Source organism: Telopea speciosissima, chromosome 9 (genome assembly GCF_018873765.1).
Source record: "Telopea speciosissima isolate NSW1024214 ecotype Mountain lineage chromosome 9, Tspe_v1, whole genome shotgun sequence".
Taxonomy (NCBI): domain Eukaryota; kingdom Viridiplantae; phylum Streptophyta; class Magnoliopsida; order Proteales; family Proteaceae; genus Telopea; species Telopea speciosissima.
Window position 1 is genome coordinate 7,752,374 of NC_057924.1, and position 141,745 is coordinate 7,894,118.

The 141,745-nt window shown below is 38.3% G+C and overlaps 11 protein-coding genes across 21 annotated transcripts; 8 read left to right on the forward strand and 3 right to left on the reverse strand.

Annotated features, from left to right (window-relative positions):
- The first annotated feature begins 2,610 nt into the window (after positions 1-2,610).
- Positions 2,611-7,320, forward strand: LOC122640702 (agamous-like MADS-box protein AGL104). The gene is made up of 12 exons (XM_043833940.1): positions 2,611-3,053; positions 3,412-3,465; positions 4,286-4,304; positions 4,592-4,653; positions 4,786-4,813; positions 4,897-4,958; positions 5,062-5,161; positions 5,279-5,329; positions 6,180-6,304; positions 6,426-6,612; positions 6,944-7,061; positions 7,100-7,320. Exons 1-11 carry the CDS (start codon positions 2,869-2,871, stop codon positions 7,052-7,054), a joined length of 984 nt encoding a protein of 327 aa, XP_043689875.1. The 5' UTR covers positions 2,611-2,868; the 3' UTR covers positions 7,055-7,061; positions 7,100-7,320.
- A 4,181-nt stretch (positions 7,321-11,501) lies between these two features.
- Positions 11,502-22,284, forward strand: LOC122641114 (polycomb group protein FIE1). Its single transcript, XM_043834436.1, has 13 exons — positions 11,502-11,711; positions 12,325-12,390; positions 12,485-12,607; positions 14,958-15,038; positions 15,125-15,217; positions 15,365-15,440; positions 17,999-18,078; positions 18,154-18,225; positions 20,647-20,706; positions 20,852-20,948; positions 21,753-21,816; positions 22,009-22,068; positions 22,190-22,284. The coding sequence occupies exons 1-13, from the start codon at positions 11,535-11,537 to the stop codon at positions 22,251-22,253; spliced, it is 1,113 nt and encodes a 370-aa protein (XP_043690371.1). The 5' UTR covers positions 11,502-11,534; the 3' UTR covers positions 22,254-22,284.
- A 994-nt stretch (positions 22,285-23,278) lies between these two features.
- LOC122639834 lies at positions 23,279-35,479 on the reverse strand. The gene is made up of 20 exons (XM_043832832.1): positions 35,267-35,479; positions 35,046-35,134; positions 34,819-34,928; positions 34,622-34,676; positions 33,623-33,711; positions 32,726-32,792; positions 32,560-32,622; positions 32,202-32,369; positions 31,987-32,080; positions 31,808-31,887; positions 31,624-31,699; positions 31,163-31,206; positions 29,203-29,270; positions 28,741-28,826; positions 28,457-28,614; positions 27,023-28,361; positions 26,553-26,836; positions 24,639-24,845; positions 24,368-24,524; positions 23,279-23,843 (listed from the first exon to the last, which is right to left on the reverse strand). Exons 1-20 carry the CDS (start codon positions 35,376-35,378, stop codon positions 23,539-23,541), a joined length of 3,651 nt encoding a protein of 1,216 aa, XP_043688767.1. The 5' UTR covers positions 35,379-35,479; the 3' UTR covers positions 23,279-23,538.
- A 1,926-nt stretch (positions 35,480-37,405) lies between these two features.
- Positions 37,406-37,960, forward strand: LOC122640534 (acyl carrier protein 1, mitochondrial-like). Its single transcript, XM_043833756.1, has one exon. It carries the CDS (start codon positions 37,456-37,458, stop codon positions 37,834-37,836), a length of 381 nt encoding a protein of 126 aa, XP_043689691.1. The 5' UTR covers positions 37,406-37,455; the 3' UTR covers positions 37,837-37,960.
- A 14,661-nt stretch (positions 37,961-52,621) lies between these two features.
- LOC122639752 (autophagy-related protein 18f-like) lies at positions 52,622-64,128 on the forward strand. Of its 4 annotated transcripts, none has more exons than XM_043832694.1 (8): positions 52,622-53,152; positions 59,779-60,228; positions 60,329-60,757; positions 61,119-61,355; positions 61,442-62,266; positions 62,381-62,547; positions 63,147-63,527; positions 63,847-64,128. In XM_043832694.1, exons 1-7 carry the CDS (start codon positions 52,946-52,948, stop codon positions 63,502-63,504), a joined length of 2,673 nt encoding a protein of 890 aa, XP_043688629.1. In that variant the 5' UTR covers positions 52,622-52,945; the 3' UTR covers positions 63,505-63,527; positions 63,847-64,128. The 4 variants fall into 4 exon arrangements, with proteins under 4 accessions (XP_043688629.1, XP_043688628.1, XP_043688627.1 ...); XM_043832693.1 differs by having other exon boundaries at positions 63,147-63,506; XM_043832692.1 differs by having other exon boundaries at positions 63,147-63,506; positions 63,850-64,128.
- A 2,252-nt stretch (positions 64,129-66,380) lies between these two features.
- LOC122639406 (peroxisome biogenesis protein 22-like) lies at positions 66,381-102,590 on the forward strand. Of its 3 annotated transcripts, none has more exons than XM_043832256.1 (9): positions 78,738-79,050; positions 79,822-80,061; positions 80,148-80,195; positions 81,504-81,560; positions 81,675-81,776; positions 83,688-83,753; positions 84,752-84,853; positions 84,974-85,112; positions 85,339-85,620. In XM_043832256.1, the coding sequence occupies exons 1-8, from the start codon at positions 78,946-78,948 to the stop codon at positions 85,085-85,087; spliced, it is 834 nt and encodes a 277-aa protein (XP_043688191.1). In that variant the 5' UTR covers positions 78,738-78,945; the 3' UTR covers positions 85,088-85,112; positions 85,339-85,620. The 3 variants fall into 3 exon arrangements, with proteins under 3 accessions (XP_043688193.1, XP_043688191.1, XP_043688192.1); XM_043832257.1 differs by lacking the exon at positions 85,339-85,620 and adding an exon at positions 102,579-102,590 and having other exon boundaries at positions 78,740-79,050; XM_043832258.1 differs by lacking the exons at positions 83,688-83,753; positions 84,752-84,853; positions 84,974-85,112; positions 85,339-85,620 and adding exons at positions 66,381-66,395; positions 71,304-71,313; positions 83,206-83,363 and having other exon boundaries at positions 78,740-79,050; positions 81,675-81,866.
- LOC122639407 (cyclin-U1-1) lies at positions 71,215-74,675 on the forward strand. The gene is made up of 2 exons (XM_043832259.1): positions 71,215-71,756; positions 74,279-74,675. Exons 1-2 carry the CDS (start codon positions 71,332-71,334, stop codon positions 74,553-74,555), a joined length of 702 nt encoding a protein of 233 aa, XP_043688194.1. The 5' UTR covers positions 71,215-71,331; the 3' UTR covers positions 74,556-74,675.
- LOC122639404 (histone-lysine N-methyltransferase ATXR2) lies at positions 87,095-101,446 on the reverse strand. 2 transcript variants are annotated; one of them, XM_043832254.1, is made up of 15 exons: positions 101,276-101,446; positions 100,902-100,977; positions 100,556-100,641; positions 100,087-100,451; positions 94,099-94,211; positions 93,978-94,009; positions 93,280-93,431; positions 92,185-92,272; positions 91,743-91,791; positions 91,590-91,644; positions 91,333-91,402; positions 91,182-91,251; positions 89,495-89,571; positions 87,463-87,519; positions 87,095-87,287 (listed from the first exon to the last, which is right to left on the reverse strand). In XM_043832254.1, the coding sequence occupies exons 1-15, from the start codon at positions 101,357-101,359 to the stop codon at positions 87,177-87,179; spliced, it is 1,485 nt and encodes a 494-aa protein (XP_043688189.1). In that variant the 5' UTR covers positions 101,360-101,446; the 3' UTR covers positions 87,095-87,176. The 2 variants fall into 2 exon arrangements, with proteins under 2 accessions (XP_043688189.1, XP_043688190.1); XM_043832255.1 differs by having other exon boundaries at positions 93,280-93,427; positions 93,974-94,009.
- Positions 102,591-106,978: 4,388 nt separating the features above from the next.
- Positions 106,979-110,814, forward strand: LOC122640400 (probable galacturonosyltransferase 12). Of its 2 annotated transcripts, none has more exons than XM_043833570.1 (6): positions 106,979-107,404; positions 107,538-107,581; positions 107,681-107,836; positions 109,079-109,669; positions 109,781-110,083; positions 110,520-110,814. In XM_043833570.1, the coding sequence occupies exons 1-6, from the start codon at positions 107,194-107,196 to the stop codon at positions 110,802-110,804; spliced, it is 1,590 nt and encodes a 529-aa protein (XP_043689505.1). In that variant the 5' UTR covers positions 106,979-107,193; the 3' UTR covers positions 110,805-110,814. The 2 variants fall into 2 exon arrangements, with proteins under 2 accessions (XP_043689505.1, XP_043689504.1); XM_043833569.1 differs by having other exon boundaries at positions 106,980-107,404; positions 107,678-107,836.
- Positions 110,815-114,122: 3,308 nt separating this feature from the next.
- Positions 114,123-120,912, forward strand: LOC122640401 (zinc finger protein CONSTANS-LIKE 12-like). 4 transcript variants are annotated; one of them, XR_006329656.1, is made up of 6 exons: positions 114,123-114,693; positions 115,000-115,224; positions 116,748-117,073; positions 118,246-118,419; positions 120,286-120,724; positions 120,859-120,912. XR_006329656.1 is itself a non-coding variant. In XM_043833572.1 (5 exons), exons 1-4 carry the CDS (start codon positions 114,154-114,156, stop codon positions 118,370-118,372), a joined length of 1,218 nt encoding a protein of 405 aa, XP_043689507.1. In that variant the 5' UTR covers positions 114,123-114,153; the 3' UTR covers positions 118,373-118,419; positions 120,286-120,777. The 4 variants fall into 4 exon arrangements, 3 of the variants coding, with proteins under 3 accessions (XP_043689507.1, XP_043689508.1, XP_043689509.1); XM_043833572.1 differs by lacking the exon at positions 120,859-120,912 and having other exon boundaries at positions 120,286-120,777; XM_043833573.1 differs by lacking the exon at positions 120,859-120,912 and having other exon boundaries at positions 118,246-118,413; positions 120,286-120,777.
- A 1,586-nt stretch (positions 120,913-122,498) lies between these two features.
- Positions 122,499-122,840, reverse strand: LOC122640345 (uncharacterized mitochondrial protein AtMg00810-like). Its single transcript, XM_043833505.1, has 2 exons — positions 122,655-122,840; positions 122,499-122,573 (listed from the first exon to the last, which is right to left on the reverse strand). Exons 1-2 carry the CDS (start codon positions 122,838-122,840, stop codon positions 122,499-122,501), a joined length of 261 nt encoding a protein of 86 aa, XP_043689440.1.
- Between the last annotated feature and the right edge of the window lie 18,905 nt (positions 122,841-141,745).

Genomic DNA, 141,745 nt, shown 5'->3' on the forward strand with positions numbered 1-141,745 from the left:
TGGATCTCTATGGGCTTGGATTCGAGACCATGAGGCAAGGAGCAAACAAGCCCATTTGTAAGGGTACAATCCTAATGCTCAGATTGAGATCTTTTAAACCAATCTGTTGGAACCAAAAGTTATTCCCACACCATGGGGTACCTTCAAGGGACAGTGACATCCTAAAACTTGGATTGGAATATGTTAATCCGATTTATCTGAATCAATAAACACACTCATTCCATGGGGTGCCTTGAAGATATACATTCACCCCTATAAATAGAGGAAGAGAGGGCTAAAACGTATTGAACATTTGTTGTTCTGATATCTCTCTCTCTCTCTCTCATGATATACTATTTTGGGTTATTACCTATTGTTTGGCATCCGAAATGGATAGACCCCGCATGTGTTTTGTCCAGCACCTTTCGCATGTAAAGGCAATGTGTGAGGCTTCGTCAGGCTCTTCGGATTCCATTAGGACTATGTTGGATGGTTCTTTGGAGTCTGGTGGATCGAGGAATCGATCCGCTACTTCGACAGACAATGCCCACAATGCGGTGGCACATATAGCAGTTGAACCCGAACCTGAGATTTCACAAGTTCGAATTAGACTCGATTTAGAGGTGGGTAATAGTAATCGATGCAAATCAACAATCCATATATCAATGCTTCTCATGATCATCATTAGATTGGGTGGCAACTTTGTTGCAATACAATAGTTCTTTGACATCCTCAAGAAATAACATGTAATAGCAAAAACAGATAAGAAAAAAGATTTGGATGCACACAAAACATCAATAACCTCAACTAAAGAAGAACCATGCAAAAATTCATATTGTAACCCTAATATTCCAGTTGCCCAAATCCTTTTTGAGAAAGGACAAGAGAAAAAATAGATGCCAGGCAGATTCTCATTCCAAATGACCAAACACACACCTCTCATCTATGTTTAAGAACTGACAAAGCTTAAGTTTTGTTGTAAAACCTTTATTCAACAATTTCTAAAAGAAAATCTGAAATTTAAGATGCAATTTTTATTTCCACAACCAAGACCATACTTGCATAGGGTGTGATTGTTCATATGAAATTTGGAGAATAACTTTGGTAGCAATGTAGCTCAGGGATGGATCAATGGCTCTGCGCCATGATGCGCTTGGGAGGAGGCTGAAACCTAAGTAAAAAGCATATATAGTTGGACATATTTTGATAATAGAAACCCACAATCGCTCATTTACTGTAATATCCTTAAGGGGAAGGTATTCGTGCACGAGAGATTCTCCCATCAACTCTGTCAAATAGGGGTTGGGGGCGGGGGTAGGAGTATTTATGTCATTTTGGATGGGCATTTATGCCCATTCTGACTACACTTAATGCCGGCCGTGCATAAAAACTTTTGCCTATAACCTTAAAGACTTGAAACAATTTACACCTCAGCCTATGCATCAGCATCACTGTCCATATTATCTTTTTTTTTATATTATATAGTATATCACTGTTGCATTGATTGAACAATTGGTTTTCAGTTGCAATAGATTTCAACCAAACACCTATCTCAATGGTCAAATTTTAACTCAAAAAACAAGGAAAGAAAATGGCCAACAAAGCGGTCATCATCTCTTAAAATCTTCAGCCCACGCAAGTGGGTCCAATTTAAGTCTAGTTCTAGTACATTTACGCTCAACATTCTCTTACATATTCCACCCATTGCCATTTAGATTGCACAAATAGGTATATCTAGAAGCAAAAAGAACTTATGTCAAGCGCTAAGCATATGTGTAGCAAGCGGATAAATTTTTACTGCAAACTAGGTAGTATGAATTTCCAACTGTCCATACATGGTCCAATCCTAGCATACTACGTGTAATGTGCAATTTATACAGCTCACATAGAGTTGTACACATTAGTGGGCATTCATGCATTGCAATAAATTACCCAATACACGTGGAGATTTGAGAGAGTAAAGTAACGGCCGAGCAGTAGAACAGGTTTCACTATTTTCTCTAGAAATGTTACAAAAACTCATGATTCTATCTCAAAGAGATAATTAGAACAATATATAGAAAAACCCTAACCCCAGAAGGTACACAAATGCCCCTAGTCCAAAAAATGCTAAAAAACTTGAGCTGGACCAAAACATAACACATGGCTCAAAAGTACTCATTTTGAAGATCTCGACGAGCCCAACACAACGGCATGGAGCCCCGCCATTTTTCAGCATTCCGAGATCATTTCGAGGCCGAAACGGCCCTCCAAAGATCTCAACCGCACTTTCTGGACCAAATCAGACATCACCAACAACAATACACCTGGTGGGCATTCAAGCGCTGCAATAAATTGCCTAGTACACATGTGGTGAATTGAAAAAGTAGAGTGACGGTTGCAAAGAAGAGGCGGGGCTCCATTGTTGAGTTTTGACGATTCTCAAGGTTGAAGGATGAGAGGAGTGGATGAGTAGCAATGGAAACAAAACCAACATAACCAATTGATAGACATGATTCAAACTGTTAAGCATCAGTGTTTTGTGTTTCTTTTTGCCATTATCGATCCCAACCTATTCCACTCTTCAAGGAAGATAAGAAACCCTGAAGCTACATTTGCCATTGAAACTTCGAAACCCACTCAAATCCCTACTTCGACCCGTTCTTTCTTTATTTACATCCTTTGATATCTCCTATTTCTTTGCATCTCTCTCTCTTACATCCACAACTTCCTTTATTTTAGTTCTTTGGTTTCCTTATTAGCCTTATTTGGTTCGTTCCTTATATTTCTTCTTTCTCTTCTTCAAAATTTTCCTAAAAATTATCAATTCTCTCTCTTCTGTCTTTTGTGTTTTTTGTCTGTCAATTCTGTTCTTCCAACAAAATTATCTTTTCTTAGATTTAAATCTGAATGGGTCGAGTTAAACTCCAGATTAAGAGAATAGAAAACAACACAAATCGACAGGTTACCTTCTCCAAGCGAAGAAATGGACTCATTAAGAAAGCTTATGAGCTTTCTATCCTTTGTGATATCGATATTGCTCTTATCATGTTCTCTCCTTCTGGTCGCCTTAGTCATTTCTCCGGCAAAAAGAGGTGCACACTCCACTTCCCAATCTATGGCGGATCCAGATCTTCTACCGCGCGGGCTGCCCATCCTGCCGGGCTGCACAGACACAAGGCGGAGTGCATTGACCGCCTTACCTCTGCCCAAGCAGGGGTAACGCGATCATTGCGCGTGGCCCTATGTCTGTGCAGCACAAGCAAGACAGGGCAGCGCGCCATAGAAGATCTGTGTTGATCTATAGTTTATAATGGTTTTTATGTAATGGATCTAGTTATTGATTTCCTTTTCTTCATCTTCTCCTTGGTTCTCTATTTTCTTCATGGAATTTTTTTTTGGATTGATTGATTTAATTTTTTTTTCTTTTTTTCTTTTTTGGGTTTCAATTAGGATTGAAGATGTGCTTACCAGATACATAAATCTCCCTGACCATGACACTGGAGGGTATGATCTTGATTCCAATTTCATTTTTGTTTAGGCTATGTTTGGATGTCAAAAAAGGATAAATTCAAAAAAAATATGGATTTGAGAAGAGAGAGACACAAATTAATCATTGCATCGTCATGATTTTTGCCTCATTATGTTGTTTTCTCTTTTCTTTTCTTGACATTTAAACTCTGTTGGGGGTGTGGACGCTGCAATTAGACACATCAAAAATGAAAATTTTCTACTACGGGGGTTGCAGAAACATTCTTGGGCTCACAGCCAAAGAAATTGAATCTAAAAAGGTATTTTGGAAAATACCAAAACTAAGAGGGTATTTGTGAACCCAAAGGGGAATTGAATTATTCCATCTCTTTGGTTGCAATCCTGAGTAGTATGAATGTTCCTACAACCCGGGTGGCAGAAAATGTTTTTCAGACACAAAGGGGGTGAAATGACTACACCACCCTTATGAAAGGCGAAAATGCCACTCCTATTGATATTGCCGCACAAAATTTTACTGCTACCCAGGTTGCAGGAATGTTCCTGCTGCCTGTGTTCACAGCCTAAGAAATGGAATAATTCACTTTCCATTAGGGTTCATAAATACCCACATAGGTTATAGTATTCCAAAATGCTCATTTTTATTCCATTTCTTTGGCTATGAACCGAGTAGTAGGAACATTCCTACAACCTGAGTATCAGCAAAATTTTGTCCCTCCCATTGGCCCCAGAGAACACGTCCACCGCTTGTTTATTTCAGAATCAATCTCTCTTTCTCTTGAAATCTTTATCCTTCTAATTATGTTCATGTTCTTTTTGGTTTTTGATTGATTTGCAGGACTGTTAAAAATCGGGAGGTAATTAAAATGAAAACATAATGGATTTACTTGGTGGAAAAAAATCATCTGCAGTGCAGGCTTGACAACTCGACATGTGGAAGTTGCGACATCCAATGGTACCAAGCTCAAAAAGAAAAAAAAATAATAATCTTGCTTCGAGCTCGCACCGTTGGATGAAGTTTCTTCCATGTGTCGAGTTCTCAGGCCCGCACTGCAATGCACTAATGAGGATTTTAGTCCTTAATTGATTCTCAGTCCTTGCTTATGTATCTATGTGAGTTCACATACGTATCATGTGCATGCAGTATATGATAAGGACCTTAAAGAAACTCAAGAGCGAAAACGATGTTGCTCTCCAGCTAGCCAAGTTTGTTCTTCCTTTCTCTTCCTCAAATAGTTTTTAATTTTCTTCTTCTGTTTTTTTTTTTTTTCATATTTGGATTTATATTCTAATGAAATTACATTCTCTTTTTGATCCGTTAACTATGGTTTGAATCAGTCCTGGAGCTGTTAACTCTAATGTGGAGGTAAATTACACATCTTAATTCTTATCATCTAATTAATCTTATTTCAACTCTTTTAAGTTTAATAATTAAAATTTTCATTCTAGGAACTCCAACAAGAGATTAGTAGATTCCAACAACAACTTCAGATGGCCGAGGAACAATTAAGGTGATATACTTGAAAGGATAAAACCTCATTTACCTGTTTAATTATATGCACGTACCATTTAGTAACTTATTATCTTCTTTAATTTAATTTAACTGAAATTAAGGATTTTTGAGCCGGACCCACTAAAGCTCACATCAATGGGTGAACTAGAATCATGTGAGAGGCAGCTTATGGATGCATTGACACGTGTTACACAAAGAAAGGTAAAGGCTGACGCTGATATCTCTCTCTTATTAATATTGTACCAACAGCTCAATCTTAAGCCATTGGTCTTAATTTTTTTTTTCCTTTTGTTTTGTTTTTTTTTTTTTTTTTGGCAGAAATATCTGTTAGGTAACCAAATATCGTCTTATGATCAATCCAATATTCAGGTGAGTCAAAAAAAAAAAAAAAAAAAATGTATTAAGGTAAGGGCAAGGTTCTAAATTTCGGTTTCGATGTCGATTTCGATTCTAGTTGAAATTTAGATTTTTCAGGTTTTGACCGAAACTTGGTATTTTCTGGGCAAAGCTTGATATATCATATTGATCAAAACTGATCGAAACTTAGTATGAGTCAGTATCAACTAAAGATTTCATCTCGGTTTCTAGTGAAACCAATATATCCCAGTTGAAACTGTAGAATAAGAACTATGGGTATGGGTCCAGTTGGTATGATTGCTTGTGACGATCTGTTCGTCTAATAGGAGTGTGTGCTTTGGTATTTTAAAAGGGGCTTTTGTCTTCATTTAAGGGTTCATGTATAATCGTGCACCATGCATGGCCGTACATGAAACTTTTCTTCTTAAGATAATAAAGGAAAAAAGAAAAAATAGCTTGATCCCTACTACATTAAAAAAGAAAGGGAAACGAATCATCATGACCCAGAGTATAATTTTCCTCTTACATGGAGTTCTTTATTAGTTTCTCTCACTTGCTCTGATCATGTGGGTCCCATATGGATAATACCGTTTTCGCGTTGTTGTTGCCGTGGCATGCAAATTCTATCATTGTCAAAAACCGTTTTCATTGAATAAAATTATCTGATTTCCTTTTTTGCCAAAAGTTTTTCTTTTTATTTTTCATCGGTGATGTGACCCTATAATTGGACTTCGGCTCGTCATTAACTCACACATTCAATTGTTCATACCTATAAATGCCCTTAATCAAATGGTTTCAATATATAAGGAGATGGAATTCTTTCTTCATCATGAGTGATTTTTTTTTTTTTAAATAAATGCAGATGTATTTGGATTCTCAAGAGGGGATGCCCACATCATTTGAGAATGAGGTTGTGGGTTGGTTGCCAGAGAATGCACACCAGTCTAACCAAATTTTCCTTGGACCTGACTCTTTGGTTCCTCTAAGGTAAGTTTTTTTGTTAATTTCTCTAAGAGATCTTCAGCTTCAGCCCAGCCCAGCCCAGCCCAACCTAGCCCAGTAAATAATTATGATTTGGTGATTGGAACTTTGGGCTTTAAATTTGCAGGGATCAGTCATCCTCAATATATGACACATTGTCTCATGGAGCAAGCTTAAATGTGGACCCACGAGGCATGGGAGAGTGCAATGTCAGCAGTACAAGCGATGGGAATCTTCCACCTTGGCCCCAGGGTTACACATCCAGTGATCTTCTCTCTGCTCTCATGCCACCTTCTTCATTCCCTCTAATCCAGGTTCTCTCTCTCTCTCTCTCATGATGGACCATAGGGCCCAAGACAGGCCCGACCGAATAAAACCGAAACTAATCCAGTTTTGGTTTTGGAAAGGTTGGTTAATCCATCGGTTTAGCCAATTTTATGTATATTTTGGCTAATCGGTTTGGTTGTTGGGTTAATGTGTTTCAATTAAAATTGAAAATGCTCTAGAGAACCGGACCGATTAAGACCCGACCAAAACCGACTGGTTGACAACCCTACATATGAGACACAGTACTATGCTAGTATAGATAGGATATGTAATGGCTAATAAAGGCTAACTAGTAGACGTTGATCTTGATGCCAGCAGGGAATGACCGGCCCAGATATGCAATCAATAATGCCACGTGAGCAAGAGGAGACCCCACCGAGCTGTTCTCACATGCCTGCCAATCAAGAGGGTGCCAATTATGACTTATGAGATCAACGTCTCCCATAGCTTAATATTCATGAATTTAAGCTTTTGTTTGCCGTTGCCATAGAAGAAGAACTTAGGTAGCAATGTAGCTCAGGGATGGATCGGTGGCTCTGCGCTACAATGCGCCTGGGTGAGGCTGAAACCCAAATGAAAAGCATATATATAGTTGGATACAGAATATTAATTTACTTCCTTTGTTTTGGGACAGATTTTGATAATAGAATCCCAAAACCGCTCATTTACTGTAATATCCTTAATTAAAGACTTGAAAAATTTTACACCTCAATCTATGCATCAGTATCACTGTCCATGTTATTTTTTTTTAATGAGAGAGAGAGAGAACGCTATTTGATCGCATGGCCCTTGTGTCAGCACGGGCGAGGGGGACCAATGGGAACGCACACCCAAGCATCCAATATGGGGCCAGGGTGGTCATTTTGCCACCCATGTGTCTGGGTGTAGGGGGTGCGAGCAAGCAGCCTTCTTCTTCCCTTTATGTATACATATAAAATCCTTGCATGAATCGAACGATTCGATTTCAATTGCTATAGGTTTCAACCAAACAGCCATCTCAATAGTCAAATTTCAACTCAGTACACAATGAAAGAAAATAGCCAAAAAAATGATAATTGTATGTACACTCAATGCTTGGCACATATTATTCCAGCCATTGCGATTTAGAGTGCACAAATGGGTATATCTAGAAGCAAAAGAACATGTATCGAGCACGAAGCATATGGGTTGCGAGTTGGGCTCATCCAAATCTAGAATGAGATCTGAATGATAATAATTTATTACTAGATGAAACTCTCCGCTTTCAATTTTTGCTGCATGTTTCACATAGAAGGCAGAACAACTCCAGTGATATTTACTTGTTTCCATAAAATCCTTTTAAAGGAAATCTTGAATTTCTCATTTGCAAATCTCTTAAAGTTGAGAGGGCCTTTGGATAGTCCGTGCTTTAGTAAACAATGTCCGGATTTATATTGCAAAGCTACAGGTCAGGCTATAAATTTCCAAACCTTTAGTCCTAATATTCATGTGATGTTCAAACGGTGGTTCTCCAAGGTACTTGGAGTTCCCTATGGTGATGGGCCATTAAAATACCTTGGGTTACCGATGGGATTTGGTGTGTCAAAGAAAAATTTGTTTGATGATGTAAATGAACAGTCCCTTACAAATTGGAAGGTTGGAAACAATGGTTTTTTTAATCTCATACATGTAGGGAAGTCCTTCTTAAGGCGACAATCTCGAACTTCTATATCAAATTTCGCGGGTTCTTATTTCAAAATTCTTGTGTCACACTATGATGCTATCAGAAAGGCAATTGCCATTTTTTATTGGGGCATGTCAGACGAAGGACCAAAAATACAATGGATTTCACGGTCAAGATTGTGTCTATCAAAATCATAAAGGGGGCTCGGTTTCAAGGATTGCAAATTACAGAATTTAGCATTATTATCCAAGGCTGTCTGGCGTTTATGGTCTTCACCATCAGAGTCACATTGAGCCCGCTTCATCAAATCCATATATTTTCCCTCTACTGATTTTCTTCATATTAGGTTTAGAAATAGGCCTTCGTGGGAATGGAGAAATCTCTTGGAAGGTAGAACCGTTCACCAATCAGATTTGTTATGGAAAATAGATACTAGTGAGTCGATCAACATATGGAACGACAATTGGGTTCCAACTCTACCAGTTACAAGATTCAAAGTGAAATGCCAATAGGATATCAATTTCATGCAGTTTCGGCCTTAATTGACCCCCTAACCCGATCTTGGCATATGGACTTACCCTAGCTGCTATTTCGGCTAGAGGAGAAGAAGGTGATTCAAGCAATTAGTCTTAGTCTGTTCCCAAATGATGATAGAATGGTGTGGGGTGCCGCAAAAAATTGGGTATTTAGCGTGAAATCAACATATCATATGTTGTCAAATGTGGCCTAGATCTCTGATGCTATTTGTGCTTCCAATTCGTGACCCCATAAATGGTAGGTTGTTTACAGATAAGGTTTGGAATCACATTTGGAAAATTGATGCTTTACCTAAGGCTTTTATGTGGAGAGGCTGTGCGGATAGACTCCAAATGGGAGAAGGATTCCATTCTCGAAGAATCCCAGTTGACCCGGTCCACCGAAGATGTGGTGGCGATGATGAGATGTTCTTAGATGCCCTTTCGCATGGCCGTCTGGTTTGGTTGCTCTATGACTTATATTCTACCAGCAGTTCTAGAACCATCTATTTCTCTATGGTTGCAGAGCTGGGAGAGCTTGTTTAGGAGGGATGAGAAATTAGCCAATGAATCACTATCTCGGACGACTTTTATATGTTGGTACATTTGGCATGCTCGTAACGACTATGTCTTTGGTACAAAGGAATGGAGCCCTGAAGAAGTAATCACAGTTGCTTAGAGTGCCTAAATGGAGTATCACAAAGCTACAGGAAAGGTGCCTCAATGATCATCATCTCCAGCCTCACCTGAGGCTCATGGAATTCCTTCTCCAGTAGGTTTCACTAAGGAATATTGCGATGCGGCTTTGAAATGGGGCAGCACGGATGGATGCAATGGTTTGTTTTTCCAATCAGAGGAGGGGAGGACTTTACATGTGATATCGGCTCCTCTACACATCTCTATGGCTCTCTAAGGTGAAGCACTGACCATCAAGATGGTTGTTTCTAAAGCAGTCTCTATGGGTATTTCTCATCTTCAGGCAGACTGACTGTACAGAGACGGTACAATATCTTTAAGGAATTAGCATACACCCACCTCTAGAAAATAGTTGTTATATTAGATGATGTTAAACACCTATGTGATTCCTTTATTGCTGTTTCTTTTTCTTTTATTCTAAAAAGTCTGAATGTTATTGTAGATGTCCTGGCAGAAGGGCCTTGTCTATCATGTGTTTAACAGGTTGGTCTATTTCCATTCTTTGGCTCCAAGACTTGTTTTGGGATTCAAGGCCCCACACAAGAATCTCAGTAAAGCTACTGCTTACCATTAAAGAAAAAAAAAGAGGTAGCACCATGAGGAACGGTTGAAAAGAAACCCCCCCCCCCCTCCCCTCATCAGGGATTGAATTAGAACATAAAATTTGTAATGGTTGTTAACTGACTGGTCATCGGTTCAAATCCTACTTGGGGAGAATTTCTAGTTATCACTTTTCCCATCCAATACAATAAGTAATCAAGGAGTTGGAAGAGTGTCAATTCACCCATTCCCTCCATCACTGCCTAAAAGTAGAGGGAATGGTTCATGTTAGTTCGAGTTACCATCGGGTGAGAGGCAAGATCTCTTTCCTTCTCTTTTTTCTACTCACTCGTAGGGGTTTGGACCCCCACAAAGGGAAAGGGAATCTACTGAACATGTCAATCATTGGAGGGAATTTCACCCACATCTAATCCCCAATTCTAGTTCACCCTGAATGATCATGTTGGGTGAATTGTTGAAAAGGAGGTGATCTAGCCGTACCTTCTAGTATGGATACCTTGTTACAACTTTACTCCAATAAGTAGCACTGCCTTCAGCAACCCCCCTCCTTGCAGTTAAGGTAACAACTTTGGGCATGCATGGGCAACTCCCAGAGAATTCGAACAACCCCATTTGCTTGATCAAGTCACTTCCTTCTACAACAGATGCTACTTTCAACCACAGAAAGTCTAATCTGATTCAACCTCCCAAAATCTCAAAGTCACGCCAGATATGATAGCAAAAGTTAACACCCCTATTTTTGCTTAAGGGCGACGTCTCCGAAGTTTTTCACCTCGGTTCTACCACACACTTGACTCTTCATTGGGTAAAAGTGAGCCTTTTGGTTGCCTTGTTCACGTAACTTTGGTTTGTTTTTTAAGACAATCAAAAAGATTCAACGAAAACGGGGCAAGTTTAAATCGAATTTTTATCTTCTCAATTACATTGTCCGCACTTATATCAAGTACATCTAATAAAGGGAGGTGGAACCCACCTTGGGTAATGTATAGTTATTTTTAGATGTACTTGACGTCAAATACAAACAGTGTAATTGAGAGGATAAAGATCCGTTTAAACCCCACTTAAATAATTAGGTGTCGATTGGAGATTTTCTCTTTATACTGTCTCCTTAGAGAACTCTATGTGATCGAAGACAGTGTTTCAAAACAAGAAATCGGGGATCGTATCGGTTCCTCCGCTTCGATCTGAATTGGACCGGTATTGGTCCCAAAAACCCAAGAATCAACCCTCAGATCTGAATAACTTTCCTCAATTCTACGGTTCCTACGAATGAATTACTCATATCGGGATCGGTGACGCCTTATTCCAATTAGTATCGGCCAATTCACCAATCCGATCCTCGACTCCCGACTCGAGGGTGAAGTCGTGACTCGTGAGTAAACTGAGTTGTCCGACGAGAAACTTGAATTCCGAAGCCTTTTATGTAGTTGGTGAATGCCAGAAAGTGATTCTTCTAAACTCTGCTGACGTTTGTAATTAGTTATCGTTGCGAAGAATGGCGAAGAGACTGCTAGGGTCCGAACCAGTGGAAGGGTCGCTGACACCGTCGAAGAAGGTAGAGTACAGGGTGACGAACAGACTCCAGGAGGGCAAGCGTCCTCTTTACGCCGTCGTTTTCAACTTCATCGACGCCAACTACTTCAATGTTTTTGCTACTGTCGGAGGCAATCGTGTATTATTTCTCATTCTTCTTCTTCTTCTCCCCCCTCCCCCATTCCATTTGTGCTTGTTTCTAGCGTCTGATTTCAATTTCGTGTTCTTACTTTGATTATTACAACTATTAATGTCTCGTGTATTGCTCGACGAATTCCCAATTAATTATGTGTCGGTGAATGTGTAATACTGGGTTAGGGTTTCCCAATAATTGTTGTTAATGTCCAGTATGAATTGTATTTGGAACTTCTCTGGAATGAGTACCCCCCCCCCCTTGTTTTTTTTAGTTACAAAACTCAAGCTTTTACTACACAATTCGTGGTTTTTTGATAAGTGGTAAAGCTCGGAGATCTCTTTGAATATGGGATTGAAGCTAAATGGGGGCAACTTCAGGTTTCGTGACTTTTATTTTTAAATATAAATTTGGCGGCAATATTTTATTCGCCCATCCAAGAGCTTCTTTGTGGATTGCTATATCTCAATATGTTAAGAACATGACTAGAATTTCGTTTGGGTGGTTTGGATAACAAGTTCTGTTGGCTGCGAGAAGGGGCTGCATTTCTACTTATTTCGATGCTTGTCTGGCAATTTTATCCGCATTTAATATTGTGGAAATGATAATGCTTTCTCAGGTGACTGTTTACCAGTGCCTTGAAGGAGGTGTCATTGATGCCTTGCAGTCTTATGTTGATGAAGATGTAAGATTGGAGAGCTTCTTCATTTAGTGATTGCCTTTGTTATTGGTATATGTTCTAAAGACTGCTTGGTGTTTTGACATGGTTTATGGTTCAGAAGGAAGAATCGTTCTACACTTTGAGTTGGGCATGCAATATCGATGGGGCACCGCTCTTAGTTGCAGGTGGGATCAATGGTATCATTAGGGTCATTGACACTGGCAGTGAAAAGTTATATAAGGTATTGTATTTTTTATTTTGATTGTAATTGAACATTTCTAGAGCAGTGTTATCTCTTTTTCATTTTCCTACCCATCAGAAATGATTGAATACTTAATTTTGACCAGAACAACTGTGTTTTTTTTTTTTTTTTTTTTTAATTTATTACTTTCCTTCACTCTATATTGTGGATATCAGATCCATATGGAATCTGAAGGTTTTTTTTGTTTTTTTTTTTTTTTTTTTTTTTTTGGGGGGGGGGGGGTTCACGAATGACCTAACCCCAGGTAGGATCTGAGGTATAATCAATTCAGATTTTAATATTGCATCAGTTGCACTAATCGATGGAAGATTTCAATAGCAGAAAATACAGAATTGAATGTACTCAGACTTGTAACAGATTGATTGGAAAATAAAATAACATAGAAGGTAGAAGAAGATGGATAAATAGGATTGAGTCTCTCACTCACTCCCTTGGGCCTCTCACCCTCTCATAGCATATGTATCCCACTCTCCATTGAATCTCTGAGCCATTAGCAAGGTTTTAAAAACCAAACTCAATTTACTCCTACACGATCAGGACATTATCTCCTCCTTAACCAACAACAAAATCTAGGAAATATCTAATGTAAGACTAGAACCTGAATAGGTCTAATCCCAGGTAGGATCAAAAGAAAATCTCCAAAGAACAAGAAAGAGAGCAATGGAAACAAAAATCATATGAGGGAACAATGGGAAGTAGAAATAAGGGAAACAAGGGAATAATGGGAACTAAGAATAAGGGAAACAAGAGAACAATGGAAACTAAAAATAAGGGAAAACAAGAGAACAATGGAAACTCAAATGAGGGAACAATTTCCTTGGTTGGAGTAACAAATAAAAAAAAAAACCACAAATTTGTAACCTGTTGAAGCAGTAATGATCTTGATGTGATAATCTTCAAGAAATCAATGTGACAATTAGTTGAAAGAAATCCCAGCAATTTGTAGTACTCTTAAACTCAATTAGGATTTGGAATCAAGAACCGATGGAAGGGGATAGGGGAAGGGAATGGCTATCTCAGCCAGAGCATCTCACCCAACCTATCTCAGGATTTTTGGAAAGGCTATAACCAATATTTCATTAATCAAATTCGTGTTCAATGCTGGCCTCCCTTACAAACTTATATAGAAGACTCAAAAATAGACTTAGACACTGAAAAGGAAAGGCCTAACCCTACCTTAACTACTAAGGTAACCTAAATTGGCTTAGAAAGTGAAATAATAAAGAAAACAAACTCAAAATAGGACTCTAACTAAACTAATGAACTAAATCCCGTTTTCCTACTTTCTACCCATTTTTTAGGCTCATTAAATTAGCCAATTACAAAGTAAACCCATGGGATCATAGTCCCTAAACATATATGATCCAACCCAAAGCTTATTTCCACTAAAATAAGTTCTAAGTGGCTTATCTACATCAATTTTCCCCTGGTTGAAAAAAATTCATCCTTGAATTTTACAAAATGGAGGAATCAACTTTGTGTGATGAACATCTATCTTCAACCCACAATAGTAATCAGGCAGCTCGTGGATGTTAGGAATGTATTCTTCAAGGCATGAAACTTTCTCTTCAAAGAACTCTGGTGGCATGACGAACTCTATGTGCTCAACTTCGAAATCAGCAGTCATGTCCATGGGGTTTTCTACAGCTGTGTCTACAACGTTCTCTACTATGATACCAAATATGGAAATTATAATCCCCACGCAATCTGCATGATACCTTATGAGATATTCCTCAAAATTAGAAATCTGGCCCTTGGAATTTGCTCCATCGAACCAACCAAGAACCAGGCCGCATCAGACCAGGCTGTCTCCCACAACCGACGAATCCCACAGTAATTCTAGACTGGTTTTTGGGCTTTGTTTCTGCGGCTACACCTATGCTGAAACCTATGATCTACATCAATTCTCTCGATCTTGAAAAAAAAAAATCGTCAACGAGTTCAGTACAGATGTTGAATCAGGCGTTCAGGCTCCTTGGTTGCCTTGGCCGCCTTGCCGCCTAGACGGTGTCACCTTAATTTTAGACCCTCTCCAACGCCATGGTCACCTTCCCACCTTGATAACTATGATCAGACCTTGGCTGTCTTCCACATCAGCTGAATCCCACAGCGATTCTGGACTGGTTTTTGGGCCTTGTTCTTGCAGCTACACCTGTGCTCTGGAACCTGTGATCTACATGAACCCTATTTCTGTATTTTTATATTTTCTCCATTTATAAAAGGAGGCCCAAATATTTATAACCCCCCAAAAAGAGAAGAGGCCCAAATGCATCATGCATTGTGTAAATGAGGAAGTAGGATTTCTTCTGAGATGCTTGTATACGTGCAGAGTTTTGTTGGCCATGGGGACTCGATAAATGAAATCAGGACTCAAGCATTGAAACCATCACTTGTGGTCTCTGCAAGCAAAGTAAGAACTCCTATCTGCTATAATTGAGACACTCTTATTCTTCTTGGCTTGTAGTTTTTGAGTGTGACATTTTGATATTGGAACAGGATGAGTCTGTCAGGCTATGGAATGTGCATACTGGGATATGCGTCTTGATATTTGCTGGAGGTGGGGGTCATCGCAATGAAGTCTTGAGCGTGGTAAGTGTTGGTAATGTACCTATGTTCCGTCATTCTTTCTTCCTTCTATATTTGTTTTAGGTAGTTTCATCAAGTTTCTTTTGTGGTTATAAATAAGGGAGGAACTTTTAATTGCTGACTATTTGAAGGGAGTCTCCAATGTTACAGGACTTCCATCCTTCAGACATATACCGCATTGCAAGTTGTGGTATGGATAATACAATTAAGATTTGGTCCATGAAAGGTAAACTATCTTCTCTTGCTTTGTTTTAGAGTTCCCGCAATGGCGAATAGTTTCTTATATGTGATTGAAGGTGTAAACAATAATTTTGTAGGTTGAGCTCTACTCAGCCCTGTGCCGACTAGTTGATGTAGATAACTCACAAAAATGGGTTTATTTTATTAGAAATAAGATTTGGGTTGGGATATGTATGTGTTGGGCCTTTGATCCCATGTGTTTTCATTGTAATGGGCCACTTTAATAGGTCTAAAATATGGGTAGAAGGTAGGCATACAGAATTAGTCTTCATTACTTTTGTTAGTATTTATTTTAAGTTGTTTGATAGGCTTTGAATTCCTTCACCTTGTGTGAGAAGGTTTCCTTTTAATATTATGCTTCTTATTTATGTTGCTTAGCAATAAGATTTTACTTTCCTAGTCAGATTAGGGTTTTGTTTTAGTTTTCTATATAAAGCTTGTAAGTATAGTTTTCAAGGCGTCCAGGCGCCTTGGTCGCCTTGATTTTTTACCCTCTCCAACGCCTTGGATTGCCTAGACGCCATGACAACTATGCTTGTAAGAGCCATGGGCTCCACAGGAATATGATTAATGAGATTTTGGTTTGAATCTTTTCTTTCGTTGCTAAGAAAGTGTGCATGTTGTGAGACTCAATTAAGGGTGGGAAATCCTTGGGGTCATAGTTCGAAAACTCATCTTGACTCGGTGTCTCGACTAGGTCGAGACGATCAAGATCTTGGTGAGTTTGTGCATTTTTTTTCGTTTCGGTATGATGTTTTAGTGAACAAATGGCCATAGTTGGCTTCGAAACTTTAAGGAAAGCTTGTTTTAGACTTAATAAACATATTTAAATCTTCAAATTGTAAAAAAAGCACCCAATTTTGTGTTTTGGATTTGCACCCTTGATTGACTGTAAATGTTGAACCCTTAATGTAATATTGTCTATTCTACACATTGTTTGAGTGACATGAGACATAATTGGCAAGTAAAACAAGTAAATTATGCAACAATGGATGAAGACACATAATATTGAATAAGTATATAAGAAATAGTTAAAGACTTAAAGTTTCTACTACAAAGAATAATGAAGTGTGAACAATGCATATTACATAGACACCCAACCCAGGTACAGTGAACAATACATAAGTCATATAGACCCTACTACCCTAGCCTTCCGTGTCCCAACTCCCAACAATACAATACTATGAGTATGTGACTGCTTACTGAACTATGACGTGCTGGATCGAGTCCACTCAATCGATCTCTTCGTAGTAATGTGGCAACCCTCAGTAGTGTGTCCCAGTAGTATTGAGTGATGATGTGGCCAAAAAATCAAGAACCAAAGTTTTTCCCCCTTCTTTGTTGAGTTTACTTTGAAATTTTGAAGTCTGGGTCAAGATTGTGTCCTTTTATAAGACACTTTGTACCATTTTGGCTAGACAGTACAAAAGCACCGAAATTTCGGTCGAGTTTTTCGAATTAATGACAGTTTGAGATATTGCCCTATAACTCGTCTCGACCAGCTCGAGTTTCTTGAGTTTTTCGAGATCTCGGTAAGATTTAGAACTATGTTTGGGATCAGTGTGATTTTGATCCAGGACTGCTAGTGTGAAGCCAAAGGTCACATTCTTCCTTTCTATTCTCTGTTTTACATGTAAGTTGCTGTTTACTTTTCTGTTGATTAAACACTGCTGTACTGTGAAGCCAGATTCTAGTGGGTTATTTCTTAGTTCGTCATATTCAAACACTGGCTATTATTGGTTGCATGTTTGCCTAATACTTTCCTGTTGTAAAACATCCTGTCAGATGCCTGTTTTTTGGGTTATTTTCTATAACGTGAAATCAACAATTAATCTTAATCTAACTGTGAGATCTGGGTGATCTTTTGGGGTCTTTAAGTTTTCTCCTGATTCTGCCCAGTTTTGAGTTCAGACTTGAAGATTCTCTAATTACTCTAGATCTGACCATTGAATCTGATTTATATTTTGAGGATTGAAAGTACCAACCTAGATTTACAGTTGATCAGACTTAGAAACTGATCTGAGTCTCTGATTTTGTGCAATTGAATTTCTCCTATTTCTTGAATTTTGTATTCAGATTTAATTATTTCTTAATTGTGATTAAACCCGCATTAGGATTGTTTTCCCTGTAAGAGGGGTGTGTAACCTGAACCTAGGGTTCATCCTACCTACCCCCACCCACCCACCACTAGTTTGGTATGAAACACATTGTAGATCTTCTTTTTGTAATATATCTATTAGAATTTGACTCAATGAATACAGAACTTATGTTATTAAAAAGAATATTTAAAAGAAAGACAGGCTTCCTCAATCATATCATTTATCTTTTTATTATGACTTTGAACCATCTACATTTTTCACTTTTCCATTTCAAAGCAATGCCGAGAATCTTAGATCATCGATTTATATTCCTTTAGGTTTATTTCAAATCTGAGAGACTGAATGCTGATTCAGCAGTCAGCACCGATGCCATGTATATGGAATGTTGTTTACAATATTTTTCTCTTTTAATATCCTTATTGTTAACTTGTTAAGCTTGTTGCAGAGTTCTGGACATATGTTGAGCAGTCTTTTACATGGACTGACCTTCCTTCCAAATTCCCCACGAAATATGTGCAATTTCCTGTGAGTAATGATGAGTTGTAATCTTACATACTTTTGTTTTTACTTTTGTAACTGATGTGACCTTTATTTCTACAGGTGGTCGTAGCTTCAATTCACTCGAACTATGTTGATTGCAACAGATGGCTTGGGGATTTCATCTTATCAAAGGTGAACTGTTGCTTGAAAGACATCCTCATTTTTGCCAAGTTTATCTCATCCAAGTCATGTTGAAGAAAAGACGATCCATGTCATTGTCATTGATTTGTTTGTAGTGTACATCAGGCATTGTCTATAATTATGATGTAGGACGATCACAGAAATGAGCTTATTTTGTGGAAACAAATCTTGGGTTGGGTTCCATAGGTATTTAGAAAACTAGTTTGTTTTGGCTTTCCAAGTAGTAGTTTAAGTTCCAAATCAGTTTAGGAATATTAGAGTGGTGCAGATTTGATGATCTATCGCAGAATATCCAAAAGAGGCAAGCCTAGTGTGACCCAGTGTGTTTAGTCTTTTATTTTCTGTCTTGAGTTAGCTTCTTTAATGTTTTAAGTTAGTTCTCTTTTGTTCAAGTGTTTAAGCTTGCCTAAATGGGCTTTGTTTAGTGGAAAATGGAAATAAGCCTTGGGTTGGGTTATGAATGTGTTGGGCCTCTGATCCATGGGTTTTCATTGTAATTGATCACTTAAATGGGCTTATAATGTGAGTAGAGGCTAGGCATACGGGATTTCTTAATTAAGTGTCTTTATTTCTTTATTCTAATTGTTATTAAGTGTTTTAGTTAGGTTAGATTAGGATTTTATAAGTTTAGTCCTGTTTTGAGTCAGTTTCCTAGTCAATTTAGGTTACCTTATTAATTAAGAATTGGGTTAGGCATTTCCTTTTTAGTGTCAGGAATCTGTTTTTGAGTTTTCTAGTTAAGTTTGTAAGGGGGTCTAGCATTGTACACGAATTTTGATTAATGAAAAGCTTTTGCTGCTCTTCTTCTCCAATGGTGAAGAAACAGTGTGTCTGATCAAGGAAATCTTGTGTTCGATCCTCCCAACCACCCTGCGGTGTGAAGCCCGGGTGTTTCTCTTATTGCTCTGTTCTTCTTCCTCTATCTTACTCTCCATTGACAAATATACCCTTGTCCTAGTGCTAGTAGGATCGACTCATATTCTTAGATCCAACCATTGGATTGAGTTGGGATTTTCAGCAAATATTCTATCTCTGATTTACTGAACTCAAGTTGAGGTTCAGTCTCATCTGACCTACTGATTTTAAGTTGTAGCAGTTCTCTTATATCTGGTTATACATTCTCAGTGTTTCAATTCTGTTCTTTGTACTGTTTTGTCCTTTCAAATACAGTTCTACATGATAGATTTTAAGAGTATGAACTCTATATGTATATGTACTGGCCTATGTCGTTTAGCTACATTTTTTTTATTAATAAAAGTTCAGTTTTCTGTAACTGTGGATTCAAAACTTTGCTCAGGTTGGTTCTCAATAGACTCTTGGTGGATTCCAGGGTCACAACAGGTGGATTCCTGCAATCCTTATTTCTGTTATCCCTTCTATTCTATTTTCTTTTCTAATCCCATCCATTCCAGGTCAGATTTCTCTAATCTCTCAAGTCTGCTGCACTTGTTTATAGTTCAGTTTTCAGTTTGTTCTTACAGTCATAACTTCATTAATACTGGTCTGAGTTTCTTTATATTTGATATTTAAGATTCTGTCTGTTCGTTGTACTGAATTTTATCGTAAATCTCTGAATTTGATTAGTCAGATGCACAGAAGGTGAGCAGCAGTTAGTAAAAAAAGCCACTAATGATAATCTATACAAAACAATAAAGGACTTCTCCCCAAATTTGAAAAACACAGGTAATATATATATAAAAGTTCCCGAACAATGTGAATAGTCTTTCTGTGTAGCTGAATCAAAATAGTACTGAAAAGAGGAGACCATATTCGAAGCACTTCAACATGCTGTCGACCATGGGATGGTGAGATCAGGGGCAAATGGGGAGGTACAGCTCAAAGTGAGTGCCTCACTCTTCTAGTTGTGGTTGGGACTGCAATAGTGGAATTGCACTAAATTGAAGTTGTATTTCAACCATACTTTGTATTGGTCAGTTGACTCTCGAGTTTAATGACCTTAATTCTTGATTCACAATATTCCCAAGTTGTAACAGTAGTGTGCTGGGTTAAGATTTTAAGGCTTTTTTAACATAGTGGAAAATGTTTTCCTTTTTCTTTTTCTTCCCCCCCCCCCCTTTTTTTTTTAGGGGGGGGGGGGGGTGTTGGGGTTGTTTGGATTTCCTCTCTCCCTATAGATTATACTCATAACATATATTATAATTATGCTTCTTCTGGTCCAGAAACCTACAATCAAAAGCAATATATAAGTAAAATAGAGGACAGCTGATTGGCGGATAGGGCAGTAGAGCCTTGTCCCCAGGTGGTCTCGGTTTCGAGACCCCTGCTACTCACCTAGTATCCCCCCTATCTCCCTTTGTCCCTCCCCCCATCCCCTTTGTAACATCAAATATTTATATATATATATATATAGAAGTAAAATCGTACCTTACTGGGTTTTATCTTGCAACGCAGAGTGTTGACAATGAAATTGTCTTGTGGGAACCAAAAAACAAGGAGCATATTCCTGGTGAGGTTAGATTTTCCTCTTCACATCCCTTCTCTTCTGAAGTGTCTAGAGTGTTTTTTTTGTCTTTGATGGTTTATTTACACCATCTGTTGATCCACTTCTTTTTTGTGACCTACAAGATTAATGGTTTCAATACTGACTTTGGTTTAGGGTGCTGTGGACATTCTTCAGAAGTACCCTGTTCCAGAGTGCGATATTTGGTTCATCAAGTTCTCATGTGATTTTCATTACAATGCAACAGCTATTGGTAAGTAATGCTTGTTCTCTGAGTGGGGGTACTCATCTACCCAGGGAAAAGAAAAAGTGGGAGTATTCATCAGGCCAGGAAAGCCAGGAGTTAGGTTCAGATATATGGCTCTGCATAAATTGAGCTGACCTAATTGATGTGTTGAGTGAGGACATCAATCCATCAGAAATGGGAAAATAAGTGAGTACATCTATTTTCCATCAGTTTGTCTGATTGGAGATCTATTTTCCATCAACCTAGTGGTCTCAGGTTTGAGTCGGGAAACAGCCTCTCCATGAAATGGTAGTAAGGCTGCATACATTATGACTCTCCCCAGACCGCGCACAAGCCTCGTGCACTGGGTAGTCCCTTTTTTTGTGGTGTTGTCAGGTAGATAAGGTTTTGTTGATCGAGTTGAGTTCAATTGGTTTCTCCTCATCAAGTACATTTTAAGAATTATTAACCATTCTCATATGCACATTCCCATGGTCAGCACTGGACTTTCCATACAAAGTGCTCCACCATAGGAATTTCCTGCACTAAAGTGGAGCTTAATGTTGTATGTGGCCATCAGATTTATGAGTTCATTTTGGTAGATGTAGCCTATTGGTCCAATGAGATGCTTGTGTGCCATCAGTTAGTCCTTGGGCCATCCTCACCACGACCTTTAATTTTCCACTGTGATTATTACTTTGGAGGAGCAACCCCTGACTTGTGAATTTGACCGACTTTGTGTTCCACACAAAGTGCTTTGTTACTTTTGTTTTACATGTTTTGTACATGCCGCTTACAAGAAATTCAGCTATTGTAGTTCTCTTCTGCCAGGAAACAGGGAAGGCAAGATTTATATATGGGAACTGCAGTCCAGCCCCCCTGTCCTTATTGCTAAGTATGCTTAATTTCTGTGAAATGAACTGTAATTTTTTAGTACCCTTCCCTCCCACCCCCTACCCCCCCCCCCCTCCCACAACCCAACAAAAAAAAAAAAAAAAATCATTAATACTGTTAAAAGACCTGCAGTTCTGTACAATTGATTGGGTATTCAGGTCTTCCTGTTTTGGCTGAACTGTTCATGTTTCAGGCTCTCTCATATGCAGTGTAAATCTCCAATCAGACAGACTGCCATGTCTTTTGATGGAAGGTAAATCTAATAATTAGTTTGGTGTCCCAGTAAACGTGCATACCGCCTCTTCATTTAGCAAAACACTTCAAATAGCAAGGGGAGACTACTGACTTCCTCAACCTGTGTTTACCTATTGCAGCACCATCCTTGGCTGTTGTGAAGATGGGACAATCTGGCGTTGGGATGCAACTGCTACTCCATAAGCTTGCCAGATGATAAACTCAGCCTTATCCCAACTAAATGGGGTCTCTCCTCACTTCTCTTATTCTTGTAAAATGTTACTGAATTTGGGATCCTGCATCATCATTATTGAGAAATATTAATGCTGTTTCCGAGGTTGTGGCCAAAGGAGTCCCCTCTGTAACATGATCTATAAATGGTCACACAGGCTTTCCTCTTGATCGCAGTCAACCTAGCCCCTCGCTTCCAAATAGAGTAGTTTGTCGTCATCAAGCAAACCGGGACTGAGCTCTAATTGTCGTTCCTTTACAGTGGAGCCTCTCAAATCCATCAACAGCAAACTAATAAAGAAAGCGACAGGTCCAGAATGTGCTCTGCGGAAGTTGGAATTTTCCTGCCCACATCCTTACCCCACATTCATGACCGAGTAATGGAGGGTTTCACCAAGCCGAAGTGGATGATCCTTTAGATCTGAAGCCGAGCACTTGAACTGTTGGTTTAGTAGTTTTTGTAGAAATGAAAGCAGAGCTTTTGTTGTGATTTATGTCCAACTAATATTGTGTAACTGGTGATGGTTTTGACTTTATTGGTTCTCCCTATAGATGGCTCACCATTCACCTCTTTGGGTCACCAATAGCTTGCAAATCACGATGAAGTATAATATAGCGTGCAACCTTGATGCATTTCTTCATTTTGGACTAGCCATTTAAAGCACTGTATTTATGGTGAGGGGCTTCTCATTGACCATTTGGGCCTCCAAGACCCAATTTATAGAAACCACTCCCATTAAACCTAAGCACAATTTACAGAGATCACTAGAATTTCAATGTTAATTTCGTCTGGTCTGATGCAGTGTGACATTCCTTCACCCATTTCTCATTCTCATCTCAGGTGCAACCATTTCTGCTTTCTATGTTGCATGCAATGGGAATGCCCTTTTCAAGGTTTCCAATAACGACTTCCGGATGAATAAAATATCATCCGTAAGTTCTTGCTCGTAGCCAAATTGTCATCCTGAGCATGAACACATGACGGTTCAGACAGTAATAACACAAAGCACAGAATATATTCATTCTTATTAAGTCTAAATCATACATGAGGCCCCTAATCTTTCAGGATACAGAATTTTCGGAGAGCAACAGAAGTCAATTTCATTTCTGCCTTTTGTTATGGAAATATTTTACCCCTTACATACTCAACCTGTGTTTTTTTCTTTATCTATGTTGTGTATATACAATAAAGAATACCAAAATCTGCGGTTGGCAAATTAGTCCAACCAAGTTACATCTGCGGGCAACAAAAATCCACTTAAAGTTGAGTCCGCAACTGCATCAATAAAGCTTGCATGCTTTCAAGTTTCTCGTTAATTTGTTTAATATCTAAAAGATGTCTCTGTTGTATGGAAAATTCTGGACTATGAAATTCAGCAATGAGGGTTGAGCATTTGGCCTGTGAATCTGAGATTGCTGTCTCAAGGGAAGCAACTGTTGATTCCAAGCTCTGACGTGGGCTGCCACCTATCATCTTTGGAGACTGGCTGAGTGCAAGAACGCCAGTACTATTTTGCCTGCTGAGCTTTTCTGGAGTGAAAATATTCTCCAAGCCCTCACTTCCTGCAAGTTGCTAATCCCATGAGGAGGAAAGGAAACCAAAGGAAAATACAAGGAATATGTACAGTTCTAGACCAATTCCCCATCCTAAACTACTCCGAACACAAGATAAAAGTTGTTTGCACAGGACTACAGGCGACCAAACTAAGACACAAGCATGAGAGAGGGGGGGGGGTGAACTACAGCTATAGATAAAGAAATGGATGGATAGCAAAATGTTCTAAGGTTAATAATGCTCAAGAGGAAAACTCATGTTGGGCTTGATTATTTTACTTGATTCCCCTCTCCGAAGGTTGAACTACTATTTATCTTTCTCTTTATATTATATGAATGAAGTGTTAATTAAACCCCCCCCCCCCAAAAAAAAAAATGAATAAAATAAAATAAAAGGAAAAAAAAACTTCCGGACAGTTGAACTTATTTTGGTTTTTGTTGGTGCTGAACCATGTCAACCATCTATGTTTTTCTTATAGTTAATGCATAAGTTAGTACCGAAATGAAACTTATGAAAAGACGTATAAAATTACCAAGGTTGCTAAGCTGATCTAGGGCCGCCTGGCCAACAGATCCTTCAAGTTTAAGTACCCGCAGAATTCCAGCAGCTATTCGACCCATAGAATCAACTTCAGACTTGCACAGCAAGGCTAGGTGTTGCAGCTCCTCCTTGGTTGCAACTGCCTCAATCTTCAAAGCAGTAACTCACCAGAATCAATAGAATATATTAATAAGCACCAAATGAAACACTCATTCTTTTCAATACCTACCAACAAAAATAAAGAGAGAGATGTGTATTGTTACCGGCTGTTTAACAGAAAACTTCATGTTTTCAACCATCCACTGGACCATTTCAATGTTATCATTATCCTCAGAGACAACCAAGCGGACTTCCAGATCCACTCCTCCAGTGTTCCCAACAGTCTTCTTGGTCCCACCAGATAAGACTCCAGTTTGAAAGGTTTCTTTCCGGGCTTGGGGCTTCAAGGCCTGCAAGCCCTCCACACCGACCTGCATGCCTCACACAAGCAACAATCAGATAATAATAATAATAATAATGATAATAATCTTCTCTTCCCCCCCCCCCCCCAAAAAAAACCAATAGATAATAAATATAAAAAATGCAATTCACAAGAAAGGCCAACTATTAGGGAAATTGAAGCTTTGACTGCAGTTGAAATCGGTGTTAAAGCATGCTCAGCACTATACGGATGTAGATAACTATTGATGGGTACTCCAAAATATTTTTTTATCAGGTTCAATTCCTAACTGATGCATTTAGATTAAATAACAAAGGTTAGTTAATTTTGAGAGCAAAGGAAGGGATCGGAAACACTGAAATGGCCACGCCTATGCTTTCAATTTAATTTTCCTGCGGGTGCTTACTCTTAACAAAAATATCATGAGGATGCATAGTTGTCAAGGCATTGCCTAGGCGTCTTGGGCACCTTGTTGGTGTCGCCTTGATTTTGGACCCTCTCCAACACCTTGGGTTGCCTAGACGCCGTGAAAACTATGTGAGGATGAGTATTTGCAATTTAAAGAATGTCAAAATAAACATAGCCAAGTGTAATGGTGCTTCGTAACATCTCTGGGCTGGAGAAATGCACACTAATTACCACAAGGTGAAACATTTATTTTTCATGATAATTCCGATAGGAATGCTCAATATATAGAAGGAAAAAGTATCTTCTCCGATAAAAATGGTGGAGTTGCTCTATGTGGTAGGTTGTAGAAAAAAGAAAGAAAAAATTGGGGGGGGGGGGTTTCTAAGATGTGGTCATGTCTTTTTTCTTTTTTTTTTGGAGAAAGGTAAGGAACGCATTTTTTCTCTTTTAATAGATTAATAGATAGTTGCATAAGCATACCAGTTGAGCATAAATGAAAAATCACATTGACACCTGCTGGCAAATAGTGGTTCGGTGCAGATTAAAGGCTTCTACTAGTGCAAGGGACCTGAGAAGGGATTGGATTGAATGAGGAAAAGTTACAGAAAGAAATGGCCCAAGAAAGATTGGGATGGCAAAATATCTTATGTTGCCAACCCCAGATGGATGAGGAAGATGAGGTGATGGGGGTATGTAGGATGAACCGTAGGTTCAGATTACACACCCTCGTAACAAGATCCCAAATGAAACCCAAAACAGAAATAAGTCAACAATAAGGTCAAAAGTCAACCTTATCAGACGGAGTTCCAATTCTGGTCAGAGGTAAGTTAATGTTAGGTTAACAAATCCCCAAAAGACTGCAATGATTAAATGGTCAGATTGAGGTCAATGGTCAAAGAAGTAAACCTGGAGAACAGAGGAGCAGGTTTGAGAGAAATTTTAAAAGTCCAGATCAGCAGACCTGACCTGTACCAGGTCTTGGTTGGTCTCTATTAGGAAGACCTTGAGTGTTCCAAAAGGACTCATTAATCCAATGGCTAGATACAGAATAGGGATGAACCTTCAGACAGATAAAGTAAGATTTACAGAATTTGCGGGAGTGAGGTACTCCCTGCCTGCATCATGATGCCACCAAGGTTGCATAAATTTCTTTTCTTTTCTTTTCTACAATGACCTCAATTGACAAACAAAAGAAACACATCTCAACCAGGTTTACTTTAATTTGTCTCTATGATTCTCAATAGCTCTTCTCCTTCAGAAATATGGAAAGAACATTTTGGCTCATGCACAATTTAGCCAGGAAAAAACATGAACTGAAGCAAATGCTCACCGTGACCAACTCAACAGGATATTTATGTATCCCATTTGATTCTCCTCTGCTATTTGTACCCTGTTTTGGACTACTTTTTGCTTTCACTTGCAAACTATGGAAAGTTGTGTGCCAACACCTCTCTTCTCTGCCAACATCCTCATTGTTGCAAAACCACCACCTTTCTGACATCTCCTGGGCACCTTCAAGAGCAAATAACCAATCTTTCAATTCTATGGATATGTCTACATCTGGCTTTCCCAAATCCAATAAACTCCCATGCACTTCATCCTTAGAATTTTCATCTGACATAACAAATCAATCAAAATAAGAGACTTGCATACTACAACATAAGGAAAGTCAAACAAGGAGTAGGAAAAGAAGATGAATGACAAAAAAACGGAGAATCAAATTCGCAGGTTCAAAGTGAAAACAGTTTTTGCTTGGAGACTTATTAATTAATCAAGAATTTCAGAAGTTGTTTTCCATACTCTGTTCCTGATCATCCTCAATAAGATGTGATGCTCTGAAAAGCTTTGACAATGGTCCGGCAGATAAATTCTTCAACCATTTAGAAAGCCCCTCACTAGGACCACCATCAGGCCCAAGTATACCAAAACGATGCAGCAAAGCTTCAGAGTAGTTCATTCCACCACCAAGGCGAACACCAGCAACCTTTGCAGACAAGTGCAAACTATGGCACTCCATGTCTCGAGCATCATATGGGATCACATGCACCATGTTTATGTCCACAAATGGAATTGTCTGCACAAGGCCATTTGGCTGATGCTTGCTTCTGGTATCAATCCAAAACACGGTTCTCAGTTGTGGGTTCCCATTCCCAGTAACCAATTGACCATGTTCAATTGAAGTCATTGCCATGTCATTCTCATGGGTCAGGTTTCTCTCCGCATCTACACAATCAACCTGAACACCCTGCCAAATAATGCTGGATGAAACTGCCATGGCACCACCTAGGGTTCGATGAGCAACTTTTATAAACAGATTGTCCCCAAGGAACTGAACCAAAGGCATCCCTTGCATATCCAGGGAGGAAGATTCTAGAAATCTAAGCTGGAGGTCCTTCACTGTTAAACTCACAGCTGTATCACTTGGGACCTTTTCCATCAGCCTTCCACCCAAGGATTCCTTTTTAGTTCCCTTGTCTCTGTTATTCTTTCCAACTATTGCTATCTTTTCACTAACTCTACCAAAGTAGGCATACAGATTTAGAACAAAGAACAGCTGCTCAACTGAGGTGTTGGATAAGTATTGTTGGCAAGCAACTCCAATCCTGACAACACCTCCTGGTGGGGGAACAGATATCAATGGACTTCCATCAGCAGTTGCCATAGCCACTTCGACACAAGCATCATGCAGTTCAACACATCTCCACAGATCTGCAGACCAATCAAAGGAACTTTGACGAGTTGTTAAGCCACTGCAGGTATGAAGAGACAGGTTAACATGTGAAGCTCGACTTGTCCATTTCTTCTGGCTGGCATCTATTGGTTGATCATCCCAGAGACAGAAGCAAGCAGGATCTTTCTCCAGGTTCAGAAGCCTGGGCTTTACCTTAGGAGACTCTGTGAAGAATAAGTTCTCAATGTGAAGCCTTGCTCCATCAAAAGTTCTCTGCAATTCATTGCTGCTGTCAACCGCACAATTCTCAGAATTCCCAGCATCCAAAGGAACAGTGAGATCTAATTCTTTGAGAGTGAATGCAAGAGAATTAACAGAGAAATCTGGTAAAACAGTGCCAGGATTGACCACGATACCATCAGCTAAGAATGAGGCAATCCTCAAACAGGATACCTCCTGAAGATTAACCTGAGGAAAAATCCAAAAAAAATCAACCCAGGGGAAAAAATAATGAATGGTAGGAAATAGGAATAAACTTTTAATGAAATTATCTGCTGATATACCAGAAGGGGCTGACACTCCATCATTGTTTGTGAAGCAAAAGATGGAGGAGCTGGTGAGGGTTTGATCTGAAGAGTATGTAGGCATAGTAGAGGAACAATTTCAAACGAATGCCACTGCTGGTCTCCGAAAGGATAGATTGGAGGGCAAAAATCAACACCTGCTCAAACAAAAAGACAAGGAAAGACATCAAATTTAGACGGACTGATAAACTCATTTCTCAGCATTTATAAACATAAGATAATGAATTATTTATCAAGAAGTAAATGATGAAGTTAAAATATACCAAATTCAGGAACATGCGGAGGATCTTCCGGAACAGCCTGCATGGATGGCTGCACTAAGGTGCATGGAGGATGAGAAAAGGTGTCCCTGCATTCCAATCACTTAAAAATTGAATGCCACTGCATGATATAAAAACTAAGAAAAGTGCTAGCTACTTTTTTTTTTTCTTTTTATTCCAGAAGCTGTTAACAACGGACAGTTAAATTTGCTTTGCAAACACTCCACAAATTATGTAAGCATTTATGCGGACTTCTAGGTCTGGATGCTGCAGGAACATTTATAAATGCTTGAGGACATAGCTAGTTTTTACTGCAGCAATGAAAAAGAAATTTCAACAGAAGACTCAATTGCCCACAATTATAAGCACCTTAATTTGATTTATAGTCAAAACTAAAACTGGATCTTGAACATATGGAATATTCTAATTAAAGAAGCCATGAACATATGGAAAGAAAAGGCGTACCTCAAAAATGCTCCACCAATCATAATTCGGGACAAATTTTTTGTATTTTCTCCATCTGATAAACTCACCTGCCAGGATAACACAGTCAAGCACGAAGAGTTGGAGCACATGGTTAAACTAAGTTAAGACAAAAATAATACCATGCACAAAGACCAGAGAAAATACATGGACATTGACTGGAAGGGGAGGAAAAATGGCTTTGCAGAGCCCATGTAAACAGTATCTATCATACATTCTTTCGATTAGCACAATGGCTTGGGAGATGCCACAAACATATTTTTCCTCCACAGAGACATTGCATAGAAAATATGCAATGCATCTAAAACAAACATGACCTTCACCTAACGTTTTATTTATTATTATTATTTTGATAAATAGAGGACGGGCTTTGGCGCAATGGTAAAGTGGCTCCATTGTGACCTGGAGGTAGTGGGTTCGAATCTAGAAACAGCCTCTCTTCAAAAAAGTGGGGGTAAGGCTGTGTACATATGCCCCTTCCCAGATCCCACCGCCTTGCTGGGAGCCTCGTGCACTGGATACGCCATATTATTATTTTTTTATTTATCACTTCAAGACGAGGTTCCATGGTGTATGCTCTTAGCCGATGATATCATTTTGGTGGACGAGACAAAAAAAGGGGATTAACTCTAAATTAGAGCTTTGAAGGTCAACCTTGGAAACAAGAGGCTTTAAGATTAGTAGAACGAAGACGGAGTATATGATGTGTAATTTTAGTCACACTATGATGAATACTGATATGGCGCGAATTGAGGAAAGAGAGATACTGCAAAGTGACTATTTTATATATCTGGGATCAATCATAAATAAAGAAGGTGACATAGAGGATGATGTTTCATAGAGAATTAAAGTGGGATGGATGAAGTTGAGAGGTGCGTCCGGAGTGTTATGTGACCAACGTATTCCTTTAAAACTTAACCAGTGCAAAGCGGAAAAGGATTGACTTGGTTCACTGATAGTCTCGCTCGCATATCACCCGTTGGCGGATCAGCCGCTCTTCCCTTTCCCTCTCTTCCTTCTCTGATTGCTATTTGTTTTCCATTTGTTGGAAGGTTGATTTGGTTTGGTAATCAGATCTCTCTGCTCTCCTTTTCCAATTTGAGTATGCCACTTTATTTGAGAGTGATGGGTTGAGACCAATTTAGCTAGCGCATATAGAGGATCTAACCTGTGACAAAGACGAAGGAAGTTCTATAGGACTGTTGTTTGACCGGCCATGATGTATGGGGCAGAATGTTGGGCAGTTAAGAAGTGTCATATTGATATGCTTTGTGTAGCAAAGATGAGGGTGTTAAGATAGATGTGTGGAAAAAAACAAGGATAAAGTACGGAATGAATATATAAGAGCGAACTTGGGATTTGCCCCAATAAATGACCAACTCCGAGAGAGTCGTTTAAGGTGGTATGGTCATATTCAACGGAGGCCTAGGGACGCCCCAGTAATGAGGAGTGATATGATTCCGATTAAAGGAGCTAAAAGAGCTAGGGGCACACCTAAAATGACCATAGGAGAAGTGGTGAGGAAGGACATGCATAGTCTAGGTCTTGTACCAAGTATGACATCGGACAGAGCCTATTGGAGGGCAAAGATACATGTCACAAACCCCATTTAGCTGAGAATCTCCTAACACGCTGGGTTGTGCCTCTTTCCTCTTAATATCTTTCATCTTTCATTTTTTTTTTAATTTCCCATCTTTCATTTGTCTTTCTTCCTTTTGCATTTTTCATATCTTTCCCCATCCCTCTTCTCCCATCTTTTCTTTCCCTTTTTGGTTACAACTCTTTTCCCTATTTTCTTTTGTTTGGATCCATGTAGCCAACCCCATTAAGTTGGGATAAGGCTGAGTTTGTTGTTGTTGTTATCACTTCGTTATATTTTTTATTCTTTTTTTTTTCTACATCTTTAGAAATAGGGACACCTCATGGATGCATAGTTGCATACCCGAGAAAAAAGAAGTGATTGCATCAGAAGCTCGAGCTGGAACTCTGCAGAGAAATAAAATTTGTCAGAATTCCTCTCCTGGTAATAATATTTACAAATAGATGAATGATAAAAGGCATTGAATTTTTGCTTCCTATCACGATTCAGGACAGGAACAATTATACTCTCAAAGATCAACAACATTGTGATTGACGATGAAAGAAGTTGGAATTTAGTGTACAATAAATTTTTACAAAAATATATGTACTTTCTTTTACTTATAGAAGTTTCTTGCAGGGGTTCAGCCCCAACTTTTCTATCAAACATCTAATAATTTCATAATGATCAAGTCAATAAGATAAAACAAGCAAAAATAAGAAACTTTAGTAGGTGTGTATACAAACAAATAGAACTACTCAAGGATCAACGTCAACAAACTTTTTAGGAAAGCTCGAGTGACATGTTTGTCACAAGTAACTAACCTGCATCTTTTATGCAAAGAAATATATGATCTATAACTATGGAAACGATGGAACGTCCTGCTGCTTCTGTACACCTCTGCAAGCACCAATAAAGAAATGTTAAATGCTTTACACAAAGTCAGCATAACCTTTCATAAAATTGTTTTCTCATAAAATTTCCCAAGTAACAATAAAGGCAACACACCTGTTGTGCCTCTGGGTCCACATCTCCTCTATTTAGACACACATATAATCCCGTCAGGAATCGCAATAGAGCACGAAGTCCTACTCATACCATGGCATCAAAATAGCATCACGTGTTCATGACACTCAAAAGTACACAACTCTAATAAGACACAGAAAGTATTTGTCATATTTATTCACCTGGTTCACTTAAAGCAGGACAAACGGCCTCTGGAATATGCAATTGAACCTCCAGCCCTAATGGAGTGTTTAGTTCCGTCCTTTGAACTGTGATCTGATAATGATTGCAAGTAAAAGATTCAGAATGCTATATCCCACATAAACTAATGCAATACTCTCTAACATATCCACAACAAAGTCTTCCAATAATCAACTTGAAAAACAAAGTTCATTACATTAGCCTCTCCAGATATTCCTTCGAGAAACCTTTCACCACCAAAAAACACTCGCTTTGCACCATCATCATCTTGTCTGCTTCTTCCATCACTAGAATATGAATGAACATCCGTGAACATATCAGGGTGAGGTAGAAGATCGACAGATAATGACTCCCATTCCAGTTTCTGGTGACAGAGAACAGACCAGCATAATCATAAGTTAAGAGGGGATGATTGCAGTAAGATCTTTTCATCCAAAAACATTCTTACAGATTAAAACATAAAGGAATACATAAATTAAAGTCTAATGGGCAGCTTATAGTAGTTTAAATATAAAAGTAGGAGACCCACGAGAAGTACAGGCTAACACAATTACTTTGAACACATATATGAACTTTTTGTTATTGGAAAAATCCCTCGCATCTTTAAGATTAACAACCTGTACCAAGAAGGCAAGAAATAGTACAAGTTATATATGATCGTTATAAAAATAGGTGATAAATCATCAAATAAATGATCATGCAAGCAATCAAAGCAAATACCTTCCAATTCTCATTTGTTGTATACAGAAAAAGGTTGCGTATTGTGATAGATGCTAGAGGTGATGCCCTGATCAGAGAGTAAGTGAGAAATATCAAATAACAGTTCATGATGGCAAACAGGCACTACAGCTTCCATAATAAAGTATATAACTTAATCTCCACAGAGTGAGCTTCACATAACAATTTAACATAACCTTCAACGTAGTGAAAGTTTCATCAAATGCATTGATTGCATTCACAAAGTCAATTGATTAAATTTCAAAAGTGATTTACAAAAATAAAAAAAACAATTACAGAACATTTGGAAGGAGCCAAAATTCTGATATTTTGTTGTGTAGGGGGAAAATGATAATCACAGTTGTCAAGGCTCCATTTGTTTTAATGTAAAATACTGAAATTATTTTCTAGAATGTGGCGCTATATTTAGATATACAGTGTCAGTTTTAGCCAATAGCTTTTATTCTACCATTTATACGGCTGGACATAGGTTTATAAGTTGTAAATTCCTTAACTCCACACTTTTAGATAAACGACAAGAGTTATCTAGCCGTCTCTAACTAAATAATTTATCAAAAAATATTTTCAATGTTTTATATTGAAACAAGTAGAGCCTAACATATTATACGCAAGAAAAAGGATTAAAAGCACTAAAAGAGGAAAGAAATGCAACAATACACCAACCCAAAATGTACGAAAATGCAATTCATGTTCCAAAAAGATATATGGTTGCCTACTAACTTAGACATAGCTTCACGAAGCTTTTATCCAAGAATTTAATAAATGATAATGGATGAAAACAAATAATGATCTGTGTTCCAAAATGAAAATGTTCATAATCATAAATAGAGTCTATACTAGTCAATATTAACTAATAATTTGTCAGTAAGAAGAAATTACCAAGTTGCACCCCCTTGGCTATGACCACCCCCTCGAGTTTCAAGCAAAAGATTGACGGTGCCCACTTCTAAAGTCATTCCATCCGCAATCTGATATAAAAAATAAAAAGGTTAATGTCCATCACTCAGCAATAATGCCAGAAAATAAATGAGGAAAGATTATGACCTAACTTTCTACAGAAACAGAGATGAGGCTACTGATGAGTCTTTTGTTAATACCCATACACTTGAAGAACAATTAAAAAATAGCTATATTCGAAAGCCAAATTCTCACCCTACCAACATTTGGATATATTGTGTCTCACTACTATCATCAATTAAGATTTAAATTCATGCTGAACATGCATAGCATGCCATCCTATGATGTCATTTATCATCTAAGGTACAATTCTGTGTCTACTGGGAAGTATTTATGGGTAACTCTGTATTTGCAGGCGCCCAACCATCTTTCTTTTTCCCATTTTTATTTGTTTCAATGGAGGAGGGGAAGGAGATAGCAACCATAGACTAATCAAACAAGAAACTATTTTTGCAAGCTGGTGGGAGGTGACAATACCTCAGTGCAAACGCCCACAAACTAGATGACCTACCCACCCACCATTTGTTCACGTTCTTGATCTTTATCATCATGAAAGACAAACAAATACGAAGTATATGGAATTCACTTATGGCATCCTAACAGGCTTCGAATTTGTTAATACCACTGACCATCGATAACCAGTTGCTAAGCTACCACTCTCTGGTTTGATATAGAGCAGAATAAAAGCATTCATCTGTACTTTCATGTAGTCGCTTGGTTTATGTGTTAAGCTTGTAAAAGATGGACAGGGCACTGATGTGAGACAATAACAAATTACTTGATGAGAAGCATCCATCCATTGAACCAGCTCAGATCAAGAATTAAATGGGTAGAACGTTCTCAGTTCCATTAGTCCATGAGATGAACTGGACATAGTGAATGCCGTTGCATACATCTCCAACAGCTGATTAGATATTTTACCTTATCAGCAAATCCATAGCCGCCGCCCTTTCCTGAGCTAGAGGATGATTGAGTACTGCACATAACAAAAGAAAAGATAACGGAAGAAAATAGCAGGAAAGCCATTAAATGGCAATAGAGAGAGAGAGAGAGATTGCAGTCTGCACTGCCGGTTGAAATCTTAGTTGATGCCCTAAACAACTTTGCAATTGCATTACCTGCTTGAGCTCTTTCCAGCATTAGAATCCGAGCTTTCCTCCAGAACCAAATCGAGTTTATCAATTTGAACAATGATCGGTTCCGTCTGTACATTACTGACCGACGGAATCTGAAAAACACACCAGCCAACTCAATTACAAACAAAAAAGGACATATAACAACAAGTTCTTATCCCAAATTCAATCCAATTAAACCAAATGAAATTAAAACAACACCACAAACTAACCTTTATCTCAAGCTTCCCAACCTTCGCTATTGTCACATTCAAAGCCGGTGGCAATCCAACACTAGCATGCAAAGCATCTCCATTTATATCTAAAAATTCCAAACACAACCACACAAGTTCTCATTAGTTCATCCCCCTTTTTTTACTTCTTATTAAATAAAATTAGGTTCTCTACAACAACAAAAAAAAAAAAAAACCAACCATTCTTTCCCTAAATTTACCTAAATTCGAAAGCTGAACGGTTCCACCCTGAAACTTGAACTGATCTCTGGAGAAAGATTTCAACCAGTACTTGAGCGTATACTCCAAAGCCCAAGAAAGTATCGACTCCATCTCTAGCTCATCACACCCAATCGAAGCTTCTCCACAAACTCATTGAACCCTAACAGTTCCGATTAAACTCTAAAAACATTTATCTCCCTTCAGATCCACAAGAACAGTAGCTCTAAATCAACAATGAAGAAATGAAACTAGAAAAAACCAGAAATCAAAAATCGGCATTTCGCTTCGTTTGCATGATTTCCGGTAATTTCAGGAGGGAATGCGTTAGGATCGCACCAAGGTAAAGTGGTGAACCATGTGCGAAGGACGGCGAAAGGGGGGGTTTCGTTCGTACATTAGCACGTGCGAGAGAATGGTGCATTGGATCTCTCGGTGAGTGTCAGAACTCAGAAGATGTAGACGATATGAAGAGAGAGGGATTTGTCGGTTCGTTTGGTCTTTGGTGATTCTTGGGAAGTGAAAAAGGTTTAGATGTTACTTTACGACATGAACTATCTTTTATCTTCCAAAATATTTAAATGATTTTTAATAACTGGCATATAGTGGGATACCATTAACTATGTCAGCTATTATTGATAGGTCTTCTTTCCCTTGGAAAGCGACTTAGGATTGGAATTTTGGTGGGAGATCCTTCCACAAGTTCCGCTATGATTGAAATGAAAATATATTCGGAAGCATATTGGTGTCAAACCGTCGGTTCGGCACGGTTTCGATCGAGCTGAATCGAAAACCAAATCATTAAGAAACTTTGGTTTTGGTTTTAGTTCGCGATTTCGATTTATTTTGCATTTTATATATCGGATTAATACCAATTTAGATTGATTTGTTTTTTATTTGAATTACAATGAAGTTTTGCATTCATAACTTATAATGATGAAAGATTCGATAAATTCACTTTTAATTCATTTTTTTCAAGTCAAACAAGTAAATTACCAAGAATAGGAATATGACACTTGACCATGCATTACTTTACAAATTGATGGGTTCCTTCAATTAACGATTGATTGAGATCATGAACAGCAAAAACAATCCTTCGGTCCTCCCACTCAATGGTTCAAAACCCTAATTATCACAAGGTAGACAATGTGGAAGAGGAGAGAGAAAGATATGTGTGAGGGATCACATACCAAGTAGTAGGATCATAGAGTGTGTGTGTGTGTGAGGATTGAAATCCTCTCCCACGCGGGACGATGTCTAGCACACATCGTCCGGTTGGGGAGGCCTCGATCCACATGCCACTGCACCGGGATGTGTGCGGTGGTGTGGATCAAAGCCCCCCAGCCGCACGATATGCATTGGACACCGTCCGACGCACAAGTGCGCTGGAGAGGATCTCGGTCCGTGTGTGTGAGCTAATAGCCTCCATGCCTCCACCCGTGGTTGTATATTTATACATTGAGAACCCTAATATGTAAATGGATCACATGCCAAAGGGTAGGATCATATTGGGTGATCCAATTAAGATTTACTTAGTTGTGTCAAAATCAACATGTATAAATAAAAGTAATTATTTAAAAATCTCACTTTAAGGAGTTACAATATTATTATTTTTTTTTGTGAGAAAATAAAATATATTAATGAAAAGATAGGAGAGTCTATACAATATTGTGATGAAGAACAACTTGTTCTTTATGAACTGTTACATATTTAGTTATTAAATGGAAAATTTACACATACCACCATTGAGGTTTGACAAAAGGATATTTTCACCCTTCAGTTTTGAAAAATTCTACGTACCCCCCTGAGGTTTGCAAATAATAACAAATAAGCCCATTCCGTCAGTTCATGACTAACACTGTTAAAAATTAGACTTGAACTAACGGAATTGCCCTTACAAGAAAGAAAAAAAAAAAAAAAAAAAAACACCTGCAACTCATCTTCCCCAATCGATTTTGGGGAAGATGGGTTGCAGATTTCAAAACCCCTTCAACCCTTTCAACGTCTGATGTCATTCTGCCTTTCCCTCTCTTGGATTCCAGTCAAGAATCGGTCGGGTTGGGTATCAAAACTTTGATGCGCAAAAGGGTTTTGATTTGGGATTTTTTCCCAATTTGAAACCCTAAATTCCTTAAGGGGGTCAAGATCAAGGGCGTGAACGAGAGCGAGAGCCAGAGAGAGCGAGAGAGAGATGGCTCTGAGAGTTGCGATTCTCCGCCACATTCGAGTCCCAGTTCAAACTGCGGCACTAGATCGATTGGGATCTCAGGCATGGAATCTCTGCAACTCCATTCGGTCGATGTCATCCCATGGAGACAATCATCTCGAGAGGGAAGAAGTGATCAAGAGAGTTCTCGATGTTGTCAAGTGCTTCCCCAAGGTCGATCCTTCTAAGGTTACCCCTGATGTCCATTTCGAGAAAGATCTAGGCTTGGATAGCTTGGATACTGTTGAAATTGTAATGGCTTTAGAGGAGGAGTTCAAGCTAGAGATTCCAGATAAGGAGGCTAATAAAATTAATTCCTGCCCCCTCGCTATTGAGTATATTGCAAACCATTCAATGGCTTGCTAGTTCTAGGTTATTGTGTCCAGAATGTAATGATTGGATCATCCGTTTTTGCTCAACTTTGTTGAGTAGTTGTAGGAATCTGATATTCGTGGTGGATAGAAAAATAATTTTGATCCATTTGATATTGTAAGTCATTGTTGATAAACTATATATTTTCTTGGATTTCTCATGTTTCAAGCTAAAACACTTTTGATAAATTCCTTAAGAGTTGAAAGGGTTTTGAAACCTGCAACTCATTTTCCCCAAAATCGATTGGGGAAGATGAGTTGCAGGTGTTTATTTTATTTTATTTTTTTGTAAGGGCAATTCCATCAGTTCACCTCTTATTTTTAACACTGTTAATCATGAACTGACGGAATGGGCTTATTTGTTACCATTTACAAACCTCAGGGGGGTACGTAGAATTTTCCAAAACTGGGGGGTGAAAATATCCTTTCGTCAAACCTCAGGGGTGGTATGTGTAAATTTCCCTTATAAAATTTGTAAAACTATAAACATATATGTTCTGTGGACAATTGATTGGAATGCCTCTGGTTCCATCAGCTGCTTGAGTTACAATTATTTACCAATAAGCACATGCACTCATAAATGGGAATAACTAAAACCCCTCTAAAGTGATAGAAATAATTATGTTAAAGTCCTTCCACTCAACAATATCACATAATGGACTTTTGGGTATGGAACATGAACATCGTCAAAAACCCTACTTTGTCGTATCAGCTTTATCAGAGAATCTTGGGCACAGGTTGGACATAAATCTTTTGACAAATAATTTTCAAACATGATTAATAAATAAATAATAATATGTTTAAAAAAAAAACATTTGTAAATTCTTTACAAAATTGACATAGAGCTCAAATTTCGTCTAATCACAATTGAACAACCTTCTCAAGACATTTGTAAATTCTCTACAAAACTGCCATTGAACTCGAATTTCGAGTAATCATAGTTGAACAACCCTCTCAGGATATTCACCCATAGTCGGGAGTGTATTCCAAGTCGTGCATCTCATCCATTCACAAATGAACAATACATATCCAATCCATTGACATTTAGCCAGTATAGGCATCAACCTTTAGTACACCAAAACATACAAATGCCTTGCCACAACGATAAAGACTTCTTAGGTATGGGGACCAACAACTATCATAGAGAATTGTGTTATTTAAAACAACGGATGGTATTCTAAGCAAGATTTAATTCTTAGGTGATCCAGTTCGATACACGTACAATATGAATACTCACAATTATATTTTAGAATCATATTCATATTCATATTCCGAAAGATACGTGACAATCACATGAAGAAAAACCCTAATTATATTAACCTCATTGGAAAAAACTATATGTCATAACAAAAGGGCAAAAAAGTAAGATTACAGATTATTTGACACATTGATGGTATCAACAAGAAAATCCATTTCTTAAATGTTATGTTTCAATAATTTTTTATATTTCTAATTTCACCCATTGATATTATAGTGACGATATGTATTTCCTCTCCTCCATTGATCGGCCGCAACAGCCACTCGCAATGGGAAAGAGAGAAAACAATAAGAAGAGAATAAACCAAATACAAAATTAACATATCCTTTTTCTAGGTCAAAACATTTCTCCACATGTGAGAAGAAGTTTTTGGAGGTGATAGTATGGGTAAAGTTGAAAATATGAAAAAAGATATCCCCAATATAATATATCAAATGTGAGGTATTCTATACGTAGTTTCTTTAAATATTAGGTACGTCAAGTATACTTGCCCAAAATATTTAGCTACTCTAATCTTATATCTTCACATTCTATAATAGAACAATTATCATGTTTATTATGTTAAAGAAAAGCATATTGATGGTGTTTATATTATTTTATTTATTTATTTATTTATTGGGGAAAGGAACGTTAACCAGTCGCTAGATGCGGCGCGTAACTACACCTAGACACAATCTAATGCAAAAAGACCGATGCAACCCCTAGAAAGACGGAAAGAACCAAAGGTGCGTCGATCTTTTTGTGTTGGATTGTGTCTGGGTGCAGGTACATATCGAGATACAACACCAATTAGCGTTCTTTATCCCTTATTTATTTTAGGTAGTAGTTGAGCTATTGGACAAGGCAATGGAGGATTACAAATCATATTTTCTTGTTATAAGTATTTTAGACCATGTAGTGTTTTTTATTTTGGGGTAGAGGACCTATGTAGTGTTGAGTCCAAATCAGTTTTTTTTTATTTTTTGGTGGAAAAAGAAAAAAGGCATAAATTAAAGGATTAGCAAACTGTTTACATCATCAGGGCCATACAAAAAGAGCTGATGATATTTCACAGCTTACCTAGCAAAGTTAGTTATCCAAAACAAGATATAACTATCCTTAATTACAAAAAGCTAGAGGTATATTGTCTTTGAGAAATCCATTAAGATCAATCAACAAAGGCACCATCTCCCACGACCATGGGCAATTGGATGGTTGTGGGAGATGCTGAAGAAGCTCCTTTGTTGAAACCCAATCTTCCTTGATCTTAATCCCCCTGGATGATGCATGTTGTAGACCAAAAAGTAAGGCAGTTGCTACCGGCTCCAAGTCAAAATACGCCATCAAAAAACCTGCATGAGCTGCGACTAACTGGCCCTGAAACACTACACAAAAAGCCCAACCCGAGGAGTCTATGCCTAGGTGGAAGATTCCTGCACAAATCAACAGAGGAACATCAGAGTAAGGTAAAGCTAAAGCAGTAATGGAAGCCGGTATATCAGTAGCCATGAATGTGTCTGTACTAATTTCATTAAGAGTAGGGGAATTGAGCCTAAGATCAGTAATCCAGGTATTGATTTGAGTCAATGTTTTAATAGGATCAGCCTTAGCATTCCCTACAACAACCCTATTTCTTGAATCCCAAATAAAATAGCAAGTTATAATGAATACAGATAAAAACCAAGTGAGAGATTGATATCCAAGATAACTTTGAGAAAGAAAAGAAGTGCAAAAAACTTCCAAAGAATGATAAGAAAACTGTTCAGTTCTCAAACCCAAAGGGCCCGCTGCACAAATGTGCTTAGTCCAATTGCATGCCAGGAGAATATGCCAAATCGATTCTATAGCATTCCCACAAATTAAACAACCAGAGTCGACTAGACTCCACTTCGCAATGATCTCGTGAGTAGGGATACCTGTATGTAAAACACGTCAAAAAAATATTTTAAACCTAGGATGTATTGACAACTTCTATAAAAATTGCCACTATTTGAATTGAAAAGTGCGGAAGAGGTATTAAGCAATTGAACATGATTCAATAAGTCCAAATCAATTGAACATGACACTTGAACACATAAAGTGGCCCAAATCCATATGTCGCATTTGTAAGTCCAAAAGCATAAGCCAACCAAAAGACTTTAGTAATAATGTGCTTTTACATAAAGTTATGAATTCCATATCTCTTTATTTCTTTCATAGTGCAAACAATAATATCACATTATAGATGTCACTCTATCTTCTATCAAATTTTGAGTTAAAAAGTGGAGTTGTGGTTGTTGCAAAAGTATTGGACCTTGAATATCAATATAATTAGGGTTTCTTATATAGGTGAGCAAGTCTAAGTTCCATAGAGTTACATGTCTGGTTAGGTGTGGTCCAAATTTTAGTGAAAAGTAGGCCCCACTTCTCTCTACATAAGTTTGTAAAAGAACAAAATTCAACGGTTCAGATTTGCTCAATTGACATGCAATATGGTAGAAACAAGGGTGTTGGAGTTGCACTCCAATCTACCTTTTTGGACTTCATCTATTCTGCCCCATTGTATATCATATGGTGGGCAAAATAACAAAATTCTACAATAAGTTAATTAACTAGATAAATAGTTTTTTTTTAGCCAAATGACATTTGAGTTTGGAGAAGGGGATGGTGTAGGCTTTTCTATTCATTTTTATATGGTATATAATACAATCTATGTGGAGGGTTCTTCATATTGCCGGCGTAGGAAGAATCTCCCATGCCACATAAATGATAGGATGTAAGAAAATATTATCATGGAGGACCACAATGATGAGAGAAGAGAGAGAAAATAAATAAAAGGAAGGGAAAAAGAAGGTTGTCAAGTTGTGTGGGAATCCGAATCAGCTACCCACATGGGGATGGGTGGGGACAGATCTGAACCCCCCACAGGGTGGGGACAGATCTGAACCCCCCACACCCCCATGGAGGGTTCAGATCTGTCCCCACCCATCCCCATGTGGATAGCTGATCTGAACTCGTCGTGTGGCCCCTGGACCAATGGGAGTGTGTTGGCTCAGGGCCCTCCTTGTGTCTGGGCGTAGGGGCCACACGACCTGGCAATGATCTCTTGTCCAGGAAGAGGATGACTCTTTGATAGTAAATACAAGGATAGGGATTCCAAGTGATATGACAAAATTCTGCTGCACTTGAAACCTTACTGTTTCTAAAACAAATGCAGGTCTTACAAGGATTATGAAACAAAATGTGTGTGTGTGTGTGTGGGGGAGGGGGGGACAACTATTCAAGCAAAGGATGTTTCACATGTATTAGGGAAAGAGAACGCTACCCGATCGCGTGCGGCATGCGGCTTCTGCACCTAGACACAAGGCCAAGTGAAATAACCGTCGTGCCATCAGGGATTTTCACCTTTCTATGGGGGCACGTCGTCATTTCATGTGGCTCTATGTCTAGGCGCAGGACCTGTGTGCCACACGTGACTAGGTAGTGTTCTTTTCCCCATTATTTATAGATCTTAAGCTTCTTCATTCCTTTAGGCAAGCTTTGAGTGTAGTCTTTTCTCCATGTTAGTAGGTTTGAAAATGTGTATATGACAATATGTATCCGTTCTATTTTTTAAATAGGCATTGAGCTACCCTCATTAAGGATTTTGGGAGTCCTCTTTCTCTCAAGATCTGCTAAAGATTGTATCTTTTTGTCCTACGAGGGTTAATAAAATCCTCCCTTCGTGGGGTTATTCGCATATAAAAATAAAAAATAAAAAAAATCTTCTGTTTAGCCATATTTAAGGTTTTAGTGCACAATAGCGATGACAACATCTGTTGTCATGATTCCAACATGGATATAATTCAACTATTCAAGCAAAGGATGTTTCACATGTATTAGGGAAAGAGAATGCTACCCGATCGCGTGCGGCATGCGGCTTCTGCACCTAGACACAGGGCCAAGTGAAATAACCGTCGTGCCATCAGGGATTTTCACCTTTCCATGGGGGCACGTCAGTCATTTCATGTGGCTCTATGTCTAGGCGCAGGACCTGTGTGCCACACGCGACCAGGTAGTGTTCTTTTCCCCATTATTTATAGATCTTAAGCTTCTTCATTCCTTTAGGCAACCTTTGAGTGTAGCCTTTTCTCCATGTTAGTAGGTTTGAAAATGTGTATATGACAATATGTATCTGTTCTATTTTTTAAATAGGCATTGAGCTACCCTCATTAAGGATTTTGGGAGTCCTCTTTCTCTCAAGATCTGCTAAAGATTGTATCTTTTTGTCCTACGAGGGTTAATAAAATCCTCCTTTCGTGGGGTTGTTCGCATATAAAAAATAAAAATAAAAAATAAATAAAATCTCCTCTTTAGCCATATTTAAGGTTTTAGTGCACAATAGCGATGACAACATTTGTTGTCATGATTCCAACATGGATTGAACTGTGTCAAGTCCTAATCGGGTGAAAAATTCAAAAAACACCTTTTGAATACTGAATCGATACTTATTAGCTGTATATCGAATACAAATTGGCTAATACGATGGATCCTATAATGTTACCTAAAAACGTGATCATATTGAAAGTGTCTAAGTTTACTACGCAACAACAAGCTTAGACAGTTTGACCGAACTCCACTCCCTGATTGAGAGATCTATGTATTTCCCCATCCAGGCGACCTTTGTCTACCTCTCAATAAATTGATATTTACCAAAAAGTTTAGCTATGAGAAGTTGGTGGGCAAGGAAATATATGCCACACAAATGATAATACAATGTTGTCACTTGTCACCCATTAGATTTTTTCTTTTACAAATAAAACAAACATATGGTTATGTCACAGGGCAAACCAAGGAAAGTATAATATTAGTCTATTTGTTCCATTGTTGAATACCTACTTGGATTGAAACAAGTAGAGATACAAGCACTAGAAGATCAGATACAATTGACTTAACAATGGTGAAACATTACTTTAATGGCTTAACACATGCTACATCCATTATATTAAAATCTATACATGTCATCCTTGTTTATTTACATGGAAGATGTGTCTTTTACCTTTGGATCCAAGGATTGATTAGTTAAATCATCGATGCTCGGATCCAAAATACTTTTTCAATTGTAAAATGTTGAAAAGTTTGTTTATGATAGGATTTTAGGTTCATCATTAACTCTCGCCCCTTATTGTTCATGATCCGTAATACCCTTTTCAGTCCAATTAAAATATCTTCTTAAAGAGATTCTCTTTTCTCTTCACCATGGTTGGATAGAAATTGGGTCCTTTCTATTTTCATTTTTCCTTGTTTGAAGGGGTAGAAAAGATGACTATGTGGTTTAATACATCCATGAATAATATTGCTAAATGGACTGCTTGTTTTCCTAAGTTTGGTTGGTGGGAGAACTCATATCCTGAGACTCTCGCATCTATTATAACCAAAGTTTTTCCCCCGTTGAGGAAAAATATATCGTCTCCCCCTCCACGCGGTTTCTGCGTCAAAAAAAAATAAAAATTATTGACCTTTGAAGAATTGAGAGATGAAATGTTTTACCTAATCTAATACATGTCTATATACAATTGGTCATTCCTTTCAAATGATTTTAGATCCTCTTTGTGTCTAATTATCTGTCTTTTGTTCAAGTGATCAATTCAACCACCTAATGTTATTCGCTCTGTCTCCTTTAATTTGAACATATCTACCCTGGAAAGTCAATGACAGTATAAAGGTATTATGATTCACCATAAGATCAATTTAAAATTTCAGTATAAAAAAATATTCTTAATTACTAGTGTTGCATATTGGGCTTCAGGCCCAACTTAGTGTAACACTAACTTCTACCCGAAGTCTAGGGGTGTCAATCGGTTGGTTCGGGTTGAATTGATTTTGATATGGTTATGATAAATCCGAAACCAAACCAATAAGGAAAATTTCGATTTGATTTCAGGTTTTTTATACATTTCTCTAATCAATTTGTTATCAGGTTGGTTTCAGTTTCAGCTCAATTTGGGTTCTGTTTGACATATATATGCATACAAAATTATGAAAAATAAAGTACATTTTTTTAAATATTTTTCAAGCTGGTATTGGGGTCTTATCGGGTTATATCAATTTGGTTTCGATTTTTTGAATTTTCATCTGGTTTTGGTTCGGTTTGTTTCTAGGTGTGCAATACCCCAATCCGAAGACGATCCAATAAGGACCGGTTTGGTTCAGACTATTGGGTCTATTTATTCCAATTTCAACAGTTCGGGCTAGGGTTTAACACCCCTAGCCCAAGCCCAGTTTTTTGGTTTTATTCTGTAGAATCCTAGAGTCAGATTGTTGTCATAATACAAAGATGATGGTTTTGTTTGGGGGACTGTTTGAAGACATCTCTATATGTGGGTTTCGAAAATGTAATTTTTTTTTTTTTTAAATTGTCTTTTGTTTTATTCCCAAAAGTTTTTTAAGTCATGGGTAATAATTGGGGCGTTGTTCTCTGTGCCGTAGCGCAGGCTGCACCCAGGCATATGGGGGTGGGCGCAATGACCACCTTGCCCCCCTGAGTGGCAAGCCCATGTGTCTGGGCGCAACCTGTGTTGCGGCACAGAGAACATTCTCCCAAAAGGATTTTCAAAATAATTTGAAAATATTCTTATTGCCATTGTTTCATACACGTTTCGAGTACATATGTGAAATGACAATTTCTACCTTCACTCAAAGAAGAAGTGTGTTATACAAAGAGAGAAAAAAAAATTTCCTTGTTAAGGGAGATTTAATTTTTTGGTTGAGTAAATCCTTGTTTACCCAAAAAGAGGGGTGGGGTGGGTGAGGGTGTAGAAAAAGAAACCAAAGCATATAGACACCCATAACAATGAAATTCTCTATTCAAGTTAGGAGTTGATGCATCAGTCCTAATTTAGGTTGTATTTGGTATACATTCTTGGATTTTTGGGTCTAGAACACATTTTGAAGCGAGAAAAAAGAGGAGAATTGTGTGTCAGAATATATTCTAAACCCAAAATATATTCTAAGAATGCATACCAAACACAGCCTTAGAAGTAAAGTCTCCAGTTGTTTATAGCAGGGACTATGAATGGATTCTTGTTTCATATACAAAAGGGGCCTTATAATGTGGTGGGAAATTGTTCTTGTGACTGCAAAAGAAAAAAAGAATTATGAGGGATTAGGGATTTCTTGTATTAAGCAACATGTATGGTACCTTTGTATGGTCAGTTTCATGGATTATAATTTTTTTGGTAAATAAAAAATATATTAAAAGTACAAGAAAAATACAATTCAACAACTAAGCAGGTTAACCAAGGGGAGGACCTCTATTTAAACAAACAAAAAACCATCAAAAGGAATAAAGCTAATAATATAGGCCAAGCTGGATCCTCTACTTCCATGTCCTACACACAACAAGGTGGTCTTTTCAACGCTTTGTTGTGTCTGGGGCACACACAGTAGTACGGACAACTCGAAAATAGAGGAGCCCAACGTGGCCAAGAACGATTCTATGAGAAACAAAATTAAAATTTTCATTCTACTGATCACAGATAGTATGGGGAGACCCTAATGCCATGACTCCGTCAACAATCACACTAACCATGATGAGGTAGGTATAAGAGGAATGCTACCATAGAGTAACATGGAGAAAGGACAATTCCTCGCATGCATATCACACTAGTTTCGTGAAGCAAAGCTTTTAGTTTTTAAGTATCTCCTCTGAAGAGGCAACAAAGGACCTGTCAGCCACAATATTAAATGCATATTCTTAATATGAACAAGAACCCTGGATTATTCTTTAGTCGGCTAAGGGTCCTCTTAAGACATGGTTTGACTTTGAAGAATTGTATCGTACGTACTCCAAACTTTACAGATATTTCACAGCCAAAGCAATTCCAAGCAAAGACTTTGAGACACGTAAAGGTTAAGTGGGATGCCCTAATATTTGTTAGTCAACATATATGTACCGAAGCCTATCTCAACCCATCTCATAGGAATATGCCATTTGAGATAGTCATAAGCTTCATGTATTAAAATTACAAAATAGTACAATTCCATCCTATAAATTAATCTTTCATGAAGAATAGGTGGTGTTAAATGAACCCGGGTTTTAAACCCGGGTTTGGCCCCCCACCCGAGAGGGCAGCTACGTTTTTGGCACGACCCAACTGGGGAGGTCAGTCACTTAGAGTAACCTTCCCACCCCCTCTGTGTCCTATTTCGATCAGGATACTGGCTTGGGTTGGGGGTTAATTATATAAAGACATAATCTTGCCCCCCTTAACCCTAATATTATTATTGGGATCATAGTCTCTCTCTCACTCTCAATCTTGATCTCCAAGTTACTTTCATGTTTTTTATGGGATTCCAGCTATTCTCAAGGATTTGTAGTGTGGAGTTTTTCGTGGATAAATCTGACAAGATATTTGAAGATCGTGAAAGAGATCATTCGAATTCGTAAAGCTTGTAATCAAAACTGTATGAGATCCTTTTTCACTACGTTTCCATCTCCGTTCAGGTAACAGCCTAACGAGTAATGATTTGTTTACAGGTGGATTGGATCTGGGTCCATGGCCTCATAGGTATGTTCTGAGTATCACAAGAGTGGATGCCTTCTCCATATGATTTAAGTGAGGTCTAGGGTTTATGACAAGTTACCATAGAGGAAGATTAAAATTCCACTAGGAGGTAATGTTTATAGAAAAACACTACAGGCTTAGGTTTCATAGTTTCAAGATTTAGAGATTGAGAATAACATAAATATTGACTCAAAGATTAGGAAAAATGATGTACATGTTACGGATAGTACACACCTTCTCGCATTCTCTCTCCTCCCTGATCATCTAAACCCTCCTATATGAATTGTGAAACACTCCCTCCTGTGTGCCACTGACTTGGCGTGAAAGATGCCAATACATGTGGAAGTCGTGTAGATAACATTCCCAAAAGAGTAATTGTTCACAAGGCCAAATAAAACAAATCCTCTCTTAATAAGGAAATGGAGAGGGTTTCCCACGGCGCTTGAGTATTAATTCGGGCGTATGGGAATCCCAGATGACGAATTGTAAATGTGAAGTAGTCTCGGTTTATTACTGTGGGGTGTTCCATTGTTTTTATTCTTTATTATTAATTAGCATTAGTGAGGAGTGTTTTGGGTATTATTGATTAAGTCTTGTTTAAGTTGGTTCATCTACTTGGATTAATTATAAATAACAGATTGTAGCCCATGTTTGAGTGATTCTGCCTACAACACAACCATGGGTAGTACCTCTCCCTCTCTCTTTTCTTCTTCATTGTTGCTAGTTGCTCTGGTATTGTCACATGGTATTGTTTAGTTGGCACAACAACAATTTGTCAATAATATTGTTCCTTCCCACACATTGGCATTGTGGGAATCTCTCTCTCTCCCCTTGTTTTTATTGTTAATTTATGAGAAAGTTTTCCTCCATCGATGACGGTCACCAACTATCCTAGGGTTCACGAACCCCTATAGGGTTGTGGTATTTCCCAAAACACCCTTGTGACGCCCTCTCCCACTCCCACTCATCCCATCCTCGCGGTGAATGGAATCCCATTCACCTCGGATGGAAGAAAATTTGGCCCCATAATTTACATCGGAATACATGTTTACAAAAACAAATATATACAATTACATATTTCTTCGGTTTCTTTTGTATCAATATTGTATAAAACTTAATTAAACTTAAAATAATTATCTGTAATCATTTTATTGTATATTCAATTCCTGTTCACATATTTTTAATTTAAACTAATATCGTGTTAAACGTGTGGCATTTACGAAACCCATTTTTTTTCTTTCACGCCTTGCTAACAATGCTTAAAATATATCTGTTTGATGTTTTCTCTGTTGGGCAGTATGAGTTAGAAGATATTGACTGATCTTCTTTCTATTTACAAGCCATAATGAATGTTATGGACTAATCTTACTGATATGGGAATTTAGAGGGTCTTGGTATCCTAAGGGCCCCATATTTTTATGTTTTATATATTTTGTTAGAGGATGGATAGGTTTATTGGATTAGGATCGTCTCCAGGGAGCTCAGTGCCCAGGGTGTTAATAGGGGGCATCCAACGATTGAGTTGTATTGCACATATCTTGGTGCACGCCTAGGAATATATGCGGCACAGCCCAACGGCTGACTGCACCCTGGGCGTGCTGGGCTCCCTCCCCAGGGACGAGCTAAATTCAGGTTTTATTTGGCTCTTGTTTAGGTTTGAATTATTCCACTATGTTGATTACCAAAAATAAAATAAAAGTTATTCCATTATGGTTACTTTCATTAGCCTAAGGGTGTCAAAGTTCAGTCCGAATCGATCAGATTAATCAAAACGATTGGATCAACTCGGCTTGAGCCAAACTAAATCCTTCCCTATTTCAAGTTGGGTTTAATGGAACAAGAACTGAAAACCGAGTTGGATTGATCAAATGCATTGAATGAAATCGAAAACCCAATAAAAAAACAAGTTTTTTCTATGAATTTTATTATGTATATATGCAAATCTGAAAATTGGCTGGACCAATAGTAATCCGATTATAAACTAATAACAAATAACTGGTAAAAAACTAGACCGAACCAGAGAGAGAGAGAACTAGAGAAACATGAAAAGCGAAAATCCCACCCCGGAGATGCCAACACACATACTCTCATTAGTTGCCCCACGTGTGGCCCCTACAGTCCTCCCACAGGGAATGCTTCCCTATCAATTATTACCACATTTTTACTTGGTAATAATCTGATAATTATTATTTTTTCTGAATTTAAATTTTATATATAATGAAAGATGAATTATTATTTTTCAAAAAAAAAATAGAGGTTAATTATTATTAGGGTAAAGTACACGTACCCCCTATAATAACCCAATATTCCTCATACCCCCTAAGTGGTTCAATATTCCACGTACCACCCTTGCTTTACACTCCAAATGCCAGATAGGTCCAATCCGTTAAATACCACCGTTAGATACCAAAATTTTGACCATTTTACCCTTTGCTTCATTTTCTTAAATCTGTAAAGACTTAATTACCCTCACTTATTTGTTGTCCTAAATTAATTGAAAATGACCATTTTACCCTTTGTTTTATTTTTATAAATGAAAAGACTTAATTGCCCTCATTTATGTATTACCCTAACCTAATTTGAAAAGACTATTTTACTCCTAAATACTTGTTCCTGAAAAACTCCCAAAATGCCCTCATCTTCCCCAAATCATCATCTTCTTTTACATACCCACCACCACCCACCATTGGCTTTGGGTTCTAAGACAAATGCGAGGTAAATTCTCTGGAAACAAATCAATTTCCGTACAGGTTTCTCTTATCAGCCAATTCGATGAAACCCTAACCCAATGATGAAACTTATATACTTAAAATTCAATTTTTTTTGAACTAATCTTGATGTCCAATGCAAGAAAACAACTAAAAAGATAATGATTGATCAAGAGAAGAAAACAAAAAATTGCGATTTGCGATGAGTCTTTCATAAAATGGAAAGATTTGGAAGTTCTGTTATCAGATAAAACCAGAGTTTCTGATACTTCCATCTTTGGTTTTTGGTGGAAGGCTCTGCTCCTCTCTCTCTCTCTCTCTCTCTGTCCTAACCTCTCTACTTCCCTTTATTCAAAGACCAAACTCCAAAAGTGAGAGAGCGAAACAATGTGAAAAAGAAAAATTGAAATTGGGAGAAAAACAGAGTAAAGAGAAGAATTTGTTTCCTACTGTGACACTATGAGAATCTGTTTACAGGTGTAACAGATTAGTATTGTTACTTTAGATGATATTGTGTTGGTTGTAGACTGAAAATTAAGTTAAATGCATTGACAAGGAAAGAACTAAGCGAACAGAGGTGGTGCTACTTTGTTGCATCTACAAATAAAATAAAAAAAAAATCAGTGTTTTTTCTTACCCCCAAATCAGGATTCGATTTCTGGAATGGTAGGTGGTGGTGGTGATGGTGGCTGCGGCAATGGTGGGTGGTGGTGGTAGTAGTGGCTTTGGTGATGGTGTTAATGGTGGGTGGCAGCGGTGGTGGTGGGTATGTAAAAGAAGATGATGATTTGGGGAAGATTAGGGCAATTTGGGATTTTTAAGAACAAATGTTTAGGGGTAAAATAGTCTTTTCAAATTAGGTTAGGGTAATACATAAATGAGGGTAATTAGGTCTTTTCATTTATAAAAATAAAACAAAGGGTAAAATGATCATTTTCAATTAGTTTAGGGCAACAAATAAGTGAGGGTAATTAAGTCTTTTTAGATTTAAGAAAATGGAACAAAGGGTAAAATGGTCAAAATATTGGCATCTAACGGTGGTATTTAACGGATTGGACCTATCTGGCATTTGGGATGTAAAACAGGGGTGGTACGTGGAATATTGAGCCGCTTAGGGGGATACGAGGAATATTGGGTGCATTATAAGGGGATACGTGTACTTTATCGGTTGACCTTTATTATTATTATAGAGGTTTGTTATTTTTCCATATATCACAAAAATTTTAATCAGTCACGTGGAGAGATGATATGTCCATTTCAATTATTGGATAGGGGTTTGATGCTAGGTTGTGTGGCCCCTAAGTCAGCACAAGGACCAATGGGAATGCAAGCACATGCATCCAAGGGAAGGAGCGGGTGGTCATTTCACTATCACATATGAGGGCGGCGCATGAGACGCGGCCCCACCATGCCGCGGAGTTCCCAAAACTCAGATTCCCATCCAACGACAATCATGGGACCCATAAGGCCATAACGCCATAATCACCAACCGTACCACTTATGAGCGCCTTGGATTCGGCCCACGTCGAAACCTAACGGGCTAAGGGAGATGTTAGAGTGCTGAAGGGGCATACGGAGAGCTGATGTACCTCCTTCACAGCTCACTCCGTAAACCTTAAGATGCGTGTCGGCTTAGCTGACTTGAATTCCTAGTATTCATAAAGGCCCATGGACCATAGCCCATGGCCCAGTTGACACAGTTCAACGGCATATTCTCTGCATTTTAAAAACCTTTTTCAGTTTTTGACCTTTTTAACTGAGTTTTTTTTGGTAACAATTTGCCGCGGTTTTACTGTGTTTGAAGGCTCATTTACGCTTCGAGTTGGACAAGACGTGTGGAGGTTTTTGTTCTAACAAGGCAAGAAAGAAAGGAAGAGAAAAGAAAAAGAAAGAAGAAAACCTCTCCTCAAGGCAAGAGAGAGACGTAAATGTATAGTCATCATTTCGTTATCCGATCATAAGCGATCCATTCTTCTCTTTCTCTTCGCACCTGAAACCCTCTCCTCAAGTGTTACTGTTCTTAGATCTATACCTGTTTTCCGGCGATTTTAAAACAGTTTTAATCAACGATTTCATGTCAGCTGTTCTTCAGCTAGATTTTCGTAATCTCTGTATCTCTTTTGAATCCGTTTTAAAGTCGATTCTGGAGTTTTGATTTTAAGTTGAAAAACAAAAAAATTCTTTGTGTATTCTTTTTGATTGTTGTAATTCTTTCCTATTTTGAGTTTTTTTTTTTGGTTTAAAGAGGGAAGACTAGAAAGAGGAATTTTTTTATTTTTTCGAGAAGTGGATCAAGCAGGAAGGACAAACAAGGAGGGAAAAAAAATTCCGATCTTTTAGGGTTTCTGGAGGGGAATTACTTATTTTGTTTGCTGAATTGAGGAAGAAGAAAAAGACGAAGGTCGAAAAGGTTTTATTTTGTTTTGTTTCGGATAGTTTTGGGTTTCCGACTTTTGAATTATTCGAGGAAGGGCAAAGGAGATGGAGATGGTGGTGACTTGAAATTGGAAGGTTGGGCTGTTTCTTCTGAGGCTAAAAAGAAACAGACCGTTGTTATGATTAGGGCAGAGTTTGGAGAAAAAGAGAGTTTTCCTCTTTTTGCAGTTATATATTTTTCTTCTGTGGATATTGGGGATGAGGAATGATGACCAGAAACCGCAGGGAGTAGTTCAGAGGTCGGGGCGGAGTAATGGGTTCATACCAAACTCTTTCCGCACGATCTCTAGTTACTGGAGGATCGTCTCCTCAGGAGCCTCTACTGTTGCTTCCTCAGTTCGATCAGCTGGTGCGTCGGTCGCGTCTTCGATTGTGGATAGAGATGAAGATGGTAGCCGTGATCAGGTACCATTTTTGTTTGAATCGGTAAATTTATAAAAATTGTGGTTCGATATGCTCGAGAGTTAGTAGTAATAAGGCAATGACTTCTGAAGTACTGGCCTTCTGTACCCTCAAGATGCTTTTGCAGTTATGTTTGTTATGGTGAACTTAACGGAAATATTCGTGTCTATCAGTCACCTTAAAAGCAGCAGCTCTAATATGTATATTTTTTTCATTAATCAATGGCATAATATGAATGTTTATTGCATGGGATTTTACTGGAAAAAGTAAAACGGAAACTGGCTGTTTAATGGTTAACTTTCTTTGGATCGTGGTTGATACAATATAGTCCAGTAGGCCAGAATATGTGTCAGTGGAAAAATGTAAATCTTCCTATTGTGGTTTTTGTTGTCCTGGGCATGAGTTTTGTTTGCTAAAATCTGTCGGTCACCAGCTAAGATTGGTTTAGGCATGCAAATAGTATTAAGATCATTTCTGTTTCCATTGCCTTCGTAAATTTCCACAGTTCTCCATCTAGTTTCTTTTATTTCAGGTAAATTAGACTAGCCATCGGCTTTAGCAATTAGATTTGATAAAATAGCTATAGAAATGCTGTGCATGTGTTTTCATCACTAAACCCTCTCCTATGTTTCCTTAACTATGTAACATATAAGCCGTGTATGTACTACATTTAGCTTTTGAGTACAAAATATTGTGCCTATGTCATATCCTTGCTGTCTTCATGTAACACTTGGCCTATTTTGTTGAAAAGTGGTCTATGCATTCACACCATCAATTCTGTAAAGTCTCTTTTCCTTTGCTACTTTTCATTTTCTTTGGAAAGTATTGTCACAGAGGCATTCCATCTCTTTGGCTTACGAAGTTAAGAATTCTTTCCACCTACATCATCCCAATAAATTTCATGGTTGATTCTGCCTGAAAACAGTTGTTTTGTCTCAGTTTTATGACTTTATTATGGGGGTGGGGGATGTGAAGAGAAGGCAATTAGGCTTCTCTATTTAGCCTACTCTTTTAAGTTTTTAATTAGTTTCAATTGTAATTTTGTTGAAGGAAAAGTGGAAATCCCACCGTTCATCTAGATCATGGATTTTGTTTTTGGATAGGTAGGCCCCAAGGAGAGTTGAACTCGTGACCTCTTAATTGTGAGGTTTTTGTCCTTCAAACTGAGCTACCCCCTTGGGTTAGATCATGGATTGTCTTGGAAGAAACTAACAATTTCCTGCTTTTCTGAATTTGATTGGAAGCAACTACTTTCTGGTTCAAGGGATTGCTAACATAGTTTGCATGATTTGAAAGAAAGAAACATTTCAACTTTGCTGAACATTCTAGGTAATTATTAAATATTTCATTTAGGTCCCAAAGGGGTCAGTGACTTAGTGGTGGGTGAACTACTTATGGTCTGATGAATGTGTTACATTATGCTCTGGTGCCAAGGTAAGCACCTTGAAGTTTCAGGAGGTTTTAGTTCGCAGTTTCTTTGTTTTTGCACCTTTAAGAGAAAAAAAGCGTCCTCTTTTTGCTTATGCATTGCTTAAAGATTTAGATTTGCTTAATGCGTATGGGAGTTTAATGGAGATGCTAGAAGCAAAGATAGTGACAGAACTGAATCATCTGGGTGAGAAGATGTAAGTGCATGATAATAGCTGATGCCATGGTTCTTTTGAGCAAATTACTGCATGGATGGCTTCTACCTATTACTTAGATAGGTATTATTGGAAAGCTGCTTTTTTACTTTGAAGTGTTCTTTTGGAATGGCTGGTCTAGTTTATGTCTCTATACCCTGTCCAAGCCTTGGTTGCAAATTGCCTGGAATTGATTCTGAGAGTGAACTAGGCCCTTTGTTAGGAATATGTTTTGGTGGCTTGGGGAGAAGGAGCATGTATGGGGAAGGATAGTTTCTAATAAGTATGGATTTGAAGGATTGGGATGAGAAACAGAGATGTCGGCAGCCATGGGCTTTTCCCAACTTAAATTTTGAAGTGTTCCTTTGTTTTTTTAATGGGTAACAGGATATAAATTTTATGGATGAGTAGGAAAATATTTTGCGAAACCTGATACCTAATCTCGAATTGAGAGAGATGAGTGAGCCTGGATACTAATGACAATGGAATAAAGTTCCAAAACTCCCCATCAAGCTATGAACACCCTGAAAAAGATTTTGATTAGTGTTGCCATTTTATGATTATTTGAAACTGGGCTTGTGGGCCTTAGGCTTGGTTGTATATTGACTTGTAGTGGGCTTAATTAAGGTTATTTTTTGTCTTACAGAGCTTTTAGAAGTGCCCTGGCACATTTTATATTGGATAACTCACTTGAAAACCTGACTCATTGTATCTGATCAGGTTATCTATTCATCATTTGTTCTATTACAGAACCCATCATAACCCATCTGCAAGCACTAGTCTCCATAACCCCTATTTAGTTTCTTCATTGACAATCGACTCCTATTTAGTTTCTTCAGGAAACAGCCTCTCCGTGAAGCAGGGGTTAAGGCTGTGTACATTATGACCCTCCCCAGACCCCACAGTGGCAGGAACCTCGTGCACTAGGTATGCCCTTTTCATTTATTGGTCATCTCGTACACTTTTATGTGCAGAAATAATAATCACCATCTCTCCCTAATTTCAACCATCAACCACTGACACCCAAATCCAATTTTCACCAATTACGGTGATTTCACTCATCCCTCACACATTTATAGATATTAGTAGCATCTTCTTCTCCAATTTACCCCTGCTGATTGCCATCCTAGGGTTATTTTGGCCTTAATTCTGTCTTTGTTGACACTTATCATTTGAGAAGTGTGATATATTTGAGATGTGTGGTGCTAGTGCTTAGGTTTCTAGATTCTGTTGGTATCTGATTGATTGGGAGGTGGATGCACTGGTTATTCTCCTGTTTCCTGATCAGGGTACTCCATGTGGGTCTCCACAGATTGTTCAACCTATGTTGGAGACCCTTATTATAGTGTCATGAACTGTGAAGACTGGATGCCTTTTAGTAGAATGGGAAGAATTATGTGGAATTTGTTGCTGTAAGTGCCTTTTCGATAGATAGGGAGTATTAGAGTGTTAGTGACAAGGCATTGGTGGTGCGCAAGTTTTGAAGCTGTTATACATATATTCATGGCCTTCAATTCTAGGTGATAACATTGGCAATAGTGATTTCCAGATCTAAATTCTAGCTGGTCTTTTTTCAATGTCCTGCCCTGATGATTTCCAGTAAATATTTTATCAAGTCTTAAAAAGTCTGTATGTTGTTCACAGAGAAAAAAGTGAGTATAAAAATGGTTTGAAGTTCTAATGCTTTTTTTTTGGGATGGGGTGGGTGTGGTCAAAATTGTCCTCAATTTACATTAGAATGGCAATAAAAATCTAGTAGATTTTTTTGACAAGCACATCTAAGTAATTTATGATAACAGGTACTTGGAAGTAATCCCATTGAATTGATTTCTTTCTAAATCCTGATAATTTTTGGGAAGATACTGTAATTCTGAATTCATTGAGGGAATTTGATAAGTTATGAATGTAAATATAACTAAAACTACTGAACTATTTATGGATTTATAGTCTAAGAAAAACAATTTTAATGATTTATGGGAAACTTAATTATGTAGTTTTAGTCATTTAGTATTATAGTTGATTAACATTATAATCAATACCAAAGAAATGTGATAATGAATACTATACTGAAAATAGCTAAATTTTTTTTTGGACATATAGCTTCTTATATTGCACCCCTCCCCCCAACAAAAAAAGAGATCCTGTCAACAACTGATTGTATCATATAAACAACTCAACTACGCTTTTTAAATTTTGGAAATACAAAGAAACTAGACCCATTATTTCACTCTTACTCAAAAGAAATTAGAAAAGTTTCCCTTATATAGGGAAATACAAAAAAACTGGACCAAATATCTTATAATTATAGCCTTTTGTTGTTATCGTTGTCTTTGCTTTTTATTATTTTCGTCATCATCAATATTATTTCTATTTTTGTTGTTCCAATTGTTGCAAGCATCGAGGTTGTGGATGGTACACTGGTATTAGGAACTTTCTTCCTTATTAGAGAAACTATTTCTTTAAAATAGTGTTACATTTACTTTTCCTTGTAATATATATCTTCACCATATTAATGATATTCAATTGAATGCTATTGCACCAATCCAGGGGTTTCAGTCTGAGGCCTCCCTTGGCATTTCTGCATGCTTGGTCTTTGTGTTTTTTTTTTTTTTCCGGGGTAGCTATTGGTTTTTTTGGTTCTTTCTTTCTCTGGGCCCTTTGCCTATGTTAGTTTCAACGTTGAAATCTGGTGCAGTAAGGAATTTCCTGAGAAGAGAGCAACTCTTCGCATATGATTAATTAAGGAGATGTTCTGGATCATTTGTGCTGCATTGTTGTGATTTAAATTATCTCTGATAGAGTGATCCTTTGAGTTTTAAAATTTATATCAGCATCTCTTGGACTACAGGAAAAAGGATCTGTAGGAACTAGGAAGAGTCCTGGATGCTGCAAGGTACCAGCTTCAGTACACTTGCAGTAAGAAGACCATGTCCAAAAACTAGCCTGTGGTTCATCATAGAACTAGTTTTTGGTTCAAACCAGACCATTTGGTTTGAAGTTTTTCTGGTTTTCTCAAAACAAGAAGCATGGGGTTTCTTTTGTCTGTTCTTTTCTTTTTTTATTTGTTATCAGTTGTTTATTCAGGCTGGAATAATACTTATAATTTCCAGACCTGATTAGAGTCTATTTCTTTCAAATTTTCGGTTTCTTAGTTGGTTTAGGAATCCTCCTCATATTAGCCTGCAATTGAGAGGATCTTTCGTACTCTGTTTTTGGTATTTCTTTTCATGTTCGGTCCAGGATTGATTCCTATTGATTTCAGCTTTCCTAAGACTCTATGAATCAATCTTACGTGAGTCTTTAAATACATATAAAGGGCTAGGCCCTTCCCATGATTTTACAGTGGAATGAAATTGGCTTTTGCCTCTGGTCTGTGGATGTAGGCTTGCATCTGTGGGATTCAGGTGTGTTTTCTCTTGTGGGATTTTGTTTAACTGCTGTGAGATTCAGTAGTGAACCCTGGTGGGATTCCAGCCCTACAAATCAGGTGGAACTGCTAATTATATCTTTCTTCTCCATCAATCCAGGTCAGTTCTGCACTCTTTTCCTACCCTGGAATTAGTTAACTTACTGTTCTTTATCTCTGATCTGTTTACTTAAATAACATGCTTTTAGTCATCAATATAGTCTTCTGAATTCCTGTTCCTAAATCTGATCCCAGTTCTGATTTAAAAATCTGATATGTTTAATCGAAACTTGAATTCTTACTGCAACTAGGTTTCTTCAACTTTGGGATTTTAGAATTTGTTTTCTATTTTCAGCATATTTGTCAAGGCGTCGCCAACGCCTGGATGCACCCTTTGCTGGAAAGGCGCCTTGGTCACCGTGGCGGCACCTTGACGTCTTGTTGGTGTCACCTTGATTTTTCCCTCCAATGCCGATGATTGCCTAGACGCTGTGACAACTATAATTTTTAGTTGCTAGTTCTGATGTCTGTTTAAGATTCTGATTTTAAAACAGTTTCCGTTACTCAGTTTTCTCCATCAAGTTCTAGAATCCTACTGCTACTCTGCTTTCTAAAATTCTGTTTTCCTTAATCTTAGTGCTATCAATTGCTGGTTTCTTAGTCCATTATTCTTGATTATTGCACCTTGATAATTCTGATCTGAAAGGTTAGGACTTACCCATCAATTGTGCAGTATTCTTCAATTTCTACTTACAAAATGATTGTTCAGCCTAGTCAGTGCTACAACTGGATCAACTAGGACTACCCCTTGAAATTCCATAGGTGGTAATCCAGCCATCAGAATCACATCATATTTCTGAGACCTGTTCTACCTGTTAAATCTGATCTTTGACCAGACTTAAAACCTAATCAGATTTGTTTTGTAATCTGTTACTGAGTTTTCTCTTGAAACTGGTTGTGTTCCTATCTACGATTCTGGTTTCTTCTTGGTTTTCTGAACCCTAAGTTCTTTGGTGGTTAGAAATCCATTAGTCCTACTTCTCGAGTATGGATCTCTGTGGACTTGGTCCAATTATAAGAATTTAAATGCTTATTGAGACTTAATGTGTTGCATTCATGGTATTTTCACCAGAGTACCAGACTGTTACCTAAGATTTTTGAAATTGGATGACTCTAATCATTTTTTGTGGGAAAATGGATGCAACTTGGGCAGGTTGAATATGCTGGTGGACAACCTGAGTACAACCCTAGGGACTGAATGATCAACTCATAACCCTTTATTCAACCTGGTCTGGAATGATTTTGAGCCTTCCTAGTGCATTTACTGTCCCCAGGTTGGTCATGATTGGTTAGAATATAATGTGAAGACTTTTTCGACTGCATTAGTTTATACTTTGTTTATTAGTTTTTGTTTTTTGCTGAGAGTTATTCAATTAAATTGTTGGACTTCATCGTTCAAGCACAATAATTTATTTTGCAGTTTCCTTGTTAAAATTTCTGTACTTTTTGCTATATGCTCTCATTTGGAATTTTCTTTAGAGTTTTATAGAATTCAATCTGAAGTTCTTTCAGTAATTTTTTCTCCCATATGTATGAAAAAGGTGCAATGGGCTGGGTTTGACAAGCTAGAATGTGATGGAGATGTCATCCGTCAAGTTCTCTTGCTGGGTTATCGATCTGGTTTCCAGGTTTGGGACGTTGAGGAAGCTAATAATGTGCTTGAGCTAGTATCCAGGCATGATGGACCTGTTTCTTTTTTGCAAATGCAACCAAAGCCAATTGCATCAAAGAGATCAGAAGACAAGTTTGTAGACGTTCGTCCATTGCTTGTTGTTGCTGGAGATGGAATGCTTTCTGGAGGTGGTAATAACCAGGATGGGAATGCGAATGTTACTACTTGCCAAGAGTCTGCAAATGGCAACTTTGTTCCCACAGTTGTTCGGTTTTATTCCTTGCGGTCTCAATCTTATGTACATATTCTGAAGTTCAGATCTGCTGTTTACTCAGTAAGGTGCAGTCCTCGAGTTGTAGCTATTTCTCAGGCAGCGCAGGTATATTACTTGTTTGTGCTTCTCATTCAGTGATATCTTAGCTCAAACAACGATTGAAAAAAGGCTTACATTTTCCTTTTCTCTTTTCATTTTATTGCAGATACATTGTTTTGATGCTGTAACATTGGAGAGAGAATATACTATTGTTACATGTCCTATAGTTTCGGGTAGTATTGGTTCTGGTGGTATTGGCTATGGACCGCTTGCATTGGGTCCCAGGTGGTTGGCTTATAGTGGAAGTCCTGTTTTAGTTTCAAATACAGGCCGTGTCAGTCCACAACATCTTACACCTGCTGCAAGTTTCTCTGGTTCTTCAGATGGCAGCCTAGTGGCACATTATGCAAAAGAATCAAGCAAGCAACTTGCTGCTGGTATAGTGACCCTCGGAGATATGGGATACAAGAAGCTGTCAAGGTATTGTTCTGAACTCCTACCAGATTGCAATAATTCTCTGAAACCTGGAAGTCCGGGCTGGAAAAACAACGGCACTGTCAACGGCCATTTGCTAGATACAGATAACATTGGAATGGTATGCTTTTCTCTCAATGTTATTATCTTGTGCTGTTGCTAAAAACTCTTGTGAGCTATGTTAATGTACATATTTTTTTGATTCACTTGATTTGTTCCACTGAATCTACTTCTTGATGAATATTTGGATGTTTGTGCGTTTAACATGTTTCCCATTATTCCAAGCAAATCCACTGTTGTTAACTCAAGATTTTACCCTGTTATATCCCAAAACTGATTTCAAATCTTCTCAGTCAAAAGCATAAGTTTCCTTTCCTTGGCCTACTTTTCTCTGTGAAGAAAACAAGTGCTGTTATGATAACTATTCTATTTAACTGTATTTGTTCTTTGTTTGACAGTATGACCTATCTTGACTGCTGCAGGTAATTGTCCGGGATATTGTCTCTAAATCTGTTATAACCCAGTTTAGAGCACATAGGAGTCCTATTTCTTCATTGTGCTTTGATCATAGTGGAATCCTGTTGGTGACTGCTTCAATTCAAGGTCACAACATCAATGTCTTCCGTATAATACCCCCACTTGCAGGAAATTCATCCGGATCTGATGCTGGTGGTTCTTATGCGCATCTTTACCGGCTGCAACGTGGCTTCACTAATGCGGTAATAGTATGATATTTGTTTTATCTTTTAATCAAATAGTTTTTGGCATTTCCTTGGTACTACTTTATTCTTCCATTTGTTATCAGGTTATACAGGACATCAGTTTCAGTGAGGACAGCCACTGGATTATGATAAGTTCCTCAAGGGGAACGAGTCACTTGTTTGCAATATCTCCTTCAGGAGGGTCTGTAAACCCTCAGTCTACTGGTTCTGGTCTTATTAATGGCAACAATGGCCTGGGTGTGATGACTAAGACTGCGGTTCGTTGGCCACCAAATTCAGGTCCGTCAAAGCTCAATCAACAGAGCTTTTGTGCATCTGGTCCCCCTGTTACATTGACAGTTGTTAGCAGAATAAAGAATGGGAATAATGGGTGGAAAGGCACTATGAGTGGTGCTGCTGCAGCTGCGACTGGCAGGGTCAGTTCCCTTTCTGGGGCTATTGCTTCTGCTTTCCACAACTGCAAAGGAAATGATTTGTATGCAAATGACAGGTCATTGAGTACCAAGTACCATCTTCTGGTTTTCTCTCCTTCTGGTTGCGTGATTCAATATGTGTTACGTCTATCTAATGGGCCAGAGTCTGGGACAGTTTTGTCGGGATTGAGCACTCCTTATGAATCATCTCCAGATAATGATGCAAGGTTGGTTGTGGAAGCACTCCAGAAGTGGGATATATGTCAAAGGCAAACTCGAAGAGATCGAGAAGATAATCTTGACATTTATGGTGAACAGGGTAATGGTAGAAAAATTTTCCCTGAGGGAGTAAAGAGGATGAATCCTATTTATCCTTCTGAAGGGCATGCGCTTACAAAAGTGAAGATCAATGCTGAGGAAAAAAATCATTTGTATATCTCAGAAGCTGAACTGCAGATGCATGAAGCTCGGATTCCTCTGTGGGCAAAATCTGAGGTATTTTCTTATGATGCGGACAAAACCATAAACTTTTCTACACTTGTTTTTGCTGGTACTTTGACCTTACAGATTTCGCATTTTGTATTCTTAGTTCTCATAATTGTCTGTCAGATATACTTTCAGGTAATGATGATAGATGGCGTGAAGACAGTAGGGGAAAATGCTTCAGGAGGGGAAATTGAGATTGAAAGGATTCCAGCTCGCATGATTGAAGCAAGATCAAAAGATTTGGTTCCAGTGTTTGACCATCTTCAGACCCCAAAATTTCAACAGCCAAGGTGCACTGCCATTCTCTTAGTTTGTTATCTATGTATGATGTTCTCTTTTACTTGTCGACATAGGCTATATATTTCATCTTTGTTCTTGTATTTTGGAGATGCTTTGTATTAGTAATAATTCGACTGATGACAGGGTCATGCTGCTTGTTATTCAATCCGGCACGAATTTGTCCCACATTGGAACAAACAGAAGATGAGAATTGGTTCTCTCATAATTCATGGATCCACCAACATTAGAGTTTAGTTGAACAGTTAATTCCTTTGTACCATTCTTTCTACCTTTTGCTTTCGGTGCTCATAGAATACCTTATTTGTGGCTGCTTCAACCTTGCTGTTGCTTGCATATCCTAAATTTTAAGTCCAAGTGTCCAACTCAGCTTTTACTACAAGTTAGAGAGCAGTTAATTATGATTTGTTTCATAGAAATCAACATCTGAAATTGTTAACAGGCTTGCTTCCTTTTCTTTCTTTGTTGAGGGGACTAATCATCTTGGTGTATCAGCCATTTTAGCTTTTTTGAAAGCGAGAGTTAAGCATGTTGACTGTCTGCAGTTACAGGAGTATGTAAACTGTTCCTTTTTTTTTCCCCCTTAATTCAGGATGCCTGCTTTAGATAACAATCGAAACTGTTCACCTCAACAAAGGTCTGGCCTGTCTGAAGATGGGAGGCTTTCATGCAGAAGCAGCTGTAGCTCTCTTGACTGTATGTCTGAAGTTGGCACTATGGTGGGTGAACTTCAGAGTGGCATTGAAGAAAATGGTTGGGGTGGTCGCCGAACTTCATCGGAATCAACTGAGGGCTTTGTAAATAACAATGACAGCCCCATGACGAAGACTCGGCTCGAGTTTGTAAATAATAGAGAGAGTCTGATGGATACCGACCTCGAGTTTGTAAATAACAATAAAGAGAGCCTGAAGATGGAGAATCACTTAGAGAACGACAATGAGTTGGACTAAAGGTAAAGTAATTCTGATTGAACGTAACCCATGGAGTACTTTGCATGTTAGTATTTGCCATAACAGTAGTTTGTGGATTTCATAACTGAAGTAATCGTTTGATAGAATCATAGAACTGTATGTTGATAGAATCCTATTGTGCCATATATGTGTTTGGTTATATGCCTAAATCACTATGACAAATTCCAATTTGCTTGTCAAGTCTTATCATAGGCTTCCAGCAACCCTTCACTTTTAGGTTCCTATAAATCATGTAGATGATGGTCCTGGTTTTTTTTTTTTTGGGTTCATTAGATAATAAATTAAAAAAGATGTTGATGATTTTTATATATTGGCATGCAGCAGGTGATGGTTGGACTTCAACTAAGTGTTTCATCCTCCTCGGGTGTGTGACAAATTCTTTTTATTCTCCTACGAGGTTTATTAACTAGTGTTAATATTTGTGGGTGATAATGTAGAGAAGAGAGCGGAACAAGAGTTTACTACTACCAGGGAACTGTGGATATTGTGGTGGGGATTCCATTTCTGTTTGACATTGTAAATAGCAGATTCTTGGATATATTTTCCAATGGTCAGTTGTAATAATATGTAAATAATACAAGCACCATAAAGTGTTTCCAAGTACGAATTTTCCTCTAAGACTATGATTGGTTGCAATGCAAATTAAAGCAAAGGGAAGGGAAAGGAAAATTTTCAAACCTAAAAAAGAAATTCTGGTAATTATTATCTCATGTGACTATATATCATTCCATGTTTGGTTATTAAATTTTACTTCATTTTCCATCCAATTCCTTTTGATTTAAAAAATAAAATATAAATTACATATAAAATTTATCATTACTAAAAACGATAAGAAATTGTGAATTTCAGTTCACTTTCCATCCAATTCCTTTTGATTTAAAAAGTAAAATAAAAATTACTTGTAAAAATCATTATTAAAAATGATAAGAAATTCTGAATTTCACTTCACTTTCCATCCAATTCCCTTTGATTTAAAAAGTAAAATAAAAATAATATGTAAATATATTCTTACTATAAAGGATAAGAAATTTAAGTAAATTATACAATCATATGAGATAATGATTACAAAAATTTCGTTTTTAGTTTTGAAAATATCCCTTCCCTTTAAATCCCTATGCAACCAAACGAAGCTACAGATTATAGAGAGATAGAGAGAGAGAGAGAGTAGCTTCGCCGTTAAGCCGACTAGGGGGAGTTTTTTTTTCTTTTTGAGAATAAAAATTTTATAAACTAAAGAGACGAATATAAAAAGGAGTTGGAGTCTAGGCCTTTACGGCCAAATTAGAGATTACAGCAGAACTCATAATTCCTAATCATACTAAACTTTAAGTCCAAGTCCTGGGCAATAGAACTGATATATAAAAGATGTTGAAGAAGATGCCACAGCCAAGGATTGGTATTGGGAGAAGGAAGAATACTGGAGATCAGCTGATTCGAACACCACACTTCCTTTATCTTCAAACCTAAACTGGAGGCATGATCTAACCCTGTACGAATACAAACTAACTCTGATTTCAACTTGTGGGAAGATAAGGCTGTGTACATGACTCTAATATTTTGTGCCTATTTATGACCATTAATGGTTGTAAGCTTCTTAGGGTTAGGATGTGTTTTGGCTGATCTTGACCAATTCCAAATCATCCGTGACGGCTTTGGATTCCTATTCCGGGGTTTTACAACTGTGTTGGCTTGTCTGTAAGTAAGACAAAACAAAATATGAGAGAACTGTCTTGAAAGTTGGAGACAATCCCTTAAGAAACGAGCAATCAGCCATGGATACGATGAGACCAGTCCTCCAAGAAGATTAATAATTGTCAAACTATCACTTTCCAAAAATGATAGCCGTCAATGTTTATCAGAAGCAATTTGTAGAGCTGTGTTCTAATAGCTAAAGTTTCGGCAATTAAAGCATAAGAAACACCAAATATAGTCAGTAAATGCAGCAAGAAATTCCCCAATCACGATTTCTGAAAATTCCTCCTGTGCCAGCATGATTAGTGGAGCCAAAAACAAGTGCCATCCACATTAAGAGTCTATGATTTGGACTCTTTACTTATCCTACATATTAAAATATGGGTGTCATTAGGGTGGTTGGAGACTAGGTGGGCCCCTGACCATCTTTATCAAAATGGTCAGATTGGTTGCACCGACTGACTTACTCCCATATGGATGGAGCTGGCAGCCACCATTACTAGATAGATATGTGGTTATGAATTCCAGACATGAATATTAAGAAGAAGATTTTATATGCCCATATAGAGATATTGTTTCAATGGCCGTCAGTATTCCCACAAGGCCAACCATGGCATGGCTGAGTGAGTTTGTGGTAAAGTCACCTAGGCCTTTTGTTATTGGTGAAGCTTGGTCTTAGTCTAATCTAAGAAGTATTGCTCATTTTTTTAGGTTTTTTCCTTTCAATCGACCTGAATTGTTTGTACTCTTGAGAATTAGGGTTTTTTTAAAAAAAATATTATAACGCATTAAACACTATATAAAACAATGATCTTGCAAGGAGGCGGCCGGTGTGTGAGGATCGTAATTTCTTCATCAGAATAATGGAATTGAAGCTTTGATTTATCGTTTGACCAGGGGCGTAACCCATCTTGAGTGAACCACGTAAATCATTATGTTTGAATGTGTGCGATTTCCTATCCTTTTTTCTATTGTGTTCTTAATTCCTAACACCTTCCCCATTGGCCTAGGTGGCCAATTGCCACCCATACTACTCCTGGGCAGTTACTCATTAGGTCTCTAATATGTTGCACTTATGATCTCCTTCCCATATGTTTTTTTACATGAGATATTTTTTTGGGAGGATTCACTTTGATCATGAAAATTGTAGGCTTTCGTTTGACAAAAGAGAGAGAGAGGTTTTGTGCAAGGTGGAATGGTGGGCACATCTTGGCCGAGTTCCAACATGATTTTTGTCATGTGGTAAGTCAGTTGGGGCCCAAATTTCATTGAGTAATACTACTCACCTTACAAATTTTTAATGAATAGGACTTGCCCTAAATTGCTCATTTCAATTGTGGGATGAAATGAACCTTACCACGTTTCAAATTCAAGTGGATATTACTGGTTAAGGATGAATCATGGTTGGATGACTTCATATATATATATTTTTAAAGAGGGTGGGGGCAAAAATGCCCCTGATCTAGCGAGTATAGAAAGAATTACCTAGTCTAATGGAACTATTTGTGCTACGTGGAAAGGTGATATGATCATTTTGATTGTTGAATATAGAGGACATGGTCTAGATTAGCCACATGCCAAATTTTAGAGCCTAATTCCATTGAACACTCTTCCTTATATGTTGATGCACGCCTACTATTACTCCTCCACTATTGGATTTCTCCTAAATTTTCAATGCTTTTGTTCTCCACTTAGAAAATTATGTTTGAATTGAAACTTGAGGTGTGCATAGTGGACCATAGGATGTACTAATCCATAAAATTTCAGCTCTATCCTACGTGGCAAATGTAAACTTGCATTCTAGAATTTTTTAATCTATCAATATAGGAATCTCGCACACAAAAGAGAGGGGGGGGGGGGACAAATTTTTCATTATATGGTGAATCATCCAATTGAGTTAGAGTTTGAAAGTAATAGTTGCTTAATACACGGTGTCCTCTTCCCATTCAACAATCTGGGTTTCTCCACTTGATATGCCACATGGTAAAAGTTGGGGGAGGGGGGGGGGGGTTGAGTAACCTTTGGAGACACCTTGCCCAAGCTATTTTTTTGCCAAGGAAAATATGTACCATAATACATAGATGGGAAAAAGTTTTGTGTCGGAAGTGTGGCCTACACCAGCACTCCCATGAGTCTATCTCTCTCCTCCCCATGTGAAAAGACATCTCCATCCCCTTATTTTAAGAAAGAGAGAGAGAGACTCATGGGAGTGCTAGCGTAGGCCACACTTCGGTACAGAAAACTACTTCCCTACATAGATATTCAAACATAGGCACGTACTGAAAATGAAGTTTTGTTTTGGTGTTTTTTTATTCAGAAGTCTTCTAGATACTTCTTGATATAAATAAATATTAAAAAATAAGTGATATAAAGACATTAATGAATCAGGATTGAAAACAAATGATGGGTTTAAAATTCAAATAAAATAAAAAAAGCAAAGACTAGATATGCTAGTGGTATACCGTAAGCTTGCAAGTATATCTCTTAATCTCCCTTTGAGGAATGGTAATGAGGGACTCATATCAAAAGAGGGAGGAGAGAGAAAGACACATAAAATGTTAATTTACGGTATACCGTTAGCATACCCACCCATCCCCCTAATAAAAAATTAGGGTAAATTCGATTCAAATTCAAATTATGGCAAAAAGGACGCGGTAAATCCTTAAGAATTAGTTTGGGAAACGTACTTCTCTCATTATTGTCGATTTCACCAAAAAAATCTGAACCTAAAAAATGTATGAGTCGTGTCAGAGTTGCTGTCACCCTGACATCCGGTGGAAATCTCCCTCCCCGCAATCCCTTCTCTGCCCACTCTCTCTCTCTCTCTCTCCATCTGAACGGCGATGGTATTGCAGAGGTATATGCAGAGATATATCATTTCAATTCCTCTCTCTTCTCTCCTCTTCCCTAACCCTCTCAATCTCTTTCTGATTTATGCTGTCCTCTCTCCTCTACCGTAACCCTCTCAATCTCTTCCTGATTCTGCCAGGTCCACGATTGGAAGTTGACTCACAAGGTGGAGTGCGACCCCATGGAGCGGTGATTCGCTGTTAACGCCATAAGGTGGAGTGCGCCATTTGGATTCTTGTTCTTAATCTTTATTTCGTTCTATTTTGGACATTCGATTAAAATCACAGCATGTAAGAATGGCATTGTGTTGCTGTGTACGTAATATCAAAATTGAGAATTGATTGAAGTCCAATATTAACAACACCTTAGCATCCCAAATTATGTTGGATGATCTAATTATTTATTTAGTATGGGTATCTCAAGAAATTTATACTTGAGAACCCAAATGTTATGAATTTTTCTCTTTATGTACATGTGGTGTCTAACATCTGTAATGTAAACATTGCAATACTCAGCTTGATGATATTGCAATTTCATCAGCAGGGTTTGCAATCAAGCTTGAGAAAACAGGGAAGTTCCCTGATCCACCCAAGCAAAAATTCAATTTTGATTTCTTGAATTTTATTCTCGCATTAACTCTTGAACACAGAGCTCTAGCTAGTTATGGATCTTGAATCATGAAACCAGCCACCCTCTTTTACTAACCCCAGAAACCCAATGCAGTTGGGGAACTCTCTGTTGGTTGTGACAACACTTAAACAGCAAAAGCAGACATACTTACCCAACTTCTGATGCTTTTAACTGTTCTTGGAACTTATTTTCCTCTTCATCATCCTCACACAAACTTTCAAAATCATCAGAAAAAGAGAGCACTCCAGACAGATCTTGCTACACTGTTCACATCAAAACTAGGTTTCCTAAGTTATTGTGCACTCGTTTCAGACCACCATCCAATTCTAAATCATGATTAGTGAAAACTAGAGGCTTCTCAATCCAATCAAAGCCAATTCTTACTGAGTTGGTGAAAGCCAAGATGAAACCAACGATAAAAGCGGAAGAGGAAGATGGATGGACAAGCCCAGGGAGACAGGGTAAAAGCGGAAGAGAAAGATAGATGGGTACGCCCAAGAGAGAGAGAGATTTACCTTGTTCGTATAAGCAATAACAGATGCAGAGAGAAAGAAAGAGAACCCCAAGAGAGAGATTTACCTGGTTTGTCATGCTCAACTCTCCCACTCTCCCTTTGATTTCGGAAAAACATAATCCTCGCGAGATTAATCCGTTGGGTTGGGATTGGGTTTTCAAATAATTACTAGCTGTCACGGTTTTGGGTGAACTGAGGGAGAAGCGGTTCAACGACTCAGATTCTACTTGGTGAAATCAATGGTTAACAGAGAACAACGTTCTGCAAGCAAACAAATTCACACGTACGTACCGCGACCACTCACCTTAAAATTATTACCATATTTGATAAATTTATATATTATTTTTAGGTAAATTTTATTTTATTTTTCAAATCAAAGAAATTTAATTGTAAAGAAAAGTGATTTTTTTTTAGTAAGAAAGAAAAGTGATTTTTTAAGTGCAAGTAAAATTTAATAACCAAATTTAATAATTTTTTGGAATCGGTTGGGTCCGAAAATAAGTTGCACCCATGTGATCAAAATAGGTGATCCATGTATCAATCATGTTCGAAAGAAATTGGAATCTATGTCGTGCAGGATTTTAGATTTTGCTATCTTTGCTCAACCGCCACCAAAACCGATATAGTACCGATATGGATATGCTGGTATCGGTTCGTTTCAGATCAGTATCTTGGATTGAAATTTTTTTTAAAAAAAAATAAAATAAAACAAACTATTTTTCAAACAATACTTACAATTAGTATATATCAGGATTGTATCAATATCAAGTACCGGCAATACCAATACATATCAGGTGATATGACCAATATGATACCGATACCTTGAACCATGCTATGCTGCCACTATAGCTTGATCAATAAAACTGGGCATTTGTGACCCAAGAATCCCATGTCAGTCCTAACTCCTACTCAAATTTGGTGCTCAAAGTAATACTTAAAAACTAAACATGCTATCCGATGTTCATCCATAGTTTTAAAAATCGGCAATCGACTCAATAAATCTCATTGAAGTGGATTTGTAGTTTTCAAACCCTAAACAATTTGGGGAAGATGAGGGCATTTTGATTAATTAAAATAAAATTATAACATTTTCAATCACCAGTTAGTGGAGTAGGTTTTTTTGTTACTTAGTTTGAACCTCAAGAAGGTACATCGAAATTTTCAAACCTCACAGAAGAAAATGTAATTAGGTCAAACCTCAGGGGAGATACGTGAAATTTACCCATGATTAAAAACAAAAGATATAAAGACATTCATGACCATGGTTCGTGATCTCGGTATCGGTTGAATCGGATCGGATCCGGATCAGATCAGCGACATGGATCAAAATCGCCCAAACTTGAGCAAATATGATACTTTTGTCCCTGTTTTCTTATTAAAAAAAAACTAATTTTTTTATAAATATTTTTACCACTATTCGTACAATTAGATCGGATCGATATTGGTATCGATCTCAACCGATACCAATCCGATCCAACTAAAATCGACCAATCCGAGCCGATACATCAAACCATGTTCTAAAGAAGGATTTAGAAGTCAAATATAACCAAACTTAGGGTAGAGAGATTCCAATTGAAATTGATCGATTCCTTGATGATTCTTCTGATTCTGAATCCAGGATTCCCGACTTGTTGTTTTGTGCTCTAGGACACAATGGTCATTGTATAAAGCAACTTGACATATCGGACATTTGAGTTTGATCTGATCAGACGTAAGGTACATGTCGGAATCCCAGACCCACGTGTACAACAGCTTTCTTGCATGTTCTGTCGCCAGCTCATCTTCTTATCCTAATCCCAAGACAATGTAATCCAATCCAATGGTCCAAACACTCCTCAATTATTTAACATCAAATCTATGCCCTAATCAGAAGCACTTACACCACTTTTGACCGTTTTGACACATCTCCGTATATCCAAACACTACTTTTCTACTTTCTCTCTTTAATTCACATTCACTCACTCTTCTCTCGATACCCGATAGGCTAACAAACACGTGTCAACCACCCGTGCCTGACCCATCTCTAAACTGATAACACATGGCACTCTCTCTTACCTCTTTTCTCTCTCCGCTAGTTTTAGTTACATTCGAGAGAAACTCGGGTGGAGAAAATGGTGTAAATGCTAAGCGGCGGCGAAAAGGGTGAGAGCCGATCGGAGCCTAACGAAGGAGAGCCAACAACGCCGAGGGTGTTGACGGTTCTGTCTTTCGTTATGGAGAGACTGGTGGCTAGAAATGATGGGTTGGTGGTACAAAGAAGTGGCTTGAACGAACAACCACCACAACAGGTGGTGGAGGGACTGAGGTCGCCGGGAGGGAAGGGGTTGGATGTTTTCCATGGAGTAAGAGCGCCAAGTATTAGTATACCAAAGTACTTGGAGAGGATATATAAGTACACCAATTGCAGCCCTTCTTGCTTTGTGGTGGGCTATGTTTATATAGATAGGTTGGTTCACAAGCACCCTAACTCGCCTGTGGTTTCTCTCAACGTTCATAGGTTGCTGGTTACTAGTGTCATGGTTGCATCCAAGATGCTTGATGACGTGTAAGCTCTCTCTCTCTCTCTCTCTCTCTCTCTCTCTCTCTCTCTCTCTTTTCTTTCAGACAAACATACAAACACTTGACAGATCGTTTATTTTGTTATGGGGGGAGAACGGTTGGTGTTGATGATTGGGGCTTTATGAATTGGGGGATTGATTGATTGATTGATCGATCTTTGTGGGTTATTGAGAGAATTGGTTTCTGGGTACTGGGTTGGATTTGAAACCAAGTTAAAGGGACCTGGGGAGCTATAGTGAGAGATTACAGATCAAGTTAATTGACGTTTTTAAGTGGGTTTTGGTGGTTTAATTGGTGAAGTGGGTTCTTTCTCTCTTGTTTAGTTCTTAGAGTTGAATTGTTGGGTGTTCTGATCTACAAAGCTCGATCGGATAGATGGGTTTCTGTTATAAATTGAGTTTGAACTACTGGTTCAGTATCTTAGGGTTTTTGTACTGAAACTTGGGGAGTGGGAAGGAAAGTTGTTCGGAGCTGAGGGTTTGTGGATGATCTAGATTCCTTTTACAGTAATTGGGTTTTGGGGTTTTGGTGTTTTGGGTTTCTCTTCTGATTTTTTTATTTTTTTTGTTGTTGTCGGAAGTGGGTCTTTGGTGGATATAACATTAGGGTGAGCCAGCTTGTAGGGTTTCTTACTTAATTCTAACAATGGATCCTTAAAAATGGTGGGTTCCACCGAGGTCATGAAACTTCATAGATAGCCTGTTTGGTTTTGTTCTTCTGCTTTGCATATCATGATGTCAGCGGTCTGTCATCCAGTCATTGGGTTGTAAAAAACCAACCCTAAACGGTTGGACCGATTGGGAAATCGAACTGATTCTTTTATTGTTCTATGTTTGGGTTGGGTTTTTTCTTCGTTTTTTTCCCACATTATTTGTTTTGGGTTCTTCTAGGCGTCATTAAACTTACTTCATTTGCCACATGACTATGAGAGGAGTTCGGTTCCTCTACACGTACCATTAGGAGAACGTACATGTGAGAGCCAACCACCGGTCTTATTTTTGCCATTTACAAGAAGAGGAAGGGTTTTTATGGAAACAAAATTAAAAGTTGATTGGCCCTGAGATGTACGTTTACCTGTTGGTACGTGCAGATGATCCATTGTGAGTGTACATGGGTTAGTCCATGTGATAGAGGCCCAGTTAAGCTTCTCATTGATATAATTTCAACTTGAAATGAGTACATGAAGCAACTTAAAATACAAAAGATGCAGTTTTGTTTTTGTTTTTGTTTTATTTGTTTTTATATGTCTTTCCATTTGATGAGTTTGAGTAACTTTCCCTCCTTATTTTGGACTAATATTTGGCCTATGAGATGCTTGTTTGGTTCTCTATCACATGGACTAACTCAACTGCCATGTGGCAAATAGTGAAGTATTATATTGCAATCGGAATTTCTTCTAAATTTTCAATTCTTAAAATTTTTTTTTCCTGCTGGTGCTTATTCAAGGGCTGTTTCCATTAAAAAGGTTAAAAGGTCATAAAAGGACATTGTTGTTAAGTTAATATGCAAACATGTAGGGTCACATACGATCACAAAACCAATTAGGACTAACACAATAATTAGGAAGCTTTTTATAAGGTATTTAACTACCTTTCTATCTGTTGGTCAAGTGATAGAGTGGGTAGGGTGTTCATACATAATGTTGCTTAAAACTAAGGAAAGTGTGTGTATTCAATGAAACAAAGCAGGGTGGAGTCCTAATTGTCAAGAAAAACAAAGGAGATTTCTATAATTCATTTGTCATTGGATGGTTGAGAATTTCTAAGTGAATTGCTTTTTCATCATCGTTGCTCTCTACATGCTCTCTGCATGTACACCAAGGATATATGGTCATTGGAGGGTAATTAACTACGAATAGCTTGGTTGGATGTTGTGGGTTCTTGTGATATGATAGAGGACCTCATTTATAGGTCAAATTTCAACTTCTTTTCAAGTATGTAAGGTGCCTTAAAAAGTGAATTTAAACTTTAAAAATTTATCATAAAGTTACTAGCATGTCATTTAACGATAATAATAATAATAATAATGGATTACAGTAGTGATATAATTCTATATATTTTTCTTTTTTGACTATTTATCCACACTCCTTGTACTTGTTTTGGGAAGAAAAAAAATCCTCTGTAGTGCCCTAATCTGGCAAGCATTGCAGTGCGGGCTTGAGAGCTTGACACATGGAAGATGCGACATCCAACGGTGCTGAGCTCGAGAAGAAAGAAAAGAAAAAAAAACTGCCTTGCTTCGAGCTTGCACCGTTATTCGAATCTCTTTCATGTGTCGAGCTCTTAGGGCCGCACTGCAATGCACCGCCAGATTAGGGCACTGAAGAGGATTTTAACTAATGACATATTTTTATGTTTGGTATCATATGGGTTCAATCACACAAGCCATGTGGTGAGTGGTTATGGATACAAATGTAACTATAGGTGTCATTATATATAGCTCATTGTTCCTTTAAAAAGGAACTTCAATATCAATTTATCTAATTTCCTAGGGTTTGAAATGTAACAGGCACTATGATAATGCATTTTATGCTCGTGTTGGGGGTGTAAGTAATGCCGAATTAAACAGGCTCGAATTGGAGTTATTGTTTCTATTGGATTTCAGCCTTATGGTCAGTTCTCGAGTCTTTGAAAGCTATTGTTTGCATTTGGAGAAGGAAATGATGTGGTTTGGAGTTGGCCAAAAAATTGAGAGGGCTGTCATGTTTGCTTCTGTTGATGATGAGACTGAAATATCGATCGAAGACACATTACAAAGCTCTTCACCTCCTCAACAAGTGGAGTGATGATCCTCTACTGCAATATTATTTTTCATCCTACTTTCATTGTTCTTGTTAGTCCAACTTAGCTAGGGTAATTTTATTCCAAAATCCTATTCTTAATGGATAAGAGGAATGATTTCCTTATTGTCTTCTCTTAAAGTGGAGAGATATAGGCATATAGTTAACCAAGGAATGGAAATGAAATTTAAAAAAGAAAAAGAAAAAGAAAAAGAAAAGAGGCCTAGGGTGGTATTAGATGGGTGTCGGCTTGAATTGATTAAGCGAGATGTTGTAACTTTCTTTTGATTTCTTGTTGTCTTATTCCTAAAAGTTATTTAAGTATAGATAAAAAATGATTTTAAAATAATTTGAAATTGACTTGTCATTATGTAGTGTTACTGTCACATGTGAAATAATAAGATTTAACTTCATTAAAAAAACCAAGTCTGTTATACTAAAAGGGTAAAAAAAAAAGTAAGATTACAACTTCTTTAAAGGGGTTTTCTTGTACTCATCTCTTTCTTTAAGGGGACTGTCTAAGTGACACTTCTATAGATGAATTTAGAATTTGTAATTTTCTTTTGATTGCCTTTGTCTTATTTTTAGAAATTCTTTAAATCAATTATAGTAAAAAATGGGTTTTTAAAATAATTTGAAAGAGACTTACCATTATGTTATAATAAAAAAAAATCATTGTTTGTTTTTGAAGGCATCTGATAAATTGAAAAAACGGTCAGTCTTGCAAATTTTTCTTGTAAATATATAAAATGATAAGATTTATCCTCATTGAAGAAAAATAATAAGTTACATCAAAAGGACACAAAAGTAAGGTTATAAAGTATTTGTCACCTCTCATCAATAAGAAAATCCCTTCTTTAAATGATGATATGGAGACACGACTGTAATTATGTGTGTGTATATTCACATTTTTCATTAATTAAATTGTTTGGATGACTATTTTTGTTAAAATTATAGTTAACTTTTTTTTTTGGTTGGAATTGTAGTTATCTTGTTATTGCATTTTGTCCAAAATTGCCCTCTACGTCAACTAGTAAAGATGGAATTAGATGTCTAATAGAGAAGGTTGTTTTACTAAATTACTAACCAATTAAAACTTCTAAAGATGCTCGTTAAGCTGTGAAATGTATTATCCGAGGTTCAATAAGGGTTGGTCTTGTTTATAAGAATTAGGGTTTTGAATTTCTTCGTGAATCAAGCGAAAGAGACTAACACAACACATCAAGATTCTTTTGCGCGAGATAAGATTGTATATCTTAATGCAAACACGTCACAAGTTAATAGTGGCAATAAAGTTCTTGGTAGCAAGAGGGAGGGAAGATCTCCACTCATTCATTCAACGTCTGCAATGAGGTGCGACTCACAACAAACAAAGGGGGATTTCTTGAACATTCCCATTGGCGTGCATCTAGCAGGAATTGAACCTACGAATTTGACAATTATAAGTTGGATGACTTAACCATTAAACCATGGATGCAACACGGGAAAAAAAAAAAAACCTTCTTTCAACTATATCTTTCTATTGTTGAAAGACATTTGAAAGCAAAGTTTTAAAAGTTAAATTAAGCATTAAATTGGTTTCCATTGAATTCAATTCGGATGATATGGATGATAAAGGAGGGAAGAGAGTTTGATTTGAATGATCGAGAAGGAGAGGAAGATGAATTGAAAACATGTTAAACTGTTTTTACTGAAATAACACCTTTATTGTCATAAATCCAGACCCAACAATCATAAAAATAATAAAACTCCTAGGAATTTTGCCACCTCATCAACAAAATCAGAAGAAATATTTGATTAAAGGATGTTAACTGTCCTCTCCCTAATGACTGGATCACTAAGATCAACAACAAACTCCAATTTACCATTCTCAAGCTTAGGATGAAGAACTCTAAAATTTTGGGTAAAGAAACCCAAGGATCAAACTACATATCAACTGATGTGTGATTTGTCATTGGTAATGATCTTTCTAATGTCCTCGAAGAGGAAGACTGTTACACCCATTATACTTTTCCAATCATAAGCGATTTTTCTAAAAATTTGGGCATCTAGAAAAGAGGAATTATGAAAATAACGAGCTTTCAAATTACAACTTAGTTACCCAATGATTTAAAAAAACTATATATGAGATACCTCACGTTTGAAATATGGGCGATGTTGGACAAGTGTGTGTCCATCAAATCCGGTTCGGTCCGATTCAATCCGATTCGATTCGGTTCGGTTCAACCCGATTCGGTCCGGTTCAAGCCAGTTCGCCTTTGTATTGAACATTTATACATTTTAGTTTAATATTGTCACATGCGATATAAATTTTTTGAGCATTATATGTCCGTAAGTTATACTTAAAATGGTAGTCACGACTAGGGTTTGGGCTGGACACCCTTATCATATGGTCGTCGCATTGGGTATGCCTAGACATATGATGTCAGGGTACGAATGCGAGTGCTCACATGTTTGATGTGTGCATTGGCGAAGAACCTACTTTGTCGATTCCCTCATGTATTACTGCCAGATGTAGGAAGGGATAGACATGTGTCACCGACACCCTATACTGAGGGAACCCCATCACTTGCAAAGTGTGATCGCATTCTTTGGTTCATCAATGACTGAGACTCAAGCGAGTCAAAGCCGGTGTTTTGGGAATGCGTGAACACTTTGTGAGTGAAGGAGTTATCCAATACGGTCACCACTGCCCGATTGGGGAACACCAAGATAGAGACTGTCTGTGCATGGTCGGATCAGAATCTGGATCTAGTACCGTTTTGGAAATGGTTTTGCAAAATTTATTTTACATAAAATGATACATTATTTATAGTTATTTCAAATAAAGTGTTTTATCGAGTTTTACGGGATCCGATCAAATGCACAGACGCTCTTATATGGACATGTACTATGGATTGGGGTTTGGCAGTACATGTATACATGCCCTAGATTCCATAATGATGGTGTTGATTAGTGGGGGGGGGTTGTATATGATAAATTGTTATCATATAGGGAGTTATTTGGAATTTGCTAATTTAATTGGCTCTTTATTTAATTAATGGATTTGGTGCTAATTGTAATTATCCATTAATAATTAAATAAATAATCTAATTAATACTTTCCCTATTAGATTCTCGCTTCTTCACCGCCAGAAGACTTTGAGTTTAAACAGAATCGCGATCGAGAGAGAGAGAGTCAGACTCTCACTAGGGCTCTATTAAATCTATATAGGATTTAATTAAACCCTATTATTATAAATAGGAAACCATAAAACGCAGAAAAGATAGCTCTCCACGTTTTTGGAGCAGACACTCTCTCTCCTGTGTTTTTTATTTCTCTCTCTTCCTCTTGTGATCTCTCTTCTTCTTCTTGCTTCTCTCACCTGTGTTTGAGAGTTAGGGTTTGTGAAACCCTAGATCTGTGTTGAGGAGTTTGAGGGCATCTGGGACTGACGTGTAGAACCTTGGTAGCACCATTGGAGGTTCAGATTTGTTTGCTTGGAGCGCTCGCTGGAGGAAGAACCACTGTCTATTGGAGGAGCAACACTTGAGGCTCACCAGGTTAGCAGTTCTTCATTAATTCTTTCAATTTATTGATTATTAATATTTATGGGGTGCGAAAGAAACTCGAATCAACCTTTTCCGCTGCACATTCGAGTTAGGGATGGATCCCCCTTGCCATGTGATGTACTAGGGATGAGTTTCTTCGTCCCTACTGTGATAATAAATTTTATGGGACACATGAGGGAAGGAGAAACCCTAACAGGGATGCACCAGGGTTCCCATGGGCGACCATGGGAAGCCCTAAAAATTATAATGGGGCACCCATGGCTTGTAAAACCCTAAGGATAAATATCTTGGTCTCCCTAGGAAACCATGATTTGATCCCTGGACCGGTGTTTGGCCAACAAACGATGGCTGGGAGCACAAGCTACGCCCAAACACATGGATCCATCATTTCGGTCATTAAGGAGAAAGGGAAGGGCAGGGCAATCATTTTGCCCACCCCCATGTGTACATTCTCACACAGATCTTATGCCTTGACATTGAAGGATCGACGTTGGTGAGAATTGTTGATCACTGAAAGAGGTACCTCGCGACGTACCGAATTGAGCCTTTATTCATTAATTTTTCTGCAATGTTACTAGGCTCGACTCCCGAGCTCGACAGAAGCAGAAGAAGGAAGGGAAGAGTCAAGACTCAAGAGAGAGAAATTTATAGCTCAAAAATTCCTCCAACGCGTCAGCAACCTTCTCTCTCATCAGTCTATCGTCCACGGAAGGAATTACAAACAGTTCTCTTTCGTTGTAGAAGTTTACCCGCGAAATTTGCAGTAGAAAACATGGCTGATTCGTGTGTTTTGGGGGTTTATCTGAGACGGTAAGGCTAAAGGACGAGCACGTTTGGAGTTCGATATGGCTGATTCATCTAAAGATGAGTTGGTTCAGCTGCTCAAGAGATTAGGCGAATACCTTACCATTAAGATATCCAATCTCTTCTCGATTTCCCCAGATAATCGGGTTCTCATCTTTGCCTCCTCTTCTTGTTATTTCCGTTTGAATTTCTTTGATTTGGTTGTAGATCTGTTAGGTTTTACTCACATAAATGGTTTCCTTCTGATTAATTTTTCCTTTTTGAAAAAATTGTCCATTTTTTATTTCTTTAGCTGATTGTTAATTGCGTTTGGAGGTTAATTTTCAGATCGATTATTCATTAATTCACTTCATTGGGGGTACTCTGGGAGAAAAGAGTAGATTGATTATAAGTTCTCGATGATACTTTTTTTAGTAGTAGTGAAGCTACATCCACCTTGATTATCTGAAGGGTGAAAATCCATCCTTGTTGAATATTTTCGCCAATATTTGTTCGTACATAACTTTTTTGAAACTGAGTGCGGAGAAGGAAAATCCGCCTTGGCTCTGGAGTGTAGAGATATCTCTTTTATTCCTGATAATTGAGTATGTGAAACATTGTGAATTCTGTGGACTATTTCCATACTCTCCCAATATGACCTTTCCACAGATGGTAGTGCTTCTTGAAGTGGCACTAACCACTGGATTTCATCATTGAGAAACTTCAATATTTTAAACTGTCTTCATGATTCTCCCTTCCCCCCTCCCCCCAACTCAAACAAAAAAATAATAAATAAAAGAATGCGAAGGAGGGTGTCAGTTGTTTGGTGACGAGGCCAAGTCTTACATTTTGACAGTTGTCTTTACCAAAGCTATATCACTTGCAAATTGATTTTGTGATAGATAGGATTTTCTCACTACCTTTGTAATTGATCTCAGAGTATTCGAAGCACTGGGGTTGGGGTTATTGCGGGGCTTGCTATTGCTATAGTTTTTACTTGGAGGTTGTTGAGAACTCCCCCCACACCTCGAAGAAGACAGCCCAAACGTCTGTCCCAGAGACCTAGTAGTTCGGGAGTCAGTCATACTGCTGAAGGTATAGTTGCTTCTGGAGTGAATTCATCTTTGGAGGATTCAAGAGCTCAGAATGTAATTGATGAGTTCTTCCTGCCAGTAAAGGTAATGATATTGTTGTTTTTTGTAATTTAGTTGCGTCTTTCAGATTTTTCAATGAATTTTGACATGCTTTATTTTCCTTATTTCAGCCGACGCTTGGGCAAGTTGTTAGACAAAAATTGAGTGAAGGAAGGAAGGTATTTGGTTTTCTATCCTCTCCCATTTATTAAGTCATTAATCATGCAAGCTTTCATCTGACAGTTAAACTTGTTGGATATTGGGATTTGTTTTTTGATATTGAGTTGAAGCAGAACAGATGCAAGTCTGAAAGCGATTCTGACACAAGATATGATGACAGGGAGGCCCTTAGACATAAGGGGAAAACTACTAAACAAAGGGAGGGAGAGAGAGAGAGAGGGTTTTTAAGGCATTCATGCACCATGGTGGATTAGCCCCAGGGTTTTTAAGGCCATTGCACCACCTATGGAGGGTTGGATTACTTTGAGATACTGATTTTGGTTAACCGTTCTGCACTGTGGGAACATACCTACTTTGAGTGAGGCTTCTGTATGAACTGTCAAGCTTGAGATTCCTGCATTTTCTGGAGGTTTAGAGGCCTAGTGTTTATCCTTCCTGCACTGTGGGAACATACCTACTTTGGGTGAGGCTTCGGTATGAACCAAGCGAAAAGTGTGTTCACTTACAAAGGTCTCCTAGGGAGCAAGTATGGGCACTGTACTGCCAGAATTTGCTTAGTACATGTTGCATAGATGTTAGATAATTTGCATTAGAGGGTGATGAGCAGATATGAACGATTTAATTCTTGAGCTGTCAAGAAGGACATCATGATGACAGCTTGCCCCTTTGAATTATAGAATGGATCTACCATTGGATCACTTCCTTTGACAGGGGTGAGACTTCTGTAAAGTTGACTACATTGGGTCAAATGAAGGAATCTGATGATCTATTGATTATACCAGATCTCACAAACCAATATGGATTTGGAATGGGTTATTTGTTTCCCAAATTATTGCTTAATTCTTCACAAATTTACTCTGTTATGCACACATTATAAAATTTGATTAGCTTTATTAAGATGGTGTACTCCTGAATGGTGGATTACTTTGTTTATATTTCTTGTACTATTGCATCCTTGCATCTATAAATAATTTAGCTGGAGCTTAGTTTGTTTATTTCTCAATTCATGGAGAGTAGTTATCTAGTAACCTGCTTCTGTTCGCGGTTTGCTCTAGTATGTTCCAGACGAGGATGATAACTGTTTCAAAGCTGAAAGGCTTAAAAATCCTTGTTTCATTTCCACACTAATTCTATGGTACCAATGAAATAATCTGGGTAGCTTAATTTATGCAGTATGGTGTTGTGTTATTTGGTTACATATATGCGACCAATTGGACATTTTCTTTTTTGTGGGATTCTTGTTTTTTTCTACCTTATTATGGAATTTACATAGCATGTTTCATGGTATTTTCACCACATGTTTGTAGGTTACATGCCGGTTGCTTGGTGTAATCCTTGAGGAGAGTCATCCAGAGGAGCTTCAGGTGATTTTTTTTTTTTCTGTTGCTCTTTTTTTTAAAAAAATTTAATGGGTCTTTTATGCAATAAGTGGAATCTTCTAAAAGAGTTATATTGTTGTCTACTTCTCTATTGAACAGAAACAGGCAACTGTGAGGTCTTCTGTGCTTGAAGTGTTGCTGGAGATTACAAAGTTCTGTGATCTTTACCTCATGGAAAGAATACTGGATGATGAAAGTGGGGTGCGTGCTATATTTCCTACATATTGGCAAAGTAACATTGGTGTCATAGCATTGTTTCATGAAAACATTAAAATGATGCAGGGTGTTGATATGGCTCAACAACAACAACTACTCAGCCTTATCCCAACTGAATGGGGTTGGCTACATGAATCCTTGTAAAGACAAAAGATTAATAAAAAGTAAAAAAGAAAAGAACATAACAACAATAACGACACAACTCAGTATTATTCCAACTAAAAGGGGTTGGCTACACGGAGCCCTCCAATCAGCTCTATTCGAGGGCATACATGAAACAAGACCTAAGTTATGCATGTCTTTCCTCACCACTTCTCCCAGGTTCATTTTAGGCTTGCTCCTTGCTCTTTTAGTACCTTCAATTTGAATCAAGTTACTCTAAACTGTAGCATTTGAAGGCGTCAGTTGAACACAACCATGCTACCTGACTTTCTTGAAGCCAATCTTGAATTGGGACAACTCCTAGATCAGCTCTAATATGATCATTTTGTATTTTATCCTTTCTAGTTTTGCCACACATCCATCTCAACATCTTCATCTCTGCGACACTTAGCTTATCTATATGACGCTTCTTAACTGCCCAACATTCTGCACCATACATCATAGTCAATAGTATGACTGTCCTATAAAATTTTTCTTTAAGCTTTAAAAGAATCCATTAGTCACACAACACTCTGGATGCACCTCTCCACTTCATCCATCTTACTTTAAGTCTATGTGAAACATCATCCTCTATATCACCTTCGTTATTGAGGATTGATCCCAGATACTTAAAATAATCACTTTGCAGAATCTCCCTCTCATCAACTTTCACCCCCTCATCCGTTCTGGAGTTACTAAAGTTACACACCATATACTATGTTTTTGTTCTACTTATTTTAAAACATTTTGCTTCCAAAGTTGATCTCCATGACTCCAACTTGGTGTTAAATCTTGCCTTTGGCTCACCCACCAATACAATGTCATTTGCAAAAAGCATGCACCCAGGAACCTCATCTTGGATGTCCTTGATTAACTCATCCATGATAAGCGCAAACAAATAAGGGCTTAAAGCTGATTCTTGATGTAATCCAATTGTAATTGGGAATTCACTCCCTTGACCCCCCATGGTTTTTGCACAGTCACCACATCATCATACATATTTACTTGAAACACCTCTCTTCCCTAACACGTACCAGATTAAATGTACATCAGTGATCTTATGTGCATTTCTAGCACCTATTTGTGCTGGGGTATTGAGTCAGGCCTCTCTTATGTTTATTGCACTTGTGCTATTTGCCATCTGTCTTTATTGACTATGCTTAAGAAGATTTGGAATTCTGAATAACAATGCTAGTCCTTTCAAAAATGAAACATTCAACCAATTTGTAAAATGGTGAGCTGGGATCTACCATGTTACACTTTCAAGCGAGTAATCCTTAAACGATTTTTTTTCCTCCATGACTGTTTGATTGTTTTTAAGTGTACTACTACGAATTTTTTAGAGTGTTAATTATGGGTGTTTTTGTGCCAAAGATAAGCATAACTAGGTATGTATTTGCATTAGCATTTCTAGCATTCATTTTCCCAGTGTTCTGATTTTTGAGTGTGTGTTAAATATGGGTGTTTTTGTGCCAAAGATGAGCATAACTAGGTATTTATTTGCATTAGCATTTCTAGCGTTCATTTTCCCGGTGTTCTGATTTTTGAGTGTGTGAGTGTGTTAAATATGGGTGTTTTTGTGCCAAAGTAAGCATAACTAGGTGTTTATTTGCGTTAGTCATTTTCTCAGGGCTGGTTCTCCAACACTGGGAAGCAAATTTTGATTTATATAATATTCATATTATAGGGGTTTAATAACTGATTTATGCATTTCTATTCTTTCTTATACTGAATGTGGGGAGCGATACTGTGCAGGAAAAGGTTCTTTTGGCGTTAGAGAATGCTGGGATTTTCACTTCTGGTGGTTTGGTTAAAGATAAGGTACTAATCATTGTGATCTTGGAAAGATATATCTGGCAATGTTCAAACTACTAATGAATCATGATTCCAGTAGAATTATGGTTGTAATTTATTTCTACCATCAGATTTCTCACTTAATCCAATTCTGCAAATTCTCTGTTGTATTAATGTCTATTGTGTTGTTATAGCATTGCCCACAACTGCCTTATCCTGAAACCTTGAATTGCTAATAAATTTTCAATTTTTCTCAGTGTTGCCTTTTCTGTTAATACTTTCTCAACTTTTCTTCGGAGATGCTAATAATGTTTTGGTTTACTTAGTCTGTAACATTGCAAGAATCAGTTAACGCTTGTTAGAATCTTTCGCTTGTTTAGAAAAGCTTTATCTGGAAGGAGCTGAATTTGCAAATATTTACATAAATGCATGAAAAAAATTTAGAGTAGCCAAAGAAAAAATGTGAATCCTTTGTGACACTTTTATGCAGAAGAGCATCATTGACATCCTAGCCTTCTCAGTATCCTTCCCTGGAAAATTTTTACTGCATCTTCCTTTTCTCCTAGTTGGTAGTGCCTCTAAACTAACGTCAATGACCAAGATTGCTTAAAATTCTAACCTTCTAAATTGAGTGTTAACCAGACTCAGGGAGGCCAAGACAGGTCCCATAACTGGTGAAATTGGGTGTTGCCTGTGGAATTATTTGAGTTAACCCCAAACTTGGTTACACTAATTGATTCTGATTGGGCCTGAGAATACTAGTTTTGCTCCTTGTCCTGGAGTTGTCTGACTAGTAATATTTCACTTGTCAATTTTTTATTTTAATTTTTAGGTGTTTATATCTCTGATACTTTTGATAGAAGTTGAGAAATTATTATTCTTATTTTTGATATGTTGTTCTCTCTCTCTCTCTCTCTCTCTCCCCCCCCCCAACTCCGGGTTTTGTTTATTTCCTTCTTTCTTCACGTGATGTTTTTTGGTATGGCTGCAGCCGACTTTTAATCCCATACAAAATGCACCCGCAGGTTCTCTTCTGTAGCATAGAAAATGGCAGGACATCATTTGTTCGACAATTGGAACCAGATTGGCATATTGATACAAATCCTGAGATCATCTTTCAGTTGGCTGTATGTTTCCATCATCCATGCTCATCATTCTTGGCCTGTTTTTTCCACTACTTTGCTCATTATAGAATGCATGCCATGAGTTCATATCTGTTTTTTTAACCCTTTGCTCTATTTTTTCAGAGGTTCATCAAGTATCAGCTTCACATCTCTCCCAATAGATCTGAACATACTGCTTCTAATGTATTCACCTCCCCAACATTGGAGCAGTTTTTTGGATTCACAGACCGAAATTAATTCATAAGTATACTTACTCAAACTGGTAAGAGAGTTTCTTATTTTCACATGGAGTTGTGTTAGCATGTGTACTATAAATGGTGATGGTGTTGTGCTTTGTTCACACTGTTTGGTCCACAACTCAAACCCAATGAACCGGACAGGATCTGATAAACTTACTACAATTTTGGGTCTACTCAAGCCTTTTTGTTTTTTTAATTTCTAGTTTTAGCCAATGAATAGCAGTTCTATCTTTTTGCACCCCTTTTGAGGATTGAACCCTTGGTCGCATTGGCTAAATTCAGCATGCTTCAGTGTTTAGAGCCTCTTCTTTGTTTTGGTTGCTGCTCAAGGTAATTGGGAAAACAATCATGAACCCTGGTGCTTGGAGCTGTGTTCTGGTTGCTGGTTACTGAGATAAAAGACCCAGAAGATGATTTGCAGTATTCCCATGGAAGAAGCTTTCGATATTTTGAAATTGCGCACGACATTAACTCCTTTGAAACTTGAGAATTGACTGTGAATGATTTAGTTGTTGATGTAATTATAGAGACGTCGTTCATTTACTATTGCTACTTGTCAATTGTGTTGATTTACGTGAGAAACATGTTTTTTTTAAAAAAAAATCTAAAGTTCCTATGTGGGTATAGCCTGATGGTTTGAATGCCTGATTGCCGTTAGTGAATATGCAGCTGGGTAGGTGTTGATCGCAGAAAGGTATCAAATCTCAAGGCCTATATTAATGGTAAATGTTCTTCATTTTCTAGAACCAAAGCATTGAACCCAAATTCTGGGTTCTCACCTTATCCTTTCCCCCGAATTAAACAGAGCAGCTATACACCTCATTAATTAAAATGAGCTGCCCCAAATTTATAACATAACCAGGAATAAAAGCATCATCAATGGACTCCAAGGGACACGAGTTTACAGTCATTGTATCAATCCATGTTCTTTTGTCGGTTCAACGAAATGTGGCATCACTGAAGCATTGCTCTACGTGCCAGTGTACCTTGCATTACCTGGTAGCACTCTAATGTACTATTTAAAAGAAATCTCCCTGTGGCGCATAAATGGCTGGGATCCCATGTTAAATGGGGTTTGAGGCATAGCTGTGGAGTATAACATATGGAAATGGATACTAGCCGTTTGATATAAAGAAATTGTCCCACATAAGGAAATTTTCTGCGTCTTCTAAGGCTAGTTAATCCGGATATGGCAGTTCTGGACCATGCCAGGAGGGCCCAGCCCAGCAAAACAAGGAGGGTTTTGATCATTTCACAGGTGGGACTCAAGTGTAGCCCCCTGTGAAATGACCAAAACCCCCCCCCCCCCCCTGTTTTACTGGGCTAGACCCTCCAGCTCCCGCTACGATGGAGGAGAGCCAAATTGGCCAGTGATTGCCAATTCACCCTTTCAAGCAAACTTCGGACAAACTCTGTTTGGTTGGACTAGATTAGCCCCATTGATACCTACTCGATTATGGGCATAAGTTGCTGCCTGAAAACTCAAGTCAGGTTGTAATTACTTATAGAAACTACTTATTGCTCTCTCTCTAAATCACGACGAATCTTCGAACATCTGCCCTCCAAAAATCATTCTAGAGAGCTATAAAAAATCTTGCACGTGAGAAGTAATAGCTAAGAATCTTATTTCTTCCAACAGCAAAATTTTTTTAAGATGACATTAAAAAATCAAAGCTTTATGCTCAATGGACTTTCCTACAATGTGTTCATGTGAAACTGCATGGGCAGAAACAGCAACCATCAAATGGCGATACTACCTCCCATCTATAAAATTTTCACTGTTTTGAGTTTTTTGGGCTCAATGGACCTCCCCACAATGTGTTCATGTGAAACTGCATGAGCAGAAACAGCAAGCATCAAATGGCAATACTATCTCCCGTCCATAAAATTTTCACTGTTTTTGAGTTTTTTGGGCTCAATGGATCTCCCTACAATGTGTTAATGTGAAACTGCATGAGCAGAAACAGCAAGCATCAAATGGCAATACTACCTCCCATCAATAAAATTTTCACTGTTTCGAGTTTTTTGGGCCACTCATAGATGATAGCATTAAAACTGACAGCTGAGTTAATAGTTACAATGGAGCATCAGGGTTGATCCTCTATACACTTTGGGCACCTGCATCTGAAACCGTAGTCTGCAAGTAGTACTTGCCTCTCTTCGAAAGGTAGGTCCTCATCAATGTATGAAATGGTAATCTGACAATTTCGATAATATCAACATATCACCATCATTCAGTCTGATTCTCCAGAAACTTAAATGGAGTTTCTTCAGATGCAACTATGTTAGGAAGAATCCCAAATGTGCTTTTTTAACGTCTAATCAATGAGGGACTTAAAATAGATTATTTTTCATGTAAGGGAAAAACCTTACCTCTTCTCCTCTGGAGATGGGCCGGAGTGAAATTATTGTTGCCTGGCCATCTTTGTCCTGCAATTGAACTCAAATTTGTTATTAAATTTTATGTGATTAGAGCATTCACTATAAGCCAAATTATGCACGAGAAAAGCTGAAAGGAGATTAAAAATAAAGATAACTAAGAGAAATATACCACAGTAATCTAATTCATTGTATGATTAAAACTACATGATTTCGAAATTTACCAAAGATGTGTGAATTCAAGAGAAAAGGTGCCATATTTTGGATACATAATTTGTTCAATCAGTTACTGTGAAATAAACCTATTCAATCTACTGCAGGAACTGCCATGTCTAACAACATAATTTAAATACTTTGAACCATAAGTCCATAACTAACCCCACCACAAAGCAATTCCTAGCCTTACAAGTTTCTTAACCAAAGACCCAAATTCAGTAAAACACAAGAAGCAAAGGAATTGCTTGATAATTTTCTGGTGTAGCAGTAATTTGTGATGGATCAGTATAGGAACTTTTATTTGAGTCCAATTGGTGCGGGGTGACTATACTAGGAGTTTCAGGCTTTCTCTTGATCTCAGATTCGCTCACTCTGGGGGTCTACAGAGAGAACTGTGGAGGGTAATTATGCCTGTCACTGGGTCTGGCACAGGGATTTAAAATTCAGATCGGCAAGTAGGATTGGCCTCCAATTCCAGATTCAGATCAGATCAGAATCAGCTGGAAATCGGATGGAATCAGTCCGAATTGGCCGGAACCCTAGAAAATGGCAAAGGGAAAAAAGGCATAGACTTACACGTATCTTTGGGTTTTTGAGATTTTGACTAATAAATCTTGCAGATTTAGCTACAAGAGGTTCATTGACCCCCTGCACCTATAGTAACTAAAAGGAGAAAATGGCCAACAAGGGTGATCTGTGTGCATTCATGGCCGATCCAACATTCCCAAGGTCAGGGTTAACTGGAATCGGATCGGTCGATTTCAGTTTGAATCGGCTGATATTACCAATTCCGGTCTGATTTTTCAAAAACCATGGTCTGGCAGGCTCATTCCTTGGCAGCTACCATGTCCATCTCATGACAAAGGAAGCCAAAGTTTGCAACATGAAAAGCTTGCAGCTACCACAGTATTTGTCACAGGACATTGTAGGACTTACTCCTTACTGATTGGCCTAATGTTCTGATTGACCCTCCTAACTGCTTCTCTCTATCTCGCTGTCTCTCTCCCTCTCTCACAACTAATTGGCGTTGCTTGCTATAGGAGGAGAATTGGTGAGACTCCTGATTGTACTAGGCTATGAATCCTAGGTGCAAAAGAGTTCGAAAAGCGAAACTCTAGTTTCAATTTGAAAAATTGGAACTCTAGTTCCAATAGGGAATGGAAAGTTTTAGTCCTCATTGATGCAACTCAAAACGAATTGCAAAATCAACTAGAAAATGATAAGTTTTAGTCTACTCATTCATCACATAAGGAGCCTTGGAGACATAAAGAGTCAAACATCCATATCCCACGAATTGGGAGGTGAGGCTAGGCTGGGATTTGAAGGGGCCTATCAGGTTACGTTGGACCAGCCTGGGGGCTGACCTTTGGTCCTCTTTGCTCGGATGCTCTGTATAAAACGGTCCTAATTCTCAAAACATAATTGAATTTTTCCCCTTTAACCACAAAGTTAGATTGGATAAAAAAAAAGTAACCCAATGCGTCGAAAATGATAAATAGTTTAAGTGCTAACCAACATGCGGCATGACAGATAATAGTGAATGCGTGAAATAAGGGTTTTACTTTGCAGCCCAGAAGGCAGCAAAATTGCATTTGAAGCGGAAGTCAATCCAATCACAACAACAACAATAACAACATAGCTTTATCCACTCATATCATATAATTTTAAGTTAGAAAATACCAAGACTTAAAACATTAAATATCATAATTGTTACTTGATGCTGAAGCGTGACATCAACTTCACAAATTTGAACTAAAATGCAAAAAGAAAGCTTACAGTCTTTTGATTACAACTTTGCAGCACATATTACCTCCTCTCTTTTGAATGCTTTGGCATTAGGACAACAGGAATGGTTCATACAACTCTGTATGGGGAAGAATGCGGTGCCTATAACAAACCCAAACCACACCCCCCCCAAAAAAAAAAAAAAAAAAAAAAAAGAAGAGAAAGTTAGCAATTGAACAAGCTCATAACTACACAATAATTTGTATAGAAGGACACTGTGACAGTTTAAACTCAAAGCAATTGGTCCTCAACAGATAAGAAAAATTCATGCAGATGATAATGGAGTGCATGATTAATAAGTTAATATAGTTGAGAAAGTTTCACAATTACCACATTGTTCAAGGCAAGTATGTAAGTTGTAACTTTATCTTAATGAGTTAGTCTAGGAACAATGAATAGCAGGAATATTTGAGTAGATACTTAGTGTAGCTTTCAGACAAGACCTGTCATATAATGAGATAATCCTCATGTAAATTGAATCCCTGGATACAATTTGTTTGGATTAGATCATCTGCAAGAGAATTTACCAACATGGGCACCCAATACAACATGTTCCTAAAGGGTGCAATAGCAAGAAGAGCCCCCCAAGGGCCACCTTTCCCAAAGCCATTCTGCTTCTCACTGTCATTGAGTCCCATTCAGTCAACATGCTCTAAGAAAAGGCACCAATCTGAGCTCAGAGGAATGCTCTAATATCCATTGGCATGGAATCCTAACAGTCAATAGGGTACGAGAAAACCTGAATGAGTCTCCTGGGCTATCCGTGAATGTCGCTCAACACCTACAGCTTGGTGCAATAAAATGATGCAAGCATTCAGAAGTGACATTCTTAATATTTATTATTTGGGGTGAGTTTTCTGTCTGGGAGTGTGGCCCCTGTGCCAGCGCAGTGGCCACTGAGAGCACATGTGGAAGCATCAATAGGGGCGGCACTTCCGGTTTTCATAGGGGCGGTGGTGTCATTTTGAAGGGGCCTGTGTCTGCGCACAGGAGCCACACTACCAGACAGGCTCCTTTTTCCCTTATTATTTATAATTATAACTTCTCCACATAAAAAAAAGCTATAAGTTGGCAATTTATTTTATGTTCTATCCTATATTTCTAGTCCAAAGTATAACACTTACATGGGTTACTTCCATGGTTACAATCTAGTCATCAACTTCAGTTGGGCTTGGAAATTTTGGGTGGGAGTTTGATTTCAGTCCACAAACCAACAAGGTTTAAGGCCCAATGTTTTGTTTCAGGCCTCTGAAATTTCGGCACATATGCAACATTTTGGACATCCAGTTTTGAGGCTGAAAATGGATCTTGTTCACCATGTTTAGGTAAGGGGACAGGCAAACAAGACCCTACATACCACATACCTAAACTTTACCAACAGGTCAACTGTATCAGTTGTGACTAAGTATATAGTCTTTATATCTTTGTAATAAATGTATACACCAATAAGTTAGAAATATCCCAAAAAAAATCATTTGAGACACCAAACAAGAAACAGCCACTTAAAACAAAATTTAAAACTCAGGTACAGGATATTAGGACAAGTAAACACAAGAGGGATGAAGAGAAATATGAGGCCGAATTTTGAAGCTTTCAAAGTATTTTAATATCCAGTGAAGATACTGTGGGAATCTTACAGAAAAGGGTATCCAATAAATTACATTTTCAATATGATGCGATAACAGCTCAGCTCTGCCAAAATGAAGCCATACCTTGACAACAAACGGAATAATCATCACCCAGAGCATCAAGAAATGGCCGTGTTATTTGTTCAGCTTTTTCCTGCAGTACATTTTACAAAGCATGAATACCGTAAATAACACAACAAGCTTTCTCTTCATGAATGATATAAGTTGCACTGACCTTTTCCGGATGAGGCAGATCATCGATATATAAGAAATAATCCTCCACTGGTGATGCTACAACCAAATCACTACACACAAGCAATTTAAGTAAAGTTTTCTCAAAGAACCCAAACAAGTTGCTGATACAACATGTCAACTTCCGAATTGGAGAGAGCTGCAGTGTCTTCCAAAAATCAGCCTATTGTTTTAGCTAATTGGAAATCTAGATCTATAAAAGGCAGAATACCAGAAGCCTTACAAAAATGAAGAACTTACAGGTTATTTAACTCAAACATGCCAATGATATGCCCATAGATTTCAAGTGAAAATACTAAGCAGAATCAAGGAAACTAATTTGTTAACCTTCTTTTAAAGTAGAAAGAGAGAATTGAAACAGAGAGTGTAGTTCAATTTGACACTAAAGGATACAGGGCGCACATTCTTTGTCAAAGATTGCTTCCTTTAGAAGCTGCAGTGACTGGAAAATCAAAATGATTCATCAAGAACATTGATCAAAAGAAGGAATAAGAGAAATGCTTTAAGTACAACCCAAATACATATATCATTCTACGTTAACAGTCAAAACAAATTAACTGCTCCATTGAACTAATTAAACTTTAAATTCACAAGATATTGGACCACAGCAGGGAAAATGTGGACGGAGGAGGAGAAAATAAAAGAGCGCATTCAGTGTTACAAGAAAGAGTGAATTAGCTATGAGTTCTAGATAATATAGGCAAGCCAAAAATGATACGAGGTGGAGATAATAAAGCTGCTCAAGGTTGGAAGAGCACAATAAAGGGGTGGGGGGAAGCAATTGATATTCAGAACATGTCTCTTAAGAAATGGAGTCAAAAAACCAAGGGTTTACCGTGAATGCTAATTCCCTTATCTGCAGTCTAAAAGAAGCCTCGTCATGACTACCAACATCATCTGGCAAAGCTATGCAATCCCACCACCTATTGAAAACCAGAAACAAATTTATTACCTGATATATCCTATAAAGCTTAGAACAAAAAAGAAAGAAGACATGAATGGCAGTGATACTAACGTATCATCGACCAAAAAAAAAGAACGATGTTTGACAGAAGTGTCAATATATCTATATCCAGATTGTTATCCTCAAAACAGTGGAAGTGTTTTCTTTATTCATGCAACCAGCCTATCTCTCAAGGTAAGATCGCATTAGGATTGTTCCTTTTTCTCTGAGGGCCTTTGAAATAAAATAAATGGATGGGTTTTGAAGATAGAGGATGGTAACCGCTACAAGTATCTAAGGTCCATACAAATAATTAATGGTTCATAGGGGAATGGAATAAAATAAAATTATTTTTCAAGGTGAAGTGAGAGTCTGCATTTGGTAAAGCTTTGGATTTTCTACAGTGAGTCTCTTTGGAAACATTTCTTGATTCATATATGTGATTCTCACAGTAAATTAATCCTTTCTGCAAATAATCCCAACCAAAAACAAGAAAGTGATTTCTTGGATGACAAGGGAAACTTCTTTGCGTAAAAAAAACACTCTGAATAATCAAATTTTTGCCAGACATAAATAATTTCAAAGAATAGAAAAACCCTTAGAATCCTTTCAGAAAAGTAACACTAAACAGACCCAAAGCTTCCCTCTGTAGAAATCTATTAAAAATAGGTGGAATAGAATGACTTGTAGGAAAGCCATCCAACAATCTAGTTCAACTCGCATTTTGGGCTGGCCTGGAATTAATGGAAAAATCATTAATGCATGAATATTCAGGGATTCTTGTTTCCTAAAGTTCATGAATATGCAACATACAGAAAGTCGGTATCTATTCGACATATGTTAAATAAAGTATTCAGTGGTATGGGAAATGAGATATCCATTCACAATTTTATGTTTAAATTTTAACGATTAGGACTCTATCAATTTGATGAAAGAGCAAAACTTGGCCACAATTCAGAGGCATAGTAGTTTATGTAATGAACTCACTTTTTCTTATAACCCATTGACAATGGTTTCCAAGCCTCCAAGAGCAGAGAAAATCCATAATCCTCTGAACTATTCAGATGACAGTAACTTTCTTGGTTTTCGAGACGAGCTGCTTTCAATTTCTTGTAATTTAAGATAGTGAATGAAACTGCCTGAAAATTCGGATCCGAGTAAATCAGGTTATGGATGATCAATCTGCAATTCAACTTCCTAGTTCTTTTACATTTCTATCTGCATATTGAACAGGATAATTTACCATTTCCAAAAATAAGACAAGCATGACACATGTACTAACATACTCCGATACATTGAATTTGCCTTCAGCATTTACACAAGTGCGGTTTGTTTGATATTAAAATAACATATGTAATGTTTTTGGTATATTTCAACTTCTATTATCTAAACTATTTACCAAAAACTTCTATTATCCTCTGTCACCAATCCAAGGGTTAAGATTGACGCCAATCCTCCATCTGTCTACTAGTTATTTTTTATCTCATTCCTATAGCAAGTGCACATTTTCCATAATTTTAACTTGGACATTGTTGCATTTGAACAAAGAAAAAGGCACAATCAAATGTATACACAGACAAAGGCGTGATCAAATTTATCAGACTATAGACAAAGAATTGAAATAAGGTTCAGAGTGTATTTCCAAGAACTAATCCATGATGGGTACAAGCAAGCTGCAAGCATACCTTAGCAGCAGGGAAGAAAATGTCGTTTGTTTCTGAGGAATGGAAAAAGAAAAATAGCAATAATTAGAAGAAAAATATAAGAAACATGCCTTGAATCTTTGAATATATAGTCAGACATTACCATTAGCATGTTGTACAAACTTCATAAGTGCCTCCCTGCATGAAGATCCTGACCTCTCTCCCGTGCACAATAAAGAATGAAACAATTCCCAATCAGCTTCCGCACATAATTTGCTGCAAAAGTTTGCAATTCAACATCATTTAATATAGTCTTCAATATAAGAGTTTAAGATAAAGATTAATAAATGATCATCAGTGTTAATACTCGAGTTTCCAATCAAAAGCCAAGTGTATTTGGGAAGCACTATATGTAAGAAATAGCAGGAGACCAGGAGTATCGGACTACTACATCAAATAGATTCTGTTTAAGGGACTAATTTTCATATGGGAAACATGAACAACCTCGGAGATTATCATGGAAATTGAATTACAATGTTACGATGCTGATCCTCCATTCTTTTCCTTTTCCCCTCCCTTTCAAAGAAAAGGATCTGTAATAGGTGGAAATGAGAAGAAAGGGGCAAAATGCTCTTGGATATAGAAGCAGCCCTGGGTATAAACATCATAAACAAAAAGAACTGAATGAGAGCTTAGAGAGAAGAGAAAAACGAGAGAATGAGAGAATAATAACTTGTTGTTTTCATTGATAGGAAAGCCCCTCTATTTATAATAGAGGGGAAATTACAAATAGAAAGGGGAACTCCTAATCAGATTAGGAATTCCTAATCATGATAGGATTCCAAGTTACAATAGGAAAAGAACTAGAACTAACAATTCAAATTGAAACTAAGACTAACAACTCACAGTAGAATTAGGACTTGACATAATTAGAAACTAGGACTCCAACTAGGACTAGGAAAATAGAAGATACACATATCAACCAAATCACTGTTCATGTGAACAGTGTCACGTGAATAGTACTTCTCAACACTCCCCCTCAAGCTGGATTATACAAATAAGTAAAGAAAGAAGATCCAACTTGAACTAAAAAAAAAAGAACTCCTAATAATGCTAACACTCCCCCTCAAGTTGGCGCATACAAGGTACTAATGCCCAACTTGAACAAAATGAAAAAAACTAAGTTGTAGTAGAATCCAGCTTGACATATGAATGCAGCTCCCACATAAACCTTCAAGAACTTGAAAAAATAGATCTTCAAAACTTGGACAAACATGATCAGCAAACCGGGACTGGAATGTCTTCCAAAAAGGCAGCTTTCAACGATCTTCAATAGCTATCCAGTGATGAATCTCAGATTGTCATAGTGACTTAGAATCTTGAAGTGAAATAACTAGAGCAACAAGTAGCGAAAACAAACTGAATCAGGCAACGGAAAAAAACTGTATCAATCCAATCGAAAGTCCTCAAATAGGCAACAACCAAATATCTTCAATATTTCAATACTTCAATTTCCCCTTTACGGCAGACTCAACCCAATAACAAAGTAGATACCCATTGGCAATGGTGAAAACTCTGATCGTCTATGCTTTGCACCAAGTGTTCCTGCAAGTTCTGCTTCTACAATGTCTACAGGTGTACTGTACATAATCCCCCCCTCACGTGTAGTACACGTGGACATAACAGAGATAATGTAAAAGATAGGGCAAAAACATAATATTCCAAAATTTTCTAAAAGTGCTATGAGTAATTAAAAAAGAAGGAATGGCAAAATTGTAATTTACCAGAAGTTTCCAAAGGTGTTATGGGTAAATGCCAAAGGTATGTTTTGGGATATGAAGGGAATTAGAATTATTGAAAGGAAACGGTGTTGGAAAAAAAAAGGATGGCATGACTGTAATTTGGTGGAAATCCACTTTTAATTACAATCCAAGCCAAGGGGTAAACTGTTAATAAACCAGAATTTTCAAGGGTCAATTGGGTAGTCAAATAGGAGAATGTATTAAACAGGTAATGGCAGTGCCGTAAATAACCACAATTTTGCAAGGATTTTTTGGTAATCAAAAAGCAATGGATTGCAATAAGTAAAATGATGGTTATGGAGAGTGGCAATTTGGTAAATAATCACAATTTTCAAGAGGCTCTTGGGTAAATAAATAGGGGAATGGCACAAGCTAAGGCAAAAAAAAATGTTACAGTCGTAATTAAGGTGAAATCCAATTTTAGCACAAGCTAAGGCAAAAGGGTAAATCTGGAATGAATTATAAAATAATGACAAAGGAGACTTAGCCACAAAGGAAGGGGTATATACGGAAACACATAAAGTAGATAAAGATATGACTAAAGGAGATACTGTAGATGGACTTTAAGTGGAAGGGTAGTTTGGAGAAACAATATTAAAAACAGTTTAAAGATAAATACCATGACTAGCAAAAGAGGGAAGTCACAATGAAGAGGAAGTCTACCTCCTCACAAAACAGAGGCAGCGTTACAAACAAGGCTGTGAAACCACGACTCTTGCGGGAGTAGGCTCTCTTCTTATAGAGGACAACAATCAACAATCGGCAGCAGAGATAGCAGCAACAATCGATACCAGTTGAGACAACGCAGCATCGATCAGCTAGCACAGCCGAGATATTGATGAACAAGCAAATACTTGATGGAGAATGAAGGCGAGACAGCAAAGCAGTTTAATCGATCAGCAAATCATGGTAGTATAACAACTCCTAATTCTACTATGAGTTGTTAGTCTTAGTTTCAGTTTGAGTTGTTAGTTCTAGTTCTTTTCCTATTGTAACTTGGAATCCTATCATAATTAGGAATTCCTAATCTGATTAGGAGTTCCCCTTTCTATTGTAATTTCCCAATAGAGGGGCTTACCTATCAATTAAATAATTCAAGCATTACAATCAATTCTTCTTCCATCTTCTCTTCTCTCTCAAGTTACTGGTTACAGGTCCTAGGTTTTCTACATGATATCAAAGCTAGGCAACCAGTGACAGATTCTCTCCAAGATTGCCGTTTTGAGAGTCGGTTTGGGTTTTTTGGTTTGAAGAAGAAACCCCTAGTTCAAAGAAGAAGAAGAACTAGGGTTTCATGTATTGAGTTCGTATGACTTTCGTATACTCGGTTCCACCTTGATGTTTGAATATCTCGTTGAAGATTTATTCAATAAACTCTACATCGATTTGAAAAGCTCTTCTTCGAGATGCGAACATTGATTTGTTTATCTCTACATCGATTTCGAATATGATTTCAGCTCTTCTTCCGAGATGCGTTGCGGACTACATACTGATTTGTTTATCGATTAATGAGAAACCTGGTTCTGGGCTGTAGTTGCTTTTGAAGAACCTGCTTTCGTTGAAGGTACAAACCCTTTTGTTTTTCCTCTCGATTTGATGGTGATCAAGGGGTTGAAGTTCAGGACCTGCCCAATTTTTGCTCGGTTTCTCCTTGCTTTTCGTGAGGAAGAAGAAATCTTCTTCATTATTCTCGTTCGCTGGTTGTTAAGAGGTTTCTGATCTCTGCCGGTCTCGAATCTGGTCTCTGACTCCTCCTTTCTCTAGTTTCTCGGTTGCAAGGTTGAAGCCGTTCTTTCCCAGATTTCTTGGTTGCAAGGTTGAAGACGCCACCTTCTTTTTTTATCTTGGGATTATATGCTGATCGAACTCTTCATTGTCGCTGCTGCTGTGTGGTTCGATATGCTTATTGCTTCCTTTGATGTGATCGATTTCTTCGCTACTTTCTCTGATTCAATCGAGTCATGAGGCTGAAGATGTTACTGTACCAAAGGTTTGATTGCTGCAAACGGTATTCTGGTTGCAGATGTTCTTGTAGTTTCTATCGCTTCTGGCTGGTTTTCCCCCTTGTTATCGAAACCCTTGAGATCTTGTTTTCACGGTTTGGTGGTTGCTTGAGGAAGACGATGAATGTTTCACAATGGGTTTCCTTTTATGAGTTGGTTTCTTTTTAGTTACTTTATTCCTAAAGTCTTATTTTATTCCTTTAAGTTTCCCTTCATGCCCTTAGCATCTTCCCTTATTTGCCTTTGTCCTTATTTTACTCTAAATTCCCTTCATGTCCCCTTACTTCTTTATTTGCCAATTACCCCTTGAAAATTCTAGTTATTTTTCAAATTGCCACTCTCCATAGGCATTATTTTACTTGTTGCATCCAATTGCTTTTTGTTTACCAAAAGGCCCTTGCAAAATTTTGGTTATTTACGGAACTGCCATTACCTTTTAATACATTCCCCTATTTGACTACCCAATTGACCCTTGAAAATTCTGATTTATTACCAGTTTACCCTTTGGCTTGGATTGTATTTAAAAGTGGATTTCCACCAAATTACAGCCATGCCATCCTTTTTTTTCCAACACCGTTTCCTTTCAATAATTCTAATTCCCTTCATATCCCATACCTTTGGTATTTACCCATAACATCTTTGGAAACTTTTGGTAAATTACAATTTTGCCATTCCTTCCTTTTTCATTACCCTTAGCACCTCTTGGAAAATTCTGGTATATTATGTTTTTGCCCTATCTCTTACATCATCTTTGTTATGTCCACGTGTACTACACGTGAGGGGGGAATTATGTACAATACATCTACAGACATTGCAGAATGTAGAACTTGCAGGAACATTGGTGCAAAACATAGAAGATCAGTTTTCTCCACTATTGCCATTGGGTATCCTTCGTTATTAGGTTGAGTTGCCGTAAGGGGGAGATTGAAGTATTGAAATATTGAAGATATTTGGTTGTTGCCTATTTGAGGACACTTTCGATTGGGTTGATACAGTTTTTTTCCGCTGCCTGATTCAGTTTGTTTTCGCTACTTGCTGCTCTAGTTATTTTACTTCAAGATTTTATGTCACTATGACAATCTGAGATTCATCACTGGATAGCTATTGAAGATCGTTGAAAGCTGCCTTTTTTGGAAGACATTCCAGTCCCGGTTTGCTGATTATGTCTGTCCAAGTTTTGAAGATCTATTTTTTCAAGTTCTTGAAGGTTTATTTGGGAGCTACATTCATCTGTCAAGCTGGATTCTGCTGCAACTTAGTTTCTTCTCATTTTGTTCAAGTTGGGCATTGATACCTTGTATGTGCCAACTTGAGGGGGAGTGTTTGCATTATTATGGAGTTCTTTTTTTTTCCTTTTAGTTCAAGCTGGATCTTCTTTCTTTACTTATTTGTATAATCCAGCTTGAGGGGGAGTGTTGAAGTACTGTTCATGTGACACTGTTCACGTGAACAGTGATTTGGTTGATATGTGTATCTTCTATTTTCCTAGTCCTAGTTGGAGTCCTAGTTTCTAATTATGTCAAGTCCTAATTCTACTGTGAGTTGTTAGTCTTAGTTTCAGTTTGAGTTGTTAGTTTTAGTTCTTTTCCTATTGTAACTTGGAATCCTATCATAATTAGGAATTCCTAATCTGATTAGGAGTTCCCCTTTCTATTGTAATTTTCCCTCTATTATAAATAGAGGGGCTTACCTATCAATTAAATAATTCAAACATTACAATCAATTCTTCTTCCATCTTCTCTTCTCTCTCAAGTTATTGGTTACAGGTCCTAGGTTTTCTACAGTTAAGCTATGATTAGTACTGCACAATTCATTGCTTCTTTCTCAATGGCTCATTCTACAAATTGGAAACAGGTGCATTCAATGGTATGGTCTGTAGACAAAGTCAAACAAGCAATGCTCTCTCTGTTTTAATTTATTTACAAGTGTCTTCACACATGCAAGCACACATATTTTCAGAATAACAAAACCGAAATGGGGGAAAAAAAAGGTCTTCAATTATAGAGACTAGTGATTAACTGGATCCTTTTCTATGTTCCACACATCTCGTGAATTATGATTACAGTACCAAAGTGTGTTATGTTCTTGAAGCCCTGGTAAATTCATGGTAAAATTTTCACCGCAAATGATATTTTACATGAAAATTTTCTTATTTTTTCAATGTCATTTTTTGCATTTTACATCAAAACAAACAGCAGAAAATCGTTTTTTATAAGAAAAGTTCACTTTCTCAACTTTGCACATGGAAACAAACGGATCATTAACAGAAACCTTTGTCCAAGTAACACCATGAGCTAAACAGCGATTATTACTCTAAACTGTAGCAAAGAAACTAGTTTTCCTAACCTGCAGTAGTTTGCTTCTCCACATCCACCAGGACAGGGAACAACTGAAGGTAAGGAGAACTGGTTAGAGTGAGGCAAAACCAAGTCACCATTCATTAATGCCGCGATAACCTCTTTAGGGAGAGGAATTTTATCATCTTGATCACTTGATGAGCATGATTCTGATTTTTTATGACCCATCATAAGAGAATTCTCTTCTTCATCCAATGAATCATCTAGACAAAACCCTTTTGAAGTGTGTTGATGCATTCCCACACAATCCTTGCTCGAAGATAAACCCAAGTCTTGCAGATAGAGTTTCCTCCCAATTTGAAGTTCTATTGAACCAATAAATCGGAAACAATAGCTACATACCAAACAGTCAACCTGCAAAGTTGGAAGAAGGAAAAAAGATCCAACCTTTTTATGCCTTTCAAAAAAATAGTGGAAGAAATGAGCTTTAGTGGAGTGAAACAAAGTTCAGATAAGACCTTATTTGAACTGTGCTGAGCACCAACAACCATTTGATCTTTCAAAACAAGATTATCTTCTGCAAATTCTCTTTCTGCATAGACACCTGCAGCTCACCGGTTGAAATAGAACATATCACACCATGTAACCCAATTTGCTTTCTAATAATGCATCGAAAGTGACAACACTCAACAAACTTAGCATGAAGCTAAGTAGTACAAATAACGACACACACAAAACTGTTTGTTAAAATTCATAACCGAACAAAAAGCAGATTACAAGAATCGCACAAAGAATTACCATGGAAAAGGAAGGAGGAAAGTTAAACAATGGAGAAAAAAGAACGACATTTTAAAAGATGCATACCCTTCCCGTACTCTCCATCCTGCTTTATGCTGATACCTCGGCATTGCCTGGTTTTTATTAGCTTGTCGAAATAGTCCTGCACACTCCAAAGATTAGGAAACAATTAAACCGTGTCATCGATCTGGAAAACAAACAGAAATATAATCTGCTCTTAAAGCGGATGAAGAGCATGAAAAATAATCACATTTACTTCCAAATTAAGTGTGAATAATTAGGAAAAACTGTTCGTTTGTCAGCATTAATGGAATTTCACGGAATTGAGTCAAAGAAAGAACACAGATTATAATGTGAAAAAAAAAGAGTCAAAAAGGAGGAACAGAACACAGAAAGATAACCGAACGCGATAGAGAGAGATGGGGAGGGGGGGGGGGGACCTGAACTTCGTGAGGAGATGGAGGTTTAAGAAGCGTATCGATTTTATCCGCGAACTCAACATCGAGAGTGCAGATGCTCGTCATTGAAGACGCTAGTTACTATCACTTCTTCGGATTTCTCACTCACTTCGAATAACGAAAATCTCTACATAAATCGCTTCATCATGATGGCAGCGGTAATGACTAGTGAAGGAACAAAGTGCCGTTTTATCTTTCACGGGGCACCGCCGGACTCTCCGTTCTCGCTGGTGGCTGGACTGGTGCCGAAACTTGGGCTAGGACAACAGTGTGAGAGAGAGATGTAAATGGAGAATCGAAAACCCGGATTTGATTCGAATTCGTATCCGTTAATTAAGATAACCGAACCCGTTTCGTGACGACCACGCCCATATGCATTGGGTCATTTCACAAGTTGCTGGGCTGGATCCTCCGGCTCCCGCCACGCCTGGAAGAGAGCCGCATAACCAAACGTCACGAAGGAAGCAGACTGAGGATGGCATTTCAAAGTTGTCAAGCAAAGTGCCAAATCTTAAGCATAAAGGGACAACGGTTCAGGAGTTTTTGATCTCGAACTTGGAATAATCAAGTGGACATCTTCGATGTTTAATAAAGGGAAAAAATTTAAAACCAGTTCCGATTGAACGACTTCTAAAAATGAACTGGTGGCAGAGCTCTGTGGCATTCTGCATGGATGGAGGACAGCGGTTGCAGATCATATCATTCTAAGGGAGATATGGTGCTGCAACAGGACTCTTTTTGACCATTTGTCTAGAGAGACCTTCTCTTCCATATCTTGATACTGCTTATCGTATTTTTTTAAACTTGTAGAACTAACGCATAACTTTGCTAACATATCTTTTGGATGGCAGGCTTTCTGTTTCTACCTAATTATATATATATATGTGACCTTTTTCATAAAAAAAAAATTCTTAAGCATAAACTGACGAAATTTTGCTGCTACCTGGGTTGCAAGAATGTTTCTACCACCAGGGTTGCAGGATTGTTTCTGCTACCCGGTTCACAATCAAAGAAATGGAATAAAAATGATATTTTGGAAAATACAATAACCTAGGAAGGTATTTGTGAATCCTAAGTGGAAGTGAATTATTCCATTTCTTTTACTGCAAACCCAAGTAAGAGGAACATTCATGCAAACTAGGTAGCAGCAAATTTTTTTTTTGCTAAACTCCCCATTGCCCTTAATTAGCTACTTGAAGTTTCAGCCACCTTCGTAGCAATTTGAATTTAAAAAATAAAACATTGAGAGAATATCCTAATTTGATTCCGACGATTTATGACTTAGCTTTGTCATTTTTTATCTTGAATAGTTTGACTATTGATTAGGCTTTTCAAAAGTTTGATTTGACTTGACTTGATCAACTCCCTCCAGTCGAAAACCAAACCTAATTTTCTAACTATGGGTAAATTTATAATTTCTTATTCATCAAAATTGGTTACGATAAGATTTTTTCCCTTCTTTAGAGAGAGAGAGTTTCATCCTATAGTTATGAGACGGTGAAGTCACAGGTTGCAAAAGGTGTCTTTAAAATGCAAAGTTCTCCTTGACAATGCCTTCGTTCTTTACTTACTTCCTTGCTTGTCTTGCTCATGGATCGCCTTGAAAGAAAGAACCATGTATTATAATCGGAGAGGAAATCAGGAGAAGTTTCATTGATGGTCAGTTGTTCTCGGGCAAAAAACCGCTTGGTCGATTGGTTGGTGGCTTGCTAATTAGAGCACATGCCCCCCAATGGTTAGATATCTCTTGTAGTTGATAGTTAAAATCCCATGGGCATTTTGGTGAGATGTGTCTTTCTCGGGATGAAATAAGGTGCTTCGCACTAGGTCAAAAAAATGCCTTGCTCATGGGTTGTTGGTCTTGGTCATTGAGGGTGTGGCGTTTGTAAGTGGTTAGAAGTGAGCTTTTGGGTTTTATTTTAGGTGGTTGGTTTCACTGTTACTAATAGATATCAAAAGAAACGACAGAATGGAAATCACAACTTTTTTTTTGTTTCAAGAACTTGGAAGTTATTTGTATGTTAGGAGTCACAATTTATCTTGTTGCAAGAACTTTGAAGTTATGTATGTATTATTACATGGGAAGGAAAAGTTTTGTGGAAAAAGAAAATCATTTGCAGACATGGAAAGAACTGATGCAGAGTCAATCAATAGAAATGGATAAAACTGCTAATGTGGTGTTGGATATTAAGGGTGGTTCTTCTTCTTCTTCTTCAACACATGATTCGTTGGGTCTGTGTTATGCGTTACTCTATTATTTTCTCATCATTAAAGAGGATAGAGAGCGATTAAAGAAGTAATTTTGCAATTTGCAAATTCCATTTTGTAATTAGTGAAATAGTTTTGCCAAATTGGTACGACTTTGCCAGTAGGGATGTAAACGGATCGGATTCAGCTCGGATAGTGCTATATCCGCATCCGCATCCGATTAGCTTTCGGACGGATTCAGATAGTGCTAAATGGATACGGACACGGATACGGATCGAATATTTTATCTGTTTCATGTAAATATAGCTTTTCAGATAGCTATAGCCTATCTGTATCTGTTTAGCTTTCGGACGGATTCAGATAGTGCTAAACAGATATGAACACGGATACGGAAATGGATTTTGACTATTCATTTACATCACTAGATTTTGGCAGGGGTAGGAAAACTGCTTTGCATGAATGGTCTGGCAACTTTCCCACTCCAATTAATCAAACAATCTATTTTTTTGTGTTTTTTAAAAAATCTGTACAACTATCGCACTGTATCAAAACCCTGCTAAACAAATGGGCTATGTATATGGTTTTTCTTTAGATTCACCTAAAAGTTCTTGTCATTTGATTCTACATCATATTAGTGTTTCCATCAATGACCCACCTTCTCTATTTTACTAATTTATTAGTAAATGTCTTCAAGTGTGCTCTTTTTAACTTCCACAATCTTATCCTAGCAGAACAAATAATCTCACATTTCCTACAATTCAATGTTTTACAATATGTCCATTAATCTATGTTGAGTGGTTAAGCTCACCCCTAATATAACGTTACAATCTTTAAATAATAATCTATCGGTCCTTTTAGTTAGAAATAAATCTATTTGGCTACCATTTTGCCCATTTTAGATTTTTTTTTAAGTGTTCTTTTCTCTTTTCAAAGTATGTATTTATTATTGATAAATCATAAGTCACAATAAATTCTAAAACTGAAGCCCCCTCCTCATTCCTATCTCCAAGATTGTACTCTTTGTGAATACTTTCATAACCTTTACTATCTTTTCAACATGTCCATTTGGATTCCCCTTATAATAATCTTTTCTCTCATTCGTTCGGCAAACCCAGACATATTAAGGAACAAACTTCTCATTCTTTTGATGACTCAATTCCTTTGAGATCAAACTCAAATGTTTTCCCATTCATTCAACAAGCCCAGACGCATTAAGAAATATGCATCTAGCCTCATGTTGGGATCTATCTCTAATTTCTTCTTTATCCCCGACTTTTTGGAGTATCATCCTACTATTGATGTTTTTGTCCTTCTCTGATTTTTGTTGTATCATCCTTTTATTGATGTTTTGCCCTTCCCCAGGCTTTAGATGTATCATCTTTTAATAGATGTATTGATACTTAGATATAGGTCCCCCTTCCATCTTGCCTTTGGGCTTTGTTATTGTACTCTGCTTTTAGTCTTAATTAATTTTCCATTCACAAAAAAAAAAAAAAAAAAAAAAAAAATATATATATATATATATATATATATATATATATATATATATATATATATATTCCTTACTAATTCCTTGAACTAAATTTATCCATTTGTTTTCAAAATTGTTTCTTTGTATTTTTATTTAATCCTATTTGAGGTTTGTAAACACTAATTATATTGATAATTTTATTTCCTAACACAAGTTTGATGGATATTCATCTCCATTTCTTTTAACATCTACAACATCTTTTTTTTTTAATTTATCAACTTTTATTATGGTAATTCTTCTTCTTCTCATGATACCTATCAATTCTTAACTCTTTCCTTTTAAAGTTCCTATGCTCCAAGATGCTAGTCTAATCCTACATTTTTTGACTAGCTTCTTTACCCGCACTCATCCGTGGTGTGAGAATCCTTCTCACTTGTCACCATAATTAGGCGTTGAAGCAGTGTGTCACTTATTGGGGACACTAGCTAACCCTTGCTCACATTCGTTACATCTTGGGTCATAGTGCAACGCATCATTTCTGAGGGATGCCGTATCATAAAGTTGAAAATATAAAATTCTAGAATCCATGCAAAAGGGTTTGGCTAAGGTTTTTACAATCTCGGCTGCCGACCTAATGCACCAAACCTCATCTTTTAGTTGGGATTGGGATCGGCAATAGAAAACATTGAAGGAGTTTGCTCACTAATGGTGTAAATTGCAAACCAAAACCGTTTACTGAAATTGAATCAAACTGTTTAAACTGAAACCGAAAAATCGTTTACTAATCAGTTCAGTTTTAGTGTTAAGAAGTGATTTATTAAAATGGTTTGAATTTTGATTTTAAATAGTGAAACCATTTAAACCTTCAGTTTTGACTAGAACAGGTATGCTATTGAAACCGATTATACAAACTACACCAATTAAAAAAAAGGGGTTAGCCTTGGCATTCTTTATTCGCCCTCTAGTGTTTTGTACTTGTTTTATACCATGTAAATTATTTAAATTATTTTTATTTCTAAAGTCACAATTTGTGCTTAGATGACATGGTTCAAGTCCAACAACATCAGATTTCTTTATTGGACTACAAAAAAATTGGTTCGTTCGACTCAAATCAACAAACAAAATCGAATCCAAAACCGATAAAAACATTGAACCAGAACCATTTATTAATTGGTTTCAATTTGGGATATTGAAACAGTCTTATGAATATATGCTTTGATCGTGGTTTCTACCCTTTATACTTTGAACCTAACCAATTACAGAACCAAACTGATTAACACCCTTAGATCCCCTCTCCAGCGCACTCCCAGATGTCAACATGTGGCCAAGGTGCTGTTCGAACAGCGAGGATTGATATACACACCCGAGCTGGAAACCTTTTTCTCTATTGCATGTGCACTACGCTCAAATGTGCACATCCATTCTTGTCGTTCGAACGACACCTCGGCCATGTGTCGATCGCTCGGGGTGCACCGAACATCTTCCAGCGTACCCCCGCACCGCCGTCGAGGAGCCCGATCCTAGATCCTCACCGCCCAACCAATGGTGGTCTTGGTAGAATCGTTAAGGAGCTTCCTGTAATTTCACTCCTTTGAAGACTGCTCTCCAAACTCCAAAATCCATACCAACCCTCCTGCATCGGCCATCTTAGAAGCTCTCGTTGTTGTTGTTGAGGTCTGAAACCTCAGAAAGGTCGTTTTCCCTTATTAAGAGACGCTGTTCCATCAAACTCAAACACAACCCTTTCTATTAATTTTCAAACCCGCCTCTCTTCTCTCCTCCAAACTTCATTTGCAGGCAAAGCGAAGCAATACCAAACAATACCTTCTCAAACGCATTTAAACAAATAATATAAACACACAAACTCTACTTCAAAACCAAGCCAAAACTATTTAAACTGTCACATTTGTGAAATAGACAACACCCTCTAAGTCCCAAGTCCTTTTCTCCTGAACAACCTTTATTGCTCTGAAATCAAAAAAATGAGCCCAGCAAGCTTGAATTTTTTTTAGCCTAAATTTTAAGCAAGGTTAGGTAAAGGATTGCAACATCCTTCCTTTTACGGTATCTTTCTGGAATTAGTTTCTGCAATTCAATTGAGTTCTTCGACGAACATCTTCAAATGAGACAGTCAGAGACAGAGAGACAGGAAACACCCTCTCAGTGAATTTAATTTCGTTCGCAAGTGTTGTTTCTTATTCTTCCATTACTGTTTCTCAAAATGCAGCTTCATATATCGCCAAGCTTGCGCCATGTAACTGTCTTTCCTGGTAAAGGGGTTAGGGATTTTATCAAAGTGAAGGTCGGATCTAGAAGGGTTTCTTATCGAATGGTCTTCTATTCTCTTTTGTTCTTGACTTTCTTACTTCGCTTTGTGTTCGTCTTGACGACAGTAGATACTATCGATGGCGAAAACTACTGCTCCACCATAGGTAAAATTTTGTCTGCCTCTGTACTCTGTTTGCAGGTGATTCAGAGTCACTGCCAAATTTTGGTTTCCAAAAAAAATAATCTTCACTTGCAGTTCTGGCAATGACGAATGGAAATTTTGATTCACTGATGTAGGGTGCGTGGGGAAGAAAATTTGGAGAAGACGACCAGAGTCAATGGTAAAATCCCCCAAAATGCAAAATTTTGAATTCAAATATTATATTGAATGCTTAATTTGTTCGATTGTAAACATTTAAGTTTGATACTTGTTACAGAAGGTCCCGGAAGAGATATATCGAATCTTGGAAGAAAGTGGAGACGAAGAGGATATACAAGGAAGATCAGAGGCTCCACAGTCATTAGAGGAGTTCGTAGCAGAGATGAAGAGCAACAAATCTGATGTGAAGACCTTTGCGGTGAAGCTAAAGGCTATGGTGAGTACCATCTTACACTTTTGCTTAATTACCAATCTTAATGCCATGCTTAAGACAAAATAGCCGTTGGGAAGTGTACGCTAAGTTAGGTTGTTTAAACAAACCTTTCACTCTTCGAGAGGGGTGAAAAAGGGAGGATTTAATTTTGGACCAAAATTTTCTTTACCTCATGGTGATCTCCGCACCATGGAGATCATTCTCATCCTTTGAATAGCATGGGAAGCGTATTTTCTACCTATACAATAGGTTAATGGTCATTTACAATAGGAGGTGGGACTTAACATTGAGGCATCCAATGGCGGGGCTGCTCTGTGCACGTCGAGGTGGGATCAGGCACACATCCTAGGGTGCGCAAAGCATCCCTGCTAGTTGTTGGATGTCTTACTAGGTACTCACTGGATAGGATGCTCGCAGGAGAGGAGTGGCACACATGAGTGCAATCACAAGTAATTAAGGGTGTCAATCAATTCAGGTCCTTTCTTTGGTTTGGTTTGGCTCAGGATACAATATGTACAAATTTCAATCAAATAATTTTCATAATCTCAAAATCGAAACCAAACTAATTTGGTTTCTATATTTAGTTTTATTCGGTTCATACGTGATATCAGTCATTTGGTTTAAGTGAAAATACCCTGTTGAAATAAATAAAATTAGAAAGAAAATTACAACCTCATGAAGATACAGACATACAGTCTTATAATGTCAAATTTGGTATCTTTCAACTTTTTTACACAACCCAACAAAGAAATCGCTCATAGATAATTTCACATAAACAAAGACCCTTGATTTTAGGATTCTTTGATTTATACAGGTTACACTTTATTTAGTTTGGTTTTTTAATCTAAACTCGAAATCGAACCAAATGATATTTACTTTTCAAAACTAAAGTTGATTTTTTCAGTTCATTTCAGTTTCGATTTTCGATTCTAATTGTAAATTGACTCCCTTAATCATAAAGTCACCCGTCCTTCTATTAAGTACAAGAAAACTTGATTCTTTATTTTTTCTTCACAAATTAAAGAGAATCTCTTCAAGAGTGATTTGATGTTATGATTGGAATATGAATATTTAAAATACCCTTCTTAGTCCAATCGAAGATTAAATCAAAGGTTAGATCCTATGGTTGAAGATATTCTCTCTTCACCATTGGATAAGAAAAACTAGAATGAGAAAGAAACACCTGGGAATTTAGGTTGGTAACATCGGATAATTCTGAATCGTCAGATATGTTCGACCATGCAGGTGTCTCTACTAGAACAAAAGACTCGAGCAGCCAAGATCCAAGAATACTTGTACCGACACGTGGCATCGAGTAGCATACCAAAGCAGCTTCACTGCTTAGCTCTAAGGCTGGCTAACGAGCACTCCACCAATGCCGGCGCACGGCTACAGCTCCCGGCCCCAGAATGCGTACCTTACCTTGTGGACAACTCATTCTACCACTTCGTCTTCGCCTCCGACAATGTCTTGGCAGCTTCCGTCGTCGCAGCATCTCTGGTTCGCAACTCATTAACCCCCGAGAAGGTTGTGCTTCACATCATCACCGATCGTAAGACATACAATTCCATGCACGCATGGTTCTCCCTGCACCCATTGACGCCTGCCATTATTGAGGTTAAGGGTCTGCACCATTTCGATTGGTTCACCAAGGGAAAGGTTCCGGTGCTGGAGGCGATGGAGAAGGACCAGAAAGCCCGGTCACAGTTCAGAGGAGGATCGTCTGCAATTGTCGCAAATAACACCGAGAAGCCTTATATCATTGCGTCGAAGTTGCAAGCGCTTAGTCCCAAGTATACTTCGCTCATGAATCATATACGTATACATTTGCCAGAGGTAACGTAAGAAGAATTTAAGAATTTGAAAGCTCTGTTTTAGCTTTTAATTAGTGCTCGTTATGTGCTTGTATTAAGGTGTCTGTTAAAATGTCTCGCCATTTATTTGCAGCTATTTCCGAGTCTTAATAAAGTGGTCTTCCTTGACGATGATATTGTGATTCAAACTGATTTATCGCCTCTATGGGAGATTGATATGAGAGGCAAAGTGAATGGAGCAGTTCAGACATGCCGAGGTGGTGACAAGTTTGTCATGACCAAGAGATTGAAGAGTTACTTGAACTTCTCCCATCCTTTGATAGCAGAGAATTTCGATCCAAATGAATGTGCATGGGCATATGGCATGAATATCTTTGATCTAGAGGCTTGGCGGAAGACAAATATTAGTCACAACTACCATTACTGGCTTCAAAAGGTATAATTCTATCACTTTTGCCTTCCCCACTTCCTATTGTCGTTCTTGCTTCCAAAGAACTTGTTTTTTTATCCCGTTTAAGACCCAGTTGGGTAAGTGTTGTGAAAATCTCTTCAACTATAGCTTCTGATCTTGTGATTGGACTAGGGATTTAAAAATCAGATCGAGCTATTGGGCCAGCAATATGGGATAAGTTAAAAGGTTTAATTTAACGTGTTCCATTGGCTTTGAAACTTTTGACGTATTGATCCAAGTATCAACAAAAAGGACTACTTAGGACCTGTCAAGAAAGGACTACTTGCTTACGTAGAACCCTGGGCAGAGTGGGATTGAAAATTGACACCCTTAGGAGAATGGTTTATTTGTCACAGTATTTTTTTCAAATTTCTTATATTTACTGGTTTCTTACTTAGTTGTGTTCAATTTTCTCTTACAGAACTTGAAATCAGACTTGAGTCTTTGGCAACTGGGAACTTTACCCCCTGGCTTAATAGCGTTTCATGGTAATGTTCATATTATAGATCCATTTTGGCACATGTTGGGGCTTGGCTACCAAGAGAATACGAGCATTGCAGATGCTGAAAAGGCTGGTGTCATCCACTTCAATGGCAGAGCAAAGCCTTGGCTTGAGATAGCCTTTCCACAGCTCCGACCTCTTTGGACTAAATATATTGACTTCAATGATAAATTCATCAAGAAATGTCATATCAGAGCTTCCTAACTTGAAGATATATAAAGTAGGAAACACCAACGACGGTGTTGATTGAAGGAAAAGAGTTGTCGAGAGAGTTCATGGAGCTTTGACAAGTGAAAGGAAGGGGCGTACAACGGGGGGAAAGAAGGCTAAACAACAACTTTTGTAGAATTTTCGACTCTTGGTTTTCTCTCATTTCTGTCTAAATGAAATGTTGTTCAAGTTTTCACGATATTAGATTTTTCAAAACCTATATACGGCTGGCCAATCAAACATTTGAATTAAAATTTTATGGGAAAAGTTTTCCTTCTCGAACCCTATAGGGTTTTAGTATGTTTTTCAAAATACCTTTCCATACCTGCCCTTGAGCATCTGAAACCCCATAGTGAATACATTCCCATCCATCTCACCTGCCTCTTGTCATCTTGAATAGAAATGCAAATTTTCTGGAACGATATTGACTCGTTCTTCGCTCACGAAAATCTTTCTTGACTCATAAATTTTAAGTATGAGTAGGGGGACCATAGGATCTATCAGTATAGAGAACTGATCTCTCCCTTAAAATGTAGGGACAAGAATGAGAGGCGAATGTGCTGGTGGCCCACATCACCCAATTGTGAGGGGTCATCAAAATGGTGAGGATTCTAGCACCCTCGAGTGCCTTAACCATGGTTTTAAATATCGGTCGGGAAAAATGTATTCTTACTAAGAACCATTCCATCAATATAGGCATGGTTTTATGAATCAGAATTGGATCAGCCAGCCGTATTCATATTGGCTGATACCGATATCTAGCTAACCAATACCGGATCAGTGATACAGTATAGAGAGGGTAAAATAGTAAAAAATAATACAATATCGATATCTTTAAGGGCAAAATCGTTAGATACGGGTCAATAGGTATTAGATACTGTCTTAGTTTCAGAATTTTCACATACCCATTTTGATACTATACAAGGCCGATATATACCGAATCAATGATATGGTACGGACAGAGGTTAAAATAGTAAAAAATGGTTTGGTATCGATATCTGTGAGGGCAAAACCGTTCAATGCGGATCAATAGGTATTAGTTATGGTATCCAATTTCAAAACCGGCCGATACCCATTCCGATACCGTGAACTAAAACCCTAGATACGAGTCTGATATCAATACCTACTCGATATCAGATTGATGATACAGTACAAACAAAAGTGTAAAATAGAAAAAAATGGTATGGTATCGATATCTTTGAGGGAAAAACCGTCCAATATGGACCAATAGGTAACGAATGCGGCGTCAATTTAGAACTGGTCGTTACCAATATTCAAACCATACTGTTAACACTTCAAACGATGCCGTTAACACTTCCTTTAAGCAATCTTATTAACTTTGATGTCTTAAGCAAACTTATCAACTTTTTTTTTTTTAATTTTATTTTGGCCGAAGAGGAAATTATGCATTAGAAATATGGCAAGGATCAAGATCAAGAACATCCCAAAGAAAGTAGGGGGCATACTCACCCATTTACAAAGTGATGAATCGTTCAAGGATGATCCAAAAGTAGCTAAGAGACGTGCAAAAGAATTTGCATATCTCAGAACATGTATAACAATAACATAATAAAAATTAGAAAGTAAGCTCTAAATATCATGAACGAGAGGTAAAATTTCTCATGGGGGATTAGAGAGAGACCTAGTGTTTTGAATTAATTGCACAATCAGATTTAACCATAATGTCATGAATCTCTAACTCCAAAACAAGCAACAAATCTAGTCTCATAGCTGTACATAAATAGAAAATGACAAATCTTGGAATATCCTTGAGAGTAACACCTCCCAAAGCAGTAAGTAACTCCTTTGATGAAAGCACCATTAGAATTTAATCTTGTATAGGAGCAGTCCAGTGAGTTTCTTGTGATGGATTGATGATGGAGGCAAATTTGTCAATGAGGCGTTCACCAAGTCCTGGACCAATCTATTGGCCAAAAGTAATGTTGTTTTTCCCCCCAGGTTAGTAGAAGTATTATTTAAATCTTTTCTATTTCTTATGTGTCATATTTCCTAAGAGAAAATGATATAAACTTGGGTTAGCTTTCTACAATCTCTCTTATAGTAACCTCAAACCTCAAACCTCCAACCTCAAACCATGACTTTACATACTCTGCAAAGCTAAAATAGGACACTAAAGGCCGAAGGTAGAAAGGAAATTCAAACACGACTAACTTAGCATGATTTCATGATAAGAGGGCGTGCACAATATTTCTAATGGTTGACTTAGTCAAGGTACCACTATCAATAATTTTCCTGATGCCGTTAACAAGAACATCCTTTCTAGCCATGACACTCCTCCACCCAGACGAAGCATTATTTGGAACTTGAACATGCAAAATTGAGGAATTGGGAAAGTAACGAGCGTTCATGCATTTGCCCCATAATGAAAAAAGATTAACCAATAATCTCTAATTAAAATAACAAAAGTCTGAAACCTAACCCACATTCACTCTTAATATCCAAGTAACCCAACAGATTTTTTTTCACATCTTTAACTTGATCCCTCTAAAATTGCCTCTGGATACGGTTAATCTCATTTGTGATATTTTTAGGTAAGAGAAAACAAAACATCAATAGGCAATCTTAGCAACTTTGATGTCCACCTTTTTAGATTTTTCATAAAAACCTATCAGAATATAACACGTGGCAAATTCAAGATGCCAAAGACCCGTTCCAGTCGCTCCCTATAGCATATATGTCCTAAGTGTGCAATGCGGGTAAGAAGAAAATTATCATTATCTCCTTAATACTAATTTCACGCCGTTAAGGTTGGTATTTTGAGACACGTGTATAAATTCAAAACCAAGAGAAAAAAGATAGTGGGCCACCCCCAACGGATCTATTTCGAGATAGAGAAGTAAGAGTTGAGGTACTAGGGACAGTGGGGAGCGAGTAAAACGGCGTGACCGTCTACGTGGCTTTTTCCATAGATGTCATTTTTCCACGTAAGCATCCAGTTTCTTTTTGTATTTACTTAAAAACTAATAATCAAGTAATTAACTTTAATTAGGGAGCTTTCTCTCTCTCGCTCGACTGTGACACCATAGCAGTGCTCGTAGGGATTGATTTTTTTTTCTTCTTTCAGGAGATTTTCAATCTTTACTCTATCTGAAACCGATAGAAGTTGTGTGTTTTTGTTATTTTTCACTATTTCCAATGCTATATGATGGCTAGGGTTTCTCATCTATCTCACAATTTTGAGCTCGGATTCTTTTGGATTTTTTCGATAATGTGGTTTGTGAGATTAAGATTATTATAGATATTGGAGAGGTTGTTGTGATTAGCGATTAGAAAACTGGTTTGAACATTAAATTTGTGAAGTTAGATTAGTTTCAGGGAAGAAATGAAACCTTTATGTGATTTCTGTGGAGCTGCGAGGGCTGTGGTATACTGCACATCAGATTCTGCTCATCTTTGTTTGAGTTGTGATGGATATGTACATTCAGCTAATGCACTATCACAGAGGCACCTTCGTTCACTTATTTGCGACAATTGCGATTTAAAGCCTGCAGTTGTTCGGTGCATTGAAGATAAACTGTCTTTGTGTGAGAACTGCAGCGCTAATGGGAATTGCTGCTTGGATCTTGGACATCATCGGCAGACACTAAGTTATTACTCAGGATGTCCTACTCTTACAGAGCTTTCCAAAGAAGTAAATACTAGATGGGGACAACAAGGGATGATGCCAATGAGCAACTGTTGGGAAACTGGACAACAAGAACAACATAGCTTGATGGTAGCCACCAAACTGAATGAGTTGGAGCATTGTGTTTCCTCAGAACCTTGGACGGATCCATCTTCAGTGGTTCCTCCTAATGTGAATTCGGTATCTTGCAGTGTAGATAAACCACCATCATACCCTGAGAACCCAAACTTGTCAAAGGTGATTTCTTTGATTTGCTCCTTATATTTGTTCTCAACTTTCTAAAAACAAGTAATCTTCTTAAAATGGCCATTTTGCTTGAACCCATTCCCTTGTTATATGACTTGTGTATATGCACACAGGCGGGCACACAAGCACACGCAAAGGTGGAAAAAAGAAATGTTCAAAAACCTTAATGGATGGCAGTGTTGTTTGATAAGGGTCAAAATATGAATCATTTTCTTACAATTATGGATCTACCCTGTCGTTTTCATTGATTTATTTGATTTGATTCTTGTGTGATTCTATTTATTAGATGTGTAACAGGGTTGTTCTCCATTGAAGGATGTTGGAGTTTGTGATGGTGGCGATCTCTGTGATGGTTTCAACATGGATGATATTGGGTTAAATTTTGAGAACAGCGATGAGATTTTTGGCTGCTCACAAAGTCAGTCCAATATTGTTCTTGATGACGTGCCTATTGATTGCTTATTTATGGACAAGAACTTCTCAGTTGCAGATTCTAATGCTCCCAATGAGAATGCAATAGAGGTTCCTTTCTGAATTTCAATCCATTTATAGCTTATTCTTTTTGTTTATTCACTTTAAATGATTTCAATCATTTTTTCCTTTCGGTTGTTCCTTCAACATTGTCCCTCTCTCATCATGAATTTGTTGCATACCTTTTTCTTTAAACCCTGGAACTCCGTGCCTCGAGCAGCGGTTAGCAATTTTATTAAATCAGAAAGAAATAAACAAAGGGGGGGGGGGATGTCCCTCCTCACCCCTAAACCCAAACAAAATAGAGACTCACTTAAGCAATCAAACCCATAGAAAGACTAATGCACACACATGGCTCCTCAGCCAAGCTTATATTCCAAATCATGTTCCTAACAGAGGTAGGCAAATCCTCAAAAGAAAAGGAAAAGACCTCCAAGACCCAGAGCATCAACTTTCTGGTACATCTTCTTCTGGATATTATTTAAATTAAATCTTACAAGTACCAATCCATGTTTTCGCACTGCTCTATCTCCTATTTTTCACACCATTTAGGTTTTGTGCTCCTTCATTAATCATTATTCATATCGTTAAAAAGTGCACTTAACATCCAGTGCTGTAGTTTGTTTTATGCTTTTACAGTATCCGTCTCGCTTGGCTTCTATTACTTTTTTGGTGAATTGACTCTTGTCTTGTGAATGGCACACTTTTGTGACAATTGTTTGAGAATTAAATTTTCACTTCTTGAAGATTTTATGGGTTTGTAGAATACAGCCTACAATATCAAAGCTCCTATGATCTGTGGGATGGAACTTGACCTTAACATATTAGGATTTTAAATCCAGTACTCTACTGATTGAATTTAGTTTTCCAATACTCTGATTTGAGATGAATGGGATTACAAAGCTTCCATTGGATTAGGCTTAGACTTACTGCTTCCATAACTTTAAGCAGTTACAGTAATTAACACATAATGTTGTGCATATTGCCCAAAAATTCAGTCTAGAGTCTCTTCTTTGTCATCACACTATCTACTACAACGTTCCAAGTTAGTCCTGCAGTATTCTGAAATGTGAGATTGGGCATAAAATTGTGTAGACATTATGTTTAGACTTGGTGATACATGTACACTGGGCACAGAATGCATTAGACTACGTCATATGTCCCAGGTTGCTTGCAGTGTTAAGTTTCCAGAAGGTGCTCCCTAATCATTCTGCAATCTAGAAGTCTTACTAAATCATAAAAAGATCCCTTAAGAGCATGATCCTTTGCGCGAAATGCAACCTAAATCTTGATTTTGGGTTTCAGTAGTCTCAAACACTCATCGGATTAGATACAGCTTCATCTTGCTGAAAATGCCTACTCAACTCAATTTAGTTGCATCCATTTGAGTCATGCTGTCTCTGCTTTAATTGTTATGTGTGTATTCTTTGATGGATACTAGTTTACCTTCTCTGTTATCTCTTGTTCATAGCTTCCATGATTCACAATTTAAGAGTTTAAAATCCTCTATGGTTATGTAGGACTGGATTTCATACACATATACAGCTGACAGTCCCTTCCCTGTCATTCCTCAGGCATCATCATCAGGGCAACATGACTGCTTGGCTCTTCATTCTTCTTGTGCTGCTGGGTCTGCTCCTGGAGCAGATCAGGTACTTCTAAATCCTGGTTGCAACAGAAACATCAGGCTAAATTTTCCTACTGGACAAGTCCATTCAGGCATGCCACTTTCATTCTCCAACCTGATCGGAGAAAGTAGTATTGCTGATTATCAAGACTCTGGAGTATCATCAGTTTTTCTAACAAATGAATCACCTTGGGATTCAAATTTGGAAACTAGTTGCCCCCAGGCAAGGGACAAAGCAAAGCTCAGATACAATGAAAAGAAGAAAACACGAATGTATGTGGTTCACTTCTTTAATATTGAACAGAATAAATTTTAGATTTATTGATATACTAGTTTGAGCTTCATGCTTTCTGTTATATAACACAAACCAACATGGATCACTAAAAAACTTTAAAATGGCTTTTTAATTAAATCATGATCAAACAACTGTGGTTTCTGAAAGAGTTGAGTTTGTATCTTGTAGATCAGAATTCAGAGAGAAGTTAAATTATGAAGCCAATATTTTTTACTACAATGTTTGAATGTCTCTTTTCCATCCCTCCTCCCACCCCCAATTTCCTCCGCTTTAAATTAGTCATAGTAAAGAAGGAAAAGAAAAATTTTCAGTTTTTTAATGTCCATTACTAAAATTTTCTCCCCTCTGTCACAACAGAAGCAACCGGTAATAAAGAAATGGTTAGGATTTGCTTGAAAGTGGTCTGTTTGTAAAAAATCTGGTTATTTCTGACATACTTATGGATGTTGTTGCCATGTTGAGTTTTTTTAAGGGGCCGATGTCTTGGTTATACACTGCAATATGAACTGCAACTTCTTGTCTTCTTGCAATATTCAAGTACTGCTTGACTTGGAAACCTGTACTATTTGCCTTATTTGTATGTGGAAAATTAAACTTTGATTTTATTCAGAAACAAATATATATGTATATATATATATATATATTTGATGTATGTGTTAGTATGTTCTTTGTGTTCCACTTTTCCCCTACGAGAAACAGTCAAGTCCTAATCTATGTTGATTACAAGCATATTGTTGGAATTATCTCACTTTTGAAAACTCTAGGACATTGGATGCCTTCATATACCAGTTTGGCCTCTCCACCTAATAGCTTAAGTTGTTATGTTGGACGCTTCAACATGGCATCAGAGCCATCAAGCCCACTATGTTAGTAAAAGATTTTTGTAAGGTTACCCTAAGGAGGGGCCACATATGCCACATGTATTGCAGCCCAAAAGAGGGCAACACCTGAGGGGGAGTGTTGGCAATTATCTCACATTAAAAAACTCTAAGACCGTGGATGCCTTCATATAGTGGTTGGGCCTCTCCTCATATTAGCGTAAGCTTTTTGGGTGGATACTTCAACACTTATATTAAGTTCTTTCATTTTAAAATTCTTGCGTTGTTTATGGCTTTAGTCTCCTAACAGATTTTACATGTTTGATCCATAGGTTTGGGAAACAAATAAGATATGCTTCTCGTAAAGCCAGAGCAGATACCAGAAAGCGCGTGAAAGGTAGATTTGTGAAGGCTGGTGAAGATTATGACTATGATCCTCTTGTAGAAAGAAATGACTAATATTTCTGGTTCTCTTCCTCTGCAATATGCAAAGCTTGTTGGTTAAGGTATCAATCATGCAACCTGCAAGAAGTTTGAAACGGTCATTTTCTGTATAGCATGACCTGCTCAGAACTTCCTCCTCTCTCATTTAAAAGTATAGCATCGGGAAATATAAATGAAAGTGAAAATGAAAAAAAAAGGACAGGAAAATAAAAATGGTTTCTCTATGTGATAATCTGTATTAGCTTAAGTTTGGTAGAAGGAATTCAATAATTCCATCTTTCCAAATGGATGAGGCTTTCACCAGACTATTTTATTTTCTATTTTCTTTTCCCGTTTCTCGCTGGAAGTTGCTTCAGATGTTATCATTTTGCTGAGTGTAGAGTTTGCAATGTTTTTTTGTTCCCTACCCTGATGCTCCCAATGTCAATGTTTCTCCAAGTTGCTAGGGCAGGAGAAATTTTTGGACTCATTCCTTGTGAAACTTTCAGAAATGTGGTCAATTATACACGCTGACCCTCCTGTAAGTAATAAAATAATGATTCATTCTTTGCAGGGTGGTTAGAGGGTGAGATTTATTTGCAGTCTGTACAAAATTCATAGCTTTCTAGATTCTCACTAAATTTCTGTATCTACTTGAGCTGCCATTTCATTGTTAGTTCTCTTAACTTGGAACCCATACTAGCAACAAATGACTTAAAGTTCGTTATGCTGCTTTCCTGTATCTGAGAGTAATTTGCATTACCTTTTATCTATTAATTCAACCATACATTTCTACGTTACAAATGCTCATCCTTTCTCTAATGTGTAGGGTTTGAAAGTCCATTTGTGAATCTCAGCAATCCAGCAGTGATATCTGAAGAGGAAATTCTCTAATTTATTTTTTATTGTTTTAAACACAATGAGACATGCTATCCCTATTATTAAAGAATAGTAAAGTCGAAACTTCCAATTTTGCAACAATTGTGGAGTTTTGGTAGATAGGAGAGTATAGGTGCTGATAGAGTGCCGTAATGAAATTTGACCTAAATTATCCTCCATTCTTAGTCCTCCTCAACTTGTTCCATAAAAGTTGCAATGGAGGACTTGTCAATAGAGCAAGAAAAGGTCTTACTCTTCAGTTATCATAAGCTTTAGTCAAAGAATTCGCAAACTGATAAGATGAAAAACTGGAGGGATACAAACCACTGTAGATTAAAGAGTGTACCAACCAAAGAAGTAAGCTTTGTCAGTATATCGTCTTAAATATTACGTGATAGTGTTTCTATGTTCCTATTCACAAGAATAATTTTTTCCATTTCAAAGTTTCATGGTAAGGAAACACTCCTTTTACCTATATTTTTAATAATAAATTCCATTTCTACCAATATCAAAACAACAAAGAAAGGATTTCTTTGGGGCAGGGGTTCACAATATTGGATCAAGTAATTCATCTTCTGAAGAGAATTTTCATGAAAATAACCGTGCCAACTGGAATTATAAAAGTTCCTTTCTCAAGGGGACCAATAAGGGATAACTAAGGAAGAGGTTTTAGTGAAAGATGGATGAATCACTATGCCCCAGGCAGAGAGACGGAAAACATAATGGGAAGTGGCTTTTTTGTACAACTCTGTCTGGTTGCAAGTAGAAAGAAGGGAAGGGAAGTGAAATCAGTTTTGAAAAGAAAACGGAAAGTTCTGTAATCATGATTGTGTAACCTACCCAAAACTCTTACCATATTTGGTAATCATACTTTTCAGATGTAATCTTTATTTTACTTTTCAAATAAAAGAGATTTGGTTGCAAAGTAATGTAAAATTTAATAACCAAATTTGGAATGTTTTGGAGTTAGTTACACAATCATTTGAGGTCTTGATTGGTTGATTGCAAAAATTTCCACTTGAATATTGATATGGTTTGACTTCCCTTACCTTTATTTCCCTTGCAACCAGACGGAGCCTACAGGTGTGGGACTGGTGTTGTTGGTTATGCGAGCCTGCTGGGTTTTTCCTAACTCCCTCTTGGAAATGACAGTAGACTTGGATGGGTGTTGATGGGAGGCGAGGGCTACTGTTGTGTAAAAACTAATTCCGTTTTGCAATCTGCTGGAGCATTGGGGGGGAGAGAAATTCGTGCACTTTTGAAGCAAAAAGAAGAGGAAGCATGTTTGTGGCTATAATTCAATGAGATTGATGTCTAGCTGGTGTTCAATAATTTTGGATTTTTGGTAGTTTAATACTTTCAGATTTTGGGAAGAGTGGGGTAATTATGTAAATGGGTGGGTTCATTTTCTGGTTTAGCCTTTGCAGTCTACATGTAAAGGGGTGAGATAGTTTTTTGTGGAATGTCCTTTGTGGATTGATCCTTTTGTACAGCATCCTGTGTGTACAGGTTTCTCTTTTTGAAAATATTATTAATACAGAGTACCATTCATTTTCTGGTTTAGCCTTTTCGGTGCACATGTAAAGGGGTGAGATGGTTTTTTTGGTGGATTGATCCTTTTGTACAGCATCCTGTGTCTACAGGTTTCTCTTTTTGAAAATATTATTAATACAGATGCTGATACTCTTAAATTTTCAGAGAGAGAGAGAGAGAGAGAGAACACATTGACATTCTCTTAAATAATAATAATTTTATTTTTATGTTAGTAATAGTAACAATAACAACAATAATTATAGATGCTGGACTTGTCTAGAAAATGAAAAATTGCAGCTCATTGTTTCATAAACCTCATCTTTGAAAATTCATTGTCTCCATCTGGTTCTTGTCAAATATGCTTATATAACCTCTATTAACTCGTCACAAATTTAACTGGTGGAAATTAAATACTTGATTTCAGAAAATTTTCTAGAAGACTCTTTTAGTGCAAGTGCAGCTTTTGACATTTCAATTGATGTTTTATTGCTAGTGCAGTTTTAAAAACATTCTTACGTTTCTCCTAATGCAGAGGAGCAACTAGTTTAATTTTCGTATCCTGTTAATTTTACATATACTGCTCATATATGTCAAGAGATTCTCTTAGCTGATCACCTGTTAATTTTATACATTATTGTTGTGATTTGGGGCATGATGACTTGTCAATTGACAGAGGCCTAGGCTTTATTTATAATAGAATAGAATAGGTACAAGTACAGGACAATTCTACCCTTATACCCATGCATAGATATCTGATTACCCAAAAAACGGCCTGCCAATGACTGCAGGACACGTGGCATGGGCCCCACTACATAAGGCCACAGCATGAGAAGGCGACGGGTGGAGGCAACAGAGGACCCACAATTTCCTTGCAGGTCAAGAATGTCCCATCGGTGCATGATCAGGGGACAGTTGAAGTAAACCATCACGTCATGGCCCTAGTACAAGCGGGTGTCAACAAGCGTCATCCTCTAACTATGGGACACATTCCCCGAATCAGGGTGGAAATCACCTCCCACTCTGCCACATGCATGGGAACACATAAACATCAAAGATTCCAGCCTCCACAAGGACTCAGCCAACCGCTCGATAACCCTCCAAGTATAAATAGGTAAAGGGGTACCTAGGTAACTATCTGACAACTCACTTACTCTTATTACTCTCTCCATACCCCCTCTACTAAATTCTATCTGTGCACCGGATTGACTTAGGCATCGAAAAGTCCTCCCTCGGAGTCCGCTCCGAGTCTCTTCAGTGTCTGTTTTGCCTTTACAGAGCGTCCACGTCATCAGACGGTATTCCAACGGCAACAATATCAAACATGCCCAACTTGCATACAATTGGATGAAAAACCCTACTACTAAAACCCTTAGTAAAAACATCAACTAACTGATTACCAGACTTAACGAAAAGAACAAAACTAACACCTGCTCTAACTTTTCTTTGATGAAATGGCTATCAATCTCTACATGCTTCATCTAATCATGTTGAAAAAGGTTATGAGCTATACTGATGGCTGATTTACTATCACAATATAGCATCATAGGGAGGTGAACTGCAACACCGAGATCTTGGAGAAGATTCTAAAGCCACAACAACTCACAAATACCTTGGGCCATAGCATGAATTTCTGCTTCAGTACTTGATTGAGCAACTCCAGGTTGCTTCTTGCTATGCCAAGTAACAAGGTTACCACCAACAAAGTTAAAATAATCGGATGTGAACTGCTTGGTCATCAAGAGAACCAAGTCTAATCAGCATCAGTAAAAGCTTCTACATGCATGTCACCATGGGAAGAAAAAAGTACACCTTTCCTTGAAGCTAACTTCAAATAATGAAGGATTCAAAAGACAGCTTCTAAATGTGTAGAATAGGGATCATACATATATTGGCTGACCAAGCTTACAACATAAGCAATGTTTGGCCGAGTATGTGAAAGATAAATCAACCTCCCAACCAATCTCTGAAATCGGCCTTTATCAACCTGCTCACCATCCGTACTCTTGAGATGAGCATTAGCCTCAAGAGGTGTATCTGTAGGTTTGCAGCCTAACATCCCAGTTTCTGATATAAGATCAAGGGTATACTTCATTACTTCATTTGAGACAAGAAGATACCACAAGTGGAGCGAGCAACCTCTATACCATGGAAATACCGAAGCTTTTCCAGATCTGTAATCTCAAATTCCTTTCCCAAATAGGCCTTCAGATGAGATATTTCAGTAGGATCACTTCCAGTGACAACAATATCATCAACATATACAATAAGAATAGTATGTGATCACCTGATTTTTTGATAAACAGTGTAGGATCAACATTTCTTTGCTTGTATCCAACGGAAATCATAGCCTTGTGGAAACAGCCAAACCAAGTCCTGGCAAACTGCGTCAGTCCATACAATGCCCGCTTCAACTTGCAAACCTTTCTTTGTGTTTCCTTGGAAGAAAATGTTGAACTTTGGCATTCTTCAATGTGTTAGAGATGTATATGTTGTCATTGTTGGCAATAGTACATTGGTGTTGACGTTGGTATGTGTGGGAAGTGTTTCAGATAGTGTTGGAGGTGTTCCTGATACTTTCGAGGTGATTCTTCTTGTGCACAGTGAGTTTGGTGTGTTTTTATGACCTAGGGGCATTGTCATAATTTTCCCATGGCCTTGGTATGTTTGTGGCATGTCTGGAAAGCCCAAGGCATGTTTCGTTAAATTGCATGGTCAATATGTGGTGGTGATGACCTAGTTGATGTGTGGTGTTTTTTGAAATAATGGTAATATGTTTAATGGAGAGTTTTGTGTGCTTATAAGTGTGTGGGGCCCACTAGGGGCTTGGTGGCCCGATGACATGGCATTGAAGTGGCTAGTTTCATGGTGTGAGGTGGCAAAGTTCTTGTATTGTGGCAATTGATAGGCCACATGGATTTTTGAAGAGCATACCTGGGCAGCAATGACCCTTTGCATGGGCGGCAATAAGTCCCATAGCACACGCACATGGGTGTCACCACAAGCCACAAGGACCATGGGCATGTGCAAGAGGCAGCCAAGAGGGTGAAATGGCCAGCAAAGGCCTACTGGGGGCAGCAACAGTTTGGCCCTGAGGTTGGGCAGCAACAGGCCTCAAGGGCCTTGGTGCCTAGGCGGGCACAAGGGTCAGCAGCAGGCATGTGGCTGGCTGCTGCATGCACTGGGCAGCATGCCAGCAGCGGCCCCCGTGCACGCAGGCTAGCCAGCCGGGCCTGCTCCATGGCCTTTGCATCTGGGCATGGATTTCATGCCTTCGAAAAATTTCGGATGTTTTTCTTCAGTAAGCTTCTCGAGGTGAAATGTCCACAGGAAGTAATGCGATTTAAATATGAAAGTTGGAGGTCCTCAATAATAAATGGTAAAAAGCGGAAGGGGTTCGTTGTAAATCAGAAAAATTCGGCCTTGTTCAAATGGACGACCAAGATTGTGACAGGCTCTTATGCCGATCGGGTGGAGTGCTGAGAGTAAGCTGCATCAGATCCATGCGCATGTGAGCTCATTGATGGAGTGTTAATGCACCTCGGTGTGCAGCCTTCGAGTTAATAAATCCATTCTTTGAGGTTCCATTTGGTGAGTCTTTATTTGCCATATAGAGAAGCATGTGTGCACGGTACTCTATGAAGTCCATATCCCATGAAGCATTAATTTTGTATGCAACGCACGCATATTCATTCAATATGACAGATGCTTTTTAAAAGCTACTGATTAGACAGTCAGAGATCAAAGTTTTCATGTCAGAATCATTTTGATCTAATGGCCGTAATATCAGGCGCCTGGAATCTTTTGAATCAAATGGCTCAGAAGTGAGCTGACAACCTCCGTGACGCCAGGACATTAACAAGTTTAAATAGTGACGTTTTAAATGTCACAAAAATGGCCTGAAATTTACAGTTTGCCCCTCAACTTAAAATGGCCATAACTTTTTTAGCTCGGATTTGGGTGTTCCAAATTGCAGTTTTCTCACAAAAATGAGAGGAATCTGCTGGAATGAATAGATAGGGCTCAAGTGTGCCCTAAAATAAAAAAATACGAGGTTCTTTGATGTTTTGATCATTTGGAGGATTGGGATCATCTTCTTCAAGATTGATTGCATCATTGAGGATCTCAAGAGCATGGTAGAGCTTGTGGTTGTTGTTGTGTGTGGAGAACTTCAAGTGGCTAGCCCACTTAGGTAATTTCTTCTCAACTTTTACATTCTTAGATCACAGCCTCTCTATGAAGCAGGGGTAAGGCTGCGTACATTATGACCCTCCCCAGACCCCCTAATGGCAGGAGTCTCGTGCACTGGGAATGCCCTATTTTTTTTTTTTACATTCTTAGATCCTAGGTTATGGTGAATGATATCGTAAATGCCTAATTGATCTTAGTTGGGATTGGGGTGTTAATTTCAATTATTTTATTGCATTGTAAAAGCCCTTTGAGTTGTTGCTCATAAGGCGCTTGTGAAAATCCTAGAAGGACCTAGGTACTCATTGTTGGGGTTGTGAGTGATTAGGGTAGTTGCCCTTCGTCTTTGTACGATCAAGGACCAAAGCTATATCTGTTGATGCAGTGTTGGAGAGTATTATGCAAATACGAAACCCAACTTGGGTATTGCACCGTAGATGTAGGCTTAATGTCGAACCACATATATTTGTGTGTTGTGGATTGTTGCTTTTACTTTGTGAAGTATTGTGGTGTGTGTAGAGTGGGTGTGTTACTCCTGGTTGACCTAACCAATCTTAGTGGAAGGTGGGGATACACACGAACTGTAGCTAGCCATTGGGGTGCCCCAGCCAGTGGTGCTTACAGGTTACTTGAATCAGCTCTAGGCAGCCTGTTGTGTGTGTTTGAGTTTGGTGATCTTCAGTGGCACTTTGTTTTAGGAACAATTTTTAAAGACTACTGATTCACCCCCCTCTCCATTATGAAACCTAGTAAAACAGAAAAACCAAGAAGAATCTCCATATAAACTTCCTCCTCAAGCTCACCATGGAGGAACATATTATTCACATCCAATTGTTGCAGTTCTGATCCAAAGTTGACTGCATAGGAGAGGATAACTCTAATAGTATTCATCTTCACAATCAGAGCAAAAGTCTCTTGGTAATCTATCCCATAAGTCTGGGTAAAGCGTTTGGCAACCAGCCTGGCTTTGTATCTGTCCACTATTTCCTACACTTTATGTTTAACGGTAAATACCCACTTGCACTCCGTAGGTTTCTTTGTTGGAGGAAGAGAAACCAGCTCTCAAGTGTCATTCTTTCCATGTGCCCTCATCTTTTCAAGCACAACATTTTTCCATGTGAATCTGCTAGCGTTTCTTACCAGTTTTGAAGAAGGGAAACAAAAGACAAGGAAGAGACAAAAGCATAGTAGGAAGGTGAAAGACATTTATATGAAACAACGTTAGAGATAAGATGTTGAGTGCAAGACCTGACTCCTTTTCGAGCAGTAATAGGTAAATCAAGAGAAGAATCACTATCACTAGGAGAAAAGAGATTACCAGAACGTGGAGTAAAACCTGGGTCAGAGTTTGACAGTTTTTGTGACACAGTGGTGGTGGTATCTACTTGCTTCCTAGGTGTATGAACATACACATGTAGAGGTCTAGTCTTCCTTTGAACAGGAAGATTCTCCTTCTCAACCACAATATCTTTTTCAACATCAGCAATATCATCAGCCTTATCCTCAGCCAAAAATATTGGAATATCAAGAGCAGCAACATCATGAGGAGCAACAACTGGCACATCTTCCCCATGGAGAGGTGCCAATAAAGAATACTATGCTTCAGACTCATGAAATACAACATCCATGGTTACCAAAACACGACGAGAAGGAGGATGGTAACACTTATAACCTTTCTATGCATAATAGCCAATGAAAATACACTTAAGACCTCGGTGATCAAGTTCCCCATACAAAACAAACCTAAAGGTTCTTGGAGGAACAATGAAGGAGGAGGAGCCTAAATGCACATCAAGGGGATCGTGAAAATCCAGTACGCGGGTAGGCATCCTATTGATAAGGTAAGCAGCAGTGAGAACATCCTCACTCTAAAAATGGGCAGGTGCATTCATAGCAAACATAAGGGACCTTGCCACTTCTAACAAGTGCCCATTTTTACGTTCGGCAACACCATTCTGAGTAGGGGTATCAACACAGCTGGTTTGATGAAGGATACCTTAATCAATAAGGTATGATTGGAAGGGAACCTTTTTAAATTCCTTGCCATTATCAGTGCGAAGGATTTTATTCTTTGCATCAAATTGGATCTGAACCATGCAGTGACACAATTGAAAACAGTGAAAAACTTCATTTTTATGGTGTAATAATAGACCTAAGTCCATCTGGGTTAACTGGGTCTACTCTCACCTCCTCAAGTCTGACTCCATCTGGACTATCCTTATCACCTCTGATGCCTCCTGGATTTGGAGAAAGATCCTTGCCCTCCGCCCTCTTGCCCTTCATGGTATCTCTTCCTTTATTGCACGAGGAACTTCCACCTCCCTTTGGCTCGACCCTTGGCACCACCTTGGCATTCTCTACAGTGTTCTTGGTCCTAGGATGATCTGCTCTTCTGGCCTTCCAAAAAATGCCCCCTGTCCTATCTCATTTCCTCTGGCTCCTGGTCCCCCCTTATCTTAACCCCTCCATCGTATCGTGGATTTGGCCTGCTCTCCCTCCCCTTCCCCCCTCCTCCCCCCCACTACACTGATAGAACCATCTGGTTACCCTCCCCCAATGGCCTCTTCAGCTATAGCTCAGCCTGGAACTTTGTCAGACCCACCGCCCCAACTGTTCCCTGGCACAACCTAGTCTGGTTCAAGGGCCATATACCCCTCCACAGCTTCACTAGATGAAGATCCCTTCACCTTTGCCTCCCCACCCAAGCCTTCCTCATTCACCGCCACATCCGTGCTTCTCCCGCCTGCTCCCTTTGCTGGAATGGTCTTGAAGACATTCCCCATCTCTTTTTCGACTGCCCCTTCACCTCCACCATCTAGAAAAAAGCCCTCTCCTCCATCTGGCACCGCAGCAGGCGCCCCCTTCACTTTGACCGTGAATGGCTTTGGGTGGCTAAATCCTTCTCAGGGCCCTCGATTTGTGACACAATTGGAAAGCTGGTTTTTGGAGCTGCTATTCATCACATCTGGATGGAGCACAATCTCAGGAGATGGACTTTCAACTCTCGATCCTTCGATCTGATTTGGAAAGCCATCTCCTTTGAAGTCTCTTCCAAGCTCAGCCGTGGCCATCTTCGTGCTGTCAGGGACACCCCTAGGAATAGGCATATTGCTGTTTTTTGGGGCCTTGACCTGCCCTCTCTTTTTCCTTCTACCTCTGCGTAGGTTAGTTTTGTTCTCCCCCCCTCCCTCTCCCTTGTATATTCTTTTCTTTTCCTGCCCCTCCTGGGGTTTGGTAATACATATTTATTCACCCAAAAAATAGACCCAAGTAGCGTGAGTGTGAAACATAATGGTCAGGGCCCCACACATCTGAATGTACTAAATGAAAAGGAGTAGAACTTTTATTACCAGAAAGAGAGTAAACATGACTAGTTTGCTTGGCAAAAACACAAGCATCACAAAAGAAACTATTTTGATTACAACGCTGAACTAAACTAGGATGACTAAGATGCCTATGCCAAAGATGCAACTCGGACAGAGTAGAGGAGGAGGAATCAGATTGATGGGCTTGTATGCTGATGATAGAAGTGGAAGTAGTACCATTGTCGAGAAAGTATAAGTTACCATGCAGTTTACCACTGTCAATCGTTTTCCTTGTCTCCAAGTCTTGAAAGATAAAAAAAAAAAAGTCTGTACCAGTGCACAAGGCTCCCGCGTTTAGTAGGGTCTGGGGAGGATCAAATGTATACAGCCTTACCCCTGTTTCCAGAGAGTCTGTTTCCAGGACTTGAACCCATGACCAAGCGTTCAGCAAGTGAGCACTTGACCAACGTGCCAAGCACGACCTTCTCTTAAAAGACACAGTGAGAAGGAAAAAAATTGACCTTACAATTCAAATCATGAGTAAGACTACTAATAGACAGAAGTTAGTATAGAAATTGGGAACATGTAATACGGAAGATAAGGATAACAGAGAAGAGCACTGGATGGAGCCCGTTCCAGAGATAGTATAGAGAGTATCATTAACAACCATAACTCTGGGCCAATCAAATCGACCATAGATAGGGATCGGTCCCCTATGTATGGAGTAAAGGGGGTTGAGCAGTATCCGTTGATCAACTCCAGTCTCCAGGAAGGAATTCATGAGGGGCAAGCATTCAAAAGGGATTCAATCAGATGTTATCCCATAAGGAATTTTCTATCCGGTTCGGACCGGGGTAAACATTTAAGGTTTCGAAGGGTCCTTGGACACTCTCCTTATTACCAATTACCTGACCCTGTAGAGTAGGAAGAAAATTGATTGGAAGTCCCAGTTATATGATCAGTGGCACCTGAGTCAATCATCCATGGGACGGATACAATTGAGGTGCAATGACCACTGAAAGAAATACCTGAGTGAGCAAAAGTGGAGTCAGGTGTGACTAGCACAGTGGTAGCAGAAGCAACAGATGGTAAAGGTGAGGAAGAGAGCTCTAACTTCGTCAGTAGACGCCTGAGAAGCTGCAACTCTTCCTGTGATAAAGAAGCACCCATGGGGGCAGCATCAGATATCTCAGTTGGTGTGCATGGGACTGGTTGGAGGATTGTTCCCTACCACGACCACGGGAGAATTAGTGGGATGACCATGGAGTTTCCAACAATGTTCCCTGGTATGGCGCTCTTTACAACAATAATCACACAACACAACTTCCTTATCAGTGGAAAAATGATCACTAGAACGTGTGAAACCATCTCGAGACTGTGATCTAGTGCCTGAATATAGAGTTGATCGCTCTTAGGATATGGGTTGAAGCATGGCAGTACAACCGTTGTCTTCTAACTGAACCGTAACATATAATTGTTCCAGAGAAGGAAAAGGGTCACGGCTGAGAACATGAGCACATATATGATTGTACACCAAATTGGGACCTGCTAAGAAATCATAAACATGAAGTTTGTCTTCGCTCTTCTTGAAGCAAGTAGCATCTGCAGAACAAGTGGATTGAAAGTCTTCATAGAAATCCTACTCTTGCCATATACCACATAACTCAAAGTAGTATTGAGATAAAGACATCTCTTATGTTTGGTTTCATGTATTTTCTTTCTCAATTCATAAACTTGGGCATGATTCCCAACTTGAGAATATGTATCATTGGCAGCCTTCCAAATCTTTGCAGCAGTATCCAATAATAGGTAACCCCATACAATAGTATTTTGCATTGAATTTATAAGGAAGGACATTACTAGAGAATTATCAAAACTCAACTTTTTCAAAGGACCAGCAACAGTAGGCTTCTCGGATTCACTTGTTAAATACCCACAAAAACCGCGGGAGTCGATAGACAAGAAGCAAAAACGAGACCACATCAATTAGTTGCTCTCATTCAACTTGATAGAGCTAACAGGGAATGAAGGAAAGTCACTACGACCCATTCCATCAGTTCCAGTGGATGCGGTTGTGATGTCAGACATGGCTGCTGATCTCAAACCTATCAAAACTTTAAAAGAGAAGATTTGAAGGAGAAGAACATCTAACACATGCTATAGTAAGGGCAGCAACCTGAACAAACTCGGATAGCCTGAAAAATAAATACTACAGCATCAAATCTTCTCCACAAGTAATAAACGACCAAATATAGGATCCCTCAAACCATATGTGAGAAAGGTAGGAGGGATCAGCAAAGGGCAGGACCTTTGGTGGGAAGAAACTCTACCATCGAGGGATGAGTCTCTCTCTCTCTCTCTCTCTCTCTCTCTCTCTCTCTCTCTCGATTTGATGAGAGAGAGGAGATCGATCGAGGCAAGAAAGAAAGAGACCGAGAGAAAGGGAGAAGCGAGAGGAAGAGAGGGCTGATGTTTTTAGTTGCGCAGTTTTGGTATTAGAATTTGGATCCCAAGGTGGATCCTTGCTCTGATACCATGTTGTGATTTGAGGAATGATGGCTTGTCAAATGACAGAGGCCTAGGCTTTACTTATAATAGAATAGAATAAGTACAAGTACAGTACTGCTTCTAGGACAATTCTACCCTTATACCCATATTACAACAATTATTAATGTTGTAAAAACTTCCTCTGTAAATCCGTTACCCAAAATTTCTGACTTCCCATGGCCTAGTTCCTCATAAATTCCCATTCCATTTGTACCTTAATTTTACTGCTCCACCATTTTCATTCAAACCTTCCACCTCCTCTACAAAATGCTCTGTCTTCTCTATCTGTTATATTGACTTCACCAACTTGAAAGCTTCCTAAAATTTTGTCTCAACTGATGCCTTCTATTAACCCACAGCCTTTATTTATAGTAAACAGAATTACACCTTATTCCTAGTCTAATTAGGAATGAACCTTACTCCTAATCAAAGTAGGAATGACTCCTAATCAAAATAGGACTAACCCCCTTACCTATTCCTATTAGGAATTCCCATTATAACTAGGAATCCCAAATAGAGATCGGTTAGGGGGAAATAATATAGAAAAAATGAAATAAAATAAAGGACAAAAACTAATAAAACTAAAGGACTAAATTACCCCTATCGGGTAATTTAGCCTATCTCAACACTCCCCCTCATGTTGGAGCAAAGATGTCGATCATGCCCAACTTGACTAGATTTGGATGAAACAATTTCCCAGACAATCCCTTGGTGAAGATATCAGAAGTTGATCGGTGAGATGTCACAAAGGGAATACAAATCATCCCATCTTCTAACTTCTCCTTGATGAAATGCCTATCTACCTCAACATGCTTGGTACGATCATGCTGTACTGGGTTGTGTGCTATACTGATTGCAGCCTTGTTGTCGCAATACAACATCATAGGAAGACAAATAGGAACACCAAGATCTTGTAGCAAACCTTTAAGCCATAGTAACTCACAAATACCTTGTGCCATAGCTCGAAACTCAGCTTCAGCACTAGAACGAGCAACCACATTTTGCTTCTTGCTATGCCATGTGACAAGATTTCCACCTACAAAGGAGCAATACCCAGAAATAGACTTACGATCTGTAGAACCAGCCCAATGAACATCACTGTATGCTTCTATCCGTAGATGACCATGTGTAGACAAAAAAATTCCTTTTCCAGAAGCTGACTTCAAATAGTGCAAGATACGAAGAACAACCTCCATATGGGAAGAGTAGGGATCATGCATAAACTGGCTCACAGTACTCACGGCGACAGCAATGTCAGGACGAGTGTGTGAAAGATAAATCAGCTTCCCTACAAGCCTTTGGTACCAGTCTTTATCAACGGGCTCACCCTCTTTCTCCTTGAGTCGGATAGGGGTGTCAATGGGTCGGGTTGGGCCGGGCTTGCCTAAACCCTGACCCTGACCCTAGAGATCTTAACCTAAACCCTGACCCTGACCCGACCCTGCCAGGGTTTTCCCTGACCCGGCCCGACCCCGCAGGGTCGGGTTGGCCCTGATTGACCTTGTTTTGACCCTGTCTTGACCCTGATTGATATATATCAAAGAATATATCTAAAAAAAACTTACAAAGGAAGAGAAAGACAAAACTTACAAAGGTAATTTATTAACTACTCATATACACTACCAGTACCATGATTTGGTACTCAAAACTGTAGTTGCAGATCCTTAAATTTTGCAAATGGTTTTGAATTTTGTGAATCCTTCCTTGGCCGTGGGGCCTTCTGAAAAAAAAGATAGGATATTTCATACAAAACTCATTACAACTGCTTCCTTGGAAAGGTCATTGGAAGGTGAGTAAATATGTATGGCTGCCAGAAATCATCTCCGCTGCTAAGTTTAGATATACAGAAAAATTCCAAGCCTAGCTTACTATCTTCTTTCACTAGAGGATTTCAGTTTCTCAAGTTCTGGTTAAAACAGAAGAATTTCCTTCAAAAGCTTCAGTCAACAACTTCAACCTTCTTTCTTGAAGGGATGGATTTGCAGATTAATTTTGAGAAATTGTAGTGTCGTGGGGGTTAGACCTTTGCACTGTCAGTTATCCTTTATGAAACCTGTTGTTTGATGTTTCTGCAGGTTAATGGTCAGATATTGATGATGTTTTTCAATTGCAGATTGGGCTATTATCCAGGATTTCTCGTATTAATTAAGTTTTCTGCACAAGGGCATTGTTCAAATTCGATGGATCTTTTAGATATAAACTCTTCAAATAGTGCAAATGAAGTCAGTATTGAAAAGGAAACCTCACTTGCTGCGGATCAATAGAGGAGGAACTAAAGCATAATATTCTCTCTCCTTTGACGAATGGAAGAATCTTTGAGAGAACAGAATTTCTATAGTAAAGAACAACCCAAAAGAAACTGATCGAATAGAAGGATGAACTGAGATAGAGAAGGGGAGGGAACGAACGTACCTATGTGAGTGAAGAAGAAGGCTATTCGAGGTTCGGAGCTTGAAGAAGTATTAGTTTCGGATTAGGCGATTCAGTTTCTACAAGTTTTATGATTTTCTCAGCCTACACAAAATAAAACAAAATAAAGACGCTTGTGAGAATCGAAAATTTTTTGAGTGATGCAAAGTCCAACTATTGAGTGAGTACTGGCTGTACTACCTTGATGCGAATCTGGGAAGGAGGAACCGAGGAAGAAGAAGGCTAGTCGAGCGGTGGCTTTCTCAGTTTCTCGTGGATGAAGAATGAAGGGTGAAAACGAAAAGGGAAATAGGGAATATGGGATTAGGGTATTTTATGGGCATTTTGGTATTTTCAGATATATCAATGTTTATAATTAATTCAGGGTCGGGTCCGGGCCTGGCCGGGCTACTCCCGGGGTCTTAACCCAGACCCGACCCGACCTTGCCAGGGTCAGCCAAAAACTCAACCCTAACCCGCCCTTCGGGTTGGGAAATCAGGGTCGGGTCCGGGCCAGGCTCAGGGCCAGCCGGGCATTATTGACACCCTTAGAGTCGAACAGTAGGGTCCATAGGAGTATCTGAAGGACGACAGCCTAGCAACCCGGTCTCAGCCAATAAGTCTAGGACATACTTCCTCTGGGAGAGAAAAATACCTTTAGAAGATCTGGCTACTTCAATCCCAAGAAAGTATCGTAGTTTCCCTAGATCTTTAATCTCAAATTCTTGTCTAAGGAAGGTCTTCAGCCTTGTGATCTCATCACCATCATTGCCAGTAACCACTATATCATCAACGTAGACTATAAGAACAGTGAGTTTTTCACCAGCCCTCTTTATAAAGAGTGCGTGATCAGCATTACTCTGCTTATAGCCCACAGAAATCACGGCCTTGTGGAACCGGCCAAACCATGCTCGAGGTGACTGCTTCAGCCCGTAAAGTGCATGCTTCAGTCTACACACTTTTCCTTGGTTTCTGTCATAAGAGAATCCTGGTAAAATGTCCATATACACCTCCTCATCCAGTGTTCCATTTAGGAATGCATTTTTTACATCTAGCTACTGCAAATCCCATCCAAGGTTAACTGCACAAGATAATAACACACAAACAGTATTTAACTTTGCAACAGGTGCAAAAGTTTCTTGGTAATCAATGCCGTATGTCTGAGTGAACCCCTTGGCCACGAGTCATGCCTTATATCTATCCACAGTACCATCCACCTTCTGTTTCACCACAAACACCCATTTACATCCAACGGTTTTCTTCCCAGGTGGAAGAACCATAAGCTCCCATGTGTTATTTTTCTTCAAAGCTTCCATTCCTTCCATCATAGCTGCCTTCCACTTTCCGTCTGATAAAGCTTCCTGCCAATTGTTAGGAATACGAACAGAAGAACGAGAGGAAACGAAGGAACCAAAGGATGGGGAAAGGGAATCATAAGAAACAACATGAGATATGGGATGTTCAGTGCAAGTTCTGACACCTTTGCGAAGAGCAATAGGTAAGTTAGGAATATTACCAGGTGGAGAGACAGGTTCTAGATCCGGGTTCGGCAATTGGACGGGTACTGGAGCAACTGTTGATTGAACCTACTTATGTTTCCTTGCATAGGTCTTTACATTACTGTCATCAATCCTCCTCTGAAATTCACTAATAGTCCTCTGGATAGGAGTCTGGACCAGGGTAGATTGCTTCGCCTGAATAGAAATGGTCTCCCCTTGTATAGGAACCTCTCCCCTGACTCAGGGGGAGTACTAGGGGCAGGCCGAACTAGTACTGGTTCAGACTCGTGGTAAACAGACTAAAGTGGAGGTGAAGAGTCACTGGTCAGCACATCTTCATTAACACTCTCCCCCTGAAGAGGTGGGGACATATAATAGGGAACACTTTCATGAAAGACAACATCCATGCTGACAAAAGTCCTATGGGAAGGGGGGTAATAACATTTGTACCCCTTCTGCGTAGCAGAGTAACCTAAGAAAATGCAACGGAGACTACGTGGGTTAAGTTTACCAGGGGACCTTGTATCCGTGGCATAAAAAACGCAACCAAACACTTTAGGTGGGACGAGAAAGGAAGAAGAGCAAAGTAATAACTCAATAGGGGCTTTAGAAAGAAGAACCCGACTGGGCAGCCTATTAATTAAATAGGTTGCAGTAAGGACAACATCCCCCCAATAAAGGGAAGGGACATTGCGAGCAAACATAAGAGCCCTAGAGGTGGCGGTTTTTTCACTCAGCCACACCATTTTAGGTTGGAGTATCGACACAGCTGGTCTGACGGAGGATTCCATGGGCAGCAAGGTACTGTTGGAACTGACCTTCCATATACTCTTTCCCATTGTCACTCGTCAAAATTTTAAGAGTGGCAGTAAATTGGGTCTTAATCAATTGATGAAAGTGCTGAAAACTTGAAAAAACTTCATTTTTTGTGTGCATAAGGTATACCCAAGTGAACCTAGAATAGCAGTCAATGAAAGTGACATACCACCGATGGCCAGTCAGGGAAGCTTTCCTAGTAGGCCCCCACACATCAGTATGAACAGTATGAAATAAGGAAGAGGATCTTTTATTAGAAATAGGATAAGTTGAGCATGTCTATTTAGCCAAGACACAAGGCTCACAAAAAAAGTCTTCCTTATTACAATCTTTAACTAATGTGGGAAATAAATTTGATAAAGTACCTAAGGGGGGATGGCCTAGTCTAGAGTGCCATTTATGTATTTCAGAAGAGAAAGATGCCGAAGGTAAAGCCTGAGTAGGTGTAGGATCGCCATCAAGCAGGTACAATCCGCCGTGCACCTTACCCGATCCAATTGTCTTCCCCGAGTCCAGTTCCTGAAAAACACAGTGAGTGGGAAAAAAAGTTACTTTACAATTCAGGGATTTAGTGATACTGCTAATGGAAAGAAGGTTAGTTGTAAATTTGGGAATATGTAACACAAATGACAGTGTAAGGGAAGGAGAACAACCAGTGGATCCTTTTCCTGAGATGGAAGAGAGGGACCCATCAGCAATTTTAACTTTATCCTTACCAGAAGCAGGAGAATATGTATTAAAAAGACTAGAAGAACCTATCATATGATCAGTAGCACCGGAGTCTATGATCCATGGAGTGGATACTACTGATGCACAATGACCAGTAAAAGAAATACCTGTACGGGCAAAGAAGGAACCTGAATTGGCAGCAGACGTAGTAGAGGCAGCAGATGTGTTCAACATACGACGCAAAGCCAGGAGTTCTTCCTGGGAGAAACCAATGTCAGTAGTGAGAGTTGGAGCTACACTTTCAGTATGATTGGCTTTGTTTTTAGTCTTAGCACAACCACGTTTGGCCTCAAAATCAGCTGGTCTCCCATGTAATTTCCAACACTGAGCCTTAGTGTGATATGGTTTGTGACAATGCTCACACTTAACAGGCTCTCTAGTAGTAGTAGTAGAAGCAGCAATACTGTCAGAAGAAGCAACATGAGTGGGGCCAGCAGTCTGTAAGGCTGATCTCTCAACTTTAGGAGTAATCATCATGGCAGCCCTTTGTGTCTCTTCACTGTGAACATAAGAAAAAGTCTCCTCTAGAGTGGGGAAAGGAACCCGTCCAAGGACTTGCACCCGAATAGGGTCATAGTCATCATTGAGGCCTTGCCAGGAAATCATAGACAAGGAATTGGTCTACATAGGTGTGGTAGGCAGTAATATCAGCAGTAGTAGTAGGCTGAAACCGAGCATAGTGATCCAATTGCTGCCATAAACACTTGAGGGCAGCATAGTATTTGGTGACAGGTTGGTGACAGACATCTCCTTCTGAGTCGTGGTTTGGAGTGTCTTCTTGATTTCATAAACCTGAGCACCACTACCTGAACGACCATTAGTGCCTTTGACAGCTGTCCATATTTGTGTAGCAGTGTCAAGGAGAAGATACTGACTAGAGAGGTCAGTGGTCATAGAGTTCAGAACAAAGGACATTACCATTGCATCATTGGCAGCCCATTTAGTACGAGCAGCACCTTCTTCAGTAGGCTGTTTGGTGGTGCCAGTAAGATGGCCAGTGAGTCCCCTACCAGCCACTGTTAGGGATAATGATCTGACCCAAATTAAGTAGATGGTACCATCAAGCTTAATGACAGCAGCATAGGGAAGAAAATCAGACCTTGTTTGATCTCCTCCAGAAGTAGCAGTAGTCATCTCTGAGTCACCCATGATTCAGCCAGGCAGAAAAAATCAGATCTGCAAAGAGAACCTGATCTCAGACTGCCCTGTGGTAACAAAAAAGGAAGCTGGAAGACAGCAACAAACTGCCCTTAAACCAAAACCGAGAAGTAGGGTTTAAGAAAAAAAACCCTAAGAAATATAATCGATCTGGTTTTAGGGGTCTTCAAATGCTGAGAAAAAAAGGCTGCAGATATAAGGTCTTCAAAGGCTGAGAAAAATCTGCATCGATGGTACTGATTGTTGATGAAGTAGCTTCTCCAAAATATCCACAGAGAACCAGCAAAAAAAAACCAAAAATCGACAACCTGAAGGTATATCGATTGAGGAGGTGCTTCAATCTGGAGAAGAGAACCTGTGATAGCAGCTGTCCAATATAAACTGCAGGAATGGATCCCAATAATCAAACCAGTGTCAAGTTGATAGAGGAGACTGATCTGCAGGTGGGGAGAACTCCAAACAAAATTGCAGAGGAATGTGCAGCAGCTATTGATCCAAAAATCTTCTTAAAGCATTAAGGGATGAGGTGATTAATTAGGGCAGCAACTAAACAACAGATCACCTCATTAGATCTGCCCTAATTCAGAAGAAGAAACCAAAAAAAATGAAGAAGGTCGAGTGGAAGAAGGGGGGGGGGGGAGGAAATGAAAGAAAAAACAGAGAAAACTGAGAAAGGAGAGAAGGGAGAGAACCAGAAATCGAGAAAGCTGTTCTTAGATCAGATTCTGCTCTGATACCATGTTAACAGCCTTGAGAATGAATGCTTGGATGTCATAATCGACCACCCGCAGCCTTTATTTATAGTAAACAGAATTACACCTTATTCCTAGTCTAATTAGGAATGAAACTTACTCCTAATCAATGTAGGAATGACTCCTAATCAAAATAGGACTAAACCCCCTTCCCTATTCCTCTTAGGAATTCCCATTATAATTAGGAATCCCAAATAGAGATCGGTTAGGGGGAAACAATACAGAAAAAAAGAAATAAAATAAAGGACAAAAACTAATAGAACTAAAGGACTAAATTACCCCTATTGGGTAATTTAGCCTATCTCAACAAGAATAAAGGAAACTCATTAAGTTTCAGGTTTTGAACATAGTAGGAAAATCTATGAAGAGAAAAATGAACAGAAGGGGGAAAAGCTTCTTTCTTCTCAAACCTGAATGTCAAATAGAAAGAAGACCTTGTAGCATAGGCTTCCAGATTTGGTACCTTTGACAAAGGGCCATAAACTGTAGGTATCAAGAAAGCTTTCAAAGAACACCGGGATAGAAAGATAAAGTGCTCTGGAATGGAAATGAGGTGAGAGGCAGAAACAGCACATAATTTCCATTATATTTTGTGGGTGGATGGATGGATGCAATTCAATTAAGAATCAGGAAAAAAAAAAAGCAGGAAATTATTAAGAGGCAAATGGAATGAATAGATCATGGTGACACAAATAAAGGGCGCAGACTAAAAGAAAATTGAAGCAAGAAAAGCCACTTGTGCACTCCCCTCAAAAAAAAAAAGAGAGTAAAACCTCTGCCTAGCACAGCAGATCAAGAAAAAAAAAGATCACTGCTTGCAGTTTTATTTTACATATCAAGCAGTTATCTTATGATAGTATGCTCTAAATCTAATAAACAGTCTTGAGGTGGTTTAATTATGCCATGCTCTCACAATACATTTGCGCATGTCCAGGTGGCATAACGTGAAGCTATCTTGCACCTTACCTTACGTATAATGTCTTGTATGAATAGACTGTAGTAAAGTAACAACACAGGCTACAAGATTTGGCTGTGGAAAAATTTTTCCAACACTAGAGGTGATTTAGGAGTGTCCCCCAGAGAATAGAAAATGAAGGAGAGTTGTTTGAGGTGGTTTGGGCTTGTACAATGGAGGTCATTGAATGCACTGGCAAGTAGGAGCTATAGTTTGCAGATTGGAGGAGCCAAAAGAACAAGGGGTATGCCAAAGATTACCTAGGAAGAAGTAGTGGAGAAGATATGGAAGCCTTGGGTTCAAATATGGTTTTAATGGTGAAGCAGGATTCATGTAACCGACTCCATTTTGTTGGGGGAAGGCTTAGTATGTAGTTGCACCAAATAAAGATGGAGTAAATAAACTGAGATCACTGGTGGATGGTTGAACCGCTAGTACATCAAAGATGAGTTCCCAATTGTGATGTAATGCACTAGAAGAATGAATTCCAGGAGATTGGTTGAAAGAGGCAAAGAAAAATGGTTAACAAAATTTTCTCTAGTACATAGCCAACTGAAGTTGGTGTTGTAGAATTGAAACGCTGGTAAAGATCTGTTTGCTGATAGGAACATATCTGCTGTCAGGGTATTCTACAGACCCTGTTTTATTGTTGCAGAAATTTTTTTTTCTCATGTGAATTGACAACCTGATCATCAGGGATAACAGCAGGCGATCTTGGTTTTCAGCAGCAATGAAGGAATACCTAAGATGGTTATATTGTCACATCTCTGCAGAACCTTACAGAGATTATTACCATTGCAAACTTGGATTGAAACAAAGCTAATGGAACAAAAATGCCTCTGAATAAAGCATGGGAAACATTATTTGTTATGCTATTGTGCTAGTGAGATTCACCCTCTTATTCATACTTCTTGCACTTCACATATTTTTATCCTTCTTGACATGATGTTATTGCTCAGAATAAACCCTGAATCTCTTGAACCCTCCACACTATTCTTTTGTAGAATGACACTGTTCTTTTTAACTCCCTTGATTCCAGTTTGTCATCTTGAGCAGTTGCTTCCTCCAAAGACAAAGCTCTTAATTTAACATTGAAGGGGACAAATTCACATATGAAGTTTCAAGCTTCCTTTGTAACCAGATCGAGTTCAGGAGCTTGTGTAGGAAGGAAGGTTACCAATGCTACTGCTGGAATGATGTCAGTTGGCTTGCTTCACTGATGTTTGAGGTAATGCATGTACTTCCATTGAATAGTTCAGATTCTAAAGTGCTCTACTATCGTAGGTATCTGTTTCCTGGTGAGGTGGTGAAAGATAATAGTTTTTCGTGCAGTCTCCATATTGGGAAATGGTTATTTCGGAGAAGGTAATATCTGGTGATAACCGTCTTGTTTATATTGTAATTTTAGATTGCTTTCTCAGTGGGATTATTATTGTCATCAGAACTCTGATATTCATACAACTGTCATGACAGCTCCAGGCTGTTTTAGAATCAGATGAACAATTCAAATGTCTAAGCAACTATGCTCTATGGATGAAGGACCAGATATTATGACACATGATGAAAAGGTCTACCAGAGTGTCCTGAAGGCTAGTAGTTCAGGTTTCCATCTCACAACTCAGATTGCTGTGCCCCTTGCATTTTATTTTGGTATGGGAACCACACAATATCTCGGACTTCATATTACCAATTTAAATTGTTTTGCATTCTCTGTTTTGTATTTTCTTTCCTTTCTTCTGCACCTTTTGGGTATGTGGTGATTTCCTGTTGTGTATTTTCTTTCCTTTCTTTACTCCTCTCCACTTCCTATTAATTTTCAAGTTTTTTTTTTTTTAACTTCTTCCTTATTCATTTCCCCTTTCTGAATCAAAACACTTCTGTAATTGGAATACTACAAAGATGCTGAAAACTTTCTATGACAAGAAGAAATGGCTAGAAACCTTGAAATGTTAGTTTTAGTTATTTTTTTCCCTCTAACTTTGATCTAACCACAAAAACTAATACTTATGTTATGCATTTAATAGTAACCATCACAAGATTCTGAAAAAAAAAAAACAATTAGAAGATTAAAATTAAGAAACAAAAATGAAAGAACACTACTACTGAAGAAACAGTAAAGTCTACTTCTTTAGCATCCTTGGGCAATTCATGGTAAGCTTTGTATCATACTGCTGCCTTCTCTCCATCCAACTAATGGTTGGAAGCATTAACTGAAGTGAATTTCCAATCAGACAGTGTTCCGTGAGGCTTTGGCATGAATGACATAACAAGCATCTAATATGCCTGAATGCCAAGAAATTAGCTCCATGGACCTGTTTGTCACATTTCCGGCATAGAAAGGCGTCGTCAGCTTGACAGTACAATGAAGCTTGTGAGCTGCAGAGTTCACAGAACACCAAGCCTATGGTTGCATGGCTCAACACCACTTTGGGGATCTCAACCATACGAACGCTTTTTGGCGTTCTCTCTTCATTCCTACTACCTCTGCACATTTTCTGGGAGCTGAAGATGGTTAGGCTGGAAACTGGGGTTGAAGTTTATTGAAAGAAGATGGCCTCTTATAAGGCTGGTGGTTCAACTGTTCAGAGTAGATTGTGGATGCAATTTTCTCATGCAAATCATCATGAAATGACCACCCCTCA

Bases quoted from the DNA above. Each gene is read 5' to 3' on its own strand.
- LOC122640401 (XM_043833572.1), top strand. From the start codon at position 114,154: ATGAAACCTTTATGTGATTTCTGTGGAGCTGCGAGGGCTGTGGTATAC. The intron at 114,694-114,999 runs GTGATTTCTTTG...GATGTGTAACAG, and splicing joins AGAACCCAAACTTGTCAAAG to GGTTGTTCTCCATTGAAGGA. The intron at 117,074-118,245 runs GTATGTGGTTCA...TTTGATCCATAG, and splicing joins GAAAAGAAGAAAACACGAAT to GTTTGGGAAACAAATAAGAT.
- LOC122640400 (XM_043833569.1), top strand. From the start codon at position 107,194: ATGCAGCTTCATATATCGCCAAGCTTGCGCCATGTAACTGTCTTTCCT. The intron at 107,405-107,537 runs GTAAAATTTTGT...TCACTGATGTAG, and splicing joins AAACTACTGCTCCACCATAG to GGTGCGTGGGGAAGAAAATT. The intron at 109,670-109,780 runs GTAACGTAAGAA...ATTTATTTGCAG, and splicing joins TACGTATACATTTGCCAGAG to CTATTTCCGAGTCTTAATAA.
- LOC122639404 (XM_043832254.1), bottom strand. From the start codon at position 101,359: ATGACGAGCATCTGCACTCTCGATGTTGAGTTCGCGGATAAAATCGAT. The intron at 93,432-93,977 runs GTATGCTTGCAG...CCGAATTTTCAG, and splicing joins TTTTCTTCCCTGCTGCTAAG to GCAGTTTCATTCACTATCTT. The intron at 87,288-87,462 runs GTAAGGTTTTTC...CGAAATTGTCAG, and splicing joins CCATCTCCAGAGGAGAAGAG to ATTACCATTTCATACATTGA.
- LOC122640345 (XM_043833505.1), bottom strand. From the start codon at position 122,840: ATGAAGTATACCCTTGATCTTATATCAGAAACTGGGATGTTAGGCTGC. The intron at 122,574-122,654 runs GTAAGCTTGGTC...CATTATTTGAAG, and splicing joins GGCCAAACATTGCTTATGTT to TTAGCTTCAAGGAAAGGTGT.
- LOC122641114 (XM_043834436.1), top strand. From the start codon at position 11,535: ATGGCGAAGAGACTGCTAGGGTCCGAACCAGTGGAAGGGTCGCTGACA. The intron at 11,712-12,324 runs GTATTATTTCTC...ATGCTTTCTCAG, and splicing joins CTACTGTCGGAGGCAATCGT to GTGACTGTTTACCAGTGCCT. The intron at 15,218-15,364 runs GTAAGTGTTGGT...CCAATGTTACAG, and splicing joins GCAATGAAGTCTTGAGCGTG to GACTTCCATCCTTCAGACAT.
- LOC122639834 (XM_043832832.1), bottom strand. From the start codon at position 35,378: ATGGAGTCGATACTTTCTTGGGCTTTGGAGTATACGCTCAAGTACTGG. The intron at 33,712-34,621 runs GTAAAATATCTA...TTTTTATATCAG, and splicing joins GCTATGGATTTGCTGATAAG to ATTGCGGATGGAATGACTTT. The intron at 32,623-32,725 runs GTATTTGCTTTG...TTCTTGGTACAG, and splicing joins CAACAAATGAGAATTGGAAG to GTTGTTAATCTTAAAGATGC.
- LOC122640534 (XM_043833756.1), top strand. From the start codon at position 37,456: ATGGCTCTGAGAGTTGCGATTCTCCGCCACATTCGAGTCCCAGTTCAA.
- LOC122639406 (XM_043832256.1), top strand. From the start codon at position 78,946: ATGGCTGATTCATCTAAAGATGAGTTGGTTCAGCTGCTCAAGAGATTA. The intron at 81,561-81,674 runs GTGATTTTTTTT...TCTATTGAACAG, and splicing joins GTCATCCAGAGGAGCTTCAG to AAACAGGCAACTGTGAGGTC. The intron at 81,777-83,687 runs GTGCGTGCTATA...GATACTGTGCAG, and splicing joins TACTGGATGATGAAAGTGGG to GAAAAGGTTCTTTTGGCGTT.
- LOC122640702 (XM_043833940.1), top strand. From the start codon at position 2,869: ATGGGTCGAGTTAAACTCCAGATTAAGAGAATAGAAAACAACACAAAT. The intron at 4,959-5,061 runs GTGATATACTTG...ACTGAAATTAAG, and splicing joins ATGGCCGAGGAACAATTAAG to GATTTTTGAGCCGGACCCAC. The intron at 6,305-6,425 runs GTAAGTTTTTTT...TTAAATTTGCAG, and splicing joins GACTCTTTGGTTCCTCTAAG to GGATCAGTCATCCTCAATAT.
- LOC122639407 (XM_043832259.1), top strand. From the start codon at position 71,332: ATGCTAAGCGGCGGCGAAAAGGGTGAGAGCCGATCGGAGCCTAACGAA. The intron at 71,757-74,278 runs GTAAGCTCTCTC...GAAATGTAACAG, and splicing joins TCCAAGATGCTTGATGACGT to GCACTATGATAATGCATTTT.
- LOC122639752 (XM_043832694.1), top strand. From the start codon at position 52,946: ATGAGGAATGATGACCAGAAACCGCAGGGAGTAGTTCAGAGGTCGGGG. The intron at 60,758-61,118 runs GTATGCTTTTCT...TGACTGCTGCAG, and splicing joins ATACAGATAACATTGGAATG to GTAATTGTCCGGGATATTGT. The intron at 62,267-62,380 runs GTATTTTCTTAT...ATTGTCTGTCAG, and splicing joins CTCTGTGGGCAAAATCTGAG to ATATACTTTCAGGTAATGAT.